The 122,385-nt window shown below is 40.1% G+C and overlaps 2 protein-coding genes and 2 long non-coding RNA genes across 9 annotated transcripts; 1 reads left to right on the top strand and 3 right to left on the bottom strand.

The window, feature by feature from the left end:
- Positions 1 to 733: 733 nt before the first annotated feature.
- Positions 734 to 24,573, bottom strand: NADK2 (NAD kinase 2, mitochondrial). Of its 3 annotated transcripts, none has more exons than XM_061469509.1 (12): positions 24,139 to 24,573; positions 15,424 to 15,512; positions 15,240 to 15,328; positions 13,697 to 13,778; positions 12,295 to 12,378; positions 9,870 to 10,006; positions 8,764 to 8,842; positions 6,304 to 6,447; positions 4,136 to 4,191; positions 4,003 to 4,056; positions 3,431 to 3,554; positions 734 to 1,501 (listed from the first exon to the last, which is right to left on the bottom strand). In XM_061469509.1, the coding sequence occupies exons 1-12, from the start codon at positions 24,442 to 24,444 to the stop codon at positions 1,363 to 1,365; spliced, it is 1,383 nt and encodes a 460-aa protein (XP_061325493.1). In that variant the 5' UTR covers positions 24,445 to 24,573; the 3' UTR covers positions 734 to 1,362. The 3 variants fall into 3 exon arrangements, with proteins under 3 accessions (XP_061325493.1, XP_061325494.1, XP_061325495.1); XM_061469510.1 differs by having other exon boundaries at positions 6,304 to 6,399; XM_061469511.1 differs by lacking the exon at positions 4,003 to 4,056.
- Positions 24,574 to 27,152: 2,579 nt separating this feature from the next.
- Positions 27,153 to 62,707, bottom strand: RANBP3L (RAN binding protein 3 like). Of its 4 annotated transcripts, XR_009746243.1 has the most exons (16): positions 62,300 to 62,707; positions 53,625 to 53,683; positions 53,323 to 53,359; positions 52,429 to 52,506; positions 51,286 to 51,360; positions 50,968 to 51,042; positions 50,226 to 50,350; positions 49,725 to 49,828; positions 45,651 to 45,735; positions 44,500 to 44,599; positions 43,925 to 44,055; positions 42,782 to 42,902; positions 42,058 to 42,200; positions 41,175 to 41,361; positions 28,991 to 29,241; positions 27,153 to 27,835 (listed from the first exon to the last, which is right to left on the bottom strand). XR_009746243.1 is itself a non-coding variant. In XM_061469481.1 (15 exons), exons 1-15 carry the CDS (start codon positions 62,541 to 62,543, stop codon positions 29,072 to 29,074), a joined length of 1,734 nt encoding a protein of 577 aa, XP_061325465.1. In that variant the 5' UTR covers positions 62,544 to 62,707; the 3' UTR covers positions 27,921 to 29,071. The 4 variants fall into 4 exon arrangements, 3 of the variants coding, with proteins under 3 accessions (XP_061325465.1, XP_061325466.1, XP_061325467.1); XM_061469481.1 differs by lacking the exon at positions 27,153 to 27,835 and having other exon boundaries at positions 27,921 to 29,241; XM_061469483.1 differs by lacking the exons at positions 27,153 to 27,835; positions 28,991 to 29,241 and adding an exon at positions 30,061 to 31,807.
- A 478-nt stretch (positions 62,708 to 63,185) lies between these two features.
- On the top strand, positions 63,186 to 77,325 carry LOC133277563 (uncharacterized). The gene is made up of 3 exons (XR_009746249.1): positions 63,186 to 63,278; positions 74,244 to 74,296; positions 76,120 to 77,325. It is a non-coding gene; the product is annotated as an uncharacterized LOC133277563 (long non-coding RNA).
- On the bottom strand, positions 75,996 to 95,587 carry LOC133277561 (uncharacterized). Its single transcript, XR_009746247.1, has 2 exons — positions 92,656 to 95,587; positions 75,996 to 76,199 (listed from the first exon to the last, which is right to left on the bottom strand). It is a non-coding gene; the product is annotated as an uncharacterized LOC133277561 (long non-coding RNA).
- Between the last annotated feature and the right edge of the window lie 26,798 nt (positions 95,588 to 122,385).

Genomic DNA, 122,385 nt, shown 5'->3' with positions numbered 1-122,385 from the left:
AAATACTGGCCACACTGGAGAACATTTCCATTAGCCCTGAGAACATCTGTTACAGAAGTCTCTTCATTCAAAAGTAGTCAGAAAACTCACTTTTGGGACTAGATTGGTAGTAGACAGGACAAGTAAACTTGTTTCAAGTCATGTAGCAGAAGAGTTCCTGTATAAGAATCTTCATCAAATTCTGCCCTCTTATCTATGCAATTATCAGCACAGACTTTCAAAGGCAGTCACAGTTCACAGTTTGTCTAAAACATTATCTAAAGTGACTTCCTCGTCTATTTGAGCTTTTTTACTATTGCCAACCTGCTTACCCATCTCATGATCAGAGGCATATAAAATTGAAATTAACTTGTTGCCAATTAAGTGTCAGTAAAATTCCACATAGGACTGGAAATTTAAACTTTTTGGGGAATTTAAAAACCCATATCTGGAAAACCAGGTATATATAGTTATGAGCTTGTGTTCCAACTACTAGCACCCAGCACATCTCATTTTTCTTCAATTCCGAACCATTCAACTTACTAAGGCCAAATATCTTTTTTAATTATAGCCACCTACATACACTACTGAACACACTGTGAACACCCACTAGCCAACTAATCCATTCAGTGAAGGAGTATATCTTACTTCAAATGTTTCTTATATTTTATGTATTTTTATGAAAGGGCTTAATAAAGCCCTTAGGTTTCAGTTCCAACTCTAGCCAAAAACAAAAGAGCTACCTTATTCAAGATGTGATTAAACCTGATTTTTACTTCTGATGTGAATCTACAAAGTAGAAAAAAATATTGGAAGAGAAAAAAAAAAAAGTCACAAATTGTAAGAAACTACAAAGTTGTAAAATTTTTGAAAAGCATACAAAAAGTCTGTATTTCCATTTCTATTACATCAACATCAGGATTTACCAAAATCTATATGTCCTTGCATCAAATTGCTAGATTGACAGTCAACTTTTCTATAAAAGTATATATATGAAGGGGTTTAGTTTCATCAGTCCCTGACTGTTACTAGAAAAATGTACATCTGGATACTTAATGCTACTGACTTAATACCTGAACCCATCTACCTGTGTTTAAAAGTATATTCTTTCATGTTTGCCTTACAAGTGACAATGTCAGTTTTCACTGAGGTTAGTGGTGTGACTTCAGATACATTTCTTTCACACCAGATGCAAAAACAGTTAAAAATCAGGCTAATGTTTCCCTAACCCAAAGGAATGAAAAGCATCTCAAACTTCCTCCAAATACTCTTGCATCCAGAAAGGTCAACTTCCAACATAATGCAGCATTATGATGTGCTGTCTATCCCCAGGAGTTCCCTCTCTGGATGCAAAGTTGTTTCAGCAGAAGACACTAGTGTCCTTCATTCTTCCAGCAGAACAGTGCACAGTGCATCCTCTGTATCAATCACTATTGAAGCTATCGCCCCATCATTGAACTCAAAAGATGTTCCTCCATCTATAACCATACATGCATCCCAACAGCGGGAACGGACACAGACCCTGCAAAAACACAAAAAATAAGTACTCACAAAATAGCTTAAAAAAATAAATTAAGTATTTCACAGAAGCACTTACCTGAACAGTAAAACTGATTTTTGGATAAGCGTGGGTCAGTGAACGCGTAACCATATAGGAGGATACTTAAGAGAAGAATTTATCATGGTACTAGCACCACAATCCCCCAGCCTATCAATACTTTGTGCAGACTTAGCAAAGAGTCCAGAGAGGACTGCAGGACTTGTTCAAATGGAGACTATTGCTCCAAGAGGCTCAGGACAGCCTGTAACGTAACACTTGATATTGTGAAAGCTGTAGTTTAGGTGTATGTTTTAAATAAAGCTACTGATGATGCCATTTAATAGTTGTTTACTTAATCTTCTACAGGAAAGTTTCAACATTAGAACCATAAATTGAAGCAGAACATGCAGTTTCAATGCTTAAGATTCAAATAATTTTGGATATTAATATGGTCTAATTTTGTTACATGAATCATTCCCAGAGACAAGGGAAAGTAATTTCAAACACAAAGTTGAAAGTCAGAATGCTTGGCAGGCAACATCATATATAGGCAACACCATAAACAGCATTTTACTGTCAATATTAGAGTTTGACTACTATATCTTCAGGCTAATTGATTATAAGACAGCATTTTCAGAGTTGGACAAGACAGAATAAAGCTACTCAGCATCTTCCTCTTACATTTAAAAGGAAAATTAACCTTTGTAATTTGTCCTTTCATATATGTAGAAAGCAAGTAAGTAAAAAGTTCTCCAAATTTGCTAGGTAGGAACCAATAGTCATTATGCCAGAGTAGCTGCAAGAGCGCAATCTTATTACGTGGATGTGCTTGACTGTTTTTGACTTGGGCCTTGGTCTAGACAATGTTGTCATCTCCCAGATTTAACCAACAGTTAGCCAGTAACTTAAATTTTCAGGAAGACACCTCTTTCACAAATATGAAAAACTTGGAAGCACAGCCACAGTGTCAAAGCTTAATTGGCATGTGCATCACTAAAACACAGCCTAGTCTGGACACTGCAGAAGAACTTGGAGGCATGTTCCACTCGTCCATTTCACTCTGGGCATCTACTATGCCAAAAAAGATACAGAACAGCAATGGGGAGATGTGTAGTATCAAGAGCTAACGATCAACTATAACAGGCAGCAAATTCTATTTAAAAAAGGAAAAAATGGGAAGATGTGCCTCACAGGTATTCACACATAAGCTAAAATGACAAATAATTTAGTTTGGAAGGGCATACAGTCCCTCTTTCCACTTAAAGCAGCCCTTACTTCAAAGGCAGACTAGATGGCTTAGGGCCTTGCCAAAGCAAGTTTTGAGTATCTCCAAGGACGGTGATAGCACAATCTTTGGGCAACTTGTTCCACTGCTTGACAATTCTCACTCTGACATATTTTTCCTTTTTTCTAAGTCAGAATATTTCATCCTGTGAAATCATGGCTGTTGCCTCCTATTTTGCTCTGAAAAGAGTTTAACTCTGACTCCTCTGTAACCATCAACTGGTAGCTGAAGATAGCAACTGGATCCATTCTGCTTAGTGTGTTCTCATCCAGGCCTCTCCTTTATAGATCATGTGTTTTGGCCCCTCATCATTTCACTGGCCCTTTCCTGAATTCACTCCAGCTTGTCAATGCCTGCATGACGTACTGAGGGAAATGGCACTCACCCAAAAGTGGGCACAGTGAGATTCTTCTATTCTGTAAGATTATGAATGGATTGAACATTAAAAAGGCATAACATAACCTGCCAACATTTTCTTCCTGTTGTTTTAAGAACAATACTCAAGGCAATCAAAACACAACACAAATTGGATGTTGAAACACTTCAAGGGAAACTCCCAGGTTACTCCTACTTTGGCAAATACACAGAATGAAGCCTTTTCAGTGACTGCTACAGCCAACACTTACTTTGAAGAGAAGCCACGCTGCCGGCTACTTGAGAAAACTCTGTTTACAATAGGTTCTCGAACACTGAAAAACATCTTTGGTTCTTCTGGACTGTAGACCAAGGACTCATTGTAATCATTTGTTACTGTAAACGGAGAAATCATGCATTAGTTTTTCCTGAAAATATCAGTTATTCTCAGAGATACACAATCCTCCAGGAAAGAGCAGCTTCCCTTACAAGATGGAATACTGAGTCTCAACATATGTTTAATAGCCTTCACCTGCAAATTAAAAACTAATTTTTCAGAAAATTCTTTTTAATTCTATTGCATGACACTCAACAGCTCTCTTCAGGTGATTAAATATGTGTCTCTAATCTTAGAACAGAAATTCTCCTGAAGATCAATATATATGAAAGTCTAAGTAAGTGCTTTCATATCGAGTCAGACATTTTTCACCAAATGTGCCTAAATAATGTTTGCAAGAAATACTAATATTGCAAGAGTACTAAATACTGAAAGCAGTATTAAGAGTACAAACAAAATTAACTGGTCAAAGTTAAAATACCTTAAAGAAATCTTTTTTTCACTAACCTTTCTGTACCAGTTCTGTGTTCAATGGCATATTCAAACTTCCTTGCTTTTTTGCTGTTAAGCCAAAAGAAAGAGACCCAATTAGATACGTGTTTATATAAGCTTGGCGAGTAATGCCATACTGTTCACTCACCGATATTAAGGATCTCTTCAACAGCTTGTTGTGCTATCTTGTTAATATTATAGGACCTAGACAGAGAATCACACGTCTTGTTTACTAAACAGTAAAACTGGGGAGAAAACCAAAACAAAAAATCTTGCATAAAGAACTATGTTCAACATCAGGAAGAAAGAAATAAAATAAAATAAAACAAAACCTTTAAATGGACTCTTGGTTTTACATCTACCTGTGGCTTTGTAAACCTTAATAAACCTTTAGGTAATTCTTCAGGAAAGAGCAGCATGACACACAGGATGTAGTATCCTTACCAATAATCCTCCTGCCTTAAAACCCAAATAATTGCTGATTTAAGTCTCCATTAAAAAACACACTGCATGACAGTTTTACAGACTTTGTGTGTTCTTATCCCTTCTATTCACCTCTTGCTGATTAATACCTTTTGTTAGTTCTTATTTATGGGACCCAACACTTCTTTACAAATATTATGCCTCTTTTTCTATATCCTAAGGTGTGGGCTTTAATCTCACAAGAATCTGTGTATAGAAAAAAGGAACTGTCAGATCAGGCATTTTTGCATTTGCCACATTTGGATGCAAAGCAAGTCAGCATAAAACCTCAGTCTGGACTAAGTCTGAATTCCAACAAAAGTCCTGTGCCCAAGCTCCACTGGGATTAGGTAATCACAGCTTCTGTATAGCATTACTGTGCACATCTCAGGTGCCCAGGTCTCAATACAGGTTAAAAATACTTCTGTCATGGCACCAAACCACTTCAGACTGCAACAGACAACCACTGTATATCTAACAGACTACAGAACTGCTGAGGGTGGTTGTCCGAGACTCCTTCTCTTACACTTACTGCCTACCTGCAAGCCTGAGCAGATGCTAGCAAGAAACTGAGATGCAGTTTGACACTGTTCTCTCTCTCAACTAGATATCCTTTTATGCAAGTTTTGGCAGCTGAAGGAAGCACTTGGATATTTAGATGCATTTCAGTCTGAAGCCTGAAATCCCAGGAGACCCCTTAAAACGCTGGCTAAGGAAGATCACTCCACTGAGGCTTGGCGCAGTTTAGAGACATCCATCAGTATACACTGATTACAGCAGCGGAGATGGGCAACCCTGGAGTTTGGTCCCTGGTTCTGGCATTGCTCAGTAGGGAGTATATGAGCAGATGAAATCCAGAGCAGCATTGAACTAAGATCATACAGTCCCAAGGTACTGAACACTAGGAAAGTTACTCTAGCAGTGTGCCAATTTCATCCTTGGCAGCCTCCAGGACTATGTTATGCTGACTGAATACAAAATTCTGAATTACAATGAAGAGTAAAACCCAGTAACCATGGTTACAACATGACTATTCATTTTTGAATTTCATTAAAAGCTTCAGTTTTAGCTCATCTTAGCCTGCCACATAAATCCAAGATTTGTTGTACAACTTTAAACTACAAGCACAGTCAGACTTCCAAATGAAAGAGGCTCTCACTGTACAGGTCTCTGAAATCTCAAAACTAAATTGATTTAGACTTAAAAGCAGTACCGTAGCTTGTTTAATTTAGCCCTCTGATTAAGCTAGCACAGATCTGCTTAGATATGCTGTCTTTGTTTAAGGGGAAAACTCTGGCAAAGAGACTGTGCCATTTTAATTAAATTTCAAACAGGCAAGAGGCTTGGAAGGAGAATTGACAGCAAATGTGCCAGAGAACACTTAAATCTGTTTCCAAGTACACTTTTTCCTATTCTTGTTAGAGGTTAGGTTTTTAGAAGTTTTGCATACTACTTCATCTAAGCATTTTAATTTTAGCCAACAAGAGCAGTCCAGAGATCCCTCCAATATGCTCTGCAAGGATGAGCAGAATCTCTTTCCCTTGCCACCCCAATCATTCATCTCAGAGGCATGCAACCTCTTCCACCAAAATTACACCTAAGGTAAACTTCTATCTCAATGCCTCAGCTGCTCACCCTTTCAACTCTTCCCATACACACAAATGAGGGGTGCTCTGCTCTTTTCATACCCCAGAAACAGCTTTGGACCATACCAGCAGTGAGAATATTAGAATATAAGCACTAACTTAGTCATAGCTCAGGAGAGTCTCAGAATGGACAAAATGCTTCAAGAAAATAGGTCCATCTAGCTTATCTGAAGTGAAGTTTTATATCAAAGCAGCAACATGTACTTACCATGCTTTCGATCCTGTTCCAGTACACACATTAAGTCCCGAACTCTTCTGTTTTTCCCAGGGACCATCATCAACTGATATCTCATAATAGGAGGCCCTATGAAGCGAGAATTTAAAACTGGGTTTGCAGGATTTAAAGTTCTCCCTGAATAAGACAGAACACACAGCCTTATCAGGGACATAAAAATTTAGAGCAGCTAGTTTCAAATCTGGACAATTTCATAGTCTTTGCAGTGCTTCCCATTTGGCAGCCACTTTTGATTCACTGTTTTACAGCATTTTTATAATGGACAAAAGTGATTTTCAGCATGAACAGTGGCAGTTTTTCTACAGCCACTCTTCCTATTAAATTATACACAAAAACCTCTGTGGTTCATTAGGGAATAGCTTCATTCCAGCAGCTTCAAGTCCAGCAGGGTTTGCTGGACTTACAGATGAGACTATAAATACATTAACTTCCTTGTGTAATTGTTGAACTACTGAAAACCTGTGTTTATGCTGTGATTTGGTCTCATAAAATTATACGAGGGAACACTAAGAAGTAAGGTACTCCATCATCAGCAAGTAATAAAATGGTTTCAAGCTGAATCCTTGATTGCTTTAGTAATTAAAAATCCACTGTGATGTTTTACAGTGATGAACAGTTTTAGTTTTACAACAGTCGGAAGGCTTATATTTCTCTCCAGGGCAAATTCTTCATAAAACTCAGATGTAGTAAGTCTTGGGGCGTAATCATAATTCTGCAAGGTATTACTTATATTATCAGCAGATTTCTAATGTTAGGCATAGAGAGACCAGTCTCTGAACACTTCAGAACATCCAGGAGTATATTTACGAACTAAAGCTGTTGATGTTCATAAGTCCCTAATTCAAACAGTATGATGTAGTCTTCAGATTAAGATACCATCTTAGAAAAACACTATATTCCCTGTGTTCAGTATGTTTGAGTTTCACCTTAGTAGAAGAGCATTACTGAGCTGTTTTATATAATGAATATTTAAGTCCGGATCAACTAGGAAATACACTTCTTGAATATTTGGTGTCACAGTTTAGATTCTTAGTAACCAAGGAGATTTTGTATACTTGCTCTTGAGAACATGGGAAGATGAAAGAACTGGAAGCAAATTACGAATGCAGGTGCACAGCTTAAGTCAGTTTAAGATAATTTTTGCAACCTGGGTATGAAACTTCAGTTTGTTTTTTTTCCCTCTCCATTTCCTTCAGTTTCCTTGTTTTCTTAACTAACATGCAGAGTAAGACCTTGGAAGAAGCACCTACAGTTATTTTGTCTTAATATATAGCAGACTCATGCTTTACAGAAAAGTCATCTGAGTGACATCATTATTTACTCTTCAAGTGCAAGGTCCTCTTACTGAGGTTTGTTCCTACACGCACTGTGCTCTTAAATGCTTCTTAAATATACTGGAACCAAAGAACATAATGTATCTTTGACACTCAGAAGAGGGCTATTAGAAAGTATTGGGAAGCAGCTTTGTGTTCCTTTCACTGTGTGTTAAGGAAACCTTTAAAAATCTTGATAAAATTAGGTTTAACTTAATAGAGAGCAAAGTTTCTATCTCTGAGACTAATTCCTTCTGCTCATCTGAGGCTGCAGTCCAGCTGGAAGATAAAGCACTCATGGAACATTTATATTGTTTCCAGCAGCAATCAAAGTGTCCCAGGCACTGCACAAACAACAAAATGTTACTCTAAACAACTTAGGTTGGTTTGGATTTTAAAGATGCAGAATAAAGGGGACAGAGATAGAAGATACAAGTAAATTTGGTCAAATCCTGACCAAGGATCATGTTTTAACTCCTTTCCTACAGAGCCATATTGTTCACAGCTTTCCTGTTACTGGCAGAAATACACTGATCTTCAGGACAGAAAGGACAGCCAAAGGTATGCTGGATAATGCAGTACCAGGATTTGATTCAAACTAACTTCATAAAACAACAAAAAAAGTATTTTCCCACAATAACAGAGCTTCTCACAAAAGCAGGCTGATGCCTTTGCTCTAATGACAGAGAGGCAGGGAAAACAGTACCTGGTCATATTAAAAACTATTTCTGCTTGGTCAGGCTAAAAGCTTATGAAAAGATACTTAACAGGAGATGCATGAGGCAGTTTAAGCACAGACAACTAAATCTCCAATCCACTGTAAAGATAGTAAGTGAAAGTATTTCGTTTCCTAAGAACAAAGCAGGAAAGGAGTAAACCAATGAAGCAAATAGCCAGGAATAAGGAAAGATGATAGAATGGCCAGACAGCAAGGTAGAAAACCACAAATTAACATCACTGCACTTACATCTCTGAAAATACACTTTGTAATCACCAACAATACATTTATGGACTAGAACTGAAATTTGACAGAAAAGACATGATCGATTGTTCATTGCTATGTCATAAAAATAAATTAAGTCAACTGTGCCTTACTGCAACAACAAATAATTAAACATACCTGGATGAAAGAGATTCCCCAATGAAGACTTCGTTGAGGGCTCTCACTGGTAAAAGATGTGGACCAGAAATGTCGGATCCTGCAGATATAAAATATTAACAGTTTTGAATCATGGCTCTAAACCCCAAATATTCAAAACCAATTCACAACTCACTGAAGGACACATTCTGCTGCCTTTGTTTGCACTCCAGACATAGTCTTCCATCTTTTTCAAGGACACAATTTTTCACCGATCTAGTCTGCAGCCAGTCCTTGTCCTTTACTGGAGACTACAGATATTCAAACCAAGGTCAATAAGGTGACAATACTTGTGTCCTGACATTACTTTCCTTGAAAACTCAGAGTAACCAGACAGACTGAAGCCTTCTGCCAGTAACTTAGCCTTGTTAAATTCACTGACAGTAACTTAACAGACGTTTCTGATAAAGTTCAAGGAATCAGACTTTATACCACAGGGTAATTAAGGGGAATTAACAAATTGTTCATGTTGACAAAAGACCTCTCAGTGAGAAAGTGCTAGACACAGGTTAAGGATAGAATCATGCATCCTCAATCCATGACAAAGAAAACTGTCAAAGGTGTCTGATGACGGAAGATTTACCCAGGGAGAAATTCTCACTTCTAACTATAACTTCTAATTTCTCATTTGCTTTCTGACAGTCTGTGACCAGCTTTTTCAATTGCAAAGTAGCCTATCAAATGTAGCACAAGTTAAGAGCATGCGTGCAGGTACACTAACACACTTTAAGTGTGGAGCAACTAAATCCATGGTAAAATGTTCATGTGGTGTCTACAGTAACCCCAAGAGACAGCATTTAAAAACAAATCCTCAGGTATTCTGCCAGCAGATAATATTACATAAAAACATCTCTAAATTAACTATTAAGACTGAAAACTGGTTCTAAGAGTTTAGCCCAGAATAAACTTATAGAAACAAAAATACTCCCTTCTAAAAATCCTTAATCTGGATCTTCAGCTAATGACAGCTGTCTCTGTTTCTCGAATACAGCAATGAGACTTCAAATATTTCAACTCTTACAAATACTTATCTCCCATTCCAAGTTATCATAGCAAAATTATTATATCCTTGTCAGATTTTAACCTACTTTGATCCTGGAATCTTTCATTTATGTGAGCCCTGCTGTGTTGCTCTTGGCTTAGCTGTTGTTCATGTAAATCTACAGGGACTGGGTTAATACCAGTTCCTTCAAGATACAGTCGGATTCTTTGCCGCCATTGCCACCTTAGAGAGGAGAAGAAATTGGTGTCAGTAGATGAAATATTTATTACAACACTAGGACCAGAGTCTTCACTCTCAGAGCAGAGCATCTTTAAGTTAAATATACTCAAAGTCATATTTCAAGTTCTATAGATTCCACTACAGTTTCTAGATTCAGGAAATTACTCATACTAAAATGTAAATATGCTACACTTACCAATTTGCTAGCTCATGTTTTTGCGTGTGTAAAATAAAAGCACACTGGCCAAAAGTAGTCTTCAAACATTATACATAAGAGCTCACCTTTTTAGACATGTGATCCTAATTTATGAGTTCATGACTGATGCAGTGATTTTGAGAACAACAAACTCTCAGAAATTTATGCAGCAATAAATGGTGTATTTTTACCTTCTTCTGTTTGTTTTTGTAGATATCCAGAAAAACAACTCTAACCACCCCTTCACACGTAAGGGCCACAAGTATCCTCATATTTTAAGACTCTCTCCTAGCCTTGGAACTTATGAAGAATTCAAATTAAGAAAGAGAATGATATAAAAAATATTCTTCCTTAACATACAACAATTCAGATTTCCTATTTCTTCTAGAGGAGGGATCAATTAATTTTTTCCTCTGACAATTTAAGAGATTATATAAAACAAAATAGAACACTAGTTTTGATTAAGAAAGCAAATCACAAGGAAGTGTTATGAGCACATCTTTTCCCAGTTCACACGTTGACAGCTGGATGACAGTATACAAGTTTCCTGAAATTACAACAAGAAACACTTGTGCTTTATATGACTAGATTACTCATTTTTCCTCATTGCCATCCTGGTATTGCCTTATTCAACACATCCTTAGTATAACTACCTATCTGCCCTTAGATTCAAAGTATGCTTTTAGAAATTCAGGCAGACAGCATGTGATGAGTATCATTATGCTAGCCTCCTTACAATACTCATACTAGAACATGACAAAACCCTTATAAAATTAGAAAATAGGACTCCTATAATACCCATACTCTGAGATCCTGTTACACCACTGACCCTCGAAACAAAACCAACATAGCTTGTCCTTTATAAATCTGTAACTCAGCAATGTTGGCTGTTTCATGCGACTACAAGGTAACTGCTTACACATATTGTTGCACTGACACCTCAAGGATAAGATGAAAAGACAATTCCCTTTTCCAGTCTCTGCTATCTCACTGCCCTTACATAACTCTTGAGCCATCAGAAGCTCTTCCAGATGGGCTAATCCAGTTACCCATGTATGTTAAAGTTTCCTTAGGGCCATATAAATCTGAGAACTGCCAAGTGAAACAGTCAGGTCCCTGCTCAAAAACATCAGTTCCTGTTATTCTGGAAAAATAACCAGGGAGATCCTGGACCAGCTTTACCTATGCAGCTTAGCATGATAGTGTTAAAAGCCTCTGTTTTCTAAGTCTCTGAATATGCAAATTGAAAGTACCTTTTCATTTAACAATACATACTGAAACTCCTTCAGTTACTCAAAATTGATCCTGATTACTGTATTCACCTCATTTCAGAATTTACCCTGGCATAAGTCCAGTGACGCTTCAAGATACAAATTAAATGTGCTGGAAGTATAAACAAAACCCAACTGCAATACATTCCACATGAATTACTTATTTCTGTTTGATGGTTTGCAGTCATAAAAGTATTCTGGAATGTTAATATACCACAGAACAATATCTCTTTAAATAGCTAATAAAAACCTCTTCCTTAGTCTGTCCTTTAAAATTCAGGTTGTTTCTTAATTCCAGTGCGATTCTTTTAAGAATATCTTGTACTGAAAACATCAAGCTATCTTCAGCACAAAAAAAAAAGCTTTGCCTTACACTTGATCTGTCAACAGAATTTAAGCCACTCTACCTTAATCACCAAAAACCCAAATGCAACACTGCCCATTTCCTAAACATATAGGCTTCATCAGCTTCTATTAGTATGGCCCATAACTATATTACATATGCTTTTGAGTCTTAAAGGATGTAAATCAATATACCATTTACAAGAATGCAGTTCCTCATTTATGAATTTGCTAAGTCAGAAAAGAAAATCAATTACTGAAGGTCATGACAAAAGTCTTTGCTGTAACTGCCAGTCAATTTTATCCTTTGTATTCCAATCTCACTCACACACCCTCTTTCAGCACGGTAAACATCTATACAGAATTTAAAATTTGAGGCATAAAGATTTTACTAAGCATTATCTGTTTCTTAAGAATTCATAATCATTAAGTATTTTCCAGTCGCAATGTGTTTTGGGAAACCAAAGATCAGTGAATCCTACCTGAACTCACCACGATAAAGCTTCTGTAGTGCTTCAGGAAATGAGTGTGTGTATCTCACAGGCAAGCATAGGTGACCTTCCGATCTGGCAGCAAAAAAGGACAATGAAAATGGTAGGGTATCTATTAAGGTTTGGTTCCTTTAAAAAACAAAATAAACATCTCTTTCTCCAACATAAAGCAAAGTTACACTTTGACCCTTATGAACCTATGCTATTCTCACAGAAATAGCACAGCAGCAACAATACAACCTCTTTCAGCTCCCATGGTCTATGTGTGTGACACAGCATATTTCTCCCACATTTCCACTGAAAAATAGCTGTTCAACTAGTAATCCTGCAGAAATAGGTAGGTACTAATATAGTTCCTATCGTCATAGTTCTGGCAAGGAATTCAAGCTCAATAAATCTTGCAAGTTAGGAAGAAACTTTCCTCTATTTACACACAAGTTAGTGACATAAGACAGGTAGGCAACATTCCTAAGATCAAAAAAATCTCACATCAAAGCCAGGAGACAAAATACTACTCCCCTGTCATGAGTGACACTTGATAACTTGCAGGCGCTTGTTATTTGAACCCTGCTATTCAGGCTTGACACTGTAAAAATATGTATCCACTGCATTTGAAAAGTTTTGGACGAGGAAAAGAGTATGGAAGGAATTCAAACCTTTGTCCACCACTCTTATCTACTAAGGTTACATTAACTGACAACGTCAAAAGCAGAAACATAAATCTGAAAATTTCAGCAGACAGAAATTCAGTAAATTCTGAGTTTTACTTGAGTCCATTTGAAGATTATACCAACCAGGCAGTGCTAATACACTGCATCCACCTGCCCAAATCAATCTTAGGCTAGGTGGATGCAACTTTTGTGGAGTTTATAATAGGACAACTAAATGCCATTAACTGGCTGAAGAGACTGCATTCTCTGAGGTATGACATTGTTTACAAGAAGAAGCCAAAACAAACTTTTTAATCTGAGGCCCTGCTGGATTTCCAATAGGCTCCACCTTCTCCATAAAGAAGCCAGGTTTCTGTGTGCTCAGGAAACACATTTGGTTTGGTTTGTTACATCCCTTTTCCTCTCTCTGCTCTATACTGCCATGCCTGGTTAGTAATACAAGTTAACTAGGTGCAAGTGTTGTTACACTGCTGTGGGGAAACAAGTGTGGCAATTTAACACAGTCATGCTTATTCAATACGATGTAATTTCCCCTCAGATGAGACGGGTAACTCATTGTGGAAACTTTTCTATTAAAACAACAGGTTCACTTGATATCCGCAATCCACTGGAACAGCTATTTACGCTGCCAACTGCTACAAGCATGTCTCCATGCACCATAAAATAGATGCATGTTGTGCCTGATATTAAACAAAGCATTGTTTTCCCAAATGTGGTTTTACCTTTCAGGATCAGTATTTACACCAATCACGGGTTTGGATTTATCAAAGACCTTACTGGCAGCCAACAACATTGTACCATCACCTACAGATAAACCAAAACTAAAGTTAGTTTCTCTTCACATTCTAGGATCACAAACAAAATAGTCTCGGGTATACTGCAGTATTACCACTGTGTGCCTTTATCTCCACAATTGATCAGGTAAGCTGCACAAAAATAGAACACAAAACTACTGGGACTTTTTAAAGTAGAACAGTGACAACTGAATTCCAACATGGCAAATGTGACTGGAAAATTTACAACTTATTTAACAGCTATACATGAACAGGCAGCTGAGTTTGGCAGAAGTAAGTTTGAAAAGAGATCTATGGAAATTTTTGTATGTTTATCAGCTGGTAAGAGATCTAATAAATTTAGAAAGTACTGCTAATCAAAGATACGGAACACAGGAAACAATACCAAATTTTACTGTGAATCACACAAAACCAAGGACTTAGTTCTATCTCAGCGGATCTTCTAGAAGACACAATTTAAAGGTCTTAGTTGAACCCAAACAGCCACCCTTGGAAAAGAAGTCTTGGATAAAACTGTGAAGTAGAAATCTTTAAGTGTTACTAGCTTCTGCAGATACTGGTATTCTTTCCTGTCTGTAAACACTAGGACAACTAACCTGAATTAGTTTTTGCACCAAGATGCAAGCTCTTAAGACTGGCTTTTTCACAACCATGACAAATGTTGCCACAGTCACATTGGCACTTTCATCTCCACCTTAGAGGAGTTCTTTGAAATATACAGGAGTGTATTAGGATGCTTCAGGAATGCACATACCCTCTTCTACCTGTTCTGCATGGTAAGCAGTAGCTAAGGGCAAAGTGGACCCAGTGAGGAGGAGAAAAAGGCAGAGCAGTGCCACAAAAGATTGAACATTATGTTAGAGACCAGGAACACACTGGGCATTTTTTGCAGCAAATCACAAAAATAACACTGAATGAACTACTGCAAAACAACATTAAAAATAAACACGTTAGTTGCTCTGTTGGTTCATTGAAAAAGCTCTATCAGGCTGCTCAGTAGTTGCATACTATTACCTCTACCACCAAACTAGATACTCCAGCCACTGGAATTAAGTGTGAAAGCAAGAAAGACAGTTAGAGCCAAGAGAAGGAAAAGGCAGTATGTTAGTCTCCACAAACCAAAGAGTAGGGTTATGATTGGATGACAGCAAGTATTTTAACCTCTTTGGTTGAAAACTATAGTAAATCACACAGTTTATATTGTTATACACAAAACAAGCATTTCCAAAGTGGCGATGTGCTGGGATTCACTTCCTAGTCCTACAGTTTTACACCTGACAGTTAGAGAAGATGGCCACAACCATCACATTTTGTAACATTTCCTGACAATTAGATAAGCAATTAGATTTCAAAATGTGCGTATCTCAGACGCTTCACACACTGCAAAATATTTTTGGAAAATGTATCTGTGAAAAAAGATTACATATGTTGTGTATACTGAAATTAATGCTTTCCTTTTATAGAGTCATACCTCCTGCTGATATAACCGCATCTGCCCACCGAACTGTCTCTTCATTATATTCTCGACGTTTAACAAGGCGAACTTCTATCCTCTCATTCCTGCAAAGTGCAGAAAAAGTATGAGTGAGTCCTTCCTTTTGTTATTTTACACAATCCATGGAGAGCTGCACCATGGCTGAAATTCTCATTCTTACCGTAAACTGTCTACAAGATGCTCCACATTTTTTGTATGAATGCGATGCCGCTCCAGCAGACCAGCATAGTTAGATCCCTTCAAGGCAAGCTGTAAGACACAAATTGGTTTTGTAGACCTTAATCACTACAGTAAGTGCTCTTGAGAAGAAGCAATAAATAAGCATGTATTTCATCTCAGCAGAGACATGTATTTTATAAGCATTCTATTCATTACATCCCTACATACATTCCAGCCAGCTTACATTGACTAGTTCATTAAATGAGTTACATGGCCACAGCAGCCAAGAATCACAGACCTTGTATAATTGTGTAGAGCCCTTAAAAACAAGTATGCTATTACACCACTTCAGACACTTTGCTTTCTCTGAATCTGCTAAGTAAGATCTATGAGTAGGTAAATGTACATCAACAGTTATACTAACTATACTCCTGTCATGTTCTAAAAGCAAGCAGATAGTTACCTAATTAAGAACTACAAATATTTTGCTACAGAGAAAGAGAACAACAGAAAAAGCAACAGGAATGATAATTATGAAAACAAGAATCTTTGATGTAGAGCATTAGACTTCAAATCGTATTTGAGCTAAAACAGAAGACTGCCAAGGGCTGACAAAGGTGACATTTCCCCTGTCAAAAAACCTTAAGGACAATCTATCAGACTACATTTGACACTGTCCCTTGGATCACAGACCAGGCTTTTTAAGCAAACTCTCACCAGTAACAAGACAAACTGCATTTAGCAGTTTCTTTCTAGCCTTGTTTTTCTTGGAATCCAGAGAATTTAAATACTTAATCCTGACACACTTGTTAGACCATGGAAATATTTTGCGGTTTTGCATACATAGACAATTCTGAGCAGGCAGAGGAGACTGATGGCTGAAGATTAGATTTTTTTTGCAGCAGCAGCAGCAGCAGGTGTTTGTGCGAGTAATTCGGCCAACATCTATATGCATTCATTCTTCACCTCAGTGTGCTCATCTGGGGCTGGGACTGCCAAATATGTGCTTGCATGGAGGTCAAGCAAGAAGAAAGGGAAATGCAAAGGATGTGAAGCAAAAGGAGTTTAACATATATTCATAACAAAAGTGATCCTGCTTTAAGCAGCAGGCTAGATTAGATGATCTCCTAAGGCTCCTTCTAGCCTGAATTTCTACAATCATCGCCTTCTTTTCTCCAACCCGTTAAAACCAATTTACCATCACAGAAACTAAACTTCTCCTAGTGTTTGTGTAGAGAAATTCATCTGTGCCAGAAACTTTGAATAGGCACTTCCAGCAATTTTTTCAAGTGCCTTTACTCCAAGTTGCATACCCTTCCCAAAAGAAAGTGGTGCCACACAGCCTCATCTAACCCCATTTCCATAGACACGCAACACAGAACTCCATAGCAAAGGGTAGAAGACTGCCAGGATATGAGAATTACAGTTAACTGCAACCCAACAAATGCAATCTTTCTTTATCTGACACCCTCTGATGTCAAGAAATCCAACCATGAGCTAAGCACAAAGACAGACTCAGTGCTGAAGAAATTGCAATAAAGAATGGAATTGGCCATTCTAGAGTTGTATTGCTGTTCTGTCCAGCAGAATCTGCAAGATTAACTTGCAGAACAAAATCTTCAGGTGCTATCACAGCTGGGACCAAGAAACTACCTCCAACAGAGGGGCTCACAGACTTTGCCGGGATGCCACCAACAGCACTACAGGCAGGCAGTGGGAGCAGCTGTCAGCTGTCCTTGGTCACACAGATAAACATGCGGGTGATGAAAAAACATCCAGACAAAGCTTTCAGGTCATCTTTACTAAGCTTTTTAATACTGGTTTACTAAGGTATGGGGTGTCATGTCACATTAAGTGCCTCACACACTTAAACCCTTTGTTTCTACTCCCCAGCTACAATGTTTGCACATGTCCATATACCTCTTGCTCTGCCACAGAACGTAGTGTTGCACTGGGAACTTGAACTGTGCTGCTGTGCTGCTGGGGGGAGGAAGAGAGACCACAAGGCTATGACCAGGTACAGCACTACCTGTTGCTGGGTCTGCTGTCGGCCTCTCATGATCCATCTGGGGCAGAAAGGAAAAAGTGGAGTGGAGAAAAGAAGGTATTCACATCCCACAGGCAATATCTGCTGCTGAGCACCACAGATTTCATTTGCTACAAGAAGGATTTTCAGTTGCAGATTGAAAGCACAAATTGACCTTGCTTTGCCACCAGAAAAAAACAAGAAACCCACAGCAAATAATCTCAAAAAAATCAACCATGTTACTAAAATCAGAGTTCCCGTTCAAGCTTTCTCTGGAACTATCTGTTGTGAATGAAACATAAGCACCTGATATGCAAACTGCTGCTGCAGCATACGTTTGTCAAGTTGCTACTTCTACAGGCTATTTCACACACAATGAAAACTGCAAACCCCATCTTGCAATTTTATGTAGCTCATTTATTTGGCTAATTTGTCAGCATGCTATCTTTCAGCTTGGTCAGAGATCTTTTATCTCACAGCAAAGGCAGTGTAATGAATCTCTCACAGGCTTTTGAGCCTTTTCCAGAAGTTGCCAGACTGCAGACTTACTTTCTAGACGAGCGCTAGAAAACAAAAATTATATTCCTACAGAGCTCTAAATCTTCAAACTGGAGTACCTGGCATTTCTCAGTGTTGAAGCTTTAAAAGCCTACATGAAGGACCACACATAGGTCTGGAGCCCTGCAATGCAGGTTATGTGATTTCTTCTTGACTAGAAAGGAAACTGAAAGTAACGATGAATCGAAGTTACTGGCTATGTGTCTATAAGCACACAGGAAACACAGCATTAGCTATGGAGTCCCATTTGCTGAGGCTCCCAGAACAGGAAAAACTAGGAATAAAACGTACAGGAAATGTCACATCACAGCACAAGGGTAGTCAGCTATGGGTGGCATTAGCAAAAGCAAACAAAAGCAGAAGTATTCGTGGAGACTTAGGCCTATTAATCTGACCTCGATAGCACGCAAGACTGTAAAATCAAACACATGAATATATACACAACAGCTACTCTAGCTAAAAGCACATTAGCATACAAAAATAGGGACAAACTGGCCAAAAATACATTCAGGCATAACTTTAGTAGCATCCTTAAACCTCACATCAGAAATGAAATGCAAAGCAGGCTGCCAGAAGAATTTGCATTGGAAAACACACTCAGGTGAGCAGAACATGTTCTGTGATGGGAGTTATTTTTCCTTAGGAGCCTGAAGGAGGAAAGATCTAGACTGAATGCCCAAAACAATCAAACAATCTTTTCTTGTATCTTCTGGCCTGAATCCTTTTTTAGTGAAAGAGTTGTTTCCCACAGAGCTCCCTTAACAGTCATTTAGGCAAAACACATTGACTTGACCGCCCTCCTCTGGAGTCTCAGCCCTGACCTCTGGCAAGTCTCACCCCATCGGCTTTGAATTCTGAGTCCGCTGACCCCAAGCAATGCTGGCCCTCCAGGAACAATGCTGTGCAATGAGGACATAGCATCTAACCACAAATATAGAAGCAACCTGAAGCCAAGCAATATCCGAACACCCACTGTTGTCCACATATGTGGATTATGATCCTTGATTTAGAGGGAAAAGTCGTAGCCAAGTCTCACTGGCATTGCTAACCTAAGCATTAGGATAAAACAGTATGCTCTCTCAAAACAGCAACGTGGATGTTGTCCAGAGTGAAATAAAAAGCACTGATCTAGAAATGATTACTTCCACAAATTTCCACAATGAACTTGGCTACACATGCAGGAAAACAAGAACACATCACTGCTTTCCCACCTACCCAATATCTACAAAGAGTCACCAAATAAATGGATTTAGAGAGCAACAGCTAAACACAGAAGTTTGAATTTTAAACTAGCAATGGAAAATACTACGACAACTACAAGTATAATCATCTAACCATTTCTAAGCAGTGCGCAGCGCTATTAAAAATTCTGTATTTTCAAAACCTGTCACTCTGTATTAACCACATACCCCAAGCACAGACAAGTCAGTGCTCTCAGTTTTAAAAGAAACAAACATTTAACAGGAATATGGGGAAATGTTTTTTTCCAAAAGTGTTAAATTTTGAACTAGAAACAGCTTTGCTGGAGCACCTCTCCTGTGAAGACAGGCTGCGAGAGCTGGGCTTGTTCAACCTGGAGTAGAGGAGGCCCTGGGGAGACCTTGTAAAAGCCCTCCAGTACCTAAAGGGGGCCTACAAGAAACATGGGGAGGAACTCTCTATCACAGAGCGTAGTGATAGGACAGGAAGTAATAGATTTAAAATGAGAATAGATTTATTAGGTTAGATATTAGGAAGAAGTTCTTCACTATGAGAGTGCTGAGACATTGGCACAGGTTGCCCAGAGAAGCTGTGGCTGCCCCATCCCTGGCAGTGTTCAGAGCCAGGCTGGATAGGGCTGTGAACAACCTGGTCTAGTGGATGGTGTTCCTGTTCATGACGGGAGCTAGAACTAGATGATCTTTCAGGTTCCTTCTAACCCAAACCATTCTATGCTTTCACAGAAGTGGCTTGATTTAAACTTCTCAAACTTCGTAAAACAGGAAGTGTGTTCTACCTGCCTTTGCACTAGAAGCATTAAACGCATCCAGTCATACCATACAGGCCATTAATTGCTTGCTTATAAAAAATGTGGTAGGTTAACCAACGCAGTAGGTCTACCTACTGTAAAACCAAGATAAGGCTGGTGTTACCTGACTAACACTTTGCCTGTCTACTGTTGACTGATGTACTAAGCAGGAGCTCTCAGTTGCTCAGAACTGTTCCCATTACTGCTCCTGGCCATATGCTAGGCTTCTATCAGTTTGCTATGTCACCCCTTGTTCTGTAGGGACCCAGTGGGACGCTTTAACTAGAAAACTCTTTTTCCTTATACTTTCCTCATCATTTTCTTCAGCAACTTAAACCCTTCATTTTCATTAGAGCAGCCTTTCAAATATTGCCTTAATATCTGCTATAATGATTATGAAGTGTTTTGCATATTGTAGCATTTTGTATGCCACTACTTCTGTAGCAGCCGACATCAACAATTTCTTCACTTGGTAAACAAAACTGGCAATATTATGTTCCTGAAGCTTTACAGAAATGCTGCTTGGGGGCAAGAGCTTTACCTATATAGGAACAAAAGTAAAAATGCCATAAACTATTTTCTCATTCTTCATCTACCACATTAAAGTATTATTGCCATTTTAACCATAAGATTGTAATTCAAAGGCAAATGCAGAGAAAATTGCTGTGTTAACTATAAACAGAGCAGTAACTCTGCTGCAGCAGGTTTCCAAAACCCAGTGCAACCCTCAGTTCTCATTAATTCAGCAGGGCACCAAATAATGTCATAAACACAACTCTTTAAGCACATAAAACCAATACTAAAGTCACTTCCAAAAAGCAGCCTTTTTCAGCTATATAAAGTACCAGATGCTCGATGAGATAATCTATGACGTTTAATTCATGTACACTGAAATGCCCTACTTTTACATCTCTTTGCTATGTATAGCTGAGTATATTGGAACGGTGGGCTAGAAAAAAAAAAAAATGTCATGGAAAAAGGAATTACTACAACCCATTTATTTGTTTCCATCATTTTCCAGACTCCTCTTACGACAGAAAAACACCACAGAAGGAACAAGCTCCACAGTTCTTTGGTCTTATTTTGGTATACAAGGACATGCCAGCTTCAACTGAAGCTCTCCAACTTCCTGAGAGGCAATCCTTCCTGACCAGCCACGCTCAGTATGTTGTTGGTGCCCTACACTGAAAATGAGTTCACGCTGGACCTTTTTCAGGGGAGGCAATATCCTGCTAACAGGTTACCTTTTCTCCATACAGATACCAGTTTTCAAGAAAGCTGTATGAATTCACATTTCTAAGATGACCAACCCTGCCAATTTGCTGCAGTGGTCCAAAAGAACCAAAGTTTGTGCCAAGCCTTCAATTCCTTTCTCTCCCTCCCCACTCCAAACAGACACATAAACCAGCCACAACAGAGTATCAGCTATGGTACAAACTGAATCATTTTCCTTCAATTAAGACCAAAAACCACATAACTTCTAATCTGACATGACGTTTCCAAAGGTAATTAAAACTGTATCTAAAGTATGCTTGGATAGCTAAATCGTTCATCTTCCCTAAATACCTAACCAAACTGAGTTAGCAAACAGAAAGGTGAGCCAAGCCTTTCCTGTGCACTTGGCTTTCATTCTTTGCCACTATCCCAACTGCAGACTTTCACATGAGCCTTGACTTCCACCCTGCCCTCTGCACAGCCATTTGGGTGACTGAGCCCAAATGCCAAGACTCACAACCCCTTTAATTCACAAATGTTTAGGATAAACTGGGCATCGCTCAGGGTAGTAGCAACAGGGACTTGCTGCACGTCCAAGGGCAGCATCTGACCTCATTTCTCAGAGGCCAGCAGCCTTGGGACCAGCTTCTTAAAGTCTCCCCAGGAGAAGCAGGGACACAGGGAGCACAGAGTGCAGCTAACCTCAGGAGGCAGAATGCATCGCTCTCCTTGCCATGCTCCCAGGCTGCCTGCAAAGGACTGGCACAGAGGGGGAAGGACACTTTTCAGCAATCGTTCTGCTAGGAAGTGATCTCTGCCCACAAGAGAGAGCGTAAGAGTCTCCTGAACCTTCACCTAATAATTACCGAGGCTGCCATCAGCACAGAAAGCCTGAGGGGGAAAAAACGTGAGATGGAGTCCCAGCAGAATGTAAACACATTCTTACAGGTCAGCTGAAAAAGAAACAGGCAGTAAGGAGGATTTCTTCACTCTCTCATTTCCTATTTCAAAAATACAATTCTGGAAGAGCTTTACAGTGTGTTCTTGCACGAATCTTTGTATTCCCACCCATATGGCAGCAGCCTAACTTAATATTGCTAGACACGTACTTAGGCAAGTTAGGCTTTGTCTACCTGGCATTGCTATGAATTTTATTGCTGCAATTCCTCACATTGAGGTATTTTCAGGGGAAAACTAGATTTAAAGAAGCACCAGTGCTAGAATAAACATTCTAGAATTCTTCCAATTATGGAGAATTACACCTGCAAGTCTCTCCTAAAGGACAAACTCTATACAGTGTTTCTGCAACTACTACAATTAGACACTGTGCATTCAGTTACTTTAAAGGCATCTTCAGACTTCTAGATGTTGCCAATAATGCAAAATGTGCATTCTTGTGAGAAGAGAAACAGCAGCTATCACTGCATTCAGTTGAGAGCACCTTTAGGGACATACAGCACTAACAACACAGCTCACTGACTCACTGTCCCAGACCTGCCTGTACACAACCAGTTAGGGAAAGGTGACCAAATGCCATTTCATTTTTCTTGGTTTTCTCTGTGCACTGAGAACTGATTCCCGGTATTAAAGAGCAAGAAATGCTTCCTCAAGCTTAAATGAGGACAGAAAGGCAGGCTCAGAGAGATGAACTGTGAGAGGGTTATTGCTACTCCACAGCTGCCGTATGAACAGAAGCACAGGGACATATCAGCAACAGGAACCTGTATGTAGATAAGAATAAGAATACAGGTTGATGTTTCCACATTAAATTTGGTGCCTACAGGAAATTTGACTAGAGAGCTTTCCAAATCATGTAAAAATGTTTGGACAGGAATTCCATAGAATGTGGATGATCAACTTAAGTATGCAGAAAAATGTGAGAACTACCTCGCTTTAGATACTGTACTTTTTATTCTAGTGCTTTACAAATTGAAGCTACACAATAAAAGCTGTTGTCTCTGTTACATAAGTTACAAACATTTGAAAGCTTAATCCTAACATTGCAAATGAAAGTGGTCTAAAACATTTACAGTTGTAAGAGACCACAGACTAGACAGACCCAAATTAACGGGCTTACTCAGAATAAAGACAATTATATGATATCATGACCTGCCTGCAGAGACTGCTGGCAACCAAAGTGAAGCAGGTACCAGCGGCAGATGAGCACCTGAAGCAGGGAGTCACAGGGTATATGGAGGATGGTATCACTGAGCTTGGTGGAGATGAAGCTATGAAAAGTGGGTGTGCTTATTAACTCTTTCTTTTGTATACCTTCATTAATGGAACAGTCACTTGGTTTTGTACTGAGTGCTTCCTAACGACTAACGAAAAAGGTTTTTCTAAAAACTGTAGCAAGACAAGATGGATGTGAATGCGAGATCTGTCTGTTTAACTAGAGAAGTTATTAGACAAATATCTTAAGGATGAAGTGAGGAAGCGACGCAAGGATGGGGTGCAAAGGAGCTGAAGGAAATGATTCCTTTCCAAGTCTCAGAGTGGATTTTCACAACATGGTGCTTTCCTCAGAATGCACGTCTCTAAAATAGTAGAAAGAAAAGCCTGGAGCCTTCTGAAGGCTGCTGGAATCACTCCGAGGATAAAACCCAAACACACTTACTACACAAATCCCCCAGTAGCTTGCAACAGATGAACGAAGGGCAGTTAAGCGGCGCTGCTTGCACCGCTCTCCTCGCCAGCTCAGGTCGGGCTCTGGGGCCTGGGGAGGAGGCAGGACCGGCACCGCCGCCCTGCCGCGCCCCATCTCACCAGCCCTGGCCCCCAGACAAGGCCGGGGGAGGCCCCAGGCCCGCTCGGGACACCCCTGCCCAGCGGCGGGCCGCTCCGTAGCGGGGGCCCCGCGGCGGCAGCGCCAGGGCAGACCGGGACAGCCGCCCCCTTCCGCTGCTCACCAGCTGCTTGAGGTCCTCCTCGGAGAGCCCAGCGTAGCGGTACCGCTGCTGCTCGAACTCGTACCGCGTCGTTTTCACCACCACCGCCACCCGCGACGGACGGAACCCGCCGCCCGCCGCCACCCCCTGCCCTGCCGCCGCGGAGCCGCTGGCGGGACTCAGCCCGCGGAGGGCGAGGAGGCGGCGGCGAGTGCCGCCGAGCAGCGACAGCCCCGCCGCCCGCTGGCAGAGCAGCAGGGACCGGCGAGCGGCCGCGCGGCTGGCGAGGCAGAAATAGCCGCAGAAGAAGCGCAGCGCGGAGGACATGGTCCCGGCTCACCGCCCGCCCGGGAGGGCGCAGCGCTGCCCGGCGCCCGCTACCCCGCTCACAGGCGGCCTCCGCGCCCGAGCGGCGCTCAGCACACATGGCACGGCCGCACCGTGCGACCCCGCCCCCCCCAGTACGCAGGCGCCGCCTCCGCCAATAGCGAAGAGCGCCGCCAAACACAGCCACGCGCCACCTCCCCACCGGGGCGGGGCTGGAGTGGGAGGAGCCGCTAGCACATGCGCGCTGCTCCTCGAACCGCGCCGGCCGCGGGGGGGGGCGGGCACAGCGCGGGGGTAGGGCTCCCCCCGCGCCGCCCTCTGCCGGCACTCAGAACTGCGCATGCGCCGGACGCGCTGTGGTACCCCTGCCTCCCCCTGCCGCTGCCCCTCCCTTTCCTCGGCGTCCGGCGGGCGGGACGGGGTGCGGGGCACGTAGGCTTTCACGTCTGGCGCCACCGGACCTAGTGAGGGGCCGGGGCTCCTCAGGCGGTGCCTCGGCTCCACCGGCACAGGGGGGTGGTGCCTGCGCCCCTCCGCCGTGCACTCGGCTTTCTGGTACTCTGGCAGTGTGCACGTTGGAGGCAGATGCCGTCCTCTGTTCTAGCTGAGGGGGAATACTGAGGTGGGCCTCGATATGGTATCTCACTGGGAAGCTGGCTGAAACGGGCCTGAATCACAGACCTTGTCTTAAATCACAGGTTGGAAAAGGCCTTTAAGATCGTCAAGTGCAACCTTTGCCCGAGCACTGCCAATTCCACCACTAAACCATGTCACTGAGGACCTCATCTACGTGGTTTTTGAACACTTCAGGGATGCTGATTCCACCACTGCCTTGGGCAGCCTGCTCCAATGCCTGAGTACCCTCTCTGTGAAGAATTTTTTCTAATATCCAATCTAAGCCTCCCCTGGCAAGCTCGAGGGCATTACCTCTTGTCCTATCAAGTTACATGGGGGAAGAGACTGACCCTCACCTCGCTACAACCTCCTTTCAGGTAGTTGTAGTGGCAATAGTCTGAGGAAAAGGCCTTTGAAAGGTAAAAAACACAACAGGTTTTGTGTTTTAAAATTACTAAGAGAAACGTAGTTTGAGAAGCCCATGTCTTCTTTGTGACCACTCTGGCCTTACTGTATTGATGGCAATGTCTGAGGAAGCACAGTAAAAGGCTGTGTTGTGAAAGCAGTTCTCCTGCAAGAGACCTGTGCAGCAGCACTGTGAGGACATGTGAGTGTGTTTGCCAAGCCCAGGTAAAAAAAATCACCAAATAAATAATCGATCCTGATTACTTTTTAATGTGGGGTTTTTACATCATTAATAATAACTGCCTTCTCAGGCGCTGGCTTCCACAGACAGCACTGCTGCACTGAAAGCCTGTTTACACATGTTTAGTCTCATTACTCACCCCGTGCCTGTGCTTTCCCTTTGGGAAGTCACGGCCTGTCTGTCGGGAGGGATAGGAGCAGCGGCTTTTACCTGTCAGTGCAGCACCCTTCTACAGTGCTTTGCTAAGAGAGTCTTAGGAAATGAGAGTAGCTAAAGCCTTCTAGCCCTTCCCTACTTTTGTATAAGAATTCCATCTGGTCTTCACTGATGGGTAGGAGGATTTTCTATCTACTGATTAGCTTAGCCTTGAAGGAAACCACCATAAACCAGATTACCAGAGGAGTAATTAAACACAGCTAATTCCCTTGCTAATCAGAAAATGCCTCATTCTGTGTAACAATTAACTTTTGGATTGCACAAAGTTGTAGGTAATACAAGTTCCTGGAAACGAGAAGGATATAAGCGGTTTTGAAAATTTACAGCTGTTATGAATGTTTTATAGCTTATTTGACCTTATATTTGCTCCTCTAGTATTCTGTGCTTCATGTATTACCTCTTTGAACTGGTTTGATCTTTCTTTGAAAAACAAAGCAGCATCAACTACTAAGGCAAACTTGAATGTGGAGCAGTATTCTACTCTGAGGCTATGCAAGATCTTCTGAATTAATGACCACAGCAAGCATTATAAGCATCACATATTAAATATATATTCTAAAATGTAAATTCAAAACAGTAAATGACATTGTAATGTGCTGGAAGCAGACCTGAGGCATGGAGTGTGAAGTGATTCATCTGGGGTTCTCAGAAAGAAGTCTTACTTTGTAAATGAAGCTACTTACAAAATGTTTGATAGACACTAGTTAACTTCTCCCTTACAGTATCTTTTGCTTTGAATGTACACAGGAACAAGACACGTGTTACTTGTCAGATGACACTCAAATTCTTTTGAGCCATGTTCACAGTTTGTGACATATGACATGCTTCATGCCCCATCTTTAGTGACTTCAGAGCAACATACACAAGTGCATTAAGGGTCAGATTTGTTAATATAGAATTAAATTAATAAGCACAGGCATTTTTCTCTGGTACTCTTCTAGGATATAAGTGTGGAGCAGGGGTGAATTCCCACTGTAATAACTTTTTAAACTCTTGGCTGACAACAGCCAACTTTATTTTGGGCCTGGAATACTTTAAAATTCCTCATGGAAACAGACACCTCAGTATTGCCTACAGTAAGGAAAATGCCCATTTTAGACACCAAGGAGTTAGAATACATGAGATAAATTTCAACACACAAATCCATAGAAAAATGGGCATTCTTAGCTCTACATTCTTCCAGTTATATAGTGGACTTTAAAAAAAAAAATACCCAAAACTATGAAGTAAATGTAAAATAATCTGTGTTACAAAACAGTGTAACTGCAAAAATTTCTATGTTACGCTAAATTATTCCTAAGTCATTATACTAGCTGCAGAACTGGCAATGCATGACTCTACCAAATGTAGCCCTCTTTCATCACAAAGAATGTATATATTGCTCCCAGTGCACTAGTGCACTTACAATCTAAGACAAGTGTTCATTTCTACTCCTTATTGAAGTCTGTAATGCCTTTCTATGATCATTTAATTAATAACTAGTTAATATAATTAACTAATCCAACCATTGGCATTCCCTAAACTTCCTTTATATGCCCCTAAGTACTTCTGGTACCTGAAAATGATAGTTCTGGCTTTGTGTTGAAAATGATAATGCTGCCAGTGTTAGCTGCGTTCACAGAAGAGGAGGTAAACAGACCATTACTGTAACCTTTCACAGCACTGAGTCCTCAGATTTTGAGTCCAGCTGAACATCTGTTAATTCTGACTATTCATAAGAGAACTCCAGACTAATGCTTAGAGAACACGTCACTTGTGTGACACGTCAGACTCTTACAGGTGGATTAACACATAAGCTGCTGTATTCTGACTGATTTTCTGATCCCAGATTCTGTCCATATATGCTTGCATTTTGCTTGCAGCTTACGTCCCTCATCAGTGATTATACAGTTTGGGTTATTTGCTTCATAAATTCTGAAATAGAGGAATTTAAGCATGAAGAGAATGCTTCATTAAAAAAAAAAAAAGGAAAATTAAATAAAAATGCACTTATGAATGCAAATTATTGAGGGTTTTTTTCAGACAGAACCAGTGAGAGGGGCAAGCTTTCTTGTCCACACTTTCATTAACGCACATTTTAATTACAGAAATTTACTTTTCTTCTTTTCTTTCCACTCCTCACTAATGCAAAGCAAATTACACCATCCCTGAAGCAAACTTACATGACTGACTTCTCCATTTCAGAATCAATTTGAATATGCTCAAACACCTGCAGAAACATTGTTTTGTAAGAAGTGTTTGTGAAAGACAGGTCAGGAATCTGAACTCCACTTTTTAGGCAACTACCGTGCAACAGACTATGTGTGGTTCTTCTGGATTTTCCTGCAAGCATCCCCCAACAGTTGGTCCTCTAAAACTCATCTAGGGACAAGAGGACGCTCTTTCCCTCCCTGTCCATGTTGCACAAGCTGTCAGTAGGGCTGAAAGCTGTATCACATGTGCTGAAGGTTTTTTTTGTGTACTCATTCATTCACTAGAGACATTACCAAACTCTCAACTTTACCGTTTGCAAAAACTAATGCAGAGGTCACTAAAGATCATGACATAAATACCTGAGCGACAAGATTTAGAAAGAGATACAACTACCTCCATGATGAAAATAAACCATTTAAGCTATCCCATCCATGTAGATTTTGATAGAAACTCACAATCTTAGTGTCAAGTATCTGCAAATATATCCTTATATTGGGAATTGTTAATTTTCCCTGCTTTTGGAAGTTATTACTGCACTAATACAGAAGAGCTTTCAGTCCATTACAGATATAAATTAATCACTGGGATTTGTTAGAAATAAGTAACAATAAATAAATAAATAACATTCATCTGAAAAGAATATAAAAGAACATGTTGCTCCACAAGCAGCAAAATGTGTGACATCTAGTTTCATGTGGATTTGGGTCATATCCATACAACCCTCTACAGGCCACAGCAATAGTAATCTCAGTTGTACGTCCCTCTATGGTTTCTTTCTCCTCCCTCCCAGAAAATGCTGCAGCTTGTTCAGAAACAGGAATGAGCCACTCGGCCCCACAAGCCTCACAGGAAATACCAATCTCACACCAAGCTTACCCTGAAGCTTTTTCCTCAAAGGATACCTTCCTCTGAGTTCTGTCACTCAGTAACTGCCGTTTTCCTTGAAGAACTTCAGTTTTATGTCAGCTTTCTACCCCCCAGTCTGAGTTTTCCGAAACTGAACAGTGGGCTGGAAGTGGGCCTGACCCACTCACTGGTGGATGAGGTACACAATGGTTTAAATCTCATTTCCTTAGGAAAGCAGGCTTGAAATTCTGCAGCATGGAAGGAACTGTCTGTGGAAAGCTCTAACAGAGACACAAAATAACACAACTACCTGTAAGAAAATTGTTTATTGTTCAGGCATAGAAATTGTTGCTCCAGCTGTCCTAAAATGACAAACTTTACATTTTCAAAACTGAGTTAATATGTCACATATTAGCATACCTTCTGCCTTGACAAACAATGAATTTTAGTGCAATGAGACTAAATAGAATAAATAATTAGGCTCTCAAGAGTAAAAATTCATAAAAGAAACACGTGTGTTTATATGTTTGTATGTCCTCTATTATCACAGGATCCAAACTCTTTAGAACAGTTCAATATCTCTTTTTCTCCTCAGCTTTAGGAGACATAGCTTCATGTTGGAGAATGTGTGTGTCCACATGAGTGTGTGTGTGTTTGTATACTTGTGCATGTGTAACAATATGGGGAAGAGGCAGATCGGAATAGTTTATTGTGAACAATCATAAGCCTTGCTCCTTATGCTGTGAGAGCAAGTGACAAAGTTTAAGTCCTGTGTCTGCAAAAGTTCTGTTGTGCCTGCCCTGGAACACTCAGTTTGCCAAAGATTTTACAGCTGTAGTAGAATTTAGAGGAATATCATGACACTCAGGTACTTAAATCCTGTTTCACGGAAGGCTTTGATTATCAGAACAGACTTTGAAATCAAAGTCTGCATTCTGTGCATAGCCAGCTGAACTCTAGGGCAAAGTTATCACCATGACCTGTTGCTAAATAGATATGGCTGCTGTGCTTTTACAACTGCTGAAATTTTTATAATGTGGAGATTTGTTCCTGATTTGCAGCAATGAAATACGAAGATCAGCAATGCAAATACCGATGCGGTCAAAAGAAACATATTGTACAGCTAGTTATGGAAAGAACATTTTTGTTATTGGCAAACTGAAGAGTCAAAGGGAATCCCAGTGGTTTGCTGTCTGACACAGGTGCTCTGTTGTGAACCACTCCTCTTTTCCTAAAGGCAAAATTCCAGTCCCACTTCACCTTACTGTCATCCAGATGCTAAATCAGTGTCAGACAAGTGCTAGTTTCAGCAGGCTGTTCAGGATTCACTGTAATCTAGATGCTAGTTCAGCTTCATCTGGACACTCATCTTGACAGGGCATAGAGAAATTGTGAAGATGCTGTTAGTCTCCCAACTTCACACATACGTTCAGATGGGAGAACTACATTGTAATTTGACTCTTCAGGTGTGATACAGCTTTTAAGAATGAGAAATTGTTACCTTAATTAATAGGCCTTCAGATATTTCAGAACATTGTTTGAGCTCTGAGGATGACATATAATATTTGGTAACCAACAGCATACAAGACAGCAGAGAATGGCAGCAGAATTATTACAGACATGTTTTCTTTATGTTCTGACAGAATGAATAGATAACACAGCATAAATGGTGCGTGCATCTGTACTGTGCACAGGCTTATGAATGATCTGGAAAGTCTTAATTCACAGGTGGCATTAGAGAGAATTAATTTTCGTAATTCCTCATGAGAATGGTTAGGCAGTAATTTGCGCAATCCCTTTTACAGAGTGAGCAGGTCTTTGGCACTGTTTGGATTATTGCACACATGAGGATGTATAACATTCATGTATTTCAAGGAATGACGCTGTTTAGGGATAGCTACCGCTAAGGAAGAAGTCATCTCAGGTAGTCTCACATGTTTAAGAAAAAATTTTATGCAGATATCCAGCTATACTGTGCATGCATTTATTTGTGAGTATCAAAAGGACAATTAACAGTGCAACTGCTTTTCAGTGCAACTGAAAAGGTGTTCATGAGCACATGCAGATACACTTTTATAGTTTTTAAAGCTCATACACCCCCAAGACCTGGCTTGCAGTTCTTTGTGGTGAATTCTGTTGGTGTTTACTGCTGTAAAGGCAGACCGTGGTTCTCTGCCCTGTAAGAAAATCCTACAACTCCAGATATTTTCAAAACAAAGTGACAAAAATCCCTAGTTTCTATAGACCTGGTTTCTGTAGACCTTGTCCATGCTAAACTGCCACTCGCAGTTCTGCTTCATGTACTACAGGCAGGATGCTGAACACTGCCCACTCAGTTTTTAATAAATGTCTGCAGAGAAGCCCAGTTTAAAGGACTTAAACTGTATCTCTTAAAGATGAAAATTTCTTCACATGCATTATTAGTTTATGGTTATGTGGTTTTATCCATCAACATGATGAATAAATCTTTTATTCTCTATGTAATTCCTTAGTTTAATAATGCATCTAAATATATTTAATTCTAAAATCTGAAGCCTTTGTAACACTTCTTCAGTACTGGAAACCATTCTGTCATTCTCATCTCAGTGCAAAGCCAGATGATTAGAATCCCTAAAAGTGCATCTGAAGTTCTTTCTCAGTGTATTAAACTTAAGCTGTCCCTAAAATTAATCTCCAATTGAAAGTCATAAGCAAAATGCATTTGTTTTCGTTCCTCCAGGACCTGATTCCGTCCTCAATGAGTCAGTTTAGACATTTTGGGAAGATGAGTTCTCAACTACGCAGTTGTGAATTCTGGTAGGTGTCATGAGCAGGCTACTGACTGCCTGTGGTTCCATCTAGTATGATCTGAAAAAGAGTTTTAAACAATATTGCTTATTTGAGCCTACTCATGTTGAAACAATCTGGAATTTCATAATACTGAAGCAGAAGGTTAAAGTTTGGATATGATCAATTCCTGGTTTAGGTAAATATCTAACTAGATAACACGGGATTATTCACAAATATTTGAGCATGCAAATAGTGAATGAAGCCTGTGACCCCCCATGTCAATAAAGACAGGCACAGAAAGACTAAGGATTCAGATGTCTAGGTCAGACAATGTGTCTGGGATGCAAACAGTCTCACTTCATAAGGGGAACACTGTCTGAACACAGTGTGTTCAGATGCTCAGTACACTGTGAGAAATACTACCTCTCTTCAAACAACTCATTGGTCATGATAAATTATGCAGGGGTGGCTTGTAATCTCTACAATTTGACTCATCTGCAGAAAGTAGATATAGCTGACTAATGCCTGATACAAAACAGACTAACACTGTATCTGTTTAAAAATTGCTGCTACCATCTGGCCACCACTAAATACTTACTAGTGGTTTTAAACCTCTAGCAGGTGAAATGAAAGACCTTGCAGTTGTCAGAATATTAGATTTGATTTCCCCCTCTTTTCTGATATGGCAGCCTTTAAAGCCAGTCAGAGAGTTCTTTTCTTCTCTGCTTTAGAAGTTACTGGTATCTGCTGGAAAGCATACAGAAACTTGGACTCCAACAAATAACTAAATTCTTAAGTTTTCCTCAGTTTTAATCCCTGTCAGGTATATGTTAGAATTATGAAGTGGAATCCTTAATGGTTGAGAAGAATTTAATTAACAACAAACATCAAACAAAAATAGCAGCTTTTCAGGAATTCCTGTGGTGTTGCTGAACAGTAGTTCCTTTAAGAACTTTAAAAGTTTTTTACTTAAAAAAAGCTCTTGTAACATTTTAAATCTTGGTATACACCCACAGATGAGATCCCTAATGAGGACAACACAGGAGGTACACCTATAGTGGACTAGAAGAGGTCTCTACAATGAAACAAGAGTTGCACTTCTGTGATATACCGTCTGGTTCTCAACACCTGTAGTCTCCAAAATGCATGCAATTCTTGGTAGCCCCATACAGGACACACTATGTTTTGGCACAGTTTGGTTTTCTGGCTAGGTCTATGGCTAGAGAGACACCTCTTGGGACTTAAATTCTAGACCGCAGCGTCTTTGAATTCACCCTAATAGCTTCTGAAAGAAAATTCCATGTCAGGAAACAGAGGACGTCACAATCAAAAGAGAAGACCTCAATCAGGATGAAGTTAGGAGAGGATTTAAGAGAGTCACTGATGAGATGCAGCATAAGGAATAATGCATAAAACATTTCTTTGCCTGGTGACACTGTCACCCTTGCCCCTCACACATACTTTTCCAGCTTGTTTCCCCTCAGGGATACAAATGAACAAATTCCTGCAAAATCAGGAAAGGGAACCATACTACTTACAGGCCCATGCTATTCTACAATGACTTCCCTGTGAAAGAAATGCCTTGTGTCTCTCAAGGAGTAACAGTTCTTTCTAAATGCTACAGGGTTACTTTCTACTATTTCTGATCACCATGGTGGACTTATCTCTAAATGTCAATAAAATGCATTCCTTAGGAGCATGGACAGAATCTCCTTATGGCTATGAACAAAACATGGAAGATTTCTCAGAAGTATCAGAAGCAAGGAGTAACATTTTCAGAGACATCTTAGTGAATTATGGGTCTAAGTAGTGACTTCTGATCAGCTGCTACCAATGGCAAGCTTAGGCATTAGGGCTCTAGATGCATGTTCTGTCAGGATGATTTTTTGAGGCTGGCATAGGTACTTTATTTGTGCTGCCAGTGGAAAAGAGATGGGCACCCTACACAGTGTCTGTGTTAAAGAACTTCATATCCAATAACTGTTAGGTGGAAGTTACGTTTATTAGCAGTGCAACTCACTATTCCCATGTACTGAATTTGTAACTGGCTGTAGTCAAGGTGCTTAAAAAACAGGAGTCAGAACTTGCGTCTGCACAGATACCTGATACAGGTCTGCCAACATACAGGAAAGCCCAAATCAATGGTTCAGATCTATTAGCAAAGGAGGAGGAGGTAGTGGCAGTAGTGTGACATGTTAGTCATTGCAGAACATGCCCAGACCCAGACCCATAGGATGCTAGGTCCTCTTCATCCACAGGGGTCGGGTATACCTCATTGCCTACCAGAAGACCATGCTTCTTAACTTGGCTATTCTATAAGCCTGGCTAAGTGTAATTCTTTGTTGTGTATGTTGAAGCAGATCTACCATACAGCAAAGAATGTAAAGTCTGCAAGTGCAAGGAAAGAAAAATGAAAGGGGAGAGTCATGCAGCTGAGACCAGTGGCATTCTCCTCAGAAAGGAGCACTCTTGGTCCCATCATTGATATGCTATCATATCAGCATTTTTCATTGTTTTTTTTTGTTAAAGTATTTAGTGAGAAAAATTTTCATATGCATAATAAAGAATTCTGCTGATCTGTCTTCAGCTAGATACTACAAAGATAACTGCAGGCAAATATATTACAATACTTAGAGAAGTGAATTAGCAATGAAAAGATGAAAAAGAGATTTGACTTTGCTCAGCCTAGAAGTTTGTTGTCAAGTCTAGATTAATCTCCTTAGCTCACTTTGTAGTCAGTGGGAAAAGATAAATATGTCCTCCTACTAAGAAGGAGAAAAATAACTGTTACATCTGAACCCAGGACAACTTCACAGAGAGTTATGCATCCCACCCACTCTCAAAATCTCTTTGAAGATGAACTGTTCTGTTTCTCTCCACTCAGACTTACAGAGCCATTTGTGGGTGAAAATACCCAAGCTGTAACTGGTGAAATATGATCTGATAAAAACACCAGGTACAGCAACTTATTCTCTATGAACTTCGTGAAATTAATAATCTACTTCAAAGTAAAGTAATTCAATTAAAAATTTAAGGTAATAAATATCTATAGTGAATTTGTAAAATGGCAGAAGTATCTCTACTACCTTGTATACTGTCTGTATATGGGACTAACATCCTGTGGATGCTATAGTGAAGAAATCCATGTAAAAAATCTTACAGAAATGTCTTGCAAACATATAGGATCTCTTTAATGTTTGTAATGCTTCACTTATTATGTATACCATATTTGCTTTTTTCTTCAGGCTCTAGCACTAAAGATAATTCTTACCTAATTTTTCATGTCTCTTACACTGCCATGAAATGCGTAGCATAATCTAGGGAACTCAATTTGGGAGGCCCGATCTACTAGAGGCTGGTGGAGCTGCTGAGCGGTTTTGGCAGGAGGCTTGCCAGGCTGGTCAAGAAAGCTTTAAACTAGATGTACTGGGGGAGGGGGTCATCATTCCATCCCAACACACCCAGTCAGTTGCCAGCACCTGTAATAAATGCTCGGAGCGATGCAGAGATATTTCAGCCGCTCCAGACAATGAGCAGGCTTCATTTGGAGCTCAGCTCAGATGCCTCTATACAAACATCCATAGCATGGGGAACAAACGACAAATTAGAGATGTGTGCACATCTATGGGGATATGATACAACAGGTATCACAGAAACAGAGTGGGATGGCTCCTATGAGTGGAGCGTCCAGCTGGAGACCAGTAATGAGTGGTGTCCCTCAGGGACTGGTGTTGGGATCGGCATTGTTCAACATCTTTGTTAGTGACATGGACAGTGGGATTGAGTGCACCCTCAGCAAATTTGACAAATGACACCAAGCTGTGTGGTTCAGTTGATACGCTGGAGGGAAGGAATGCCATCCAGAGGGACCTTGACACTCTTGTGAGGTGGGCTGATGCCAACCTTATGAAGTTTAACCATGACAAGTGCAAGGTCCTACACCTGGGTTGGAGCAATCCCAAACACAGCTACAGGTTGGGCAGAGAACAGGTTCAGAGCAGCCCTGCGGAGAAGCACTTGGGGGTGTTGGTCAATGAGAAAATGAACATGAGCCAGCTTCAGTGTGAGCTCGCAGCCCAGAAAGCCAACTGTATCCTGGGCTGCATCAAAAGGAGCGTGACCAGCAGGTCAAAGGAGGTGATCCTGCCCCTCTACTCTGCTCTTGTGAGACCTCACTTGGAGTACTGTGTGCAGTTCTGGTGTCCTCAACATAAAAAGGACATGGAACTGTTGGAACAAGTCCAGAGGAGGCCACGAGGATGATCAGGGGACTGGAGCACCTCCCATATGAAGACAGGCTGAGGAAGTGGGGGCTGTTCAGCCTAGACAACAGAAGGCTGAGTGGAGACTCCATAGCAACATTACAGTATCTGAAGGGGGCCTACAAGAATGCTGGGGAGGGACTCTTCACTAGGGACTGTAGTGATAGGACAAGGGTAATGGGTTCAAACTTAAGCAGAGGAAGTTTAGACTGCATATAAGGAAGAAGTTCTTTACTGTGAGGGTGGTGAGGCACTGGAATGCGTTGCCCAGGGAGGTTGTGAATGCTCCATCCCTGGCGGTGTTCAAGGCCAGGCTGGACAGAGCCTTGGGTGGCACGGTTTAGTGTGAGGTGTCCCTGCCCCTGGCAGGGGCGTTGGAACTAGATGATCTTAAGGTCCTTTTCAATCCTAGCTATTCTATGATTCTATGATTCTATAATGGAAGGTTACAGGCTCTTCAGAAAAGACAGGCCTGGCAGACAGCTAGGGCCAGTTGCTATTTATGTTAGGGATAGGCTGGAGAGTATGAACTCCGTCTGAGGACAGGTGATCAGTTAACAGAGAGTCTGTGGGTCAGACTTAAAGGGAGAACAGCGATGGGAGACATTACTGTGGGGATCTGTTACAGACCACCTGATCAAAAGGACTCTCTGGATGAAGCGCTCTATAGACAGATAGGAGCAGCCTCATGCTTGCAGGCCCTTGGTCCTCACTGGGGACTTCAATCAACCTAATATCCGTTGGAGGGATGCTGCGGCCCAGCACAAGCAATCCAGAAAGTTCCTTGATTGTGTAGAAGACAAATTCCTTCTGCAAGTAATAGAGGAGCTGACAAGGAGAGGTGCCATGCTTGACCTCATGCTAACAGGGAAGAGCTCGTTGGAAATGTGATGCTCCAGGGCAGCCTTGGTTGTAGCAATTATGAGATGGTCGAATTTGAGATCCTCAGGACAGTGAGAAGAGTGTGCTGCAAGCTCACTGCCCTGGACTTCAAAAGAGCAGACTTTGGCCTCTTCAGAAACCTACTTAGTAAGGTTCCATGGGATATAGCCCTAGAGGGCACGGGGGGCTCAAAACTGTTGGTTGATATTCAAGGATAACCTACTAGAAGCTCAGGAGTGTTGCATCCCGACTAGAAGGAAGTGCAGCAGGAAGGCCATGAGACCTCCTTGGATGGATAAGGAGTTGCTGAGGAAACTTTGAGGGAAAAAAAGAGGCTTATAAAAGATGGAACCAAGGACAGGCGGCCTGGGAAGAATACAGGGATGTTGTCCGGGAAGCTAGGAACCAGGTTAGGAAGGCTAAGGCCCAGTTAGAATTAAACTTGGCTAGGGATGTGAAACATAACAGGAAAGGATTCTATAGGTACATTGCAAATAAAAGACAGACTAGGGACAACGTGGGCCCACTCCAGCAGCTATCCAGCCAGCAGGAGAACTGGCTACCCTGGGTTTGGAGAAGGCTGAGGTTCTCAATGAATTCTTTGCCTCATTCTTGACTGGCAAATGCTCTGACCACACCATCCAAGTCTTGGAAGGCAGACACAGGGAATGTGAGACTGAAGATCTTGGGGCCACTGTAGGAGAGGATCTGCTTCGAGACCATCTTAAGAACCTGAATGTGCACAAGTTCATGGGACCTGACAAAATCCATCTGTGGATCCTGAAGGAGCTGGCAAATGAAGTTGCTAAGCTACTGTCCATCATATTTGAAAAATCATGGCAGCCAGGTGAAGTTCCTGACAACTGGAAAAAGGGAAATATAATCCCCATTTTCAAGAAGGGGAAAACGGATGACCCAGGGAACTACAGACCAGTCAGTCTCACCTCTGTGCCTGGCAAAATCTTGGAGCAGATTCTCCTGGAAGGCATGCTAAGGCACATGAAAAACAACAAGGTGCTTGGTGACAGCCAGCATGGCTTCACTAAGGGGAAATCCTGCCTGACCAATTTGGTGGCCTTCTATGATGGGGCTACAGAACTGATGGACAGGGGCAGAGCAGTTGATGTCATCTACCTGGACTTGTGCAAAGCATTCGACACTGTCCCACACGATATCCTTGTCTCTAAACTGGAAAGACATCAATTTGATAGGTGGACCACTCTGTGGATAAAGAACTGGCTGGATGGCTGAACAAAAAGAGCTGTGGTCAATGGCTCAATGTCCAGCTGGAGACCAGTAACGAGTGGTGTCCCTCAGGGATCGGGGTTGGGACCAGTGTTGTTCAACATCTTTGTTGGTGACATGGACAATGGGATTGAGTGCGCCCTCAGCAAGTTTGCCAATGACACCAAGCTGTGTGGTTCGGTTGACACGCTGGAGGGAAGGAATGCCATCCAGAGGGACCTTGACACGCTTGTGAGGTGGGCTGATGCCAACCTTATGAAGTTTAACCATGGCAAGTGCAAGGTCCTACACCTGGGTCAGAGCAATCCCAGAACAGCTACAGGTTGGGCAGAGAAGAGGTTCAGAGCAGCCCTGCAGAGACAGAGACCCCAATTGGAGTATTGTGTATAGTTCTGGTATCCTCAACATAAAAAGGACATGGAACTGTTGGAACAAGTCCAGAGGAGGCCACGAGGATGATCAGGGGACTGGAGCACCTCCCGTATGAAGACAGGCTGAGAAAGTCAGGGCTGTTTATCCTGGAGAAGAGAAGGCTGCGTGGAGACCTCATAGCAGCCTTCCAGTATCTGAAGGGGGCCTATAGGGATGCTGGGGATGGACTCTTCATTAGGGACTGTAGTGACAGGACAAGGGGTAATGGGTTCAAACTTAAACAGGGGAAGTTTAGATTGGATATAAGGAGGAAATTCTTTCCTGTTAGGGTGGTGAGGCACTGGAATGGGCTGCTCAGGGAGGCTGTGAATGCTCCATCCCTGGCGGTGTTCAAGGCCAGGCTGGACAGAGCCTTGGGTGATATGGTTTAGTGGGAGATGACCCTGCCTATGGCAGGGGGTTGGAACTAGATGATCCTAAAGACCTTTCCAACCCTAACTAGTCTATGATTCTATGATTCTATGATTGTGTTAGTTCAGTTTAACAAGAAAAAAATTGCTGATATTAACAAAGGAAAGATCGCTTTGTTTGTTTTTTTTTTTCTTTTTTAAGACAAAACAGAATGGAATGAAAGGAAATGCAGACATACTACCTCGTATTTCTTGTTATGAAAACAAGTGTAAGTCACTGAGAATTTACACTTCTTAGCATCTATGTAGTGTTAAGGAGAGGTAATCTCTGAATCTGAGTTACATTGATAAAAAGAGGATGACTTCCTCACACACATCCTTCAATGAAAATGGAAGCATGAAAATGAAACAGTATTTGATTTCTTGCATCCAAGTGGATGTTTCCGTGTTGGTATTTAAAATTGACCTCAACCTGTTCAAAACCTGTGTAAATAAACCTTGAGTTTATTTTCCTTCCTGTTTTGGAAATTGGAGTTCCAGGGAGAAGCATGTGTAAGATGTTAATGTCTGTGGGTGAGAGCTGGGTACGAGTAACTGAAATGTATGTAAAATTACAACCTTGTGGCTCTGAGAATAACCAACAAGATTAAGATAAGCAGGAAATGTTAGAAGTCATTGAAAACACACTTGAAAGGGATTGTTACAACTGCTGTCAGTAATGGACATAAATGAAGGACAGATGCTCAAACTAAAAGGTCAAGATCAAACAGCACCTGACACTCCTATCTCAGAATCTGTTTGCTTGCTGCCATCTGAATATTTGTATCAGTGTCTCTGCAAATCAAAATAAATATTTTAACTTGCAAATATGTGCTCCTACACTGCTTTGAAATCACCTTTCCCCCCCTTTTTTTTCCCTCTCTAAAAAACCAAAAATTTTTTATCATCACTAGTTCTGGAAAAGTATCAGGCTCTATTCAGTTTTCAAGTTACCAGAAACTCTTTGTAAAGTCAACAGACACTATTTAGGAATTACAAAGGTAATGTTTGATTTTCTGTGAGCAATCCAGTGAGTTCTCAGCACTAGCAATTTTCTCATTTCCTAAACAGGAAAAAGGTATTTGTGAGAAAATGTTGTATAAGACCACTGTGCTTTGTTTAGAGCAGTGGATGCTACTGAAATGGAGCTAAACAACAATTAATAATGAGAAACTGCAACCTACTTGCCTATGGAGGAAAAAGAAATCACTTGTTTACTTAAGGAAACAGTTACTTGTAGCTGTTACTTGTACATGACTTGATTCTCGTTGAATAGTTGTTAAAAGGAAGGATTTATGATACTAGGACAGTATGTTTCTGAGTTGCAGAGGGAAACTAATGCTATGAGCAACAACTCAAACATGCCTGCTGTAGTCCTTTTACAAAATCAACCATAATAGGCAGCTCCTGTATTCACTGTGGCAGTTCAGCACAAGCAAGTCAATCTGCCCCAGAAACGTCCTTTGTTAAGACAGAAGAGCTTTTAAGTCTGACAGCTGTTTCTGCCTTGCTTTCTGCAAATGTGCCCCAAGCCTTGTTGTGAGCTGTATTAACAGCTTCTAGAGAAGGATGAAATCAGCAGCTTGCCTCTTATATCTTGTTTTAGTCACAAGTTTCCGCTTGAGGAGCCTACATTTTTATTATATTGAAGAAAGCTTACAAAACTGGTATGTAAACCTTGACCTGCAAATTTCCTAGTGAGGTAGTTGTTCCAGCTGATTAAGAATCTGCGTTTTAAATGAAGTTAACCATTGCATAATAGAACAATAGAATCATAGAATAGTTAGGATTGGAAAGGACCTTAATAATAAATACTTTAGTAAACTTGTTATGCTTCAAGCCATTAGTGATGTTGTGAATGGTCTCAGCTTTTGCTTACTCAAGGAACAACCAATATCTCAATACGTCTAGTAATTTCTACTGAAATATATTGAAGAATCCTCTAGAATACTTTATAAAGCTTTACAATATTGAAATTTCTTAACCCTCATCCTTTTCTCAAGAGTATTGCACTGCTGTAAAGATGTGTGGATAACTGATCTGGCAAAGCCTTGCATTTTAACAGGAGTAAGTCAAAATACTAAAAGGAATTACCCTCTTCTACCTGAAAAAGGGTATCTGTAACAGATGAAAGTTACATTCAGCATGAAAAAAACCCAACCCAAACCAATTTTCATTGCTCACAAGAAAATATCCTGAAAGGATTACAGTGTTCCTGGGAAAAATTCTGCTTACCAGATCCAGTGCTGCTCACTTGAGTTATTTTTTCATCATCTTCATCATCACTGCTAAATGGCTGAAAGGCAATTTCTGACTCTGTGTCTATTTGATAAGCATCTAGCTCTTGCTCAGCAAAGCTTCGCAGTGCCACAAGGCGGTGATGAATTGCTGCATACAGGTATCCAATGTCTTTTGAGCTTGCCTGCAGAACATAAAATATGCACAGTCCAAACCAATAAAAAAAAATCTCATTTTTTCACAGAGAAGCTGACTGAGAAATTTTCAAAAGTAATGAAAGAGCTGTATTTTGTCCTTTTAAATCAAAACAATCCATTTAAGATTCACACTTAAGAAAATAAAATTAAATACAAATAATGTCAACTTTAAGTGGTTGTGTTTTGTAATATGTACCTGTTGATTATTTTCTCTATAGTTACAAGAGCAAGCTTGAAAATTATTTCCCCTGAAGAATGGCTCCATTTCCTGAATATGCTTCTAGAAGTAAGAATAAACTTGCACTTTGTTTTGCAGAATAAATAAGAATTTTAAAACCTAACTACAAAGAAAAATATTTGTGATTATAAAATTTAAAGATACCATGAATCCTGCTGCTATTGTTGAGCAGATGAGCATCATCAAGTTGGGTATTGATATCCATTCCATGAGTGGTATGTGAATCACAGTCTGGAAATGTCCATCCTAAGGCCATATCCCATCTTCACACCTTTTTTTTTAATACCAAGGGATAGCTCATTTCATAATAAAAGCTATGTAACAGCTAAGTTAAGCACAGCACAGCAGAGCACAGAAGGCCATTTGCTAAAACCAAAGCCTCAGAGAGGTCTTCAGAATCCTAAAAGAAATGTGTATTTGTGTGGCATTTTTATCGCTTGCTCACCTGAATTAGAAATACTTGAACAGAGTGGTCCTCTTGGGCTGTTGCAGTGAAGCACAGGCTCTTCCTGTTTGCTCTTTTTATAACCATTTGCTCCCAGAGTCGGGTGTTGAGAATAAGTTTCAAACTGCCTTGATTTCGCATAACTAAAATAAAAAGGTTTATATGATAAGTCATTTTTACTGCCGCAGTTTTCTCTAGCACTTGTATACAACTAAGATTTTCATAAATGAGTATTTTTAATTTGGTCTAAAACCTGACATGGTGATTTATTTAATTATTTTTAAATACCAAAGACATTAGCTTCTTTCAATACATACAAAGCAAATAATCTGCTGAAATTGTGCAATACAGTACAAAAAAATTGACAGCACAGTAAAAACAGCATTCCAGAAGTGACTTGAAACAGTGCTCCTGCAAAATCAGAATCAACAAAGAGCAAACTGTCAGGCTGGTGACTGAGCTAAGGATACACTGCAGTAAAAATACACAGAAGCTAACAACATATGTAAGCATAAGTGTACAAACTGAGTGAAAAATCCCCAATGCCTCAGTCTGTAATACAGCTAACTTCTATCACGCAATGTTAAAAAGATTCTCAGCAACTTGACTTAAATAAAGCCAGCTACTCAGTGTTAATATTGTGAAATAAACTTATTCTGGCCAGCAACAGTACAAGTTATTTAGTGTTTTGTGTGTATGTGTAATTTTGGTATTTAATTCTTACTTAGCCTTGACTGCAGCATTCCATGTTTATTGCTAGAAGTGTCATTAAGCCTCAGGGAGCCTCTGCCTCTTTCAATCCAAGTTAAAGAAAGCTTATTAAATTTAAAGAGCTTGCAGTTGATCTGAAAAAGAAATACATGATGAAAATTGCCAGCCAATGTTAATTTTATTGGTTCTAAAACTTTATATTTTTTAAACCTTTTGATACAGCTTTTAACATGTCCATATGCATGTATACAAAGACAGAAACATAGGCAGATCACCACAATTACTTAAAAGGAAATGGCTCCCAGATCTGTGCTAAACATTCTGCTAGTCATGGAAAACATTCAGCATGAATCCCAGTTTACTTTTTCAATTATTTCATCTGTCTTCATCTGTGATACCCACTAACAGCTGAATTTGTTGCAACTGTTCTACAATCTTATTCCCCTACCTATTAGAAACATTATACAGACCAGGATGTCAGTACCGCTACTAAGAGAGTACTACTAGAAAGAGAGTAAAATTTCCATGTTCTGACAAGACAGAAGATTTAATCAGCGATAAAATTTCCCTGCCCATGGCAGGGGCGTTGGAACTAGATGATCTCAAGGTCCTTTCCAACCCAAACCATTCTATGATTCTATGATAAAATAATGTAATGTTCAATGTTAAGATTTTTTTAAATCGTATGTCATTGTTATTTCCTAAAAACATTACATTTTTAAGGTGAAGAGTAGTAAGGTGTGTCTTGCTGAGCCAGAAAAATAACTAATATTTTAGATGAATGATAAAACTAATTACCTTCTGTCATGGTTTAACCAGGATACTCTGACAGCACATTGCTGGTGATAAAAAAAGTCTTTGCCCAAATTATTTTCAATTTTGACAGTTCAGCTACTGCTGTATAATTCCTTATAAAATGCAACTACAGAATAAAATCCTGAAGCAGTCACTGAAAAGGACTACAAAATGAACAGATATAATTCGAAACAGAAAATACCAACTTACAGAATAATTGGTTAGCAGAGGCATATCTTTAAAAAGTGAAAATTCAAAATATAAATTGAAGTTATTTACAGCTTGCTGCAATCTGTAATGGATCTCAATGTTCTTTTCAACAACAAAACTGCTCACCATCTAGTCTTTATGAAATACACACCTGTAATACATTGTGTTCTGCTTCTTCTCCAGTTATAACTTCAATTTTAGCTAACAGAATTTTCTCCACTGGCTTGGAAATACAAGCAGCTGCTGATTCAATTAGTGTTGCATTCTTCAACAGAGATGTTTCTGTAGGGAAAAAAAAAGGAAACCCAGGACAATAAAACTAGCACACATGATGGCCTGTGCCTTCAGTTGTGTCGAAGTAATTTATCTACCTGAGCAGTCACAAAATACAAGCAGCTTAAAATCAAGTTAAAAATCAGTCCAAAAGGTATTCACAAAGTTCACTGCATTTTCAAATAATAAACAGTAACAATCTGTAATAAATAGTAACAATCTGTAAAGCCCTAACCTTTCCTGAGTAACTTAGATGATTCATTCTGAAGTTAGTCCAGTTCAAATGTCATAAACCAAACTATAGCTGCTTTCTGAACACAGCTTTTGGCACAAACTGCAAGCATGCTATTGACCTGAGTACTTAGAGTAGATTAAAATTATTTACCAGCACTTATTTTATATCCTCTAAAATGCAGTGAAACATAATAAAGCTAACTGTACTTGTTTGCTTACTTGTTTGTGGACTGATGTGACAAGGTTCTGTGTGCGTGGATGTTACTTCCCCTTTGTATGAACTGGCTTTGTTATACACCTTTGGATGCTTCTCAGGACTCTAAAAAACCCAGGGGAAATAAGAATTCCCGTTTAAATAAAATGGCAATTTTATTTCATATCAAACAGAACACTGAATCATTCAGCAATTGTAGTATCTTCAGAGTAAAAACTGACCCAGATGATACATTTTCAGTCTCTACTGGAAGAGACTGAATTTTATTATCATGAGTATATAATTTTTCCACTGAGAAGAATGACCTCTTTGTATGGATCCCGGATTAAGATTTAAATCCACTGAAGGATTTAGATGTTTACGTACCAGCTAATTTCTGGTTTAACCTCTTAAACCCTAGGAGAATAGTTTAAACATGCAAACTTAAAAGCAGGGGAATTAAAAATTTCCATGACCTTCAGTTTTTGAACATAAAATTTCTTAGGCATGTCTAAATAAATGATTCTGGTTCCCTACAATGCTCAGTGGCTCAACACCTACCTTGTAGCTAAATCCTGGTCATAAGTCATAACTGAGACCTATGGTGGCCAAGCTTTTTCACTGGCAGATATGCATATTGTTTTCATTCTACTTCTGCTATAAAATGAGTATCAGTTCCATTTTGAGTGGTGCAGTCCTCCTCAGCTTGTCAACCACCTTTTTGTCCGAATTTCCTTCAGGACTTGATCCGTTAAGCTGTCTCACAGCATGCACAATTTAGTTCAACATGGACACTATCCAGCATACTTATTTCTCCCACCTCTTAACGGTTATGATGAAAACCACTAGAGTGATGGGGACCACATTCTTTTATCTTGCAGCTGTCACACTTTACGTGGAATACAAAAAAAAAACTTTTCAGATCAAAAAATGAGCAAAAGAGAAAAAGTGCATACTGGTACGAGTTAGTAATTAGAATACTTATCTTGAATGGGGAAGATACGGATGCCTAACCCTCCTTCTGCAAATATTTAGAGATTTTCTCCTCAACAGCCATTTGAATCATAATTACTCACATCTCTAAAAGAACATGAGGAGCTAAAAAGAATTGCTATCTGAAAATAATTATAAATACATTAACCTTCATAAAACATCTGCCAGCAATTACAGATCTTACCAAAATTCTCTCAACCATGTTTTCTCCAAACACAAAATCAGAATTGCTGATGTTTTGTACATTTCTGTCTTCAAACAACTGAATTCTGTGGAAAAAAAATAATGTAAGAATGTGATATAGAAGTGTTTAAAAATCTGTAAAATGTTTAAGTAAGTTCATGCATTTGCCTTAGCACACCTTGCATTAAACAAAAAACGACCACTTAAATAATCAGAAACTTAATTCTTCAAGAAATCCTTCAGACCAGTCAGTCTCACTTTTGTGCCTGGCAAAATCTTGGAGCAGATTCTCCTGGAAGGCATGCTAAGGCACATGAAAAACAACAAGGTGCTTGGTGACAGCCAGCATGGCTTCACTAAGGGGAAATCCTGCCTGACCAATTTGGTGGCCTTCTATGATGGGGCTACGGAACTGATGGACAGGGGTAGAGCAGTTGATGTCATCTACCTGGACTTGTGCAAAGCGTTTGACACTGTCCCACACGACATCCTTGTCTCTAAATTGAAGAGACATCAGTTTGATAGGTGGACCACTCTGTGGATAAAGAACTGGCTGGATGGCAGCACGCAAAGAGCTGTGGTCAATGGCTCAATGTCCATCTGGAGACCAGTAATGAGTGGTGTCCCTCAGGGATCAGTGTTGGGACCGGTCCTGTTCAACATCTTCGTCGCTGACATGGACAGTGGGATTGAGTGCGCCCTCAGCAAGTTTGCCGATGACACCAAGCTGTGTGGTTCGGTTGACACGCTGGAGGGAAGGAATGCCATCCAAAGGGACCTTGACACACTTGTGAGGTGGGCTGATGCCAACCTTACAGGATTCCTTCAGGGCAGGACAGACTGGTCCATAATTCCCTTGGTTATCCAGTTGTTCCTGACGCCGGTTTGGTTTTTTTTCTTTAACAAAAGGCTTAGAGGTTGTTCATACTTTCTGTAGAGCTTAATTAATGCATCTCTTGCTGGCAAAGGCAAAAACATCCAAGTTCTTGTCTATTTCTGTTTCCAGAAGGATGACTTGGCAGGAGGATGATCTGATGATTTGTCACAAACTGCATAACTCAGCACCACTTATCTGCTCTTCCAGATCATTTGTCACCCTTCGGAGGGCTTACCAGCATGTATGTCATGCAGAGGATGCTCCTATTAATAAGCTGGGTTTGTGGCCAGAACTTTGATGATTGCTTCTAAAACTTTGGTTCTGTGTTCACAACTACACCTCTTCATATAGCATGAAGCATTTTCCAAGTATAAGCTATCTCCATTTTACATGTAAGGAAAAAAATATTCCTTAACATTCTCATGCTTGATGTGTTGCTAAAACTAAGAGCAAATAAGAAAGAGAAATCAGAGAATCCATCTCTTTTCAACCTTGAAGACTTCCATACGTGTCTGGGGCTATGGACAGGGAATGTGTGTTTAAACTAGTAAGTTTCTTATTCCTTACGAAAACTTTCCACTAAAATTCATGGAATTGTGATTGTTTTCCATCCTAAAATTTCATCTGCTACCTCTAGGCCACTCCCGTAGTAACTCAGTAAGGACAACACTCCAGAAGAGATAAAAACCAGGAACTAGAGCCTTGTTTGAAATGAATAACATGGGAAATGGATTTATTATTTTCAAAAATGTAACAAAAAAGTGGTTAGTGCAGGATCTTTCTTTTAAGAGGGCTAACTGGAAGTGCCAGCCTTAGAATGCTATTAAAACCTCAACACCCTTGTGTTGCTCCAGGGTAAGAACAGAATGTGTCAGTGATGACATTGCCATGGAGATGAAAAACAGAGGCACTGAATTCAGGGAATGACCACTAACAAGGAATAATGGGAGTAGGAGAAATGTGTGTAAGATACTGGAAAGGTTCTAAGGAAAGGGAGCCAGGTACTGTCCTTCTCAGAGTGTCTGGAAGGGTCTGAGTAGCTCCTAAGTCCAATGCTGGCCTTGAACCCTTGCAGTTTTCTAAGCAAATCCTTGTGGCAAAGCTGAATACATGGCCAGAAGCCTGCATTTTCACAGCATTACATTTCTGTCACTTACAACACAAACTCCTTGGTTTTAATCAGAATCAAGAAACAGCAAATTTCTCATTTTCAATTTACTACAGTCTGTTCAGGAAATGGAACTACTGGTGGTTTCCTGAGATACAAACAGCTGCAGCAACTGCAGAGGGGTAACAAACCACTTCCATTCATCTCTCTACAGAACTGTATCACATAGAGAAGAGGTGGAAGAGGAAGGAAAAGTAAGAGGGACATTTACATGCAGCAGCAATCTTGCTATTAAGTCTCTCTGCATTTTATTTTGTAAATAAACTTCAATAGTTACACCTTGATTAATAATTAAAAACACACCTAAAAGTTCTTTTCTTAGCAATAAGCAGGCCTGGCTGCAACGTTCAATACTATTTAGCATGTACATGGAGTTTAGTAAAGTTGTGTGTTCGAATATCTGCTGTCAGGTTATCTGTAAGAAATGTCTATGCCAAAAAGATTTTACTGAAGTATCTTAAAGCCTCAGGCACTTAGTACAGATCAGAAGAATCTGATCTGTAGAAGACGACCCCCCTGCAATCCCATCAGAGCCATAAGCACCTAGTTGTATTTAAATTAGATTTACCCTCTCAAATAAACCAACATTTACCACAATTGCAGATTAGTAATTTCTCTTTTAAAGAAGGAAAAGAAATACCATAAGCACTTTTAAGTCCTGTTGACACCAGAACACTGAATTGCATGTTTCTGTCCATCTACTCCACAGGAAAAAGCCTCTCAGCTATCTTTTCCTAGATATTATACAGGTGAGAGAAGGTAAATAGACTTGGAGTATTGATACCAATTGATTTTGAGGTCAGTACCATCTTCCCTCACCTTTTCAACGTGCATTGCCATAATTCTGAATCAGCTAAAAATCCAGCATGTTTGTCACTCCAAGTTATTCTCACAAGGCATCATTACAGCATTAGTTGTGACAGAAAAGGACAGGCTGGCTCTTCTAAAATCACAGTGAGCATCTGCCCTCTGATATTCTGAAGAATCCAAGTTATGAATCTAAAAATCCCTTACCTCCTCAGAACCCTGGCACTGTGAATCCCAAATGGTGGGTGCAGAAGATGGGCCATAGATGAAGAAGGCTGAAGCAGACTCCTCTGCAGTTAACTCTTGGGAGAATGGCAAATGTGTTATATGTGGCCCTAGCAATTATGAAATGTCATTCCCTCATCATAACTGACTTATCAGGTGCATTCCTGATGCTCACAATTTCCAGGTAAATAACCCTTGTCAACCATCAGCAAGCAGTATTAATATCCACACAGTAACTTGCTGATGCTAAGCTGGCTAACCACAGACCTAACATTCTCATAAGCAGGTCTTCAGAGAGAGGTAATAGCCCACTTTTGCACTAGTATGAGCTCTTTCAGTCATACATAGAGGAAGTCCAAGGAAGTCAGCTTCCTCATGCAGAAATTCTGAAGTCCATGCTGGTGAACCCATGTCTGCCCAAAGACTGCACCCTACCACAATCACTCTAGCTAGCTGTTCACGCCAGACAGTCTGGTGTGGGCACAAGTAGAGCATCAGGTGTAGCATTCACCTTGTCTTCCAAATCAGTCCTGTATGGTTTTCTTCACATCTCCTATGTCCTAAGCTCCTATATCCTAATATGTCCGATATATTGTGCTAATTCCTGAGTCTCTCTGCATCTGTTTATGAGATTCAGCAGCTATGCAGTCAGAAGGGAGTTCTCCAAAAGGACACAAAGACGACTTAAACATTCAAAACCGTAACAGATTTTGAACTGCCAAAGCTGCATGAGATAGCAAACCAAAATAGTTTCTGGCCTAGGGGTTGCTAGTGGGAAACAAAATAGCCCACAGAGATTAACTCCTGGCAGAGTCCATTTCTTACGGCATATGGAGCTCATGTCAGCACCTACAAATCCTGGCACCACACAAGCACCAGTGAGCACTGTGTGGGTGTAGATAGCATGGGCTTAGTATCATGTTAGATATGTTGAACAGAAAGGCATGCCATAGACCGACTGATGAAATGGTGTAGAAATATAATAAATAAAAGCTTACGGTGTTGTTGTAGAGCTAGAAAAGCTCACAGTAATAGATGATCCTGCTGCTGTTTTGGAACTTACTGAATTCTCAGCTGAAGAGTAGGAGCTGTCTTCAGATACCTAGAATAATTAAACTATATGAATTAATTAGACTAAGGTAATTTTCTGCTATAAACATATCTGCTAGAAGTCCAGAGTTACTGAGGTATATGTGATGTTTGTGATGTCATGTGGTAGTTGGCAGAGCTGCCTACAGCTGTGCACTAAGCCAGTACCCTTAATCAAAATGCTAAAATACTATGCTCTAAATAAACAAAATCCAAAAGACCCCCAAAGCTGATCTGCCCACAGAACCCTGATATCTGAAAGTTGAGACAGCCCACAGAGATGGTTTTTCAAACACAGTGAGAATGAGTTTAACAGTTCACACCACGTCAGTGATCCAGCAATTCCACTGCAATTGATATAGGAACTTTCTTGAAAATCATGCAGTGGAATAGTTACTTTTCCTTTTTACCTTAATAAGTGCTTCCTTCTCAGTCACAAGAGATACTACAGGACTTCCAGGACAGGTCAGGGCTTGTGGGGGCTGTAAAATGGCAGGTCTAATGACATTTTGCAACTGACTTTGTGACAAGGATCCTTGCAAAACACAAAAGACAAAATATTTAAACAAAGACTTTTTTTCACACTTAATTCATACCTATGTGTTTTGCCTCTTTAACTAAAGAATCAAAGCATATTCAAATAACATTTATTGTTGTTTACTTGCTACATATTCTGAAAAATTGTAAAATTGTAATCCCTGCTAAAATACACAACTCTGAAGTGACAGCAGCCCCTTTATCCTATGAGAATAAAAGGTATTTTGTTATATATATAAATACACTTATATTTGTAAGTTGTACTTTAAATATTTCTTTACATTTATATTTACTGCTCTATGTTAGATCTGTCTTCTGGTATTTCAAATTTAGCCCTGCACCTGCAGACGCCAAGAAGGTTCTTTATTGCCTTCTCCCGGAGTGCAGTTATTCAGGTAGAAATGTGTAATTTCATTATTCAAAGTTATGTTCAGTCTACTCAGGAATTAACTAGTCAGAGCAGAAGCTCATAACAGAGCTTACAGAGTATCTATACTGTCAAACAAATAACTTATGTAACCATAGAGAGAAAAAGGTGTCATTTTTATGTTTTTTTATATCTGTTAAGAATGTCTCTTTGGAACTACAGTGAAAAAATACTGCAATGACAGTTACCTTGTTTTGTACTGCTGATCAGATCAGTGTTTCTTTGAAGAAGAGCTGAGGTCATGAATATGTTGTTCTTCTTTACTACAGAACAAGGAATTTAAACTTTAATAAAGAGTAACAATAAACTTCTATTAATAGTTCATGCTTCTGTAAAACCCCTCCCTATTTTGGTAGTACCTGAGCAATGCATTTCAGCTCTGTGCATAAAAAAAGCAAGAAAAGAAATGCAGAAAAAGCATTTCTGTACAGCTCATTATTTTACCTGTTTTATTTATTTACTTAGTTAATTAGTTTATTTTCTTACTTTTTTTTATTTTTAATTACCTGGCTGGGAAGGAGGGAAGGTATGAAGTATGGTGAAGGAACATGATCTCCCTCTTTTCTGAGTGCAAGGTGGATCTGAAAGGGTGAGAGACTGAAATTATCATTTGTTTGGAGAAAAAGAAGTATTAATTGTAAGGTTAGCCAATTTAATGTTATGCCGTCATTGGCAGTAGAATAATTACTGCTAGCTACCAGCTTTCTGAAGTAGACTGTTAGGTTATGTGCATACTGCTGAACTGGAGAGGTCTCTGAGGCCAAGCGGCACAGCCTGGCCCAGGTAATCTGCTCACAGCTAGTCCACCCTCTAACAGTTGGAGACCACCAGTTACAGAGGTTCAAAACAGAACCAGGAAGTGAGCTATCAGATAAGCAGTGTGGACAACCAAGAGGTCAAACACTCATGCTTCTTCCTGCACCCTGTTTTATTTTCTGGTAGAGGCACACCTTAAAATTTCTACCATATCTGTGATTTTTTATTTATGATCTTGGTATAATTCTCACAGTAAACCAGGCTTAGCTTATCTTAATTTTTTGTACCTACAATCAGATGTGTCACAGGACTAGATAAAACAAAACACAGTGTACACATATTAATGCCTAAATTCAGAAGTAACTTTCTGGTTCCATTCATATGTTAAATAAACACTGTAAATACCAAATGAGTCCTGCTCACTAGCCTCAATGAACTGTGTGCATTTCATATGGAAGTAATACACAGTCCTTAAAAGGTCTTTCAGGTCAGCTGTTGGCTGGATGGAAGGAGGGGCCCTTCTGGAAACTGCTTCAGATTTTCAGGGGTTGCCTAGGGAACATTGATCTCTTCCACAAACCAGAAAATCTCATTTCTTTCCAGCCCTCCTCCTTCCTTGACTGTGTTAGTAATCCAAGGAAACAATATAAAATATACAGGTTTTTCACTACTTTATGTAATACCATGTAAGCATAGAAAATTAATATATTTTTATTTAAAAGGGAATTTATTTGAAATTACCAGAAAATTAGTATCAGTGTTTTAAGTTTTCATGACTTGCAGTATTCCTACAGTGCAGAAATGTTTCTTAGACAGGAAAATTACTTATCTTCTTTACCAGATGAGAACACAAACTATAGTAATTAGAACATGACTGAAGCTAAACATCATACCTGTGTTAAACTGAGAGTCAGACTTCTGGTGAGTAAAAGATGATGATCTTGTGCGTTTTCTGGAACAACTAATGAAATCTAGAGAAAAGTAAATACAATGTTCTGCAGGGACAGACTGGCAGGAAATTTCAGCGCAATGTTATGATTTGGAATTAAAACTTGAATACAGTAAATTCTAGGAATGACTTATAGGAACAGCTTTAAGGCAGTACCTAAGAGCAAGAGGGCTTTGGAATCTGTCAACACCAGGCGCAAAGCCCCAGGGACTCTTCTTTTTTCCTACGTTCAGGGAACCTAAATCAAGCACTGAGAATCAGTTTGTAGCCCATAGGTTCAGAAGACGTAAGAAGGAGAAATTACATTATAATGTAGCCTAAACAAATAGAAAAGGGCAGCTAGGAGCTCATAGAGCTGATTAATACACCTGGCCACTTTTCAGGGCTTCTGGAGTTTGGCTTTCTTGTAACTATAAGGGTTAAAATGGAAGAATTCTTGAGGTAAGGCAGGACGTACAACCATAGAATCATAGAACAGTTAGGGTTGGAAAGATCATCTAATTCCAACCCCCCCGCCATGGGCATGGACACCACAAGCTAAACCATGTCACTCAAGACTCTGTCCAGCCTGGCCTGGAACATTGCCAGGGATGAAGCAATTTCCTTAGGCAACCCATCCCGGTGCCTCACCACCCTCATAGTAAAGAACTTCTTCCTTATATCTAACCATGTATATTGGGACGTAGTAGGTGGCTCTAGAACCCACATAGTCTTCATCTACTAACAGAGATTTGTCCTTACTCATACAAAGTAAGGGTCCAAACACTTATTTCACCAGCAACAGTCAGACCTATGAATAACCCAGTGTACTATACTGTTTCAATAAGGTGGTTATTACCATTTTCAGCTTTGCAAACTGGGTCTTCTGCAGGCCGCTGGAAAAAACAAAAATAAGTGTGGAAAGGTCAAGGAGAACAGACAGCCATTTTCTAGACTAGGACACAAAGTACATCAATCCAGTGTATATGCATTAAAAGCAGCCTTGTTTCTTATTTCGACTCTTCCTTACTCCATCCTGAAATCATTTATTACAAGTCTTAACCTGGGCTAAAATCTTTTATTACTGCTAGGATCATTGTCTACAGAATACTCATTTCTCATCATTTTTTATCAATTATGAAAAAAAAAAAAGTTTTTTACCTTCAAAGGACGGTCCTTCCTTTCAAAAACAAATGTTGGCTGGGCAACCACCAATCTCTCTGGAAAAGGGATCATTCTTGTTAGCAATTCTGTAATAGCATTTCTCAACCACAGTCTTCTAAGTGCTGAGGCAAAACCAAACAGGACTTTATCCTTTTGTTACAAAGGATGAAAATACAAACTTGGAGTAATGTACAGCACAGTCCATAAATACAAGAAAAGCTGCAGTCTTCAAATCCCAGTATGATTTTTGCCTAACTAGATGCCACAGTATCTGGCCTCATGTTTTTTTACATTACTTTTAGTTAAAAAGAAAAAAAAGTACTTTTAACCTTTACAAACAATATCTGCTATCCTTTAAGAAGAGGGGTGACCTGCAGCTTTAGTTCTCAGAAAAGTGCAAGGACATGAAATGCAAAATTATCCCAAAAGGAAAGCAAGGAGATGCGTTACACTCAGCCTCTCAGATGTGTTCACACTTCCCATTCTTTAGGCTTCAGGTAGGTGAATGCCTCATGTCAGTTAAAATATGTATGATATATTAACATATCAAGTTCTACAGAACAAATCCTATCTTCAGGGATACTTTTGCATTTCTTAGCTATGCCTAAAACCAACTCTGGATCCATATTTTGTTTGTGTTTTTTTTTTATGAAACATATTTCAGCACACAGTTTCCTGACATCAGATTTTATGCTGATTTAGGGTTCACTATTTCTACATCTTACACTGCTTCTTTGGAAAACTTACTTTGCGAAGAATGAGACCTTCATAAGCCTGTACAACTATAATGGACAACTCTGGCTGTCAGTGTAAAAGAAGTTGTTTTTACCAATACCAGCAATTAATGACACATTCATTATACCAATAAATGACACAATTAAAAAGCAAAGAAGCAGATACAAATAGATTTTTTTAGACTACTACATACAGGATTCACCTCATGCTATCTTGATCTCCATGGGTGATAAGGGCAGACTAGGGTGACTACTGAGCTATATGATTGGCTTTTGGCCAGAGAAATCCCACATTTGATATCTTGCTAATTGACATTTGACAGAGCATTTATCATGTGCACACCATTTTTATAACACTGGCTTCCTGTTACCAGCTCAGGTAACAAACCATCTAAGTGAAAATATATGGATCGACATTTTTATCTTGGTTTGCATAGCTATTTATGACCAAACCACTTTAGCTTTATGACCAAACCACTTTAGCACTGGTATCAATTACATAAAGCTTGATAAAATAAACATAAACCTATCATGGAGGAGTTAAAATTACTAAATATACATATATGAAACTATCAAGGCAAATATTGTTAAAATAAACGCTGCACTTATGTAAATGGGCAGGAAGCATTGCTCAATCACAGTGATATACAGACATGGCAGTAATAACTAATATAGTTTTGCTGTTGTTGAAGTAATTGTGTATTTACTTGGGCATTATGTGTGGCAAAGGACTGAATTTAGCAAACCTGGCAGGCTTTGCAATGAAGATCTGGTTTGTCCTCAATAGAAAAAGCAGAAAAAAGTTCACGTTGTGTAACTGCAAAGAAAGATACTTCTCTGTCACTGAAAGTTGAAGAAAGTTTCCATAAACCGGTTGAAGCTGGGGTCCATGGCATGGCATGAGATGGAGCAATTCCACTTCTATTCACTAGGGGGAAGTGGCACATATAAAAAATAGCATTTCACTGCAGTGTGATTTATTCAATATAATGGGTTTCTTTTTCCTGTTTCATCAAAAAAGAAAAAGAAAAAAGAGAAAAAGAAAAAGAAAAAAGAAAACCACCACCGACTTGTATTCTTATTGAATGAAGAAAAATACAAGAATTAAAGCATGACTACAGAAAGCTTCATGGTCTCCACAGTACCTCTCAAAACTCAGAAGCTAGCAATATTTTTAAAGGTACATTTACTACTCCAAAGCAGAAATTAGCAATGACTGAATTGCTGTGAAAAAGGAACTGACTTTCTATCACAAAGTTAACTTTTGCTGGAGCTAAAAGGCTGTAGGGAATTTGAAGGAATTAGGAAAGTTTGCTACGATTTAAACAACAAAATTCTATCAATAGTTTAAATCCCAAAAGTTCCTGAAAAAAAAAAAAATGCATAAGTGGCTGATTACCAACAGAAAGATGTAAAGCTAGGACATAACAGTACCTTAAAAAGATGAGTATTTTGATACTGCAGTAAATATAAAAGGTATATCATATCAACCACTTTTGAGCCAAAGCTGTCTCTAAAATATGTCAAGAGGTCGCTGATGGTGCCACAGTTATTTATAATTTTTATGGTTCTCTATTGCTTCTACAAGAATCAAGAAACCCTTTTTGTAACTCCTGAAAAGTATTCCATACAGCTCATTAGCAAGATCTTCACTCCTAGATCAGCCCATTCATAACAGAGTTTTACAAATATATTTGTGTTAACTAATATGTTTCCTGTGCACCCATTTCCAATTACATTTTAAACTTCTCAGCTATTCAACAAAATATCTGCAGCTGATCCCCGCAGAAAAAGCAATTCATAATTACCTGTGAGTGCAACAAGGCCATCAAGGAGTTACCACAATCATGTTTATGTGCCGATTTTAACACTGATGAGCAACTTTGCATTTTTCTCCTTTGGTTTCTGCACTAAGGCTGCGGCTGCCAGGGTGGATGTTTGTGCACAGGGAAACGCAGGGGGCACCCAGGCAGAGCCTGACTGTCCCAGGGAAGGGGCAGCAGCAGCCAAGGCTGGGTGCTGAAGCCACCCCTCCAGCTCACTGCCAACAGGACACAGACAGACGTAGGCTGGCTAGTTCCTGGTTAGGACTGGGCTGCTCCAGCCGTCAGCAGCTTGGTACTTGTGGATGAAAGAGGCTGTTGGAAAAGTTACCAGAAAAACCTGCCAAATGGGCTGCATCGGGCTGCAGGGACTGGAATAATCCACCAGCCTCAGCCAAGACTCCAGGCTTAGAACCTGCCTGCCTGCCCATGAATAATCACCACAGATTGGGCTTTTCCGCACTACAGTTCTCCTGAAGCTGCTGAGTTAGAATCTTGGCCTAAAGTCTGCTGCATTCGGAGTTCAAAACAAGCCCTTGCCCAGAAGACACATTCAGTTCCCTTGTTTGAGACCTTATCTGCACAGCCTCCTATCCTGTGCAGAAGTGCAACCAAACCACAACATGGAAGGCACCCAGGTCTCGGGCCTGCCGCCTGCTCTGCTCACCCGGAGCAGGCGTCCCTAGCACTGTATATGAAGGCTACTGGCAAGTTACAGTTGTTCGTATGCCAGATGGAAACTGCGTTTACAAAGCTCTTTTTGAAAGAAAATAAGAGATGGGTTTTGGGAAAAGTAATTGCTGGCTGCTGCCTAAGCCTAGGAAGCACTAGTCCAAACGACATGCCAGAGCGAATTGAAAACGTTTTTTCCCAGCTCTGTTTGTGTCCCAAAAGCCAGCATTGTCCATGAGGTGCATGAGTCCTTCAGCCTTTCCTGTGATATTCCACTCTTCATGGCCATTGCTTTTTAAAAAGTTGTACAAGTTTCCCAAACATTAAAAAACAAGTGGGACTCTGGTGGTTTTGAAAATATTAGGGTTCCTATTAGTATTATTGTTCCATCTTGCCCAGAGGAAATGTAAATATCTTTAACCTCTGAGGGCTAAGGACACAGTAGAGAGGGTATGAGCCCAAATCTCTCTCCAAATTTTCAGGCAGTCTTACGCCTGAAGTCCTATGCCAAATGTGGCTGATAGTGCTGTGCCTCTATTCCTCACAAAGCAAAGCAAAACCCCCTCAAATGTTTAAGAAGTTAATATAGGAATCTGTGATCTCAACAAGTTTTTTTTAATTCTGAATTTTATACAGTTAATTTTTGCATTTTCAGATTCAGAAGAAAATAAATTCCATTGCATCGTCACTATCACCAAACTTGCCAGAGGTCTGAAAACATTTTAATTCCTATTCATGCCAAACACTTTCCCATTTTGTACCTAAAGTTAGGAACCTACATCTGTAAAAAACAACAGTAGGAGGTTTTGTATCACTCAGGGTGACTGCCTCCAGTGAAGGTTCTGAATGTGCATCAAATCTAAAAATCAAACTGACTTTATATATGCATTAAAGTGCTAAAATGCAGGCACCAGAATTTGACAGCAATTACAGTTCTTTTACATGAATCATATTTTTCTCCTGCAGTCTTAGTAATGGGTTCCATCCTAGAAAGGAATAACAGAAACAGATTTTCTCATTCAAAATTTGTGTCCTGTTCAGATCGCTTTCATTGGTTAGTGATCCTCTTTAGCCAATCACAAAACTGAGTGGACATTTATGGAATTAGGCTCTCTGTGGTGTCAGAGGTATGCAACATCACCCAGATCTTCTAATTCCTGCTCAGTGACTAGACAATACCTTCCTCACGGACTAGCCAGTCAGTGTTGAGGAAAGCTGTAAATACTTTTCCAGTAAATTAACCTAATACCTTATAAAATATAAACATGTTACGTGGTGCTCTCCCTTTGGCTTTGTATTAGATTTTAAAATTAGGCTTAACTGAAAAAATGTGTTTTCAAATATTTCACCAGAGTCGCCAATACGTGTGTTTTACTCTATTTTTCAATTGAGTTCCACTGAACAGTGAGGTGGCAGCACTCTCATGTCTGTGTTGTTTCTTTCAACAATCTCATACTGAGAATTTCTATGAAGGCCTAATGCCAACCCACTGGATCTTGCCTGAGCTTCTACTATTCCAACAGCTTTATGTATTATTTGTATAGCTCTTTACAAGTAACTACCAATCCTGCAATCAGCTATTTCAAATTGGCTTACCTACAAAACTGGACCCTCCACAAAAAACCTGGGAAAAAACCTCCACCCAGTAGTACATAAGCGCAAACAAAGATATAACCCTGACAACAAAACCTGTTGTAAAAAATACATTTTTCTCAAAATTCCTTAAATTAAAATATCAACTTGTACATTTTGGGGTTTTGTAGCAATCCCATTTGCACCTCATCAGAAAACTTTTAATTCTAACACAGAAACGACAATTTTTACTTTCCACATTTGTATTGGCTTTTCATGGCAAGGCTCTGGCAGAGCGGGGCTAGAGGTGTGGCTTCTGTGAGAAGGTGCCAGAAGCTTCCCCTATGGCCAACAGAGCCAGCACCAGCCAGCTCCAAGATGACATGACACTGGCCAAGACCGAGCCCATGAGTGACAGTGGTGGCACCTCTGGGAGAACATGTTTATAAAGGCGGGGGGATGACACTAAAAAACCCCTAAAAACAGCAATTGCAGCTGGAGACAGGAGTGGGAATATGTGATAGAAACAGCTCTGCAGTCACCAAGGTCAGAGCAGAAGGAGGGCAAGAGACACTCCAGGCACCAGAGCAGAGATACCCCTGCAGCCCATAGTGTAGACCACGGTGAGGCAGACCATGCCCCTGCAGCCCATAGAGGTCCATGGTGAAGCAGTTCTCCACCTGCAGCCCGCGGAGCTCCATGGTGTAGCTGGGGGATGCCCAAAGGAGGCTGTGACCCTCTGGGCAGCCTGTGCTGGAGCAGGCTGCTGGCAGGACCTGTGGCCCCATGGAGAGAGGACACCACGCTAGAGCAGCCTGTTCCTGAAGGACGCACCCCATGGAAGGGACCCACACTGGAGCAGTTTGTGGGAAGGATTCACACTGGAGAAGTCCATGGAATACTGTCTCCTCAGGGAGGGACCCCACACTGCAGCCAGGGAAGAGTGTGAGGCATCCTCCAATGAAGAAGGAGAAGTGGACACAATGTGTGATGAACTAACCACAGCCCCTACTCTGGGTCCCTTTGATGGGCTATAGCATGAATTTCACTAGCTTTATATATTACTGCTATAATTTGCAAAAATAAAAGCAGAAACACCTCTGCATTTTGATATTACAACTTAAGACTGCTGTTTCCCAAGTCACAGAACTCAAACCAAATAAAGTTAAGCAATAACAACAAACTCTTACATGTAACAAACATTCCCATTTTGTTTATTTCACATGCAAATTAGCTCAATGGGAACATAACTGGGGAAAATGCTGAGAAGTAGATTTACTGTGACTTTAGTTGCTACATCCCCACAGCTAGTTTTGCATTACTGAAATACTGAGGAAAAAAGGGAGAGCTTTGCCTCTGCCATTTATGAATGTATGTTGTTTACAGCTATTACTTACAAAAAAACCCACACTATGACAAAATATTATGCCTGGCATTTTGTGGCAGTGTACATGAAGAAAAAGAATGCACCAATGAACTACCACGTAAGTGGAAGACATGGATCCAGAAATTCATATAGTTCCATTAAAATAAAAAGGAATCATTCTGAATATGCTAGCTGAAGATCTGTCCATTAACATGTTACCTCAAAGAGCATCAGAGTTAAATTATGTAGGAATATAACCAATTTTTGTTATGCTGCAAAACCACAGAAAACTACTTACATTTCAGGTAATAAAACTGCAGTAACAGGAAGTAGAGAAAGAAATAGTGAAAAAGCATAGTAAATTAACAAAAATACTTTGCTATCCAAGCTGGGCCTCATGTTTAAATATTATTTCTGGCTTTTGATACAAAAATACAGCTGTCAGTATTTCCAGAGATAGACCATTTTCATCTATAAGGAAGTGAAAAAACAGTAAAACCCTCCTGGCTTATAACAGGGTTTGCTAAACCTGCAGTAGAACCATGGTTTCTGTTTTATAAATACTCACTGAACTTTGCAACATGAAATAGAGTCAGTCCACAGTCAAGCAAGAGAGCAGTGAGGCTGCCAGCCAACATCTCAGGTCCCCAGTGACCTCATGACATAAGCCAGGCTTTCCTCTGCCAAAACTTAAGTAAGATGACATAAAGAAAATGGGGATGTCCCAGAACAGTACTTCAGGCACCCAACTTAATAAAATTGACCAACTTTAAGATGTACAGAAAAAGCTTTTAATATTTTGCACTGCTGATCCTCAGTAAGAGGTCTGCAGAAGTGCTGAGCAGCTGAGAACCTGGGTTAAGACTCCTATCTTGCACTTTCTTTGTTTTATATATAGTTCATAACCCACATAAATAATTTCAGTGACACCAGTTATGACAGCAAGGATTCTTCATTCAGGCACAGTTGTGCCGAATCAGGCCCTAAATTTTTAAGGCATCAATTACTGTTCTCAATGCTAACAGATTACAAATACAGTTTTCTTACCGCTGTGGAAAGGATTCTTTTACCCAAGCAATTCCATCTACACAGCTCCCACTGTGGGGTTAGAGCATGCCTTATGAGATTTACAAATTAATACACTTTTTTTTTCAGATGTGGAAACTCATCTGACAGCCTGCGTTTATACATATGGCATATGTCACACCCATTCATCTCTGCAGAGCACAGCTTTTGTCTCTATATAGGCAACATATAAACAAGCATTGAAACAACAACAACAAAAAACCTATCCCAGCATTTCTAACAGAAATGAAACCCAGTTGGCTTTATTTCAAACAGGAGAGTGAAGGAAATATTTTGGGAGTCTCATCACTACAATGTAATTCTAGCAGTGAAGCAATGCCAGAAGTAACTGTGTCACTAGACTAGTGGGACTGAGCCAAAGTATGTAACCAAAAATTATTTTATAAACACTGAAACTTCCACCACTGCAGTGCTCAGCATTTTTAATCTATTGTAAAAGCTTATAATACCCAATACCCAATGCAAGGGCAATACAACTCATGGGTATATAAAGCTTTTCCCTTTTCAGGGCACTGTACCAACACTAAATTTAATAAATCCCGGCAAAGTAGCATAGAAGTAACACTCAGGATTTTTGTGCAGAAATTGAACTGTGATCCAACAAGACTTCCACATCCTTAGATTTAGGCATGTAAATAAATGGGATTATGTGTGCTCAACACCAAGAACAAACTGAAAAGCTGGTTAACTGATAAATTAGGCCAAGCTAATTAAGCTGTATCAGCCACTGCATCAGGTTTAGACCTTGAAAGCACATACATCCTTTTGCTGTTTCAGGTTCATTCATCAACCTGTGTGGTAAAAAATGGCGTCATCTGCAAAATGTCTTTAAAATTAGCACTGTTTCTTTTTACATCCTCTTTAAAAATGTTGCTATTACAAATTCATGTAAGCTACCCTCAATTCCTGTTACTCCTTATTACTACCAAGATGATAAGGGATCTTGCTGTCCAGCTCCTTCATCAGGTACCTCTCTGAGGAGCTAGACTGCTGTTAGTGCCCAGGTGCAGAGAGCAGGAATGCCCAGGAAAGCGAGCACTGATCCCAGGTACGGCCAGAAAAGTGAGTGCTGTTCCCACCCCTAGTCAGCGTTTTGGAAAGGTGCAGAAGTTTGAAGGGCAGAGGAGTCAACACTCTTTGAAACACAGACAGCCTACCTTGGGGTGCTCTACAAGTAAAACCCCAAACATACACTATCTGGTAGTGTCTTTCCCTCAACTAAAATACGAACTGGATAATCCTGATAGATTACCACTAAAAACTTGCAATGAAGAAACAGTAAGCCAGCCAAGCTCTCGTCTTGCATCACCCACAATGCTGTTACCAACCGGGCACATTCTTTGTGTTTATTCCATTCCCCAGAAACCTCCCTGCAAAGACGCAGGACACATGTGGAAGATACTCGCCCACAAAACCTACCCGTACAGCACTCGTCCTTGGGCTCTAACTCGCCAGGGCAGAGCCTGGGGCCGGGCTGTCCTTGCAGGCGCGCAGCTTGGTGCACAGCCCAGGGGTTACCGGGCAGGTCTCTTCTTTTGGAGACGTCAGGATCTGCCTTCGTACCGTGCCTTGATTCGACTGGGAAGTCACAGCCGGCACAGGCGTGCCGCAGATCTCTGCGTACAGCGTTCCCTTCGCAGGCGGGAATTGGCTGATTTCTCATTGTGGGATCGATCCTTAGAAGCACATTTACCTATATAGATATGTGATCATATATGTAGATATAAAAGCCGTAGCTGGGGCTAGAACTGGATTTAGTCTTGCTGCTCCCTCGGCCACCGCGCTCAGGCCCTCGCCCCTCGCCGAACGGCCCCTCGCAGCCACCGCCGGAGGTGACTGAGGCCACTCCGCCGGAGCTGCGCTGACAGCGCGGGGCGAGCCCTTGACGGGGCGGCCGCGGGGAGGGGACATGAAGAGGCCGCGGACTGACATCAGGGGGCGGGCGCGGTGTTACCGCCTGAGGGAGCGCGGGGGGGGGGGGGCTCGCTCCCCACCGGCGAGGGCCGAGGGGCCACGCCGCAGGCCCCGGCACCGGGGGCCGTGGCTCTGAGGGGCGGTCATGGAGGGGCAGCCCCTCAACCGCACCGTGCTGCTCCCTGACCGGGACTTCTCCATGAAGAACTTGTGCTTTCCCCTCTAAAGGAAGTGTACATTTCGCTTGGCAGATGTCTCCTTTGATACTGTGCTCGGTGTTGATTTTTCGGGCTTTTTGTTTTCGCAAAGCAGACCAAACAGTCAAAAGGGAGGCAGGCAAACGCTAAGCTCATTCCAGTGCTGACATGAAACAAATGCACTGTCAGCAAAAAAAAAAAAAAGGTGTTAACATCCCCTCCTTCCAGATGCACTGAGCGGCGAGTTTATACAGCCCAGCCCGTGCCTCCTGCTGTTCACTTAAATGGTAACAGTCCCAAATTCCTCACTTCAAGTGGGAGCAATGTCAGGCCATTACATTGCAGGCCTGACGCTAAACTGCCTCTAACCCTAATAGTTCATGACAAAAGGGTGGGATTTTATTAAAATTTCATCAGAACCATATGTCTAGTCTAATCTGGTTTCTTCACACAGCCAGTATCAGATGTTTCACATAAAAAAAAAGATGCAAGAAGTCCAAGAGCATGCAGCAGTTTTCACTCATTAGAGCCCCAGTTAGTGTTAGCATAAACCCTGAAGTGTGCTGTTTTACTCCTGCTACAGAAGGACCATAGAATCATTTTGGTTGGAAAAGACCCTTAAGATCAATGAGTCCAACTGTTAACCCAACACTGCCAAGTCCACCATGTCCCTGAGTGCCACATCTACACATCTTTAAACACCTCCAGGGATGGAGACTCCACCACTGTGCTGGGCAGCCTGTTCCAGTGCTTGACAACCTTTTCCATGGATAATTTTTTCCTAATATCCAGTCTAAACCTCCCATAGTGCAGCTTGAGGCCATTAACTCTTATCCTATCACTTGTTACTGGGAAGAAGAACCTCCTTTCAGGTAGCTGTAGAGAGCGATAAGGTCTCCCCTGAGCCTCCTTACCTTCAGGCTAAACAACCCCAGTTCCCTCAGCCATTCCTCGTAAAGCTTGTTCTTTAGACCAGCCCTTCTCTGGACATTCTGCAACATCTCAATGTCTTTCTTGTAATGATGGCCCAAAACTGAACATGGTATTCAAGGTGTGGTACCCTCAGCCTTAACTGTTAGTACCAGGTATTTTTGTGAACTCCAATTAAATGTACAGCCTCTGTCTAAACCTTTCTAAACCCTTGACTTCATGGGTACATTATGTCAGCAAGTTCCACGGTCACTATTGCATGAAGAACTGTTTGCTATTTGTGATTTTGCAAATTTTCTGTTGAATAATGTCTTGTTACTGGTATGGGCAGCAGTCCTATTCAGACTGCTGAACACCATTTCATTGTTTTATCACATATTCTGTTAATCTTCTGAGGCAAACGGTTCAAAACTTTTCATTCATTATTCCCGTGAGAATTGCTCCTGCTTTGTTGCAGCTCTTGAGCCTCAAATTCCAGAACACCCTTCTTTGGACTGAAGGTGCCCACAGTCAAGCTTGTGGAAAACGCAGTGGCCCAGAGCTATGCTTGATCTCTTCAGAATTATTTTTCATTCTCTTCCACATATTTCCTAAAACCTCAGTCATTTTCAGTCATATTGCCCACTGAACAGAGCTGTTATCACACTGGTTGGGGTAATGCCCAATTCCATTTTTGATATTACCAGAGAGTTAATTTAGAATCCCATAAAATGTATTTATAATGGATTTTTTCCTTTTTTTTTCTGCAAGACTGTAATTTGTCATTAGTATTATGCCATTAGTTGCAGTATTTGCCATTTTAGTGAGTATTCATTTAGTAGAGTGTAAGACTTCTCAACTTCTTTAATGCCTTCTCTCAACTGAATGACTTAAATAATTAACTTGCAAATGCTGCTGGATTGTTGGCACCTTTCCAATTCATCTACATTGGAGCCTTAATATGAAGTCTGTTTTTCATCTCTGCTCAATAAAACTAATGATTTATTTTTACTTCCTTTCCCTGTTTCTTAGGTAAGTTTTGAGTCATGTTAATATTTGGTCTGATCCCAAGAACATCTAGTTGTGGGCTAACTTTAGGCTTGAAAACACCCGTTTGGTGACAGCAATCATGGCTTCACTAAGAGAAAATCATGCCTCACAAATTTAGTGGCCTTCTATGGAAGGGTTGCAACACCAGTGGGTAAGGGAAGACCAACTGATGCTGTCTGCCTGGACTTGTGCAAAGCATTTGACACTGTCCCACATGACATCCTTGTTTCTAAACTGCAAAGGCATAGATAGATCGCTTGCTGGATATGGAACTGGATGGATAGTCACTCTCAAAGAGTTGTGGTCAAAGGCTTGTTGTCCAACTCGAGATCAGTGACAGCTGGTGTTTCTCAGGGGTCAGTATTGGGATCTGCATGGTTTTAACAACTTTGTCAGAGACATGGACAGTGGGGTTGATGCACCCTCAGCAAGTTCGCCGATGACACCAAGCTGTGTGGTGCTGTTGGGGCTGGAATGTATCAAAGCTGTCAGAGACCATGGGAAGGAGAAACTACAGCTGGCAATTAAGAGTGACCTGTCCCTGACTGGTACTTGGAAGACGTTGGAACTGGCAAGGAACAAGGACGTTGGAACTGGAAAGAGGATGTCAGCAAGAAAATCAGATAGACCTTTCACCTGGTGTAACCGCAGGGCAAATGCAGATGTGCTTGGCAGCATATAAATATCGTGTAATCTTTTCAATAAACGATCCAGCCTGCACTCTACCTCTGGGTCTGTGCCTCCATCCTCACGGGGTGCGGTTGACACACTGGAGAGAAGGGAGGCTACCCAGAGGGACCTTGATACACTTGAGAGGTGGGCCAGTGAGAACCTCATGACGTTTCACAAGGCTAAGTACAAGGTCCTACAGCTGGGTCAGAGCAATCCCAAACATAGTTACAGGCTGGGTGGAGACTGGATTTAGAGCAGCCCTGAGGAGAAGGACTTGGGGGTGTTGATTGATGAGAAGCTCAGCATGAGCCAGCTTCAGTGTGCACCCACAGCCCAGAAACCCTGGGCTGGGCTGCATCAAAAGAAGCATAACCAGCAGATCTAGGGAGGTGATTCTGCCTCACTGCTCTGCTTTTGTGAGACTCCACCTGCAGTACTGCATCCAGCTCTGGGGCCCCAGCATAAGAGGGGGGACCATGAAGTGAGTCTTAGAGGAATGCCACAAAGATGATCAGAGAGCTCATGCTCTCTGATCATCATGAGAGAGTTGGGCTTGTTCAGCCTGGAGAAGAGAAGGTCTTCTCTCTAGGGAGACCTTGTAACAGCCTTCCAATACCTAAAGTGGGCCTATAGGACATCAAGAGAAGGACATTTTGCAAGGGCCTGTAGGGACAGGACAAGGGGGAATGGTTTTCAGCTGAAAGAGGGAAGATTTAGGTTAGACATTAGGAAGAAATTCTGTACTGTGAGGGTGATGAGACATGCACAGGTTGCCCAGAGAAGCTGTGGCTGCTCCATCCCTGGCAGTGTTCAAGGCCAGGCTGGACAGGTCTTTGAGCAACCTGGTCTGGTGGAAGGTGTCCCTGCCTGTAGCAGGGGGTTGGAACTGGATGAGCTTTAAGGACTTTTCCAACCTAAACCATTCTGTAAGTCTCAGAATACATTTTCTTTTGTGTATTCATACATAGTGATCTACAGATTTCTAGGTGCTTAGAGGTTTTAGTTGTGTTTTGCATATATGCATACTGTACTATATAAACTTACTGTGTACTGTGTCTACTACCAGATCAAGATTCTTATGCTTTTGGTGAAAAATCTGAATAATATGGTGAATAAAGACATAAATCAACAGCCCATTTGCAAGTCAGAAGGTGCTGAGCGCTTTTCTGTTCGTGTCTGATGTGGCTAGCACAGCTTAAAAAGAAAGGTGCTATAAGTTGAATTGCTAACTTGGTGGAATTGAAAATCTTAATCCTACGGGCCAGTTTTAGAAGGTCAATTCTGGTAAAGACTGGTGAACTAATTTACCTTCAGTTATTTTAAGGGCATCTTTCCTAGTTTTTATCTGAATTCAGCTTGAGTTGCAGTTGTTACAATTAGGACCTTGCAATTTGACATTAAAATTGTTGTCTTTTAAAAAACTGGTGTAGAAAACTATTTGTACTCTTAAAATAGGGGACTGATGCCCCTTCACATTCAAAGATCTATCAAGGTCATGAAAGGACAGCAACAACTTGCAGGAGTGGTACTGAGACTAACCGAATAGTTCTGAACATTCTGTTCCTCTTAGGCTTGTTTTGGGTTCTCTTGTGATCAGCATGTAATCAACCTTCCCTACTGCAACTTATTATTGTAAGCCCCATGTAAAATACTGTAAAAGTGCATTTAAACACTGACTATGCCAAGTAAAATAGAGGTCTGAGTTTAAACATGTGTGACATTAAATGTGTTTATACCAAACATGAGCTTGATCTGTCATCTAAAGACCTAGTATATGAGAACATTTGAAAAACTTGGATGGGGTGGATTGTGGTCTCAGATTTCTGTTCCAAGTTGAGAGAATGTTTTCTTCATATATGATATATGTTGGATCACATTAAATTTTTATATTTAGTTCTGAAAAAGCTGAACAATTTAGTGGCTGAATTTACAGACATTTTTCTAATTTCCATTTCACCAGCTTAATTTAGAAATTATGCATTGCTGCAGCTTGGTTGAACTTTTGGCCCTCACTTCTTCAAAACAATTACAAATATTAGAATGCATTAGTTGAACTTAGGTGAGTTTGAAATGTTGTAAAACTGCACAAGAAGCAAGATTTACACAGCATTACATTTCATCATCAGCATTTTGGTTTATATATCCACAGGCAGTGATCCCCAAAAGCCCAGCATATTTCAAAATGTAAAGTATCACAAACTCTGTAGTAGTTTAGAAAATTGCCCAACAAATTTAATGTTTTAAGTTTCTTCCTTAGAATCACAAAAATGACAAACATGCAACCATAAAATTATAAAAACAAATGTGATGAGAAATATTCCAGTTCCTCCCAAACCAAGCTAAACAAGCTCTGAGTATTTCAATTTCATGTTGGTTTTATTTGTGAATTGTTTCCATTGGTTTGATGTGAATTATGCGTTGATGCTTTTCACAATGTGAAGAGTTGTAACTAATTCTTCATCATGCCGTATCTTTTCTTCTTTACTCAGTAATACTTGATTTGGCCAAGTCTTTCAAACACCTAATTTTTGTTTGAAAGTGCAGCTGTTGTCTATCTCCATGTTTCATAGAATCATAGAATAGAATCATAGAATAGTTAGAGTTGGAAAGGACCTTAAGATCATCTAGTTCCACCCCCCCTGCCATGGGCAGAGACACCTCACACTAAACCATCTCACCCAAGGCCTCGTCCAACCTGGTCTTGAACACTGCCAGGGATGGAGCATTCACACCCTCCTGGGCAACCCATTCCAGTGTCTCACCACCCTAACAGGAAAGAATTTCCTCCTTATATCCAATCTAAACTTCCCCTGTTTAAGTTTTAACCCGTCACCCCTTGTCCTGTCACTACAGTCCCTAATGAAGAGTCCCTCTCCAGCATCCCTATAGGCCCCCTTCAGATACTGGAAGGCTGCTATGAGGTCTCCACGCAGCCTTCTCTTCTCCAGGCTGAACAGCCCCAACTTCCTCAGCCTGTCTTCATACGGGAGGTGCTCCAGTCCCCTGATCATCCTCGTGGTCCTCCTCTGGACTTGTTCCAACAGTTCCATGTCCTTTTTATGTTGAGGACACCAGAACTGCACACAATACTCCAGGTGAGGTCTCACAAGAGCAGAGTAGAGGGGCAGGATCACCTCCTTTGACCTGCTGGTCACGCTCCTTTTGATGCAGCCCAGATACGGTTGGCTTTCTGGGCTGCAAGCGCACACTGCCTGCTCATCAGTTTCACACTGACTCTGAATGTCTCATTTCACCATAGCAGAAGAATGCTTTATTTCTTCTACTGATTTTTGTCAGAAAAAAAATTGCTAAGGGCCAAGGTCCTTCTTCCTGCCAAATGTAATAGCAGGGGTAGAGAAAGGAGGCAGAGCATCACTGCTACACCTTCCCTGGCATTGCCCATTGGACTGACATGGAACCTGCAGCCAATTTTGTGTCAGTGGTGGAAGTCGTTCCAAAATCAGTGGGTTTGGATGGTCACAAAGAACACATGATTCTTAATCTGTGTTATGAATTATTACTCTCTAGGGATGTCTTTGAAATAAAACTTACATGTTTTATGCCTCAGCCGTGTAACTGTTGAGCACACTAAGGTCAGCCTGCAGAAAGCACCAGCCTTGACGGCAACAGGAAGTCTGTAGTGAAACCATCTGCACTGGCTGACAGTCAATATAGATATAGATGTTTGAAATTAATCCCTATGACTCCCTATGACAAATTTAATAGAAATCTTTGGGATCATTAAATGTCCCTAAATACAACTGCTGATGAAGCAGAGAGTATTATGAGGAAGCATCATATCAGCTTGTCCTGTTCTCAGCTTCAGCATCCATTCCTGGCCAGTGCTGAAGACAGGATGCTGTCGTCTAGCGCAGCATCTCCCTTCTCATATCATTGTGTTAATACTGTATTAATTTTTCTTGTAGAACTCCTTCGAATAATAAAATCTTTAATACACCATGAGTGCAGAACATCATCTGAAACTGTGAACTAAAAGTAAATAAAAGGCAAAATATGTTTGTAAATCGTAAAGTGCACATATCCTGCTCTTTTGACAATTCATCTATGAAAATTTAAATTAACCAACCGTTAGCTTCTCCATAAGTAGTTTTTTATCACATCATGATGAAATTCAGGTTGGACTAAGACAGGTAAAAGTGAAAAGCAGAGAAGTGAGCCGTGTTACTGTCTTAGCTAGGTCACAAGATAAATTCCTCATTTCTTCAAGCCTCCAAATGGTGCAAAGTCCTTTAATAGACAAAGTAACTATGTATTGTAGACCAAAGACTTTATAATCTAATTATACAACTGAAATTTTTTGAACACTCAGTCGTAACAAACAAAACCAAGTGTTTGCAATTATCGTTCAGTCAAAGTCCTGAAAATGCCTGCATGCGTCCTGCTGTCATTGGCAAGTCTGGCACTCCCCCCTGCAGAGCTGTTTCTCTCATTAAACAGAATGGCCAAGGATAGCACAGATTTTGTGAATTTCGGCATGGTACCCTCACATGACTCCTATTTCTCCAAAGATAACCTCCGAGAGTTCCTTATTTAACATGAATAAAGCAAGCATAATACATTCAGTTTAATTTTCAGCTATATTAATCACTTGACCAAAAGGCACCTAACCCCTGCTCTGAGCAGTCTCCACTTACTACAGTTTTAGGAGGGGGTATCATTCTTATCGCGCTGTCGGTCACCTTGCCCCCACCCTGAACAGATACTGTCTATAACGCACCTGCAGCTGTGACATTTCTGTTCTCCACAGCTAGCAACAAAAGAATGGACATGAGATTTTCATAACAGCTGACATCTAGTTTCAAGGAATAAATGATTAAAAAGCAGTTTTCTTAGTACTTTACTCATTGTCCTTTACTAATTTCCCTAACAGAGAATTTAGTCTCAGTTTGGCCTAGTGCAGCAGTGCATTTTATTGATTTTTAACCCCTTCTTTTCTCAGACCAGTTCCAATGCTGTAGTTGAGAGGGGCCTGTGTGCCAGAATTTCTGGCCTGTCTGTTCAGTAAAGCAGCTGAAAAAAGGGGAGCTCAGTGAGGTAACTGAGTACATGCCTGTTAGCTGAGAGTACTCACAGCATGTTCTCCTTTCACCTGCCCCAAAGGCAAAGACAGCTAGAGCTAGGGAATGGGAATGGGAATGGGAAGGAGACATGAAAATGGTGATGGAGCTCATGTGCCTGCCACCTCCAGTTACTGCTTACTCACATGAAGAGAGGTACTGGCTGAATGTTTACAGCAGCCTCAGGGCTGGTAAGTGAGATCTAGCTCCTAACTTGGGCAGAACCACACAGAAGGAAAAGCAAAAAAGGAAAAGGCACTGAGCCCTGCTGCATTCAGCACAGCTGTCTGACAAGGGATTAGGAGGAGGTACAAAGCTTGGTGAAGACTGTTGAAAATAGAGAGGGATGTATTTGGCAGTAAATTGCTACTTAAATTTCTCTATAGTATTCCAGAACAAACATGCAGTGCAAAACAAGGGTATTTTTAACAGTCTGGGGCCATGTGGTGTTCTACCAACCAACAGCTCAGGAAAATGAACTGACTTCCCAGGCATACTGCTCATCCAGGACTTATGCATTCATTTTTTATCCCCAGAGCTGCCAAATCAAACTCATTAAAGACTGAAAGACACCAGCCAGTTCAGAATTAACTCTATTTGTTATAGTATCCCCCAAATACCTTGAAGTCCACAAATGGAAGACATTGTAAAAATAAAATGCATTATTATTACTAGTACTAGATAAGATTTGGGGAAAGCACTTTATTAAAAGAGTACCTCTTCAACAGATGTACATCTGTGTGAATATGCATGTGCAGTGCTTCCTGTGTACTTATTTGTGAAAGCAATAGAGGCAGTACTGAATCTATTTATAGAACGTATTTTGCACTAAAGAACTGGAACTATATATATATATATATATATATATATGTGTGTGTCAATACAAGTTTGGGGTTTTCTCAGGTTTTAGATCATTGGCTTGGATTTCTTAATTTGTTTTTCTGTGTCATAAATGACACATCAAAATCATGGAATAACAGAATAATTCAGATTAGATAGGACCTCAGGGAATCATCTAGTCCAGCGTCCTGCTCAAATCAGAGTGAACACTGGAATCACTGGGATCAGACCAGATTGCTCAGGCGTTTATTCAGTGGAGTCTTGAAAACCTCTGTGAATAGAGATTCCAAAACTTCTTTGGACAACTTGTTCTCTTTTCTTTATGTGCACTAAGATCCTCCCTCTTTCAATTTATGACCACTCTGTTTTGTTCTCTTGCACCTCAGGAAAGAGTCTGTTTCCATCTTCTTAATAAGCTCCTCTAAGGTTTTGTAAGGGAGCTACAAGATCCCCTTGATGCTGTTCCTCCAGGCGTAACAAGCCCAGTTCCCTCAGCTTGTCATCAGAGGGCAAGGCTCCAGGCACTTGTAAGCCCTGTGCTGAACTTGCTCCAGTTTATCAGCATCTTACACTGTGGGCCCCAAACTGAATGCAGTATACTACATGCAGTCTAACAACTACTGAGTAAGGGGCAGTAATCACTTAGACTGCCTATGCCAAACACCTTCTTCTTCATGTGATATGAATATATAAAATAATGCAGTAGGAAATAATATGTACTATCCAGTGCTTGGTCATCCGTATTTTATAACGAAATAAAATTACCTCTTTAGGCTTTGACACCTATTAGCTCGTTTTACAGTGTCTTGTAAAACAACCTGCAAGTTTACAGACTGTTTCCTGAGAAGTTCTGTTGCATTTATGTCATGATCCTAAGAGCATTTCACAGCTCTTGATTTGTCATGTGTACGTTCTGGCTGCATACTGATGTCCTGTCTTGATAAAAGCTGGAAAATCACTGTGGCCCGCATACTTTTTCATAGGATAGGGTAGGACAGGATAAATAGTTCAGTTGGAGGGGACCTACAGTGATCATCTAGTCCAACTGCCTGACCACTTAAGGGCTGACCAAAAGTTAAAGCTTGTCCTTAAGGGCACTGTCCAAATGTCTCTTAAACACTGACAGGCTTGGGGCATCGATCACCTCTCTAGGAAGCTTGTTCCAGTGTTTGACCTCCCTCTTAGTGAAGAAATGCTTCCTGGTGTCCAGTCTAAACCTCCCCTGGTGCAGCTTTGAGCCGTTCCCCTATGTCCTGTCATTGGGTACCAGGGAGCAGAGCTCAGAGCCTCCTTCTGGATTTCCCCTCCTCAGGAAGCTGCAGAAAGCAAGGAGGTCTCAGTGAGTTTGGATCATTAGCAAACCTGCTACTGACGTATTCAACTCCTGCATCCAGATTGGTAAAAATATTGACCAAAACTGGCTCTAGAATTGAGCCCTGAGGAACTCGGCTGCCCAGGCAATAGTTGGGCCACTTAAACAAAAGGATGCTGTGAGGGACAGTATCAAAAGCCTTACTAAAATCCAGGTAAACTACACCTACTGCTTTTCTTTCATCGACTAGGCAGGTGACCTTATTGTAGAAGGGTATCAAATTAGTCAAACTGGACTTTTCCCTCTGTGAACCCATGTTGACTGTGCCTGACGGTTGCCTTGTTCTTTAAATGCCTTTCTTCCCACTCTCTACCTTCTATATGCTCCGTTTTCATACCAGCAGAGACAGACCTGCAGCTGCCTTCAGCACATCCTTTGCACATGCAAGGCACTGCTTTAACACGTTTCAAGTGCACCCTGTACAACCTCTAGTCCTCCCAGAGTTAGAGCTGTTCACAGTGCATTTCCCCACTCTCTGCAAATGCACATATTCCCACTGCCAGACTTTTAACTTCATATTTTGCCAGATGAAAGCATTCTTTTTTAAATAGGCCTGAGTTAAAAAGCCATCTAGACAAGCCACTTCAAAACTGTTATGCCATACATACACTGTCAGTGGAAATGTGGAACAGCTGCAGGCTTCCAGTCTCTGGAAAAAAACACTCAAATTCACTGGTCATTTGTAAGCTGCTGGCTTGAGCTCTTAGCCAGTTCACACCACAAAAAACAGCCAGCCTGAGTTGAGAGTTAGGATTTCTGGCTGAATGAGTATGAGGCAGGGACACTGAACTCTGCAGTGAGGCAAAATGTCACTCAAGAAAACATATACTGGGATTTAATTCTGGAAACAATGAAGCCTATGAAGTTATGAAACATTTTCCCTTGAGGATCCCCTTTTGTTCAATATTATCTTTATTTTAGTAGAGCATAGAGACCAATAGACCTGAGGTATCTCACCACATGAAAACTACACATTTGGGAACAGGGGGCAGGTATCTATGTGGCATATGGATCTTTCAAGTATTTAGACTACATAGCCAAGTAATGTACCACAGAGGTCAGCCATACCCTGACCTTACCCTGTGATATTTGTCCAAAATCTTTTTTCTGTATGTCTCAACTGTTTCAGAGAGCCCAAAGACTGCATCACAGATAGGAATGAAAGGTGAAAGCACCATAACCTTATGATTTCCCTCCTTGCACAAAAAATAACAAAGCCTAGTTTGTTGAGAGCTACAATGTCATGCTGTAAATGTGAGCTGAAAACCAGTCTCATTTCTAATCTATTTCACGTATTTCTGATCCTTTTCCACACTTGAATTCTGTTACAGGGAGCTGGAGTACCTGGAAAGCTGGTGCTGGTTACAGGTACACATGGTGACAGGTAAATGATTACTTTTTCTCTATCCCCACATCTGAGCTGGGGATTTTCCACTACAGTGTCTTTTGCTTAGGGAAAGTTTTAAAATGGCAGCAGAGTCTCAAGCTGTCTGATTTTAGTGCTGATAGAATGGTACTTGATTTGCTTGACTAAAGAAGCTGCTGGCAAAAAAATGTTGCAATTGGCAATTTACTTGTCTCCATGCATATTTTGGATGCATATCAACTTTCTGAAGTTTCTTTCCAGACAAGTTCAGAATAATCAGCCCATCTGCCATGTAGACAAATGTAAACTTGATTAAAATATTTTATTTATACATGCATTTTATTTATACAATACAAAAATGTAGTTTGATATGTTACAAATATAATTTCTAATATTTTGAATTAAAACTATAATCTCCTTGTGGAATGGAAATATTTTTTTCCTTTCCCAAATAGGGCTGTATTCTCTCTTTTAAATCCGGGTTTAGGGTATACGGGATCAAAAATTTTTCTAACAAAAAATACTAAACACAGGGCATCTTATAGAAGCAAATATATGAGGCTTACTCCCCTTCTCACCCTCAAATATATAACTTTATGATCTATTGACATTATCAGAAGTACTAGCTCTAAACAAGATGTCCATGCCTTCATTAAATGCCACAGATCACAAAAATTAAAGATAAAACTAGTCTCCATTACTAGATTACTGCAGTTCAGTTGCCAAATATTTATGCTTTGATGGGCATTCCCATTTTTTCTCTAATAAAGAAAAATTTTTACTCTGTATGCAACAGGTTTATATTACATATAACTTTGCATAAGTTGTACTTGTTTTCTTGAAAAACAATCATAGAATGCATTTGATAAGTATGCAGCAGTCTTAAACCATACAAAAATATTTCTAGCCCAGCCAGAATTTTCATTTTACATATCAAATATATAAAATAAATAACATACTAAAGATACTATTCAGTGCAAATAAAGATATAAGATTTTAATTCTTACTGCTAGCAAACTGCTAGAAAAAAATTTACCCATCCTAAATATAATTTGTAAAATGTAAGTTAGAAAAAACATAATTTAAAGAAAACTTGGACAACACTAGAAAAGAATGGTGATTTAGTTCTAGTTCAACAAATCCTCCTTATTTGACAAACCTTTTAAATGCATATGTATCTATACACACAGCATAAGCTCACGATTAAATTTCATCTATTTGAATAAGACCTAAACATATGCTTAAGTTCTTTGCTGAAAATCTAGGATGATATTAAGTAATTGACATTATAATGTCAGCTTTCTGCATCAATTTAAACTTTAAAAGGTGGCTCGGGAACCTCTAATCTTCTGTTGACATTTGTGACTAAGTTGTAACAGGGTTTATTGCTAAAAGCAATACAGAGAATAATGGCACAAGGGGAAAAAAGTTAACATCTCTGACTGATTAAAAGGCTTCATAAAACAGCAAAACATGAGATCCTGAGTGACTGGGTAGAAAGCTGATTTCTCAAATCCACAGTGTTAGCTGAGAATTTTAAAACAAAGTTTATTTGGAGTACTACTTATTTTTTGCTACAGACAGACATTAATGGTTTGCAGGTTTTTTTGATCCAGCTACTTTTTCAAGTTTTCATACCTCACATATGCTGTATATTGATGGGAGAATTCCTCTAGAAATTAATGAAATCACATCCATTTATCCAGCTAGAAACTGAGTTTCTTGTAACCAGAGAAATTCACATATGTAGAAAGTTTAGAGATACATATGCATACTTGTTTTCTAAATGTCTTCTTTATGTGTAACTGTTAGGTGCATTTTTTTCTATTTTGTTTTTTCAGGAGTTTGATTTTATTTCAACACTTTTTAAAAGCTTTTTATTCCATTGCTTCAATTTATCTAAATTCTTTCATGAGAGGATCTGAAAGTAAAGGATAGAAAGAAAATAGAAGATTCAAGAACTATACCATCCCCTTAAACATGGAAGAATATGAAATAGGGAAAAATTTACATTATCACATTCACATGGAAAAGTCAAGAAAACATTTTCCAAAAATTTCCTTGCTAGAAATCTAATGCCACAGTTGTTTTTCAATTTTTTTTTTTTTTTGAGCTTCTACAGCCTGTTGTATTTAATGTTTAGAATTCAAAAGTAAAGTTGTATTTATTAACTTGGATATTTCCTGTCTGATACTTAATTAGATCCATTTTGAATGGATTTTAAAAAATCATATGAATATTCAGACTGCCACTATGAAGTATTCACTCTTGAATGCAGTTTTTGCACCAGAAGTACGTTGGTATGTAAGTCAGTCCAGTTTGGAAGGCCATCTCTTAAAATCACAAATAATAGCTTAAAACCTGCCTGAGAATATGAGGCCCTACTGGATTCCCATAATAATAAGGGCTTTCTTTCAGACCAGATGGTACTTCTGGGACAGTATCACTCCTGGTTCCATCCTTCTTTTATATAAAATGTAGTTAACCATATACATATAATGCTTTTATGGGGCTTCAACTATATAGCTTTAGGTATTATTTTTTTGAGAGATTCAGTTTAACTCTTTTCTGTGTTTAATGCACATCTTCAGCAACTTGCTTTAGTTTTTTTTGACTCTGAAGTACAATTATGTCTGACTTTTCCAGGTCAAAAAGTGCAAGTTACACCACAAAGGTACAGTTGTCAGAAGTACTACTATATATTAATAAGCTTTAACACAAATAAAAAAGCTTAACTGCCTAGGTTTTGATTGTTGGTGAAATTTTTTCATGGTAAAATTTCATAAAAGATCTCTAGATAAGCAGATAATCTTCAATCTTTCAATCCTGAAATAAGTTTCTCCACTTCCAGTACACCTATATTAGAAGTTTAAACTTCAGCCCATGACTAACACTGCCAGCTGTCAGAAATAAGTATGTTCAGGTTTCTTTTTTATACAGTTTGTCCTTTGCACAAATTTCAAAACACACTATTGACTCCAACAACAGTTTTGAAGTAATTTTCTTTGTCTACACAATTTAAAATAACAGCTCTATAGTTAGTCGTTTTGAGTATTTGACTAAAAGTCCCACTTAGATTGAAATAAGATTTTTAACAATTTGATCCCTGCCTAGGTGAAAGTCAGCTTCTTTCCTAACTTTGATGAAAAATGTCAGATTAACTGCTTGGATTGATTCCACCTGTACTTACTCATACAGGTGGAATACTGTACATGAGTGAGCAGAAAGATGACTTTTTGAATTTAAAAAACAGCTTAAATCAGCTAAAGTGGTATGGAAAACCAACCATCCTCTGATGTCAGGAGAAGAGAAAGGACTTGGATACTCTAGATGGAGTAAGGTGTTTTTTGGATAGACTGAAGGAATGGAAAGGAGAAAAAAATCCAGCATTTGGGCAGCCATCACAACGTAGATAATGAAAAAAAGAGAGGACGATGCCAGTGTAACCCAGAGCCCCTGACTACAGGAAGTCTGAGGTAACTGAGCATCAGAATAGAGAATTACAATGGGGGAAGCAAAAAGCTTCAAGATTATTCATGTTTTTTAGAACTCCTGAACCACAGATAGATACAGTGAGAGGGTACAACTGAGCACACAACCAAGGGGGGCAACAGATCTGATTGGGAGACGATGTGAGAAGCAAGAGGAATGTGATGAAGATCAGCTGCACACTTACTTATGGAGAAGGGAAGGGAGAAACTTTCTACAGTAATTATAAACACTGAAATCTCAGTATGACTTTGTAAAAAACCTTTTCTTTATTGCCTTTGTCCTTTAAAGCTCAGACAATATATAGCCAATATTCACAAGACAACCATCTCTGATATCTGTAAGGACAATTTTTAATGAATGTAAAGTAAGAAGCAACAAGAATAAAGAATGAAGCCAATTCTGCATCAGTTTTTAAGTAAATAATTCTTAATTTAGCACCTCCAGATGAAGTCATATTTTCTGAAAATTTGGCACACTGAATATTGTGCCAGTTTACAGATTTTTCACCTGAAAATGATGCAAATATTACAAGAGTTTTACAATGCTTGTATGTTTTAAGTTTATTCCTGATGACTTAAAACTTTTTAACAGCTTTTGGTTCACTATCTTTATTCAATTGCATGTAATTAGTAATTCTACTTGCATTTTGTTTTAATAAACCTGTTGAGAAGATATGCCTTTTAAATTCCTTTGCAAGAAGAAAGTTTTATTTTATTGAACATAGTATCTATTTATAAAAAACTTCTGCTTCTGCCACTTTTTCAGTGTTTTGTTCCATTAAAAGATGAATCTTTTGATATAAACATTCCAATATAAGGTTGACTTGACATTAAGAAGTAGCATGCTCTTGTATGAAAAACATCCTGGCTTTCCCATGCAATTTTCCTTCAGGAAGTTGAAGGTGCAGTGATTTAGAACTGGAATGCTGTTTTAATCACTAATTTATGGACATTTTACTAATTCACATGAAATCCTTCTGAGTAATGAACAATATATCTGCTACACTGCAAGGGACATTTTGCTACTATATTGCCACACTGGAGCTTTTCTAATCAGCCTTAACAATAATTTAATTACAAAACCCGAAAGAGATTGCTATCCCACTCCACACCCAAAGGATCCAGAGACTTCCACCCTGGGTAAAAAGGCATCACAACCACTTTGTGACTGCTACTTGCATGCCTTAAAAAGTTTCCTTCTACTGCTATAAGGGGAAGAAGAGAATATTCTGATTATTAATTGCTCCAACTGCACTGAGAGGAACATGTTATAAAAAGTCTGAGCAGTGAAAAGTTGTGCTGAAAGATGCAAAGATACTAATTTTTTAGTTTGAAAATATATATTATGCTCCCACTGAAGTCAGTGTCACTTTTGACTGTGACATCAACTGGAGCAGACGGGACAGGTATATTGTATTGCTCCAACACCTGTCATCATGAAGGTGATACTGATTATTCTGACATTCTGAAACATATTGCTTTTTAAGGCTCTGGCTTATAAACCTAAAGAAGCTTGACTCTGAATAATGTGGGTTTGTGTATGTATAAAGAAAAAGCTGTATGCAGTATATGCCTCCAGATTTTCATATTGTTTCATCCCCAGCAGATGTCAATTTGTATTTGGGAATGCTAGAAAGCATATGACAAAGAGCCTTATAGTGTTCCAAGAGATGACAAAAAGCTGAATTTTTTTTTTTTTTTCAGAGATTGCTGAATTCAGTGATCTTATCTCTTCCATGTTTACTGTAATAAATGAAACACTCTGGACTGAAATCTAGACACATACTCCGACTTAACCTCTTCACCAATTTAAAGCTGATGTACTGAGGATCTGGCACATACAGGAAGGAAGCTGGTAATCCCTTCTCTATTCTACTGCACAGCCAGATGAATTCACTCTTAGAAAAATTTAATGCTATGTATGTTTCCTACAGATGAAACCAAGAGCTGGTATGAAACTGAAGAATCTCCGCAATGATACTGTGAGGGTGACCAGGGAGCCCCAGTTTTCAAAGGAAATGCCAACACTATTTTTTAGAGCTCTCAAAATTTTTAAATTAATGCAATTCAATAGGATTCATCTGTTTTCCTCACCACTTGAATTTTGGCCTTATGTCTGTGAGAGGGAAAACTCAATTCTAAATTTTCTTTCAGACTAACCCAGACCAAGGTGTAAATAATTTTCATGCCCTAACTGGATTTTTAGTGAAAGCCATCAAGAATATTTGCTTTGAGTTTTCTATCAAAACTACGATGCTTTCAGCTGAGTTCCCTCTTACATTTTTGTTTGAATTCTCAGTATATGCAAACGTTATGCAAACTGCAGCCAGACCAAAGTCAGAACTCTTGCCAACAAAAACTGCTGAGTTTCACACAGCTTTAAATATTTTACAAGGTCTGAAGCTTTGTTTGCTCTCATTTGAAAGAACTGTTAGGATACTGCTCACAGTTTGCCTGACCTCAGCCTGTAATTTGGAAGGTTTACTCTCAGGCATACCTGTAACTTTCCACTTCACACTCAGTCTCAACTATTTAGGAAGACCCGAGAGGGCAAAAAATGGAAAGAGAGTCTTAGTCTATGTAAAAAATGGCATTACGTGTTTCCAAGTAACTGAGAAGGTAGGAGAAAATTGATGTCCTAAAGGATAAAGAAAGCAGTATGCTGTGTGGGGCTTGATATCTATCACACCAGTGAACACGATGTTCATCACTGTAAGAACTAGACTGTAGTGTGAAGGCTAGAAAGCTGTATTATCACAGGTGACTTCAACCTTTGAAACATATAAATACCATAATGAAGTATAAATGCAGGTAATGGGGTATACCATATTTATTTTTCCAACTTTTAAATTTCTAATTATCACTGATGATTCGGAGAAAATAGTGATAAGAGTAATTATTAGTAACAATCATTATCAGTAACAATTTTGTAAATCTAATATGGGCAGTGTGTACAAATAAAGAAGACCTGGCCATTTAAAGAAAAAATATCAGTAGCTAAGTGCAAGGAATGCTAATTTTATCAGATTTTAACAGGTGAATAGAAGAAAAGTGAAGCTACTAATACACATGCATGTATTTATACATCTATCAGCATTTTTCACAGGCTAATTTTGTAGTGCTAAAATTCAGTGAATCAGGTGCCTGGGAGAAAAATGTGAATGGCAGTAGAAAAGATTTTAAGGCTATCAAGATAAATCTGGAAAACAAAGACATTTTCAGATAAAAGTAACAGCAGCAAAGATCTGTATGCACTCTGTATCTATACATAAATATATATATATATATATGAATGGAAGAAGTAGGAAACTGTCAGCAGGCAAAATAAAATCTGGAAACTTCAGAAAACTGGTAAAGAAGCTTTAAGGAGAAAAGTAGGGTCCATAAGGGTGAGGATAATAACGAGATTTTTCATACATGAGGAGTAATGAATAGGTACCTAATATTGCATATAGACTTTGGCCACACAGATACGATAGAATGTTAGTAAAAGGCAGCAGTTATTATTTATTTCTGGCCTGTATCTGCAGAGTAAAAAAGCAGATTATTATATACTCCAGGAACATAATTATACGACTTCCATGTGAAAACTAAGCAAGGATATCATACAAATACTAAGGAAACAAAAAATTATATCAGCAGGTCAATGTAATTTGCATTTAAAAGTTTTACAGAGCTGGAGAGTTCAGAGTTACCTGAACGGTAACTGCTGATTTTCTGTAATTGTTGGAACACTGGAAAAGTTCCAGAAAACTGTAAAAATAAGTTCATGTAGCACATGTACTTAAAAGGTAAGCCGTCCAGGTAATTTCATACCTATCAGCTTGAGACTGATTGTAACAAAGTCAATCAGTGATACAACTTAATTAATATAGAATGGTGCATCAATAGAAACATTATGAAAATACAGCCTGAAAACCCAACTGGCCTTTTTTTGGCTAAGACTCCAAGATTGGAGTACTCTTCCTGATACTTCTCTATGACAGCTGACTGTGTACTGTACAGCATGTTCACGAACAGAAAACTAGGAGTATTGCAAACGTTAAGAACTGTTTAATTTTAACAATGTGATGTTTAATATGGATAATTTCTTTCCCTGTTAACTGTTTACTGCTATTATCAGTTACATGGAAGAAAAGGTTAAATTATCATTGCTAAAACCTATAGATGACATAGTCTGGAGGACTGGTAGGCAATGGTTGAGATGGGTCACTGGTACAGAATGAGGTCACTTACTAAAATGGATATACTCTAACAGCATGCAATTTAAGACAAACTACATTACTAAAATGGGCACCTTCTCATCTTATAACCTATAAATCAAACCGTCTAATGAAAATCATCCTTGTGCTTCAGAGTTGTTCCTGACATGAGGAAACAGTGAAATCTCTGCATGCTAGAAAAAAATATTAATTATAAAAAGTTATGAAGGACAAGAATCTTTAATGAGACAGCCAATGGACAGTTTGCAAATATGGGAAGACCACGGTCAAATAGAGGGACAGGAACATGGCTTTCACTGACAGCATTTTTAAAGGATCAGCTGAAGAAAAAGATGTTGCAGTACGTAATGCACAGTGTAACTGAGGTTTACTCTAAAGGTATGCAATTGAGAATGGTAGGGAAAAGGTATGCTAAAGGAGTAGAAGCAGCAATGAATGGCTTAAAAACATGAGAGTGGGAAGAAGAAATATCAATCTGAGTTTGCACAAAACCAGAAAAGCTGAAATGTGGAAGGTTTACAAAGTTCAATCAAAATTGTGATCATACCCCCAGCAAAACTGCAGATGTTCTCAAATACAAAGCACTGAATGCGTAACACTGGACAGAGTCGTATGTAATCTACCACTAGTGTCCAGATGAAGACAAATTAGTTACATCTGTGGAACAGGCAGCTTACGAATGTTTGTTAGTTATTCACACCTCTGATCTGAACTGAATTAAACCTGTATCAAAGATTCGCAGGAAAAAACTCATTTGGGAACAATAAGGCCCTGCACTACCTCCCTTGCCACCTTCTCCTTTCTCCCTTGCCATGTTTTGTGTTCATGTGGCATTGTAAATGAAGGCAGCAAGGGAAGTCACAGTGCAGTCAAAACCATCACATGAAAGCTTCTCAGAATGGGGTGTGACAAGAGTTTATCTGGCCCATAAGTCTTCCTAGCAAAACAGTGGGAAAAAATTCCCAAACAACTGTGAAGGAATCATGGGATGTTTTATCATTCTGTCCATGGTAGCTTGAAAACAAGTGCTCCTTCCTTTTCCCTTGTCTCACAGGTCCAACCTATACATCATTTTTTATTACTTTTTAACAACTCCAGGACCTCCTTATTTTCCTTACCATTCTAATTTCTAGTTCTTCTATTTTCTTCTTTCTCATTTTCCTCGAATTCTTTCTGCTCTTTTCCTGATTACTTCTCTTTACCTCTTCTGTACTTATCTACTATGTTCTTTTAATTCTATCTGTTTTAAATAACAACCCTTTTAGGATAAGAAATTTATCATATTCAGTGGTTTAAAAATGGACATTTAGGCTAACGGGCATGCATTTAGGTGGCAGTACTGAGCACCTGTTTGCCCATCAACTACAGCAATGGAGCTGGCTTTTGTTCACAAAACGTCCTGCTGATCAGCATGGTTATAATGGAAATAATTTGCTATGAATAAACAACTTATTACACATTAACAAATATTAAATATTAAAATCTAAAAATATTCGTATTTGCCGTACATGTTTTATCTGTAAAAATGCTGACCTAAATAACATTTTGGTAAGATGGCTGGTCATCATTTGAATTATTATATCTACATATTTCTCATTAGAACATTTTTTTGATTGAACAAGAAAGATTAGATTAGATTATGTTAAAAAAAAAAAAAAGCAGATCAGTTATCTTTAGTAGTAAAGGTTACACATTTCAACTACCATAAAGAATTGCAAAACTTCAGTATATGTAGGGTTAAAGGGTGGAAATGTGCTGTAACTTGCAGTGGAAATTTCCACTGCATGCTTTATTGGCAGAAGAATGAGGCATACCCATGGTAAGGGGTGTGTGTGTGTGTGATGCCTTCATAAACACACTGGAATGCTGTGTGACATTATTTCTCCTTTCAACCTTCTGTCCAGTTTTTGGTTTTAGTCTTCCTGAGTTTTCTGGGGTCACAATGCACACAGATCCACTAAAACCTGAGGGACTTTTGCTTAAGAACAAACTGCATGATCGTATTTTAGAATGTTGTATAGTTTTCTCATACTGACACATTGTACTTTCTGCAGTATTCTCCAGCCTTTGTCACCCATACATTCATCTTTATTTATTACTGAAGGTAACTGTTTGCCTTTTTTTTTAATTCTGTACAGCCAGTGCTTAATTATATACATGGGAAAAAACTGTAAGATCTGGGGACAAGAACTGTTGTTCTGTCTCTAAAACAGCAATTCCTCTGCTTCAGAACTAGCAACTGGGTAGAGGATACAAGAGGAAAGTTAAGAATACTTGGAAAGAAATTGGCTAGAAGTACTCAGTACTAAAATCTGACATGTCCAGTTTATTTGTGATTTGGAAAAACTCTTGCACAGTGAAGTAGCAACATGAGCAGCACTGTTACTCAGAACAGTTGAGCAAAGCTGCCTGCAAAAGACCTGCAGAAGTGCACGTTCAAGTGGTGAAAGGACAACTGCAAGATAGGTAAGGGTTAACAGGAAAAGAAGTCACTAAGTAAATGTACAAATATGAGCTTACTTGAGTTTTTGTCACTCGGGGAATAAAATCTTAGTCAATGTCTGAAAGCATTAATTCAGTGGGAACTGGAACATTACACAATGCTCTGAATTACTAGGAAAGCTATAAAGAAAACATAGATGGTTTTGCCACTTTATAAATCTGTTTTATTAATGAATCCGGAATACTGCTCGCAGTTCCTTTTTCAGTGCTAAGGAGAATATTCTAGAAACAGAAAAGATGAAAAGAAATGAGTGACAAAGATGGTGGGAGATAGTTTCCACATGAAGCAGACCTGAGCAGAGTACGACTATTCAGTGTAAAAGAGAAATATCTCAGAGGAGACTCAAAATTGTGATTTGACTGAAAGTAAGTAGAAAACAGAATCATAGAATCATAGAATGGTTTGGGTTGGAAGCGACACTTTAAAGGCCATCTAGACCAACCCCCTGCAATAAGCAGGAACATCTTGAATTAGATGATGCTGATCAGAGTTCTGACCAGACTGACCTTGAATGTTTCCAGGGATGGGGCATCTACCACCTCTTGGGCAACCTGTGCCAGTGCTTCACCACTCTCATCGTAAAAATTTCTTCTACATAGTCTGAATCTACCCTCTTTTTGTTTAAAACCACTACCCCTGTTCTATCACAACAGGCCCTGCAAAGAAGTCTGCCCCATTCTTTCTTATAAGCCCCCTTTTGGCAGTAGAAGCTGCCTAAGGTTTCCTCAGAGCCTTCTCTTCTCCAGGCTGAACAACCCCAACTTCTCTCAGCCTGTCCTCAGAGGAGACATGCTCCAGCCCTCTGATCATCTTTGTGGCCCTCCTCTGGACTTGCTCCAACAGATCCATGTCCTTCTTATGTTGAGAGTCCCAGAGCTGAATGCAGTACTGCAGGTGGGGTCTCATGAGAGCAGAGACAAAGAATCACTTTACTGAACCTGTTTGCTACGGTTCTTCTGATGCAGCCCAGCATGTTGGTTTCTGGGCTGCAAGTGCACACTGTCAGCTCATGTTTAGTTTCTTATAAACCAGCTACCCCAAGTCTTCTTAGGGATGCTCTCAATCCATTCTCCTCCCAGCCTGTCTGTACTTGGGATTGCCCTGACCCAGGTGTAGGACCCTGCACTGGCCTTGCTGAACCTCATGATGTTCACATGGGCCCATTTCTCAAGCCTGCCCAGGTCCCTCTGAACATCATCCCATACTTTGGGCATGTCAACACACCACTCAGCTTGGTGTCACCTGCAAACTTGCTGAGTGTGCACTCTATTACACTGTCATTCATGAAGTTACTAAACAGTACTGGTCCCAGTACAGACCTCTGAGTGACATGTATCACTCATCTCCATCCAGACATTAAGCTATGACTGCTACTCTCTGGATGCGACCAGACATGTGTGAACGCCCAACCAAGCAATGCATACTGGTGTTACTGAGTGACAGGTTCTGATGTCACCAAAGGATGGACTGTGACATTCCAAGCAACAGAACAGGATGTCCCCGAATGATAGATTGCAAACTCCTGTCCCTTGTGGCTTAGAGGAGGGGGCTGCATCTCACCCATCGGCTGTGCCTGCACTCCAGCTGAGTGAGTCTGTGAGGCTGGAGTGTTGAGTGAGGCTGTTGCTAGAGCTGAGGTTGTGCTTGGGGAGTTGTTCATTCACTGCAGCTCCCAGTGCCAGACCCCAGAGCCACTGGAGGATTTAGAGTCATAGAATCATAGAATAGTTAAGGTTGGAAAGGACCTTAAGATCATCAACTTCCAACCCCCCTGCCATGGGCAGGGACACCTCACACTAAACCATATCACCCAAGGCCTCATCCAGCCTGGTCTTGAACACTGCCAGGGATGGAGCATTCACAACCTCCCTGGGCAACCCATTCCAGTGCCTCACCACCCTCACAGGAAAGAATTTCCTCCTTATATCCAATTTAAACTTCCCCTGTGTTTTTACCCACACTGTCTGGTTCAGGCAACCGGGACACCACAAAGCCTACCGTGCAGCCACCCCGCCGTCAGTGACACTGGGAAGGGGGCTCGGAGGCTGGACAACACACAGCCAGGCTGGCACCTGGGGCTTGGGCCAGTCCCCAAGAGATCTGTGATCTGGCCCTATTATTATTATTGTTATTGCTATTGTTGTTGTTGTTGTTATTATTATTGTTGTTGGTATTATTATTCAGTAAATTAAAGGACCACCTTTCTACTTTTTATAAAACATGGGTGCAACTTCTCCTGTTTCTCAATTTCCATGGACCTCAGCTGACTGTCATCACTTTTCAGATGTGGTGGATAATGGCTTGGCAAATACAGCTGCCAGTTCCCTCAGCACTCTGGGATGCATCTTGTCAGGTCTCAGAGACTTGTGTACATCCAGTTTCCTAATAAGGTTTTGAACCTGATCTTAGAATCATAGAATAAAATAATAGCATATTTATGGCTGGAAAAGACCTTAAGATCATCTAGTTCAAACCCTCCTGCCATGAGCCAGGACACCACAAAATAATCTTTGTCACCCAAGGCTCCATCTAACCTGGCCTTGAACAGTGCCAGGGATGGAACATTCACATCTTCCTTGGGTAACCCATTCCACTGCCTCACCACCCTCACAGTGAAGAACCTCATCATTATATCTAACCTAAACTTCCCCCTGTCTAAGTCTGAAACCGTTACACCTTGTCCTATCACTACAGTCCCTGATGAAGAGTCCCTCCCCAGCATCCCTATAGGCCCCCTTCAGATACTGGAAGGCTGCTCTGAGGTCTCCACGCAGCCTTCTCTTCTCCAGGCTGAACAGCCCCAACTTCCTCAGCCTGTCTTCATACAAAAGGTGCTCCAACACCCTGATCATCCTCGTGGCCCTCCTTTGGAGAGCTCCATTTCCTTTTTATGTTGAGGACACCAGAACTGCACACAATACTCCAAATGAGGTCTCACAAGAGCAGAGTAGAGGGGCAGGATCACCTCCTTCGACCTGCTGATCACGCTCCTTTTGATGCAGCCCAGGATACAGGCTTCTGGGCTGCAAGTGCACACCGCCAGCTCATGTTAAATTTCTCATCAACCAACACCCCCAAGTCCTTCTCCCATTATACTTGTAGGGACTTTGCATCCCCTGTCTCTGCCTTGAGGTCCATCCACTCAAGAAATGTGGGAGGAGAGGCTGCCAGTGAAGACTCAGGCAAAACCACTGTTGGTTTTCTCAGCCTTCTCTTTGTCCGTTATTACCAGTTTGCCAGTTGTGCTCATCAAGGGGGGTTCACTTTCTTTGATCTTCCTTTTCTGGTTCACATGCCTGCAGAAGTCCTTCTTACTATTTTTTGCATCCCTTGTCCAGTGCAGCTCCAACTATATGAATCCTTGAAGATCTGTCAGCTTTGCCTGTTCTGAGGGCCGTTTCCCAGGGGGTTCTGTTGACTAACTCCTTCAACAGCTGGAAGATTACTTTCCAAAAATTCAGGGTCCAGATTTTACTCTTTGCCTGTCCCATGTCCCTCAGGACTGCACACTCCACTAGAACATGATCACTCAGCCCAGGCTGTCTCCAATCTCGATGCCTCTGATTTTCTCACTTGCTTTGGCAAGATCCAATGTGACTCACACTGACAGGGTAGTCTATGACCTGGCTTAATAAACTCTCTTTAAACACTAGAGGGCACCAATGATTTCATCCGTCAGCAGATTTGGTAATAGCAAGAGAAGGTATTTTTTTCAGCTTCACTGAGGTATTTCAGAGGTACTTCACTGAGGTATTTCTTGCTGTAAAGTATTGTGGCGGTCCATATTTTAAGGGATTCAAAAGAAAATTGACAAAATGCAATGAATCCAATGAGTGGTGAAGCTCTGCATCTTTTGAAAAACATTTAGACAGATGATGCCTAAGCAAAAGTTATGCTTTCTCCCATTGAGTCTTTCCTAAGCAACTGCTTGGGAGTGACAGTTGGAGGCAGACTCTGAGATGAGACAAACCTTTGGGATGTCCTAGCTTTATAAATAAATGTTCCTGACACTAAGCATACAACACCACGTTTAACAATAACCTGTTATCAACATGTAAAAACTGTGAAACCAAGACATTTGTGAAACCAAGACATTTGTGACATAAGTGACTGAACAGCAGAGCTCAAACAATTGTAGTGAATGGGGCTACATCTGACTGGCGATGGGTCACCAGTGGTGATCCTCAGGCTTCAGTTCTAAGGGCCAGTTCTGTTCAATATATTTATCACTGATGTGGATGCAGGAGTCAAATGCACCATTAGCACGTTTGCTGCAGATTCTAAATGTTTACTCTCTCAAGGGACAGGAGGCCTTGCAGAGTGATCTACAGAGATTGAGCATTGGGCAACCATTAATGCGGTGAAATTTAGCAAGTCTAAAAGATTCTGCACATACGACTGACTAATGCCAGCCACAAGTATAGACTGGAAGAGGAGTGGCTGGAGAGCAACCCTGCAGGAAGGAATCTGGAGGTGTTGGTCAGCAGCAGGCTCTGTGTGAACCAGCAGCGTGCCCCAAGAGGGCAAATCCTGCCCTCCGGTACATCTGACACAGCATCACCAGCCGGTCAGCAGGGGTGATTCTCCCACTGTATTCAGCATTGATGCAGCCTCACCTGGAGCGCTGTGGGCAGTGCTGGGACCCACCATTTAAGAAAGATGTGAAGGTCCTTGAATGTGTCCAGAGGAGGCAACTCAGCTGGTGACAGAACTGGAAGGAAATGTCCTGTGAGGGGTGGCTGAGGGCTCTGGGCTTGTCTAGTTTGGAGAGAAGGAGGCTGATGGGTGACCTCCTTGATCTCCTACAGCTTCCTGAGGAGGGGAAGTGGAGAGGGAGGTGCTGAGCTCTGCTCCCTGGTACCCAGCAACAGGACATAAGAGAATAGATCAAAGCTGCACCAGGAGAGGTTTAAACTGGACACTAGGAAGCATTTTTTTACCAAGAGGGAGGTCAAATACTGGGTCTGGCTTCATAGTGAGGTGGTCGAAGCCCCAAGCCTGTCAGCATTTAAGAGACATTTGGACAATGCCCTTAACAACAGGCTTTAACTTTTGGTCAGCCCTTAAGTGGTCAGGCCACCAGACTAGATGATCACTGTAAATCCCTTCCAATTTGAACTATTCTATTTGTCACATACTGAGAATTCCCTAAGATATGCTAATAGTGTAAAACATGAAAAAGGAGAGAGATTTAGAAAACTTTTAATATTAATCTAGCCCTATTCATCTTGCAACAAAAGGATTTTACTGATAGTATCAGTAACAGCACAGTCAAATGAATGAGTGATTCATTTTAAAACTCCCATCTGAGCTGTCTGTATCACTTTATAGTTAGTAATGGTTAATAATTATCTTTGGTGGCTTCTATGTCTAGCCAGATTTACAGGAGTGTATATAGAACTATTCTGAGAGGAAACATGAATTAAAGTGTCATTACAGAGCAGAGTGTAAATTGTAAAGTAGGCTGAGACTATTAAATGTAATACATTTGTATTTTTTTAAATTTTGGTTTTCTCTTTGTAATAGTTCATTTCACATAATGTTTAGGTGCTTTGATTTAGTGAAGTCTGTCTAAGGGATTGAAAATCCAAGAAATTAGTCTGGTGGGGTCATAGCCCACATAAGCATGTGGCGTAAAATTCAAAAGTTCAAATACTTCTGTAAATTGTTTCATGTTACTGCTAGTATGCGTACAAAAGCTCTTTGAAAACCAAGATCTTGCACCTATGAAAAATAATAAAATGGTATTACACTGATTTTGATTCCAGATTTAGATCAAATATTAAGAAGAAGTTTTTCCCTGTGAGGGTGGTGAGCCACTGGCACAGGCTGCTCAATAGAGATGTTGTGGCTGCTCCATCCCTGTCAGTTTTCAAGGTCAGGCTGGACAGGGCTTTGAGCAACACGGTCTAGTGGAAGGTGTCCCTGCCCATGGCAGGGGTGTTGGAATGAGATGATTCTAAGGCCCCTTCCAAACCATACCATTCTATGTTTCTGTGACTTTCAATGCCATTTATGCAGATGTACTGAAGCCACTGATGGCCAATGAAGACAATATTAAACCGATAAATAAGCTATTCATTAATGATGAAGAGTCAGACCTTATCTGTCCTTAGTATTGTTAAATCAAGGACAACACTAATGAAATCTGGTTTTTCACCTTACAGTTTAAATGAAGCCTAAAATATAGAAAACTTACTATAATCAAAGCGGGGTTCAAAAGAAAAAAGTATACAAAATCCCATGAAGCTGCCATCACTGAATGAAAAATCATGCTTCTGGGGAAGAAATTAAAATGGTACACAAAGAGTGGTGGTGTTCCTTTTGTGGTCTCATGCATCTGTGACATAACTTGTCATCCCAGATGACATACACCTGTATGTGAAGAAGAGCAAAGTAAGACACAAGATGTCTGTAATTTAGCCTGAAGGAAATTAGAATTATGCAACAATTACACCCAACACACACAATCAGGACATAAATAGACCAAATGAGCTCTCAATCAAATTTTGAAGTGAAATAGGTAACTATCAAACTTGAAAAATTTAACCTTCTGCCTGGTTTTAGTTCTGTTAATAGGAGATAGAGGAGCATATTTCCATTCTCTAACAGAAATGGCAGTACTTGGTTAGCCATGTGGTAAGGAATAAATTGTCCTAATGAAGAAATAAAGCAGCAGGTAAAGGGTACCACTACTGGAGTGAGTCCACTGAGGAGCCACAAAGACAACTAAGGGACTGGAGTGTCTGAATGCAAGGATGGCCTGAGACAGCTGGGACTGTTCAGCCCAGCTGGAGAAGAGAAAGCTCAGGGGGCTGTTATCAATGGGTCTAATTATCAGGGGGTGGCAATGACAGACTAAAGTAGATGGAGTCAGATATGTGCCCACTGACAGGATGAGACCCAATAGGAAGAAACTAAAATACAAGAAATGCTCTTTAAACAGAAAATAAACCTTCTATTGTAAGGGTGACTGGACACCAGAACAACCCAGAGAAGTTGTAGAGTCTCTATCCTTGGCAATATTCAAATCCCAAATGGATCCTGTCCTGGGCAGCCTACTCTAGCTACCCTCTGAGCAGGGAGGTAGGACGAGGCAACCTCCAGAGGTACTTTCCAACCTTTATTCAATGATTCAGTCATTTAGTTCATGTCATAAATTCCTCAAAACAGGCTTGTATATTAATAAAGCATAATGTGAAAATCTACAGAAAATTCCAATGACTGATTCATTTGCACTCTGAACTGATGCAGAGGCTTTCTGTCATGTTTCCCTATTGGAACACTTGGAAAAGGAGGGTCTACTTTCTCTGGTATGTTTTTTTTCAAAGCCTGTAGAATTATTACCACCTGCAAAGCATTAACTGAAAAAACAACATCTGCTTTCTGTAAGAATATCTGAAAAAATAAACTGAACACTTTCTAATAAAATGCTGTCTATCATTATAATCTGAAGTCTGACAAGTCGCCCAGTTCTCTCATGGCTGGTGCCTTTAAAAACTACTCCCTGTTGTATAGCCGTTTGTTGAAGTTTCTGAAGTCTGTTTTGACTTGCCAGTGTTCAAAGACATGACATACAAAGCATAGCATTTTTATGATATTAATAATTATCAGTTTATTATTTTTTCTTGCCCTGAGACAGATGCTTCTTAGAAAATGAATTACAGGAACGCATGGGCCTGCCTTTACCTAACAGTCTTCATGCATAATATAGCTCATTTCCTTTTCGCCCTGTTGCATTATTTGGTGGTGCAGAAAGAGCAGCTTCTTCTGTTCATGAAATTGCTTCCCTTATCATCTAGAAAATCAGGCTCAGTACAGACTTCTCCCATAAGCAATTGCCATCTGCATACAGAAGTACTGACTGGAGCAACACAATGTACAGTTGTTTTGCTCCTTCCCTAGGATGGAACCATAAAAGAGGTTGAAAAGCCCATTCATTCCTGTCTTCCTAGGCCCTGGCTGGTGGCAAGTTCAGCACACCTGAATTAGTGTGTATCCTTGGCATCACTCCAGACTATCACACTTTGTTCAAGAAGGTTCCACAGTCTCACACTATGCTTAATTGAGACTTTTTTTCTGAGATGCAAAGATCCCTATTCACTTGCGTAGCAAAATTCTTCAAGCTTTATTATCACTTTTTTATTAGGTTTTTTTTACCTTTGACAGATGATATGTTGTCCTGCTCATATGTATGAAGAAGAAAACTTTTTTCAGCTTGTTATTTTGAACCAGAAACAATCTTCTGGGCAGTTTTTCATTGACATTTTTTCTTCTTCTCTAGAAAATACAAGCCATTGTACTCTTTATCCTTCTCCAAGACTCTTTTGGGCCCACAGCTCTATCTAAGCTTTCCTGTTTTTACTGAGATACTGCTTCAGTATTCCATCAACTACCTTCTCCTGAAATATCCCTGATGCTTATAAATCACACTCTAAACCAGTCTTCACTAGGCTATCTAAAAAAACATGGTAATTCAGTTTGTACTTTGCTCATCATACAGACCAACAGTATCTCAATGTCCTCTTGTGTGATAGTGACTACTGTCACTTGTTTTATATTGTTAGATTTTTAACAAAAATTCATGCAGAGGACTCCTGGTCTATTAATGAGGCTTACTGGCATTAAAATAGTGCTATTATTACTTTGTGAGTTAAGGTAATTAGCCAATAGTTACTAAACTATGATTAATAATATTGAGGTATTTAAGCTATTCATCTTGCTGAAGTATAAAACCTGACAATATCACAGAGTAATAAATTCAAATGCAGACTTTCAGTAGTAAGCAAATCGGATGTCCTCTATGCCTATAATCACTGAGAAATACTAGTTTTTTTCCAGAAGATGGTGCTTATGTGCCACTAAACACAACAGAGTTACCCAATTTCAGGCAAGTTTCCCACATGGTAGAACAGAAAATAAAATAATAATTCATTATTTTTGTTTTCCTTTTTGAAAAGATTAAATGAACTCTCAAGATAAGGAAACAGTGTATTTCTTTCACATGAGATGAGTTCTCCAAGTTCTTTAAACTGGGCATTCACTGAAATACGTTTTTAGTGCTGTCAAGTACTAGTCAATGCACAAAACAGTGAGAAATAATTTACAGTTTTTCTACAAGAACAGAATTGTAAGGTGTTGTGAGAATGGATTATTTATGTTTGCATTAGTAAACACCTGATGAGAAGCTGCAGTTTCAGTAACTCATTTTTACTACTTTGGATTAAGAGAATGTTTTTTAAAGCCAAAAAGTAAAGATAAACATACATTCTCAAAAATTAGCTTAGAGGGGTTTCTTTGAAATTAAACTGTGAGGTGTGTGAGTGTAATAAGGATCTACAAAGAAACCAATTTCTTTTAAATGACATTTTTATTTACACAGTATGTTTTACCCCACAGGAACACAAAAATTATTTTAGAGGCTTTGGTATCTAACATTTAGAGTTTCAGAAGTTCCATTTAGAAAGCTGATTTGGAGATGTGAGGATTGCATACTCTCCTGCTACCAGTTGCCTGTAAGGTCTTGAAAATGACCTGTCTTGGTCTGAAACTTTGCTTAGACTTCCTTAAATGGTCTCATTCACTAGTTTGAAACACAGGACTAAAAAGGCACAAGAGAATAGAGTTGCTCTTCTGTTATGTCTGTGCCTACAGAGATTCACTGCTAGCTCAGAGCACAGCATCTCCAGAAGCAGTCAAACTATTGTGTTATTTAAAATGGCATAATGCATGGCAGTGCTGCAGTCACCATAGTTTGTCTTAGACTTATGCCTGGTTCTTGCTCCATAAGCATGCAGCGTTCACTGCAGACCTCTGTGTCTTGTTCAAATTCTTTGCTGAGTAAGGTCATTAAGTTGAGTTTATAGACAGGATGGTAACTTCATGATTAATCAGGCAGGTAACTGCAGTCTTGGTAGGGTAATGTTTGCCTGCTTCTTTTGCTCCATGATGTGACAATTCTTCTGTGAACCTGAATTAATCGAAAGCTTAAAAAAAAAAAAAAAAGAGAATCCCAGAGTGTCTGCAAAATAAACAGCACTTCCACCCCTATATTATTTGTTGTATATGCATGAGCAATGCAGAGAGTTATTTTCAAACCTGGTTTGGTAGAAGGTAAAGTACAAAAGGAATATGCTGCATGAGGAAGGAAAATGCCATCTACCAGACTTATCTTCACTTTGTTTGCAAAATCAACTCTGCCTCTTTTGGTAGAGCTTAAATAACTTAACATGTGAATTACATCTACCTAGACCTTCCCCTTCCTTGTTAGGAGGTTCTTTTCCTTTTCTTTCACCTGTTCTCTATGGAGCTTAGAAACACCTATCTTGCGTAGTTGCAATGGCGCAGTGTTTGCCCTCCTTGAAAGAATGACATGAGGCTCCCTACAGAAGGAGCCAGTCTCAACAGTTGCTCCAGATTTTTTTGCCTGACTTCTTGAGGAGAAAAAGCTTACAAAAGATCACACTCTCTTTATCCAAGTATTTGTGAGCCAAGGATTCTCCTGTTAGGTTTTCCAGCATCTCAGACAATACAAGGTTCAACTGAATCTTTTCCCACAGCAAATACATTTCCAGTATTTTTCTCTCATTTTCTGGTGTCTGATAATGGCTGAGCTGAATGCTCAGCATGATTCAGTTAAACAGCTACTCAACCAGTGCATACAAGAAACCAGGCTTCACTAAGTCCAGCATTTACTGAAATACTTCTTGTTCCATGGAGTCACTCCAGTATCCGTAGTGGCACTGCCTCTCATCCTGCCCATTCCACCTGGAAGTCCTTGAATAACGGACTGTAAGCATTTCTTTCACAGAGCTTCCCAGTATGTGGCCTGGTCACTCTTTCCTCACAGCTACTTGATCTACCAATATAATGGGACTGTAGCGTTTGTTCCTCTTTAAAACCTGAACTGGCAGAAATGCACTTTTCAGTGAAGTGTTCTAATGGAAGCTTATGCTCAGCCTCAGCCAGCATAGCTGAAACCCCCGGCCAAGAGGCTGGCATGAGGCATTGTGGGATGGCTGTTGCAGAATTGTTACATACACGAGCAAATGAGTGTGTATACTGGATGTGAAGTTACTCAGCCCACACAGAGCCGACAAATTGCTGCCTCACATGTGGAGACATACTGCAGTCCTTCCTAAGGAAAGTTGTGAACCACAGATCTTGATTTTTGCAAAGCTACGCAGACTGCTGACCAAACCAAAATCCCAACTTCCCTCTTAAATTAAATACAGTATTCTACAAAATAAAGTCTTTTTCTATCCTAATGTATACTCAGTAGACAAAACAGCTTAAAGCATTAATATACATCCTGTCCTTTCTTTAAGTGTAAATCTTCTGCAGGATTCTTCTGTCAGTAGTTCTGACAGGCTAGACAGTGGTATACATACATGCAGCAGCTACTGGACATAACTACCTACAGACTACCCTGGATTGGACAGTTCTGCATCCCAATTTCATAGAATCATCACAGAATCATAGAATAGTTGAAGGCTGGAAAGGACCTTAAGATCATCTAGTTCCAAACCCCTGCCATGGGTAGGGACACCTCGCACCAAACTATGTCACAAAAGGCTCTGTCCAGCCCAGCCTTAAACACTGCCAGGGATGGAGCATTCACAGCTTCTTGGGCAACCGGTTCCAGTGCCTCACCACACCCTCACAGTAAAGAACTTCTTTCCATCTAATCTAAACTTCCTCTGTTTGCCAAACACCTAATTCGTATGTTTAAATGGAGTTTTATATGATTTTGCCCCTATATATATTTGCCCTTATTCAAATGCCTGTAATATGGGGAACAACCAAGAAGAATGAGAAATGTGTGCACGTCTATGGGGATATAAAAGGTATCACAGAAACACGGTGGGATGGCTCCTATGACTGGAGTGTTGGAATGAAAGGTTGCAGGCTCTTCAGAAAAGACAGGCCCGGCAGATGGGGAGGACCAGTTGCTATTTACGTTAAGGATAGGCTGGAGAGTATGGAACTCTGTCTGGGGACAGGTGAGAAGTCAACAGAGAGTCTGTGGGTCAGGGTTAAAGGGAGAACAGTGATGGGAGACATTACTGTGGGGATCTGTTACAGACCACCTGATCAAGAGGACTCTGTGGATGAAGCGCTCTACAGACAGATAGGAGCAGCCTCACACTCGCAGGAACTTGGTTCTCGTGGGGGACTTCAACCACCCTGACATCTGTTGGAGGGACAGTACTGCCTGGCATAAGCAATCCAGGAGGTTCTTTGATTGTGCAGATGACAACTTCCTTCTGCAAGTAACAGAGGAGCCGACAAGGAGAGGTGCCATGCTTGACATTCTGCTCACCAACAGGGAAGGGGTGGTTGGAAATGTGACACTCCAGGGCAGCCTTGGTTGCAGCGATCGTGAGATGGTCGAGTTCAAGATCCTCAGGACAGTGAGAAGAGTGTGCAGCAAGCTCACTGCCCTGGACTGCAAAAGAGCAGACTTTGCCCCCTTCAGGAAAAAGCTTAGTAAGGTTCCATGGGATATAGCCCTAGAGGGCGCAGGGCAGCCCACAACAGTTGGTTGATATTCCAGGATCACCAGCTACAAGCTCAGGAGTGTTGCATCCTGACTAGAAAAAAATGCAGCAGGAGGACAAGGAGACCTCCATGGATGGGTAAGGAGCTGCTGAGGAAACTTTGAAAGAAAAAAGAGGCTTATAAAAGATGGAAGCAGGGACAGGCAGCCTGGGAAGAATACAGGGATGTTGTCCGGGAAGCTAGGGACCAGGTTAGGAAAGCTAAGGCCCAGTTAGAATTAAACTTGGCTAGGGATGTCAAAGATAACAGGAAGGGATTCTATAGGTACATAGCGAATAAAAGACAGACTAGGGACAATGTTGGTCCTCTCTGGAAGCTATCAGTAGAACGGGCTATCCTGGAGTTGGAGAAGGCTGAGGTTCTTAATGACTTCTTTGTCTCAAGTCTTCACTGGCAAATGCTCTGACCACACCATCCAAGTCTTGGAAGGAAGACACAGGGACTGTGAGAATGAAGAACTTAGGCCCACTGTAGAAGATCTGCTTCAAGACCCTCTTAACAACCTGAATGTGCACAAGTCTGTGGGACCTGATGAAATCCATCCATGGGTCCTGAAGGAGCTGTCAAATGAAGATGCTAAGCCACTATCCACCATATTTGAAAAATCATGGCAGGCAGGTGAAGCTCCCGACAACTGGAAGAAGGGAAATATAACCCCAGTTTTCAAGAAGGGGAAAATGGATGACCCGGGGAATTACAGACCAGTCAGTCTCACCTCTGTGCCTGGCAAAATCTTGGAGCAGATTTTCCTGGAAGGCATGCTAAGGCACATGAAAAACAACAAGGTGCTTGGTGACAGCCAGCATGGCTTCACTAAGGGGAAATCCTGCCTGACCAATTTGGTGGCCTTCTATGATGGGGCTATGGAACACATGTTGGGGCTATGGAACACTAGTTGATGTTGTCTCCCTGGACTTGTGCAAAGCATCCGAGACTGTCCCACATGACATGCTTGTCTCTAAATTGAAGAGACATCAGTTTGATAGGTGGTCCACTCAGTGGATAAAGAACCGGCTGGATGGCCGCACGCAAGCAGTTGTGATCAGTGGCTCAATGTCTGGCTGGAGACCAGTAACGAGTGGTGTCCCTCAGGGATTGGTGTTGGGACCGGTCTTGTTCAGCATCTTTGTCGCTGACATGGACAGTGGGATTGAGTGCGCCCTCAGCAAGTTTGCTGATGACACCAAGCTGCGTGGCTTGGTCGATATGCTGGAGGGAAGGAATGCCATCTAGAGGGACCTCGACACGCTTGTGAAGTGGGCTGATGCCAACCTCATGAAGTTTAACCATGCCAAGTGCAAGGTCCTACACCTGGGTCAGAGCAATCCCAGAACAGCTACAGGTTGGGCAGAGAACAGGTTCAGAGCAGCCCTGTGGAGAAGGACTTGGGGGTGTTGGTCAGTGAGAAACTGAATGTGAGCTGGCAGTGTGTGCTCACAGCCCAGAAAGCCAACTGTATCCTGGGCTGCATCAAAAGGAGCGTGGCCAGCAGGTCAAAGGAGGTGACCCTGCCCCTCTACTCTGCTCTTGTGAGACCTCACTTGGGAGTATTGTGTGCAGCTCTGCTGTCCTCAGCACAGGAAGGACACAGAACCATTGGAACAAGTCCAGAGGAGGGCCACAAGGATGATCAGGGGACTGGAGCACCTCCCATATGAAAACAGGCTGAGAAAGTTGGGGCTGTTCAGCCTGGAGAAGAGAAGACTGCGTGACCTCATAGCAGCCTTCCAGTATCTGAAGGGAGTCTATGGGGATGTTGGGGAGGGACTCTTCATTAGGGACTGTAGTGACAGGACAAGGGGTAACAGCTGAAAACTTAAACAGAGGAAGTTTAGATTGTATATAAGAGTGGATATAAGACCTGTTTTACTGTAAGGGTGGTGATGCACTGGAATCGGTTGCCCAAAGAATTTGTGACTGCTTCATCCTTGGCAGTGTTCAAGGCCAGGCTGGACACAGCCATGGGTGACATGGCTTAGTGTGAGGTGTCCCTGCCCATGGCAGGGGGGTTGGAACTAGATAATCTTAAGATCTTTTCCAACCCTAACTATTCTATGATTCTATGAATTTTGACTGACTTTTAGCTCCTGGTAACACTACATTTGCCTAGTAATCTTACAGTTCTGTCTGATCTTCAAGCACTCTGAATGCATTAACTAATACAATCCTCTTAATCCTCTTAATTACTTCATTACTTCTTGTTATTCCCCCTCCCCACCCCAAAATGTTAAGGACTGCACTGAAGAGTTGCTGCTAAGACTTTCTCACTGCATACTAAATAACAGAAAGAGTCTTTGAGAAAAGTTGTCACTGCAAAGGAGTTACAAGAATTATAAAGAAAGCCTAATACTTATGAAACTGGTGACATATGCTTTTAAAAGCTCATTACTGTATGTGCATCATCTTTTATACAATACTTCAGTGTTGAAAAGTACTGCATATTGAAGACCAGGTTCATTCTCCAACCTACAGGTAACAAAGATAAATACGTAATAAAAAGAGAGAAAGGATTAGTTAAGGACAGGCAAAGTTACAAGTTTTTCTGAAATTATAAAGAGCACAGACAAAATGGCTTAACGTTTTAAAAATAAACAAAATATTTGATGCAGGAGACTTCTTTGAGGAGAAAAGGATTTTCAGTGAAGTCATTTATAAAAATAACCAAAGCTAATTCTAAATTAAGTTTGAAAGCTGAGAAAAGAAGGCCTGCCTATCCTAATAATGCTGTCTAAAGTGCTGTCACTGGGAATGTTAAGTTTCTCTTGACAATAAAACTTGGATCAGACTGGAAAATGAAGTGTTTGCATTTTAAGGACTAAGTAAATCTTTAGAATATTTTCTGCAATTATGCTTTCCCTGTAATTCTTTCTTGAACTTTTATCCTGTGTAATTTTCATGAGTGCACTGCTTCTTAAATCAATAAGGGTTTTTTTCCCACCTTGTTTTGAATGGACCAAGGACTTGTTCCAATAGAGCAACTGCTGTATTCTAAGTCAGTAGTTCTCAAAGAGAGCTGGTTTGTCACATGGTACTGGCTGTAACCTTGTAAACAGAAATAAAAATACTAAAAAGATGTATTAAATGCCTTCCCATGACATGGTCTCAGCAAACAAAACTGAAGTGATCATGCAGTGCTCTAAGAGAATTGTGAGTGTTCTTTGCCAAATCTTGGATGTTGGGTGTGATTTTGTGCACTTTTAAGCATCAAGTGCTTCCCTAGAGTATCAGAACTACTTACACAGAAAAATCTGTTACAACAGTGAAGAGCAGTGAAAAAAGAGAGGAAGGCAAAATAAAAACAATACACTTCAGGAAGGTAGATTCCAACAAACTCAGGGAAACACTAGTTAAGAATTTATGGGAGGCAAGTTCATAGGGAAAAGGAGTTAAAAGAGACCTGGCAATTCCTCAAAGAAATGGTATTGACGCACAAGTACAAGCTGGCCCAATGCAGAGGAAGGATGGAAAAGGTAGAAAGAGACCAATCTGGCTAAGTCATGAGCTTGTTATTAGCCCTAAACACAGGAAGAGAACACAGAGAAAGTGGAAATTAGGTTAGACTGCCAGGGAAAGTATTTTTCAGAGGACACAGAACTCAGGCCAAGGTACAAACAGCTTCAATTAGAAGTAAAATCAAGAGTAACAAGAAATAAATATGTAAGTAATAATTATATTATTAAGAAGAGCAAGGACAACTGTCCCAAGTGACAGCCTCATGAGCAGCTTATGGAAGCTATGTCTTGACTTTCCTAACACAGAGTAGATGCATAATCTATCAGAAAATCATACCCAGAGTATACCTATTTATGTTTAGCCGCCAAAATGGAAGGGAGTATTGAGTGGTGCCATGATATGAATGAAGCTCAGCAGGTATGAATAAAAGTACTATGTGACAGTAGAAGCAGTAACCAATCACCTGTACAAATACTGCACATGGAACAGCTGGCTAAGTAGGAAGCAGGGGTAAATCACAAGCTGCACATGGCCCAGGACTGGCTTGCTGTTCCAGAAGCAGCAAAGCTTAGACTGAGTTACATAAATAGACATCTACTTGGAACAAGTGAAGTAAACTGTCTAGTCCAGTTAACACTGATAAAAGCACAGAGCATGCAGAATACTGTATCCAGTTTGGGGCACTGCCCTTCACTTAGATCCACTGGGCAAACTTAACAGCACCAGGATATTCAGACAGCTAGAAAGCAGAAACTAAATAAAACCACCAAAAGAAGCCTGAAATGTGGTAATAATCAAGAATATGAACATTACTGTAAAAAGAATGTTTTTCTCTGTATGTGTGTGCAAGTGCTATCAGTTGACCCTATGCACTGTAATTCCCAAATCTTAAGACACATTCCTATGCTTCCCATTAGACATTAAAAGTGTTGTAGCCGACAAACTAAAGTTTGTCTAAAGCAGAGTTCACGCTTTCATTCCTATAATGACAGTATCATGCTATATACCACTTATATCTTAATAGTTGGCACCAACTCAACATTCACGTTCCTCAGCTGAAGCGAAGTGTAATACACATACAAATACTGCTCTCAAATTCGTATTTATTTAATGCTTGTTCACTTTCCTTTTCAGGCAACACATCACCCAAAACTTAGTAATGCTCTTCTTTCCAGGTTCCTTTCACATTCCTCTCCCATATATAGCAGACTCTAAAAATGTCAGCTTTTACCTACAGTAACCATGCTTACACATACTTGGAAAGATCTTGAAACGTCTCTGAAAAAAGTAAGACTGCTGATTTCCTGATCACTCTGCAAGACCTGCTTTCACAAATAAGCTGGTGCATCTAAAACAGAAGCAAAAAATTGGGAAAATTCACAGCAGACCAAGTATGAAAACTCTTATGCTTAAAATTTTACTGTGGAATGTGATAATGGAAAATTTGTGGCTACCTCAATTCACAGTTTTTTGAAATCAGGTTTATCCACTGACCAAAGACACTGAATAATCAGATATCATGCAAATACTAAGCATTTTACAAGTACCAGATGAGCTGCTTTTATCACATATTTTTCTTCTTCTCAAGTTGTTTTACAAGGCATTAAACCAACTCAAACAGAACACCTAGTCAAGTAGCTCACCTGTGCAAGGCAAACCATGTTACGGTTGAAGGCTGTGCCTCCCATTTTGTATCTCAGTATGCAAATCTCCTCAAATCTCTTTTCAAGAACAGTTCTTGGTGGTGGTGGGTCCTTTTTCCTGACATGGGAATGAGAGAGAAATACAGATCTAAGAAACATCACTTTCAACCATGAGAGCTGATTTAGTTTCCTGAACAGCTAGGCTAAAAAAGACACAGTCATTGATACGTTACATAGTGAATGCACAGAAAGAGGTTTTTGGAAGAAAGAGATTCACTACTTCTTCAAAATCCTACAGTCAGAAAGGGCCTTTATTTGAGAAAGTCAGCAAGAGAATTAATACGAAGTAACTCATACTATGTTTTGCCTATTCAGAATAAAGTCTTTCCTCCCTGAAATGCCAATCCTAGAATTTGAAAAGCATTTGGAAACTGTTCAGATTTTTTTTTTTTTCACTGTACTCAATTTATTGTCCTCATGAGAAACTGAGATTCTCAGATCTCCTCTGCTACTACATTTTGAATGGTTAGTTAACAGATATCCAACCACATGCTACAGAAGAATTTGAGATTTCAAATAGTATATAAGCTACTACTTTTTCTGCTGTCACCAGCAGATGATAGTAAAAAAAGCAGCCTTTCACAATATGTAACTGCAAGAGCACATTTAAGGGCACATACACGACTGCAATCGTATAGGTATAGGTACAAGAGCATAATAGAGCCCTATTTACTGCATGAGTGCATACTGTGTTCTGGAGGACAAGGGGCTTTAAATACTTACAGACAATACCTACGTAACAAGCTAATGAGTTAGATGCAGTAGTTCTGTATTTAGGACATAGCTATGAACACTTGACTAAGGATGCAAAAATCAGTCACTGAAGAATTAGTGGCACGTTCCTGATTCAGACAGTTTTTGAGTTCTTGTAGTATTAAGTGAGAAAAAGATAGCTTCTTCCAGTGTCATTTTGGCAACAGGTAAGCTGCCACTCCTATTTTTATGGCCCAAGACACCTGAAGTTGGGAAAAATTCTTGCGTATTGGAAAAGATGATTTTACACAGTTTTAACATAAATGTGAGGTAAATTTATTAGTAACTATTATGTTACTAACATAGACACAGGCACAGACAGGCATACACAATTTCTTCAGATTGGCAAAAACAGTAGAGAAAGTTTGTGCCATTTTGGCAGTTACAGCACTACTAAAATAGAAATATCATCTGTAATTTTAAAAATAGGGATGTATCCCTAACATAAATTTGGTCTGTAGATAGCAAGTACACAGCTAAATTTCTGTGGTGACACTTGAATTCTGACTGTGTACAACACAATGTTGTTTTCAATTTAGACCAGCAGTACTTTTATGATGCAGCGATCTGCGTAATGCAGTGTTCACATTTTTTGTGAGGGATTTTACTGTCTTTTCTTCTCCTTTCAATGTGCTTCCTTTCTCAGTGTGCTGTTCTCTCCTGGTGAATCACTTGGAAGTACCCTGGAAATGCTACATCTTGCAACCAAATGAAGGGTTTTTCTCTCTCCCTTGTTCTGGGGGTTTCTAGTTTACATTTGGTGCAATGGGATGGCAGTTACTCTATGCTCAACTAATATTTTGAAGGACACATTCACTGATTGCCTAAGGAAAAGGTAAAATCACCTACCTGATTTTACCAGATCTTGCTCTCCCTCAGAGAGGGAGAAAAAAGCTGTAGCCATTTCTAGTCAAGGGTAATTGAAGAGAATAGCAGGAATCTGAAGTTTAATCCAGGAGGATCACAGCAACACCACCAGTTGCAGTGTGCTGTTATGTTTCTGTCCTCAGAGTGACCCTGCAGGACTCCTATTTCCTGTCTCAGCATCAATGGAGGCACTCCCCTGAAGATGGGACACTCCCTAATCTACCTTCAGGACACTAAGGATTAAATAATGTATATAAGATTTATTTACAAATAACTAGGATGCTGCAGTGTTACATTTCTGTGCCACATGGTTCAAAAGGTCTTACAAAACACCAGATGATAAGGCTAGCAATGAAAGAAGGCAATGTAAGTCATTCAGCTAAAAAGGTAGGAAATATTTTTTTGAGGGGAAAACAATGTTCCTGTGAAATCAACTGATTGAGTGACACCAGCTTTTCACTCCAGAAAGGTAACTTCATTTGTTTGTAAAGGTAGCTCTGGTGTTTGTAGAGACTGAGTAAGACTACGAACTTGAGTTGTATTATTATTTAGAATTTTTCCTATTTTGGTGAATGAATACACACACTACTCCTTTAGGACACAAGTCTTACTTTACCCACTAAGCACATTTTTAAGGCAAAGAAACACTTCATTTTATCAACAGAATTCTTATATACAAGTGCTTCTTTTCAACTGTACTTGTACCACTGTAACAAGCACAGCAAGTGTCTGAGCTGAAAAGAACTGAGTATTGGTAAGTGTAACATTTGCTTGCCTTTTCCATTTTCCAGCCTTCCATTTATGACCACCGCTAGAGACAAGAGTGTGATGGACACTTTTGGTGTGGTGCAGAATCGTCATTCTTCTATTCTGATGCAGTGATCCTTCCTATTCAGGAATGACTGATGTGTTTAGATGCACCTTAGCAGATGGAAACTGCACTGCAATATGTTTTTTATCGCACTAAGACAGGCAATGTTGCCTTAGCTGTGTTAAGTTATACTACTCTCAAATCCTGATCTGCAAAAATGCAGATTTTATGTCTGGGAGGCTTAAATCAATTTGTTGCAGTACCACAGAGGTCCAGCTAGTTGTTGCTTCTACTGTAATTCCACATCAAACCTAACTTGCTATGTGAACATGACAGCCTGTCTACGTAACTTATAAGTAAAAGAGTTTTCTATTTTAAGAGAAGTGTTGATTTATTTTATTTGCTCCTCGTGGCATCATCTTAGCAATGTACTTCTGCACAACTGAGAATAAAGTAGAAAAATAGATAAAAAGATAGGAGAAATTACAAATTAATCCTAAGTAAAAAGATCTGAAAAGTTCCCAAATGCATGGCTTACATACTCACCCTTTTCTAAAGAGACCTTTGAAGTTATTTACTCCATTCATCTACATAGTAATTGGAGTAAAGCTAAGATGCATCTGCAGGTGTACCATTATCTGTAATAAACATTAAACACTGCCAAAATCAGAATGTTTAATAAATGTAAATTAAAGAGCATAACATGGGAAACAGAAGACTACTAGAAGCTTTAGAAAGGTTAAGTATTGTGAAAGGAATATAGTCACAATGCCTGGATTACTGGTGGGTTTAGAAAACATCTTCCAGTGCAAAAGGAGCATATTGTGCCATCTCCTGATTAGCATCCCTGAAACTTTAACACCACCATAAGCTGTAAGAGGAAATAACTGAAGGGTCCTACAGTAGCACAGATCCTGTCTTTGCCTTGCATACTAGCGTAAGACTTCCATCATCTGTATGAATGGTGTATTTGAATTGCTTTCATTGCAAGCATTTGCTGCCCCCAAGAGTCAACAGCTCAGTTCCCATGGTGCTGTGTAGTTTCTTAAAAGATGTTTCATATGTACAGTATCACGTTCCTGTGGTTGCTATAGCAATGAAAGCACTTGACTTCTACAACACTGGACAGTGAAAAACGCTCACATAAAACCATGAAGAATAAATACCAGAGTTTCAAGTTCATTTCTGAGGGGATTTTGGTTACTGATGTGTACTTTCTGTCCAGTATTAACATGAAACTGAAGCACTGTAATCAAAATAACCTCTTTATCTAGACAACAGAAGTTCTGCCAATCTGATTTGTGCAATATTTGCGTATATACCTGAATATGTGTATTTGTTAAATAGTGACAATAACTGATCAGAAAACAAGTATCTCATTAATTGTACATTTTCTTTTATAATATACTCATTACTTTCTAATGTGTATCTTTATTATTGATTTTACTGAAAAACGGCAATGTGGCTATTTGTGTCCAAAGAGAGAACAGAATGCAATCCCTGCAGTACAGAACTAGTATATTGAAGCTTAAAGGCCCCACCCAGACTCATACAGGAGGGAGCAGAGTGCCCCTCGCCTACAGAGAAGAGACCCACCTGGGATAGCGTATTTTGCAAGAAACCCAAGTATCAAAGGCAGAAAGACAAAGGAGTGGGGCACTGCCAAAACAGAAGTGCAAACCAGAAATAACAAAACAGCTTCTATTCAGGGAAAATAAAAACTAATCCAATGTGGAAGTGATTCAGCATCTCTCACACATATATGGTTATATACTTTATATAGAAACACACAGAAACGTGTAAACGTAGTACTATACACACGAAGTATAAATGCAGCATGCGCCTAATGAAGAATAAAGAAAAGTAGCAATACAGCCAAGTGAGGGAACAGGCAAGAAATGAGCTGTGAGTGTGCAGTGATATGGCTAAAACCTAACACTTTTTGAATTGATTATGCCCAAGAAATGGGAATGTTGCTCACAGTAGCAGTCCTAGAAATTTAGCACATTTATAAAGTCCTGTCTTACTTTCCTTGTGTGTTTTTCTCTGGCATTTATTAATGTATTATCTAAGTTGCTCTTTCTTGCTAATCTTTTATAACACTTGTGAAATGAAGGAGGGATGTACCACTTTACAGATACAATAAAGTGATGGAGTAGGTACTCACTAATTGTAGGCAATTACTCTGAGATGTGCACTATTTCCTACTTTCCTTGAAAGCAAATAAGAAACAACAAAAAGCCCCCAGCTTTTGTAATGGGGTTTCCCTTTCTTCTCCTTTTTTTAGTTTGTTCTTGCTTGTTCTTAAACCAAGACACCAATAATTTTAGACTTATGACACAGCAACTGTGCTAAAGGAGTAACTCACATCATTAGCAGTTGCTGTCCTTCAGAAGCCCTGAGAAGTACCAAGACAAACTACTTAACCAGATGCATAGATACTTGTTAGGACAACACTGAAAACCTGGATACAAATTAATGTTTTTTAATGTATTCTTTTTCACATCTCCTGTTTTCTGCATACTGCACTATGCTAAAGGGTGCTAACTTAATGCTTTGGGGAATGTGTCACATATTGACACTCATGGGTATGCCCAAAATTGTTAATCAAACTATACTGGATCCATGCTGTGGGGGGTAAACAGTTCTGAAGATATGTTGATATCTTAATTTCAATCCCAATCCCCTTGCCTACCCAGTCTACCACAAATTGAGTGGGTTATCTTTTGTTCTCCCCTATTCCTTTGCTCCATGTTTTGACTTACAATCCCTAACTATACAGTGATACAACCAAAAAGGAAGTAAATTCACTCTCTTGGTTTATCATTCACTTAATTGCTAAGTTATCGGTCAACTCCTATTGCCTTTTTAGACCTTGTCACTTGCCTTTTTGTCGCAGTCAAATCCATCTTGTCAGATAAATCTTGATTTCTTTCCTTTGACACACATCCCATGCCCCCACCATTACCTGTAAAATCAGCTGATTCACTAAATAGTAAGTGAAATACACTGAACAAACTGCTGCCATTAAGGGGTACTTTCTCAACAACTGCACTTTTTTCACCTCCCTTCTGTGCTGTGGGCTACATCGTCCTTCCACTTACTTCATGCTGGTACTGGCACTTGTTGGGACGCCTTGAATGGTCACTTTCACTTTTGTCTGCCAGTATTGCCCAAATTGGGCAGGTTTCTGCTGAACATAGTGCATTACAGCAGCTAAGGGTAGCAGTATCAGTGACAAGGCAAGATGCAGAATAATGTACCCTGTGCAGGAGGGGGAAAGAACAGGCAGGTAGTGGGGATTAAGGGATGTGGCAAAAGGTGGTCTCCATCTTCATTTGCTCATCCTTGTAAAGAACTGCCACCTAAGCCTTGTTACCTGTCTACCTCTGCATTTTCCAGCCTCATTTCTTATCAGTTCCCTGCCCATAATGCTGTGCCTTTTGTGTGTGTGTGTGTGTGTGTGTGTGTGTGTGTGTCTCCACACTCCCTCTGCCTCCCTCCTACCCAGTTCAGTAGTGCTCATATGTCCCTCACAGGTGTTGACTAAGCTCCGCATACTGCCCCTAGTTCAAGTCCTTTTCTCTGCTGCACTCCAGCCAGGTATTCTCCCGCCCCTGCACTGCCTGCACAACTTCGCTCAGGACAGACCCTGCTGCTCCCAGCATTTGCTTGCCTGGAACTCAGCTAGCAGCAACCATGCTGAGAGAGGTTCTGTACTTTGGTTACCACACAGCACGCACAGCTGTGGTTTTAGAGCGATGTGTACAGGCTGGCCAGCATCAAGAACTGAGAGAGGACAACTTCATCAATCTTTAGATTAAGGTGCTGAACTCTTAATAAGTCTTGGAGCATATTCCAAGTGAGATAATTCACAGTGTAACTTGGTATCTGTGGGTGAAGCTCCATGGGAATAGCTATAAGCATGCTCTCCCAAACTGCAAATACCATAGTAAAGAAATAGCAGGCTTTTCAAAGAAAAGCTTGCTACATATCTTTTTTTTTTTTTTTTTAATTTGAAAAAGAAAAGGCTTTCTCCACCTGAATAAAAGCATTAAATACAAACACATTCCTCCAAATATTCAGTTCATAACGCACATTCAGCCTGAAATGTGAGCAAAAGCTTGACAATGCTATATGCAACCAAAGGTAGATTCTTAATAAAAATGTCAGTCAACTTTCATAATGGAAAAGGCTACCCACCTATAATTACTGTTGTATACATTACAGCTGCAGGGTATGAATTTTCCTGCAAGCTTATACAAGTTACAGCCTATTTCTTGCAAGTCTAAGGAAGTGGTCTCAAAGAATTATCTGATAGGAGAAAATTCCACAGGAATTAGTTCAAGCAGCGCATCCAGACAAATTCAAAAAACTAAACACTTAAACAACCATGATGTTTCAAGAAACTGTCAAATACAAACAAGTCAAGATTAATACCATTTCTAGTGATGCAGTATGATATCTGCACAAACAGGGAGTTTTCATAATTACAGAATTCTAAAGGGCTTGAAATATAAGAATGTTAGGTAATGGCATTATTCCAAGTCGTAACTAATGCAGTCAATGAACTAAAAAGATTTCATTAATTACTCGGAAAACTGTAAAAGGTTATAGCATAGGTACTCAAAAAGCTTGTTTTAATACTACAGAAATCCAGCTTAAAGCAATTTACATGACATACTAAGACAGCAAGAACTTTACATTCTAACCTCCTTAAAAACAGACCTTCCTCCAATTTTTTTAGCTGACTTCTGGTATGATCTGGAAAACCAGCCTAGCTATGCGAAAGGTTACCTCTCTTTTGACTGTGTTGCTAATAAGGTTTGTTCATCCTTATACTCTGAATTTACAGCAACTATAAAAATAATTATAGAAATGTCGTGGTTTAAAACCAGTCAGGCAGCTTCTTCACTCACTCCTCCCCTTCTTTCCCTCCCCCTACTCCTGGAGGGACGGAGAGGAGAATCAAAAAAGAATGCAACTCCCATGGGTTGAGATAAGAACAGTTTAGTAACTAAGGTATAACACAAATCACTAGTGCTACCACCAATAATAATAAAGGAAATAACAAGGGAAAACAATACAACACCTCATCACCACCCGACCGTTAACTTGCACCCCCCCAGCCTGACCAAGCACCGATCGGTACCTCTGCCATCCCCACAGTCCCTAGCCCTTCTGGGTTAACTCTCAGTTACATCCTGGGCATGAGGTACTGTAGTATGGAATACCTCTTTGGCTAGCTTGGGTCAGGTGTCTTGTCTCTGCTTCTTCCCAGCTTCCCCTCCTCCCTGGCAGATCATGAGACTCACAAAGTCCTTGGTCAGGGTAAACATCATTGTTATCGGCTCTGTTCCCAGGCTGAAAGTCAAAACACAGCGCTGCACCAGCTACTAAGGAGGAAAATGACTGCTACTGCTGAACCCAGGACAAAAAACAACAAAGTAATTATAGTATTTTTAATTGCAATAAATGGACAATTCCACTCATAGATCTCTGAAGCTTTGGATCACATGTGTGGATGTAAAGTAAAGTAAGGCCAATACTGATTAATTTTGAAAATCTTTGCCAAATTGTTTTCACTCCTGGATTTTTTTTCCTTTACAACAGAGCTTTACATCAGCATGGCATACAGTCAACCTCTGCAATCACGTGAACAACTGATCCTTTGGTTCACTGGACAAACAGAAAAGAGACCATTTTGGATGGATCAAAATTTCCTGTTGGCTAAAATAAAATGTTACATCTTCCTGCCAGGTGTTTGACTTTTCTCAGCTAAATACGGGAGAGGCATTTCAAAACAGCAACAGAAATAGGAAATACACTTTTAAAAATCTGTATTTTGCTTTGAAATTACTTCTTGGGTTGGACAAGTTTCACCTAAGATTACTTTTTCAGATGACAGTTTATTTTCTAAACCTTCCCTACCTCTGTGCATTTGATCACTTTAAGTCTTGGTTAAGCTGATCTGAAAATTGACACATTAAAATTAATTTTCTTTGGAAAACTTTTAAGCAGTAATTTCTTTTACAGCTGTAAGAATTCACCTGTAAGAAACAATAAACATAATGCAGTCCAAAACAGAAAAAGACAACAAGAAAGTCTCCAAATATACCAAACTGCTGTTACAACCAACAATGTTGGTTCTGCATATCACTAAACAAATGCATGACGGATGAAGAAAGCTAATAAAGATCAACAGCAGTACAGACTGGTTCTGAAAAGTAGCCAGCACTACATGGCTAAAGTAGATTCTTCTAGTGACAAAAGCTTTATCTATGAAATGCTTGATCAAAAGCATGAACTTGATCAAAAAATGTCATCTAAGCTAGCCCAGTATTTTTCCTGTGAAAGTAACAGACATACTCACACGTACTACACACTATTAACAAAGAAAATACCAGTGTGGCCAGACTGAATTCCTACTGGGGGGAGGAAGAAAAAAAAAAAAAGAAAAGAAAAAAGAATGAAATACCTTGAATGGTGCTGGGGGTTTTTGTTAGATTTTTTTTAATTTTTTTAAAGACAGTTTATAACAAGTCTAATTTTGGTGAATGTGGGAAGATCGAACTACATCATGCAATTCCTTGCTCAAAAACCCAAGACTGTCTTTCCAACTGCATACAGAAAAATATCTTTTCCACTCCCTGCTTGCTTGTATCACAGTATGTGTGTTTCCACCGATCCCCTGCTCTTCAGATACTTTTAATGCATACACATACCTTTGTCCTCACCTTCCCTTTCCTAAATCTTGTACAAGGCACAGCAAGTACCCAAAGCCTCAGAGAGTGATCTATAAACAACTTGGCCTCTAAATACTTAAAGGGCATTCAGTCATTATCCTCCATCTGCCCAATAAATACCTCTCATGGCAAAGCTCAGCATCACTGAGGAACAGAAAGTGAAGTTGGAGTCCGCATCATGTTAGCAGCATTTATGCCTCAAAAGTTATTGGCAAACTTTCCTAACTGGGGAAACCAGAGTGGCCTTATTTGCAGATAAATCTAAGTAATTCCTCAGGTTTTGTATTTGGATGATGTATCACTCTTGTTTTAGCTACCAGTCAAGGAATGGGTACATATCCGTGTTTCCACATTTTGACTGAGCAGGTGACAGCAACGTACCTTACAGCTTGAGTGAAGTCTGAAACCTCCCTAGATCAAAGATACATTTCCTAGCAACCATTCAACAGCTAACGTATTTAATTTTTCCACTAATGAACTAAAAGCAGAATCCCATCTGCACATTTGACTGTGTTGGAAGAAACAAAAGTCACAAAAAATACATGACACTAACACAGCTCCAGCTGATCAAAGAAATTAAATTGCTTGCCCAGCCAAAATAACTTGCTGGGACAAGGAGATTCAGAGGGGCAAAAAATATCAGCGGAGAAAACAAGAGACCACTTAAAGAAAGCGAGTCTTCCAGGCTGCGCACAAACTGCTGTTCGAGACTCAACTGACATCGTGGAGACTAAATGGGTTTGGACACCACAACAGCTTCAGCAAGATATAGTGTGATGCGGAAGGAAAGCCCAGGCAACGGAGCACAGTAGTCCTGCCTATCGACGGACACAACCTCCACGGAGCTACAGTGCCCCCGTACTGCCACTACCCCTCAGGTGCTCCGGGAGCCTTTCAGTGGCCCTGCTGAGTCTACCCGGCAACTGCAGACGTGTTGGAGAATAGCTAGTTCTGATTGGCTCAAATTCCTGCATGGCCTGCCGATTGGCTGCTGCCACGCTCGCAACCTGCCCTTCGGGAAGGTTCTCCAGACGCCCGGAAGGGCCTGTCAAGGGACGAGGGTTGGGGTGTGTGTGGGTGTGGGTGTGGGTGTGGGTGTGGGTGTGGGGGTGTGGGGGTGTGGGTGTGGGTGTGTGTGGGTGTGTGTGGGTGGGTGGGTGTGGGTGGGTGGGTGGGTGGGTGTGGGTGTGTGTGGGTGGGTGGGTGTGTGTGGGTGGGTGGGTGGGTGTGTGTGTGGGTGTGTGGGTGTGTGGGTGTGTGTGTGTGTGGAGTGACGAGTGGAGGGCAATGTCGTCTGTGACCTGTTGATAGGCCTCATGTAAGGAGTGTGGAGTCTGTTAACATGGAGGGTACAGTCATGGGTTTAGGTTTCCTCAGCAAATAACTGCCCATTGCCTGGCCCGTGGTGAGTGACCATTACGTTTCCATTTTTTTCAGCTGCTTTGTTAATATTTATCACAATTTGAAGACCAGAGTAACTGCATTAAGGCTGTTACTCATGAATATTTTTTCCTATATTTGAGTCATATTCACTAATGCTGCTCCACTCTTTACATAATTCTAAGTATTTAATTGTACATTACAAACAGCCTTACTTTCAGCTGTAGGAAGTACAGCATGCAAACAGTCTGAACTGTATTCATGCTTGTCTACTGCTATATTACTTTGTAGCTGAAGGAAATCTTTCAAAGCAAACTACAAATTAGACGGTAGTAAATGGCTATTGTTGCCATAGGAAGGTGAACAGAAAACATTTGGACCAAAACTCAAAGCCAGACACTGTACTTCCTGTCTTCTAGATTTTCTAACGTGTAAATCGACCTTTACAAAGAGGATTAACTACTAGAAGTGTACGGCTGAAGCCCAACGTTCAGCTCTGCGCTTTATTGACCAGTAGAGCAGGTGTCCAGAATCCTAATGCAGAGCTCTGCAGTTGGTGTTTATATGATCTGCATACTAAGCACAAGTCACCATTGTCTTCTAGTTTTAATTTATTGATGGCCTTAACAACGGCTATTTTGTCGCTAATTTTACTGTAAATTGCGAGTACAAAATTAAACAGCACTTTGGGCTCTAAATATGCACTTACATGAAGTACATTTCTTTAAAAACTGTTTTATCAGATAATTAGATTTATGCTCAGAACTTTCCGGCTTTCTCACAGAAAATTACCTTGTGGTATTTTTGTTACGTTAATGGCTTACGTGTATCATTATTTTCTCAGAAAAGTTTTATAGTATGTACTAGATAAGAGATGGTGGTGTAAAAAGGCATTTTCAAAAGTTGCAATAATTAATCACAGGTACATCTGTGTCATTGCAAGATGAGGTCTAAGGCATTTGGGAATCTCCTCTCTTAGCGCTTCTTGCAAAAACAGGCCCAAGTACTCCAACAGATTCCAGTTTGGAAAGCCTGTTACTTATCAAAAATCACCACGTGTCTTCAGTTTGGAGTTTAAAGTATATCTTATCCAGGTGGCCATGGGGCAGAGCTGAGGGCTGGCAGGGAACATGGAGTCCACCATAGCTGACTGCAGATCTGGTTGTTACTCTGGTTCAGACTAGTCCATGTGTTCCAAGAAACAGTCTCCGCTTGGCATTTGAATTTAAAATAAATGGCTTGCCAAATACTTTGTGATCTCTCTTGCTGAAAGTCACTGTTAAGTAATAAGATTTAGGTTCATTCCCTAGAGCTCAGAGCATTTTAAACATCTAGAAAGGGTATATCTCATGTTAGCCCATTTTTGTAGATGAAAAAGCCCTCAGGTTTAAAGGTTATAAGTAACTTATCCTGTGTGATACTAAGCACCCTCCAAAGTTGGAAGCAGACATTCCATCTCTCATTTCTGTCCTGTGCTCCCACAAGACCATTTTTCAGTGAAAACTGAGAGTCATTTTGGCCTACAAAAAATAACAGGGGTTGGCATATAACTCAGAAATAAGATCTACTCTACAGAATGCAAAACTGCATGCCTACTCTTCCAGGGCCTGCCTTCATTTTTCTTCTGAAAGATATGGAGGTTTTGTATTTCTCCCATGTTTACCAGATTTGCAGTTGCCCATGGTAAGAGTATCATTTCTAATGTTACAGGACTGCAAGGTCATAAAAATGTAGTGAGAACTATGGCAGCCATACAGTCAACTCTTGGTTATGTGTGGGTAGTTATTTGCTCTGTACTCCACCTTGCCAAGCAAGCCTGAGCCCTTCTGCTATCAGAATGTCAAAACAGTTGTTTTCCATCCTGTGGAATATGGTCCTCATGTTGCCAGTCATGTAATAGCTGGCAAAATGAATAACTGAATAAAGTGCTTGGAATAAAAGAATGAACAAAATTAAAATTTAAACATGACAGTTAATGCCAAGGGGGAAAAAAAGGCTAAACCCAAATTTTATCTCAAACTTCCTTCATAAAAAGAAGATCCTGGTTGCAAGTACCACTTACAAAATTATAAATTCATTACAGAATACTTTAGAAAGATGTTCTAATGAAATTCTGAAAGGATTAAACTTGGGTTGAAATCTGTAAACATTTGATGGGTTTTAGTATATGATAAGCAGTAGATTTAAAATTTTCTAGGGAATATGTAAACTCAGATATACTCTGCCTCTTAATTCCCAGAACTGAAATCCTCCCCAAACACATTGGAATCTCTGTAATTTACTTGAATGAACGTACCCACTGCTGAAATCTAGACCTTCCTCCTCAGCCCCTCGTGCTGTGAAGAGGCATGATTAGGCCATGCAGAACTCAGTGAAGAGTGGGGAAAAAATGATAGGGTTACATCAACAGATAGTAACCAGGATGGGTTTTCTGGTTTTTTTCTTTTAACCTTGGCAGAGACACAAAGGTAATACCACACTCTTAAGAAAAGTGCTGTAAATATCTTCACTGTTCATATGAGGGCAAGGTCTTGATTTCGTATTTCTTTCAATTGGTACCAGCATCTAGCGTGCTATAACGTTTTCTGAGACAGTATATAAGATAATATCTAGCACAGAGAAACTACTACAAGCTGAGATGCTAATGTGGTACCAACTGTAGGAACACTTTTTCCTAGCTATGACATACAGCTTTTGAACCTATTAGGGTAATTTGTGAGACCTGTTTAGATTAGAGACTGACATAGGATTTGGTTAGTCTATGTAACACCTGCAGCGTTTTCTACAATGAGAAAGGGTTGAGCAGCTGCACAGTGACGCTTTAAACTGCGTTACTGGAAAATCAGGGTCAGGCTTGAAAAAGGTTATTAATCATTCTTGCTGCTACTCCACTTTTGAGGCAAGAAGAATTAAACCATCATCGTTTCTAAGCTGACAAATGTAATCAGAGTACTGAAACTTTGAAGTTTTCCAGATTCCTGGTTATTTGTCTTTAGAAGATTGATGCTGTCATGTGATAGGGGTTCAGCTCTGCTCTGTACACAGTCCTTCTCTTGTCAGTATCTAGAGCTGAACTGAGTTATAAACACCAACCTGTGCTTGTTTCTCATATGTTTAAAGTGTGTTGTGTGTAAACAGAAATGAGGAAAAAAAAAAAAAAAAGCCTGGAACAGGGATGCAGTGTTTCAAGCTTCTAAGACTGAAAAATACATTTATTTTATGAATGCTACATTTTAAAGGTAAGATATCATATCTGTAGATCATTTATCAAGAATTGTACCCTTTGTCAGGCTGTTCTGCAGACTTGGGGAAAGAAAGGTTAGATGATCACTCTGGCAGATACACATACATGTATTTGTATTTTAACAGTGTTCTCATATTACCTGTTCTGTGTTTCTTGCCTTCACTCTGAAAACCTTCGAGGTAACTCAGATAGTGTGTGTATTACTTGCTAATAATTCATGTGTCTAAGTTACGTTGAAGACATTTCTGGTTTTATAATCTAGAATAGTACACATTTATGTGGCACTTCCCATTGGAGGAGAAGTAAGTGCTTTTCAAAGATTTGTGAGCTGAGGTGAGGAAGACTTTTCACATTTTCTTCGTTAAAGGATAAGGCACAGAAAGATTGAGATATTTATAATGAGAACCTGATGCTGAGTCTTTATCTTACTGGTTTGTTTGAGTGGTAACTGTAGACACTTGGTCATTTTGAAAACCAGTAAAACAGCTCTCTTAAATTATCTATAAAAATGGTTTTGAAGTATATGGTATATCAAAAAATATACAGTAGATCTTTGAAATATTCAGGATCAGAATATAACACTTCTGAATATGATTCCAGCCCCTGAAATCTGTATACTGTCTGTTTATTGCTCTCAGCGTTTAAATTTGCTCTGGGGTGGTCAGCAAAAGGGACAATGCACAAGACCTATGCTTTAGTAGTGTTTGGCATTTTACTGCTGAACAGATTGAAGAGCCTTTTCATGGAAAGCTATTTAGTTTAAGGAGTCAAACAAAAGAACAGAAAGTATGTTTTCCTGAATCTATAAGCAGACTTTTGAACTTCTCGTTCTTACCAGTCATTTACTGAAGGACAGTCTTTCACATCTCCTTTTTCAGGCCCAGCAATATAGCCAAGTCTGTAATATGGTATATTCATAGCATATTTGAAAGTGGTATGAAATAGGTATAACAGGAAAGCATCTGGCTCCTATTTATGTTAGTGAGACCCATATGCACGCCCCAAGTGATTTACATGGGTGGGGTTGGTCCATATCTTAGAAAGAAATAATAAGACTCGCATTGCATAACAGAATTTTTACAATGGAAAAGTTACTGTGTAGTTTACCCAGCCAACACTGATAGATTTCAGTGGGAATCACACATCTGCTTACAGATGTGCAAAAGCATTGTATTTTAAAAACAATGAAAATACTCAGCTTCTTTTATTTCATAAAATCACATAATGGTTTGGGTTGGAAGGGACATTAAAGATAATCTAGTTCCTAGCCCTCTGCTGTAGGTGGGGACACCTTCCACTAGACCATCTTACTCAAAGCTCCATCTAGCCTGACCTTGATCACTTCCAGGGATGGGGCATCCACAACTTCTGGATGCCCACAACAGAGCAGCCTGTTTCAGTGTTGTCCCTTATCACTAGAACTCTGAAATTCTGTAGGAGTGTCATTTCTGAGAGGGAACATTTCAAGAAGATTTGTTCATAAAAGTCCAGTAAGGTCTGGGGTGCAACAGCTGCAGGGGCTAAAAGTGCCACTGGTATCCAGTCCCTTCTGTATCTCGGTTGTTCTTTGATTATTCTGTTTAAATAGCTGCAACTCAAACCATCTTTATTTAACAAAAATATAATATTTTTAGTTTTAGTAAGAACACATATTAAAAATATTTGCTATCATGGCATTTAACTTCTGTTCATTATCAGTTCAGATATTCCCAAAATATTTTAAGTGTAACTCAGATAAATACAGTTTAGAAGGGAAGCAGAATTGAGCTAAACGCCTGAGCTGCCCAGGGACATCTGTTTCAGTCCCGTCCATTCACTGCCCTATCCATACATCTAATTTTTTACTCGGTTTAGCACTGAAGTTAGCTTACCAGCACTGTAAGCATGCGTTCACTGTTACTCTCTGCTTAAGTTGCAATTTTAAGACAGGAATGACTTATTTCAGTAATTCTTCTGTCTGTGTAAATACTGTTTGAGATAGTTTATTTGCTAAGCTGAAACTTGTTCTTCCATTCACACAGCAAAAGCAGATTGTGATACAAAATAAATGAAGCCACTTGTGCTAGAGAACATAAAGAAATGCTGAGAAATAATCAATGCAAGTCCTTTCTCTTCCCTTTACTATGGTTTCTTCAGTTGTAAAATGAATAAAATATACTGAGGGGCTTTGTGAAATAATTTCAAATCTGCAGGTGGGAAAGCACTACATGAGAACTAACTGTTGTTTTTATTATAATTGATTTAGTAGTATGGACTAAAATCTGCATTTTGGGAGGTTAGATTGCACACAGAAGTTTTGCTGATTTAGTCACTCTATGGAGATACAGGCAAATGTAAATATACTTTGTCATCTCACATCATACCCTGTCAAAGCAGCTATACAATAAGTGAGGATTTGACAAACTGAACTTAGGGCAGCATTCTTCTATTCGGCAGAATCCTGTCTAATAGGAGACAGGATTCTGGATGTGTGATGAAAGGCATTTGACAGTCTGAAGAGACATGCCTGAAAATTTGAAACCTTAGGAAAATGTCTACAATAACCTGGATAATACATGCAATACACATAAATGTATATGTGTCCTCTGATGTCACTATTTGCTTAAGAATTGAAAGCTAAGGCCCAGTACAAGTTTCCAGATTTCCACATATATGCTGCTTTCCCATAGATACAGCTTTAACTGTAGTTACAACATTCCAGGAAAACTCTTAATATCTTTTTCTGTTGTTCAGATATCAGACCTCTTTAAGACAATCTACATTTCGCTAGAATGATCTGTTTTCATCTCTGTTCTATAGAGTAAAATACTATATGCTGTAGCAGTGAAATGAGCAATACTGACCTTTACAGCAGAATATAAAGCAAAACTGCAGTATCTCTTCATATAAATGGTAATTTATGAGTGTTATTTAATTTTAAAGTATTGCCATTCTTCAGGTTGTGAACGTCTTCTGTAATACATATTCGTAGGAATCTGGGGGGGTTTGCTTTGGTGTATTGCTTTTACATGTTTGGACAAAAGAAATGGGGTTATCACTAGCGTCATAAGCAATTTGCAGTACATTCTCTTGCATAATTCTTTCCACCAGGCTGGTACTAATCCATGGACAATGCAGATGAAAGTGTAGCCTAGCAATCTGGTGAATAAAACTGAAACCAACCCATAAACTTTACTGGAACTGGAAACTGAATTCTATGAAGGCTTGGCTATGGCTTTTACAAGTTTTAAATAGTTGGCTACTGTGCAGATATGCTGCCTCAGGATCACATCTGAAACCAAAATATAAATCACTATACTGCAATTCAGTCACTGTTTTCTCAGTTCTATCTCTTTAAAGATGTCAAAACCACTACCCTTGTCATAAGCATTTTTGTACCATTCTGTAAATTTGCTGAACATACTTTTTTTCTGAATGCATATAAACTTGTCTAAGTTAAATGAGAAACTGTAAAGATTCCAGATTCATGTTTAAGTGCAGATTGGGATTGCAGTTAGGTTTATTTCATGAGATGCTTTTGGTTAGCAGTTCAGATTAGAAGGAATTTAGGAATTAGAAGGAATCAACAGGTCAGAAGGAATTTTTTCAGTTTGAGAAGGCAATATTTCTGACTATGTAGGTGAGGAACCTATAGCAAAAAACCATAATGCAATTCCATCATCTCCTGCTGAGAATTATCTGTGAATTATACTAACAGATTTTTTTTTAATTGCTCAGTTATTCATAAGATTATGGATTTCAAACTGATTTTCAAGATGCTGCTAATACTTCTCTGCTAGAATGATTTGTATTATTGGTTGGTACACAAACTGACATTGAATCACTTGTGGATACATATCTATTCTACAGAAATGCTTTGGTTTGGACAAGCTTCAAGAATATTCTGGGACATATACTGGGGAAAAGTTAAAGTGACATGAATATTCTCATTAACTGCCTTCTTTTTTTTCCTTTTTTTTTTTTTGCAGGATTTTTCTGATAAGCAAAGTAAATATATATTTCAAGTGCCCATCCAAGCAAACAGTGTCACAGAATCACGGAACACCTGGTTGGAATGGACCTCAAGCATCATCTGGTCCAGTCTTTCTGTGCAAAGCATGACCAAGACAGTATGTCTCAGCACCCTGTCCAGCTGAATCTTTAAAGTGTCCAGTGTTGAGGAGTCCACCGCTTCCCTGGGGAGATTATTCCAGTGGCTGATTGTTCTGATTGTGAAAAATTTTTCTCTTGTGTCTAATTGGAATCTCCCCAGCACTAACTTGTACCCATTACCCTTATCTTTTCCATGTGACTTCTTATAAAAAGGGAGTCTCCATCCTCTTTGTAGCCACCTTTTAAATACTGGATCATGATGGTAAGGTCTACCTGAGCTTTCTTTTCCTGGTGCTGAACAAGCCCAGCTCTCTCAGCCTTTCCTCACACAGGCTGCCTAGTCCTTTGGTCATCTTTGTGGCCTTTCTCTCAACACTCTCCAGCCTGTCCACATCTGTTTTGTGTATTTGGGACTAAAACTGATCACATTAATCCAGGTGTGGCCTCACAAGTGGTGAGTAGTGTGGGATGATGACTTCTTTATCTCTGCTGGTGATGCCGTTGTTGGTGTAACCCATTATCCTGTGGGCTTTCTTTGCTGCAGCTGCATCACATTATTTACTCCTGTTGATCTTCTTGTCCACCAGGACCTTGAGGTCCCTTTCCACAGAGCTGCTCCCTAGCTGAGTAGATCCCAGCCTGTGCTTCATTCTTGGACTGTGTTTACCCAGGTGTAACACCTTATACTTGTCCTTGCTGAACTTTAGAAGATTCTTGTTAGCTCACTTTCCCAGCCTATCTAGGTCTTGCTGCAGAATCTGCCTTCTGAAGTGTCCACTTGCCCACTTAGTTTGGTAAGGCCAACAAACTTCAGCAGGGTACACTTGATCCCATCTTCCACATCACTTATGAAGATGCTGAATATCAAATTGTGTTGGGCCCAGTACAGTTGCCCAACCTTGTGACAGGTTGCCAACTGGAAAAGTAGCTATTCACCACCACCTCGTGAGTGCAGCTGGTCAGCACATTCCCCACTCAAGACTAGTGGCAGTACCATGGAGTCCTTCACTGCAGATACTGAAACTACCTTCAGTATGTTATCAGCTGCATATTTTGTGGTATTTGCTTCATGCTAGTCTTCACAGAAATAGAGTACTTCCCTGCCATCTAGCTTTCTAGCAGACTGATAGTAACAGATGGAAACAAACCTGTACAGAACACAGCAAAATACTGGTGGAAGCTGCCCTTTGGCAGACCTACACATTATATAAAATCACTGCAGAAATTTAACCACTGAGGCTGGGTTGCCTGCAGCTTCTAAACATGACTGGAAACTTATAAAAGGTAGGCAGAATCGAATAGCAAAATGAGACAGGTATGTAAGTTCTGTACGTGCTCTGAAGTGCAACAAATACCAACAGAAGGGTGAGGATGTCCTCCAGTAAACTTTGCTGCACTAACATTTTAGTAAATGAACAATAGTTACAAGTGTTAGCAGAGTTTGTGTCCCCCATCAATACAAAATCAGTAATTTACAGCTACTGGCCATTAGCTATTGAAGTAGTTGGGAGATAGCATTTTTATGTGTTAAGTAAGTGCATCACACGTATGGGTTTTGGGCACTTCTCTGTTGGACAAGTTTTTTCAGAACTTTGTATTCTTCTAGGAGGCCTTAAAACCACGGATATAAATGGATGCAAAAATGGGCAAGCAAGGTATATAAGAAAAAGAAATTTGTCTTTATTAGACTAACAAATTTAGAGAAATACAAGTTACTTTGGTTTTACTTACTTTGAAATTATTTTTATAGAACTATGACAGCTTCATGCTAGGAAATGATTTTCCCCTTGCAGTTTCTCTTTTAAGTGGCTGGACTTTTTCTGAGATCTTGGTTTCAAATTAAATTTATTAAGGTTCCAAAATCTCTCAGATAGAAAAAGACATGTGGGAGGTTTTGCTGATATTTGAATCTTCAGATTTCTCTTTATAAAACCATTAGTATTAGCAAGTCAGAGCTTGTCTCCCATTTATGTTCTGACTTTTTCAACTGTAGTTTCATAGCAGTATTCTGCAAATTTCCATGCAATGTTAGCCTTATGATTGATTTCTTCAGTAATTTTTTATGTAAGGTTTTCATTTCTGCAGCAGGAGGAAAACTGGAACAGAACCAATCTCCATATGTAGGACTAGCACTTCATATTAATATTCAAATTAGTGGAAAAGATAGGGTCAGCTTCCCTTTCTTCAAGGAATTTTAATTCTGAGACTGGTAGCTCTTGTTCCTGGCGTACTGTGATGATTTGTTGTTCCTTTTAAAATACAATTCCATGCAGACATACT

This window comes from Pezoporus flaviventris, unplaced genomic scaffold (genome assembly GCF_033815535.1).
Source record: "Pezoporus flaviventris isolate CSIRO_AGI_PZ_B2104156 unplaced genomic scaffold, CSIRO_AGI_Pfla_v1 ptg000057l, whole genome shotgun sequence".
Classification (NCBI taxonomy): domain Eukaryota; kingdom Metazoa; phylum Chordata; class Aves; order Psittaciformes; family Psittacidae; genus Pezoporus; species Pezoporus flaviventris.
The sequence above is the reverse complement of the archived record's forward strand: the minus strand, read 5'-3'. Positions and strand labels throughout refer to the sequence as shown.

What these genes read in the sequence shown, in the direction of transcription:
- RANBP3L (XM_061469481.1), bottom strand. Translation starts at nt 62,543, where the DNA reads ATGAGAAATCAGCCAATTCCCGCCTGCGAAGGGAACGCTGTACGCAGA. An exon ending in GATCAGCAGTACAAAACAAG is followed by an intron (nt 50,351 to 50,967) that starts GTAACTGTCATT and finishes GTGTTTTGCAAG; the next exon opens with GATCCTTGTCACAAAGTCAG. An exon ending in AGAAGGAAGCACTTATTAAG is followed by an intron (nt 49,829 to 50,225) that starts GTAAAAAGGAAA and finishes TAATTATTCTAG; the next exon opens with GTATCTGAAGACAGCTCCTA.
- NADK2 (XM_061469509.1), bottom strand. Translation starts at nt 24,444, where the DNA reads ATGTCCTCCGCGCTGCGCTTCTTCTGCGGCTATTTCTGCCTCGCCAGC. An exon ending in TGCGGTTATATCAGCAGGAG is followed by an intron (nt 13,779 to 15,239) that starts GTATGACTCTAT and finishes GTTTATCTGTAG; the next exon opens with GTGATGGTACAATGTTGTTG. An exon ending in GGGGAATCTCTTTCATCCAG is followed by an intron (nt 6,448 to 8,763) that starts GTATGTTTAATT and finishes TGTCTTATTCAG; the next exon opens with GGAGAACTTTAAATCCTGCA.